Source organism: Sander lucioperca, chromosome 1 (assembly GCF_008315115.2).
Source record: "Sander lucioperca isolate FBNREF2018 chromosome 1, SLUC_FBN_1.2, whole genome shotgun sequence".
Lineage (NCBI taxonomy): Eukaryota > Metazoa > Chordata > Actinopteri > Perciformes > Percidae > Sander > Sander lucioperca.
The window spans coordinates 43,003,048-43,147,226 of NC_050173.1; the positions used below are offsets into that span (position 1 = coordinate 43,003,048).

The following is a 144,179-nucleotide window of genomic DNA, read 5'->3' on the forward strand; positions in this document are numbered from 1 at the left end:
ATTTTTTTTACATTTTCAGTTAATTCCTACACATGAAATGGTAGAAACTCTAACTTTGTGGTGTTAAATAAAGTTGAGAATTTGAATATCAATTGGAAAAATCTGGATAGAGAGTATTACTTCCCTGGAAATAAACCCTTGGAGTGTGCTTTATAAAGGCAATGGCTCACCACCTGCTCAAGTGCAGCTGCTCAGTAGCCAACAGAAGACATACTAATTGTACTGCAAAGCTCCTGGGTGTGAATACATGCAACTCACTGAATAAAAAGCAGTGTGCTGCTTACACCAGCATGTGGGCATCTGAAAGATACATGAATACATAGATGGATTGAGATCTGCATGGATGTTTTGACTCTAAGCCAAAACAAAACAAAATCTTATCCTCCCCCAGTGTCCTGTACAATCACCTTCTGGTTAGCTTTATGACCGATGTGGCACTTTGGCAATCAATTCCAGGCTGGTGTCCCTCTGTTTATCTGCAGGCAGGGCACTTCGGTCCCCATTCACAGTATTGATGGCAGGGCAGAAGAGGATTCTAATCTCCTTCTATGACATGCCTGTGATGGCAGCCTGTAAATCATCTTCTGTAGGGAGGCTGCAGAAAATACAAAACATATCTCACAAAATGCAGCACATACACATAGACAATAGACATTTAAGACTATTTGATTTCAGTTTTTACTGGTTTTTCAATGGAAAAAAATACCAAGTAGCACATTTGTTAAAACTAATTGTCACCTGGATTTTCTGCTGTGTGTTTACTGCTACTAAAGAAGATATACATTACCGAATTTTGCAATAAACACATACTTGGACCTCTATCAAAAAGGTGTCTCGCTCTCTTTTGTCTCGATCCATTTCCCTGTTTTTCCCTGTTTCACTTTTTCCATCTGTCTTTATCTCCTTGCAGAGAATTTTATTTCTCTGTTTTCCCCCTCCCTTCACCTCCACTTCTGCCTCCGGCTCATGGGGAGTGTGTCTTAGGTCTTAGTGAGCAGCTCTACTTAAGCAGGATAAGAGCACTTGAATGCAACGCCACAAGCCAATCCACTGTCAGCTCTGGCTGGAGGGCTGCTGAAGGGACATTGCGCTGCCTTACAAGTAAATATGCCACTTGGGAACTTATGGAGTGCCTCCCTGGAGAGACGCAGAGTGAGGTGCCATAGAGAAAAGGCCAAGAGAGCAAGCTTAATGGAAACACTATATTTTGCCACCCAAGAGACTCCACAACCTTCCCGAAAAAAACACCATTATCAACTTATCAGCCTAAAAAAAATTATAAATCAGAACAGAGCTTATACAAAGAGGTATTTTCTTTCCCAAAAAAACACTTGTTAATTTTTGGGAGATAAAATGGGGGGGAAAATCACTCCTGGTCCACACATGTCCCCTTCCAAAATGTAACCTGATTGTTTCAAGTGTTTGGAAAGTCAGGATCAAATCCTAGTTCAATCTTTCATTTAAAAAATGAATTATTCAGACAAGCAAAACAGACAGCAATAGCCTCTTTCGTTTAGCTAGTGCATGTGTTACTCTGGCAATAATTCTTGCATTAAGCGGTAGTTAGCAAGCTAAGTAGCGCACTAGATCTTTTGGTAGCTTGCTAGCTAGTTAGGTAACTATCTAACTTGCATTTTGTATACAGTACTTACCAATGGACACATTTTGGTTTGGTACCAGTGCCTTTTTATAAATGCAGCCACCTCTGTCACTCACTGATTGCATGTATTGAGTGCATTGAATTGACAGGAATGTAGGATGTTGTGTGTCGTAAAGTGTCCGCTAACTGCACTGGGCATACTGTCAAATTGTCTTTATACGCCTCTCTGGAGATTTTTTTTTTTTTTTACTGATTTTGATTATGAGTTTCCTTAGAGCCAGCATGTAGTGGTAATTTCAGGAACTGCAGCTTGTGGCACTTCAGGCACTGACATTAATTATCAGTCTTAGTGGTTGCCATTTCACTTAAATACATTTAAATATAAGATAATATGATGGTTATGTTGTGGCCCACTGTGTCTAGCTAATGTGTGTTTGTAGGCCTTCTCTCCTGGCTCCCTGCAATGTCTGTTGTTTTTGGTCTGATTAAGTAACCCTGATTTAAGTTTCTTTGAGAGTAGGTATTTTGCAGTAAACTCATCCCCAATTCAGACCAATACAGTGTTGCTGGTCTATCTGAGTAGGTCATCGGCCAGCCCTCCTTGCAGACCCTGCTTCTGACATGGGTTAAAGGCGGGTTGAATGCTGACCGGCTTTGGTAACCAGACATCTCTATTAGGGTTGGACTTTCATTTAATTAAAGTGACATTTAAACGTCATTAATCCAAGCTCCCCAAAAAGCGAGAAAGAAATAGTAAGTGCACACATGTTGGCAAGCAGTGTTGGGCAAACTTCCCAACGTAGAATACTTGACTCTGAATTGTAGTGAAGTATAAAGTAGGAGAAAATGGAAATACTCAATATACTTAAAAGTAGGCTACCTTACATTTGTATTGAAGTACAGTATAATTACTTTCTTCCGCTGATAAAATGTATTGCCAATATTTACGTGTAGCAAGCCTAAATGTTAATTCCCGTCATGTTTACATCTGTCAGTTGCTCGGATAAAGCACTGTCCGTGCTGACGTAGCGTTACCTGTTGGGACACAGATGTTGTCCATACCGTCTCTGGTTCTGGCTCTGACCACAGACTAACTAACACAGCAGAGTAGTTAATGATAGTAAGAGATTAGCACTTGTGATAGCTGTCATATATGTGCATTCAGTACACCCGTGCCATATGTACGTCTTCAGCATGAAAAGGGTTAGGACACACTTCAGCACAGAGACACGCAGAGGATTGTTATGGGTGTTAGTGGAACATTAGTCCAACAGCTATTCTACAGTGCGAAGAAAATGTTGAAAACAGTGAGTGTTTCCTTGTGTACTAGTATTGTGCTCTGCTCCTCCTCCTGGCACTGAGACCCTGATGTACACTGTTATCTCAGTGCCAGTATGAGACTTGTCAGCTCTTGAAATTAAAAAGATCAGATTTGTTTTTCAGATATACCTGGTGAGGAGGTAGACCCTGAAAAGATGTGAGACCAATGCTTATGGCGTAAAGATGGAGAGATCTGAACAATTATGTTATCGTTTTCCTTTCCCCATGAACCAATGCTAACAGGATTTTCTGCAGTCAATCTAAATTGCTTTGTGTTCCCTGCGATTTAACAGGTCTCCTTGCACTGTCAGTGAATGCTTCTTCATTTACCTTCTGAATAATTTGATTAGTCAAATGCAATTTTGTGGATTTATTATTGGGCTCTGTTGAAGCCTAACTGCAAATGACTGTGACAGAAGTTGTTTTTCACACACAGATACTGCTGTACTCTACATGTGTGCTAGCCAGTCCGTAGAGAATGCCCAATGTGACAGCTGTTGGCACGTTTATTTTTTGTCTAAATCAGGATAAACACAGTCTTTTCCCATGAACCATTTTCTAGGCCTTGCCAGCATACAACTAAACCCCCACACACATCACCCTTCATTCTCTCTCTCACACACACACACACACACACACACACACACACACACCAGTGGTATGTCAACAGCTGTACATTTATGTCCACATGCGTTCTCGCTTAGCAGTTATCTTTATATTGGATATGTCGTTAGATTAAATTCCCTCAGGAAAATAATGCCCAGACACAACCAGAACTACTCAAGCTAAAAAGCATTGAGTGTTAAATGCCACATGTCCCACTGTAGCCTTTCATCTCACTATATACACAGTTTGGTTTTATTTGTTAGCCCTGTGTTAACCTTGTTAAGCTGTAAATGTAGCAATTCTTCTCTCACTTTCATAAGGAAAATTGTAGGGAATATCTCACAATTAGAAATGCACAGTACCACTTATTAAACAAGAACAAGAAAATATACAGTATGAATGGATTTAAACACTTACTATAATAGCCTTTTTAGTTTATCTAAATCCGTATAGGATGCTGGAAAGGAAAAAGCAATCCACCACCGTGAAAGAAACGGCTAAGCTTTTCATTTGTGGCATAAACAAAGAAATGTCTGTGAAGTGTTTTTGCATTCGTGACTGACAGAATTAACTTTTGACCTCTGAAGCTATGGGCTGAACGCAAACAGACTCCCAACATCTGATCCTAACACCACTGACAAGAAATGCACTTTGTTAGTCGCAGTATTCAAAATATGACACAGGCGTCACATCTGACAAGTTGGTGTGGAATGTTTTAGTATTTATTTGAAAAGTAAATCTGCTTGATTTCAAGGCATGGATGGTGTTTACATGAAGTCTGTAAACAAAGTCTCCTATGTTAGCAAATAATTAATTTAATTGATAACGTACATTGAGAACATATCTACAGTAGCTTAAGTGGGCTGACATTAGCTAAAATTACCCATCAGTTGTTGATGGAATGCACAATGCAACAGTCAGCTTTGATGGCACTAATAATCAGTATAACATGTTTTGACAGAAAAGTAATATTATCAATATTCAAAAGCCTATATTGGTCAAAAGTGTCTTTGTAAGCAAATTTTGGGTTAGCATACAGATCTTTTCAACATGTTTGTCCCTAACAAGTCCGGTTTAAACATGACCACACACATCGCAATGCCCTGCCATTTTAAGTCTTGAATGGAGCAAATGTATAATATCCTACTGTTCAATTTCATATTGAGTGTTCAAAAGAAAGCTATTTCAAAAATGTTTGACATTTGCAATACGGAATGCTGTGGTCAGTGTTTTGTAGTGACTAATACCATAGCAATCAGTTGTTTTGCAGCACAACCTAACAACAAAGCATCCGAGTCCATCCCAGAGCAATGAGAGCGCTCACTAACTGGGGAGCAGTAATCAGAGGTTACAAGGGACATGACACCATGTTGTGAGTTCCAACAAAAAGGAAAGCTTTCTTTAAGAAGGAGCTGATAATGTTGTAAACGTTCTCTCTGTTGTCATTCCTCCAACATGGTGACCTATTCCTCGTACCCACTAGTAAACACTCTGTTAACAGGCCACAATGGATCCAGTACTCTGCTGTTAGAGGCCTGCTTCATGACTGGACCCAAAACACTCTGTCTGCTGGCTTAAATGTGCACCATGGGGTATGAAATTAATAGCTTATCAAAATGCTAATTAAAAAGTTCATTATCATGCAAATTAACGAGGGGTGAAATAGAATTTTTTGACCACCTCTGCTAACAGAATCCAACAAGTCTTCTGACCTAAAAGGCAAAAGGGTTGTTTTAACATTTAAAAAAACTCTTTGAAGGTTTTTAAGCTGCCATTTCTATGGTTCGGGTATAGTTAAAGCTGCACTATTCACTAATTACAAATAAAATGAATGAATAGTTCATGTACTTAATCTATTTAAGGTTAGGGGAAGATTGTGGTCCAAGAAGATAGTGTTGAGGGCAAACACATTTCACTGTTACTGTAAGCATAGTGTGTTTTGAGCTGATAAGAAAAAAATACCATTGCATTTTTATTTTTTGAACCAGAGAATCCATAATCTGGCCGATATACAAATCTAAAGAAAACTATTTCAGTCAAGTGCACCTCTCCTTTTCAACGTAGCTGAGAATAGAACCAGTCATAAGTCCGACCTCTCCTTCAAAGCATGATGACATTTCAAATTCAAGAATTAATGAAATCTTACATCAACTTTCTCACCAAACCAGAAAAAGGATTTAAGGGGGCTTTAAACAGCCTCCTTACAGGTTGAGAAGAGACTTTGATCTGTTTGATCAGGACATACTCTGAGCTTAACATTTTAAGGCAAGAGATTCTATTGTGAGCGCACCAATTTAAAATCTGCTAAAGATAAGGAGCAGTGCTGCAAGTGCATGCTTTAAGTCTCTTCAAATAAAAATCAGCACTAGTCTTTTCTATAATAATGACAACTTCAGTGGTTGCTTGTGTCTAGCACTTTATTTCATTTTTCTGTGCGGTAACTGCAAAATCAGAAAAACATCTGGCCATTAGGTCTGATAGCCAGTAATGCAACTCAATCTGTTCCACCAATTTCCATTAATAAAATGGAAATTTTATAAATGGTGCAGATTACTGCTGTCATCTCGAGAATGTCAAGAACATTTTCGGAATAACCAAATCTGCGTTTGAAACTGTCAAAATGAATTTAAAAATGTGTGTTTATAACACTGAGCAACTAAAGATTTTCTGCAGTGTCTGTCTTTTGCTTCAGAACATCTGCAGCGGGCTGCTGGTTGGAAACAGACTACAAAGCATTACCAACCGGCTACTGGCCAACAGCCTGCAGCACCTACTTCTCCCTCCCAACCCCCACCGCCATAATTGCAGGGCCCTTGCACCCTTCAACCAAAATGGCTTCCATCCACAGTGATGCTGTTTGATTACATGAAAGGGTTCAGTTGTGTAATCATGGAAATAATCAGCAACAAGAGGAAGAAAAAGGGAAAAGGGCACAGCAACGTTATTCTCCTTTAAAACTGAGATGGATTGGAATACTTGAAGAATCTGATGGATGGATGGATGAAATATTAGAAAAATAGATAGATGGGTGTATGGGAAAATAGATCCATTGATGGTAAAAAAAAATGATAAATAGATGGACAGATACAAAAATGGAGTGATGGATAGATAGATAGATAGATAGATAGATAGATAGATAGATAGACAGATAGATAGATAGATAGATAGATCAATTGATGGATAGGAAAATGGATGGGTGGGTGGTTGGATGAATCTAAAAAATACTGCACGGATGGAATGTAGAAAATGGATGGCAAAATATCTATGTATATAGATAGTAAAATAAATGTTAGATAGAAAGATGTGCTCTGTTGCTAGCAAAAAAAAGTGCTCTTTCTGCAATTATATTACCAAGCCTTGACACAGTGGCATCAGACTAATCTGAACCTTGCCATGTGCCTGTGTCATCCTAACATAGGCACACCCACTGCAGACAGTGCATGTCCTGGCAGACAAAGACATATAGGAACCAGGAGCCTCCCACAGCTCGGGGTGAAGCTGGCCAGGCTCCCCCGCTGTGGCACCCTACCTTCCTGTCCAGAGCTAACTGACGCAGGGTGCTAACAAGTCAAGCATCCCTTTCATCTGGGCCTTGGGGGGAGGAGGGGTGGAGGTTGAGGCTGAGTGCTGGTGGATTTGGGGGAGAGGGTGTGTGTGTGTGTGTGTGTGTGTGTGTGTGTGTGTGTGTGTGTGAGTGGAAGGTGAGAGGTTTAGGGAGGCGGGCTCGCATCCGCTGATAGTCATGAAATATGTATAGACACTGTGTCTCAGCCGGGCCATAATTGATCAGAGGACGCCATTAACCATGGCAACAGCCCCTTTCGGCTGCACCTGTGAACCCCACCCCCATCCTGATCCACGGTCTCCACCCCCGTTTTTAACCAGCTATGACGATAAGACAGACAGAGAGGAAAAGAGGGAGATTAATGAACGAGACACGCCTAGAAACTCAGTCACAGCCCAAGTAATCATTTTCTGTCAACGTGAGCATTCTGTCATTTGCATATTGTTGGGCTGCTTTCGTGCAGTCAAGCTCAACCTTAGCAAATATTTGCAGGAGAGTAAATATTAAGTACACTATCACGTTTATGACAACACAATCAATAGTGCAAAAATGAAACCATCAGTCTACTTCTGCAGCCGCACTTTTTCTCTCTGGTCGGATTACTGTTTAATCACCTTTTCAGTTGTCCTGTGATCAGTAACCTCAGTCCCACTCTGAGAATCGACACAGAAGTCTCAAAGAATTGACACTGGAAAAGAGCCATGTGGAACAGTTTCATTTAATTTACACCCAGCTGACATTTTTCACCCCAAAGCGACTGACTCTATAAACACTGAGATGGTGGTGCTTCAGTGCTTTTTGTTAAGGGCCACTTCATCAGGCCATGTTGATATTTATGGACGTGTTGTCTGTTGTGTGTCTACATAAATGGACGTTAAGGACAGGGTTTAAAAAGAAGAATTGGGTAATTTTGCTAGGATTAACAGATAAAAACAGGGAGTCTTTACAGCAGCATAAAAATACAGATAAAACAATAAAAAGCAATTAAAGCTACTGTATAAAGACCAATAACAAGTTGTAAAGCTAAATGTGGGTAATTCATCCACATCTTTTGATATGATGACATACACTATTGAAAATGCAATGTTATAGATTATTTCACTATGGCCAGCTAAATGATGGCGACAATTTCCAAGCACAAAACAGAGAAGTCCTGCGCTTCTCAGGCAAGACTCAGCAAAATAGAAATCAATGATCAGTGGAGCGCAAAGATCACTTCCTCCTTTCAGAGCCAGCCTGCGTGCTCATCAGATGCAAGATGCAATACAAGTTATTGTCCTAAGGGAAATTCAATTTGCAAGGCCAGTAGAGAAAATGGTTCCCATCGAACAAAACTGTGGACTGCACTGGACAACAAACACGCTGCGCTATTAACAGTGTTCAAGGTTGAAGTATTACTGCTATCACTGCATTACTAGTAAAGTAGAGTGTACAGTATCTTCATCAGCCCAAATGAAGCTGCACTAATGATCAACCAAATGATCATACAAAGTTGGCATTGGTCTTCATTTAAAAAACATCTTTTCTTTGTGATTTAGTTCAGAGCTTAAAATAGCTAGTAGCTGCTGTTCATACTTATACAGCCCTCTTAGATTTCATTTTTCAATATGATTTGGAACTTATCCATAAAGACAGAAACTAGATGAAATTCCTTTAAAGGGTGAGGCTGATAGACACTGTTGTTTTTAGCAAATGTTACTTAAACAAGAGTAAACAGTGCATTTATTGTGGACTATTTCTAGCCATGGGTTAATACACATGTGGTGCATGTACAATAGGGCTTGATTGCCCAGAGGAGTAAGGTATATCAGGATTTCTCTACATGCAATACTTGTTAGTATGATAGATTCATTGTTGGTTTTGGTCATTATCGGGATTTGCTGGCAATAATGAAAATCTAAAATATTGGGAGAGTTCTCTTTTAAGACAAAAAATCTGACAGGATGATGAGTTTTCACATTCAAATATGTTTGGATGGTCCGTGTATCATTCGATCATTTGTTTTTGTTTTCACATATGAAAACGAAAAAACGAGAAAACAACTCCTTTTTCTGTTTTTTTAGAAAAACGAAAAAACGAAATTATGACTTGATTTTTGGTTTTCCCGTTCTTGCACTGAAATCAGAAAAAAACGCTTGATATTCCAATGTTCCCCTGTGGGTGGTGCTAAATCTGATTGGCAGGATATGCATTCATTGTTTTTCAAATTAAGATTTTACCCACACTGTATTTGTTAGCCTGTAAAATTAATAGTCTATATGTAAAATTAATAGTCTATATGCATGCTTTTTGTCACCCAATTATTTGGCTTAACTCACTGAAAAAATCTATTGAAATAGCCTAAATATAAACATATTCACACATTGACAGACAAAAGGCACGATCTGTTTTTGTAGGAGAAGGGAAGATCTCATCGTTTAATCCTGTTGTGTTCAAAGTCATGTTAAACCATTTTTTGTTCCCAGTCAAAAATAGATAGATAGATAGATAGATAGATAGATAGATACATTATAGATCCCCAAGGGGAAATTCAAGGTCCCAATAGCTTAAGACATCACACACAACATACACATACATCATAAACAGGATCATGAAAAAAAGCAAATTCACATGAATAGCATGGACAATAAAAGAAAAAATACTAAATACTAAATAAATAAAAAAATAATAATACTAAATAAATAAAAAAATTTAAAAAAATCCAATAAAAAATCCACATGAATGTACTAAGGGATGTATAAGTATGAGACGCTTGCAGTGAGAGGGCAGGGACTGACCTGTGATTCAGTATGAGATTGTGCATCATGGTGGTAGTGCAAATAGGTCCAATAGTGCAAGGATAAAGTCTAGAGACCAGCATTAAATATGGACAATATAAGAGATCAAAAGTCAATATTAGAGGTTTGAAGTAATAGTGTTACAGCCATTGTTCAAGTATTAAGTTATGTTAGACCTCAGTCCAGGCTGGCGGGTGGAGGGAGGGAGGGATTGTGCATATATGGGCTAATATAGCCAGTTAACAGTGTAAACAGTATACAGTGGGCCAGTGGACAGTCAATACATAACTGTTATTATAGGAGGTAGTGGAAGTGGTGGAGAGGGAGGAGAGGCAGACAGACTATGCAAAGAAGTCTCTCTCTCCTCTTCTCTTTAGTGAAGCATTGTAGAGTTGTATGGCCCTGGGGACAAATTACTTTCTCAGTCTGTCATGACTGACAAAATGACCGTTCCATTAATACTCATCATACAAATTTAAATAATACATTCATTATTTTTATTAACTTAAATTCTTATGAATAATACAATGTTTTTTGTCTATTTGTTATTTATGGCCTGTATGCCTCATTGATCTGAGCTTATACATCTAGAATTCGATCGAGTACTAAAAAACATAAATGCTGGATTATTTTGACGATAATAAATAATCAGATGAAACATAGTATACTGTTTATCACAGATTACTTTGGGCCAAAGTTACCAAGGACATTTTTAAGAAACCATTTAAAAATGTATACATTCACATAAAGTAACACCTGTTTGGGTCAAAAGTAAGAGATTTTATCTGTCACTTTGGAAAGAGAGAGAGACTCTGAGAAAAGGTAGAAGTAGGCGTGAAAAAAGCAGGGAAATATTTAAAAAATATTAAAAATAATAAAATGATCTATGGAAAGGAGTGCCATGTCTTTTTGGTACATGATAAAGTATCTGCATTCAGGAAAAAGTTGGACTGTGTTGGGCTCGCGTGAAACAGGGCTCAGTCCCTGTGCGATTTGTACCACGCATGCGTTGAAACACTTGATGACCAACAGCGACCAAACATCACAACTTTTTTTTTTTGTATTAAATCTTTATTATACAATAGTCATACAAACAATCAAGACTAATAACCATAGACTGTATATTATTAATGCGATGAAGTGTAAACGTACATAAGTGTCCTTTCGAAGACGGGATGACAGCTCTTCCAGCCACCACTGCTGTATACCACTATAGTAGCTACATGCTAACGGCAGTAAACACTATAGTAGCTACATGCTAACGGCAGTAAACATGTCATCTTAGCTGCCACTGTTGTTATATTCTCCCCAATTCCGGGTCACATTCCTGCTGAAACATGTCCGATTGTGTAGTGTTTGGTTCAGAACCCTTTATCTGCGATTTTTGACCTTAGAAAGTGCTGCTTCGTTCCACTACAATCTAACGTTAGCATACTCTTATTATAATTATTATGTAGCTGTATGCTAACGCGATATAGTGGAGTATATATAGCTATATATGTATGTATATAGCAGGACTAAAGTACTATCTATTTTTGACTGGGAACAAAAAATGGTTTAACATGACTTTGAACACAACAGGATTAAACGATAAGATGGGTCTTCCCCTCTCCTACAAAAACAGATCGTGCCGTTTGTCTGTCAACGCGTGAACATGTTTACATTTAGGCTATTTCAATAGATTTTTTTCAGTGAGTTAAGCCAAATAATTGGGTGATAAAAAGCATGCATATAGACTATTCATTTTACATATAGACTATTAATTTTACATATAGACTATTAATTTTACAGGGTAACAAATACAGTGTGGGTAAACTCTTAATTTGAAAAACAATGAATGCATATCCTGCCAATCAGAATTAGCACCACCCACAGGGGAACATCGGAATATCAAGTGGTTTTTCTGATTTCTGTGCAAGAACGGGAAAACCAAAAATCAAGTCATAATTTTGTTTTTTCGTTTTCATATGTGAAAACAAAAACAAATGATCGGATGATACACGGACCTTGGATAAACTAATCTTGTCCCCTTACAACAGATCAACAAATTAAATCTGGAACGCTATTCTTCTGATTACTGTCAGTCTGGTCTCTTATAGGGCAAGTCAAGGATTTTATAAGCTTATTGACTGACCACCACATTATCTCATCTTGCTGATTTACATAGACTGATTTATAAATCCATCCCAATTGGCCAACTTAATTTATTGTTTAGAAGTCAAAAAGAGACCAAAATGCAGTTTCCTCTGAAAAGCAGTTAGTGAGCACTCTAGTTTCACATGCTTAGCATTTTTTTTTCCTTTAGTTCCAATTGGAAAACACATGGGCTGTGTGCAATCTGATGGGATCTGTCAGGATGTTTTGAGTATTGACCTTCAGTTTTAAAGAGGGAATGTCGGTAATCATGTTGAAACTGTCTCTTTAAGAGAGCGCTTGGAAAGTCAACAGTAGAATCAGTTTTAAATCAATTCCAAACCTTTCCTTCATGAAGACTGTTGATGGGATGAACTGGACACTAGGCACAAGGGATGAATTATCCTTCTTTCACTTCAATCTAGTGATTCCTTGTGTCTGTCCAGCGTGTATCATCTGTCTAGTGTGTGTGTGTGTGTGTGTGTGTGTGTGTGTGTGTGTGTGTGTGTGTGTGAGCAGGAATTCACATTACATTAGGAGTAGTGGGGGATGGTAACTAAGGAAACCTGTGCAACACGTTTGGACAGCCTCTGAGAGGTTATTGATTGGCTTAGAAATGATTAAACCCCCAGGAGTCAGACGAGACTGTTGCTGTGCTGCTGGGCTCAATTTTAAAGCTCAGTCCATTCATAACCATTCATAATGTCATAACCTAAAATGAGTGTGTCACAATTATTAAAACTGTTATGGAGAAAAAAAAAGATTGGTACAAAGCCCATTTTTTGATTTGTTGTGATTATTTAACAATAGCAGGGTCACCAAAGTACCTCTTTTTATACATTAAAGCCATATTTTTTCTGAATGAAGCTTTCAGATTTTGTTGCATACTTCATAATCCCGTTTGAGTGCAAACTGATTACAGGCTTCAGATTGTTTTTTGTTTTGTTTATCAGTATTCTGGAGATTAAAGGCCATCGCCAAGTGCATCCGTTCCTCATTTCAACTTCTCAGCCATGAAATAAAGCGTATTAAAAGTATGATGCCTACATACAAATCTTTGTGACAAATGATGTAAAGTTATTAGAGATCCGTTCACTTCAAAAACGTTTTCAGCACCATACCTAGAGGTATATGTAGCCTACTGTTACTACATGGCATAATATCCATGAGCTCAAGGAAAATACATTTTAACATATTCTTTTCCAAGGATCGAGTTTAATGCACTTCCAATAAGGGGTTAAGACAGGAGTTGACCTCAATTGTGGCAATGGTAAACTGTAAAAATTGGATTGGATAAACCATAAGTTCAGTAGTAGGGGTTCAAATCATATGGATATGTACTACAAACTAAGTACAGAAGGCTAACAAGTAGCTGGATACTTTCCGTGACGCCGCTCTAACACAACAATCACTTCCGGGTAGACAAATGACAGTTGATTTAATTTGCAGAGATATGTGTAATTGCCACATTCCAAAGTCCTATCTGACGTTTCTGCGGTGCTTATTTTCTGTACAATGTGACTTTGCACGCGTCTTTCAAATCTAGCGTTACGATCAGCAACATCTCACCACCGGTCAGACTGACTGCTAGTTTGGATGCTGTCATCTTATTTAGTCTGTGGCCCAACAGGTAAATTAGGTCTCCAACCTAATGTTATGCATCAAACATGCATTTTAGATAAATAAGATTAGAGTATCCAGTTTTTTTTGGGGGGGTGGGGGGGCATTTATGCCTTTAATGGACAAGCCAGCAGAGATATGAAAGGGGAGAGAGAGGGGGTAAGACATGCAGGAAACGGTCACAGGTCAGACTCGAACCCTGGACCTTCTGCGTCGAGTAATAAACCTCTACATATGTGCGCCCGATCTACCAACCGAGCTAACCCAGCCATTCAACGCCTTAAAATTGTATGTACGGGACGCAGGGGTTTTCTACACAGAAGTTATTGTACACAAAGATTGTGATTGGGTCTACAGCTCTTTTCTAATGGCAAATGATGCAAGCAAGAAACAAAATATCATTAGTGGAAAAATATCATCCATCCAAAAAATTGCCCAAAAGGAAAATGGTGTGAAGAGACAAAACAACAGAAAGGAGGTATACATTATTATTGTACACAAAGTACCTAGTGTTCCAACAAGGGCATTTAAAAACAGGATAAAAGCTGTTTGCGTATATTTGCTTTGTCTCATTCGGATAAGACTTGGTGTGTGCATAAAACCTGCAACAGTTATGGAATTGTGGGGTTGCTAATAGCAACAGAACATGGAACTGGAACTAACTGCTGGTGGCAGAATGTGGTTTCATTTGGGATTAGTGCATATTACAACTGTGACACATGACATAAGGCAGCAGATTGGATTGTTACCAAGTGACAGAGGTATTTAAACCTTCTGGGGCAAGTCAAGTCCTAAGTTAAAGGTCTCTATGGTTAGAAATGAAACTCTGTAATGGTGCCTGATGCTGGGGAAAAACAGAATCTATCAAACACAAAATAACAGACATTGGCTTAGACACAGTCCAAAATGCTTGTCTATATTTGTTTGTATTTTGTTGTATTTGTCACAGACTCCTTTTGGTGGATGTGACAATGTCAGTGAAACAGCTACTGTATGGAACTGTGCCAGAAGGCGTTGCTCATAGAAATAGAACTTTAAACTGAAGTTAACTGCAGGATGCAGACTGTGGTCTAATAGTGCATTCCATTTGTACTCGGAACTACCTGTACTCAAGCTCGGAACTTGGGCAACCACCAAGTACCCGGAGCTAAAAATCCAACATGGCTGCTCCGTGCATCAACAGTTGTGAAAGCTGTAGTAACATACAGTTATAAGCACTTCTGTGTTATTTGTGTCTCACTAAATCATTCGTACACGCAGCGCTGTCAATATGCTATCTGTGGACAATGTTGTCACGCTGTTTGTATGCACAAAAACAGCGTAATGCGTTGTTATAAACTGGCATTGCTAACAATGGCTAACCTGGCTAGAGCTAACGAAAACAGTGAAAATCCGACTTGTAAATGGAATGCATTCAACTCGGGTGTGACGTCATTCCCAGCTTCGCCTTCCGAGTTCTGAGGTAAATGGAACACGCTATAACTTAAAGGGATACTTCACCGATTTAGCATTAAGCTTTGTATCAGTAGAAACACGGTAGTATTTTTGAATGACCGTGCTTCCCTCCCTCATGTCCCCCTGAGAGGAGAGATCTCTGTATTGTGGGTCTGGAAAAAATCTTCCGATGACCTAAAACGACGATTTTTGCATCATCGGAAGATTTTTTGCCCAGAGGCAATGGACTACAGCCAGTAGTAGGAGCTACTTCCGCATGTTTTCAACCCGCCCATAGGGGGTTGGACTGTCATCTTTTCCCGAAGATATCCGAAGCAAAACGAGTGTCAGCCATCTTGAAGCTTCACTAACAGGCTCCGTCTTTTCAGCAGAAAACTTTTACAACAATTATGTGCATTCAAACTACCGCACATGTGTACCACCGGGATACATTGGTACAGATCGGAGACTATGCAGGACACTTTATTACAGGCGGAATACTCTACACGCTACGCAAGCTTCGCCTGCTACGGAGACCAGCACCTCAGCCTGCAGTGTTGCCCGATGCCGCTAGCCGGGGAAGAGACCTCGACAGCGGTGTGCAGGAGTGGAAAGCAGCTAGGTGGAAAGCTAGCGCTAGCCGGCCACCTGTTCCATCAATCCTGCTTGCAAGTGTCTGCTCATTAGACAACAAACTGGACTAGCTCCATCCAACTTCAACGAAACTCCCAACGCGAGTTCAGAGACTGCTGTGTTTTTGTTGTTGTGGAAACATGGCTGAACAACAGTGTACCGGACTATCCAGCTACTAGGCCTACCGCTCTGTCGCCAGGTAAGACTAGTGGAGGTGGGCTGTGTTAACACGGACAGGTGCAGATATGGGGGTGCTTGTATCCAACTAACTAACCACGGTAAAACGTTGTTTCGTGTATATGGTTGAAATGACAATAAAACACAGTTGAGTTGAGTTGACTGTCTCACTGTCTGTCTGTAAACGGTAGGCGTAGCTTGGGAGTGGACTCTAAAGCAGCGAAGCAAGTGCATTCTAGGATTTGGTGTCTTTCATCCACATGAGCCAAAAACACATTTTCTGGCTTTTCTCGGCCTAGAAGCCACCAATTTCTAAAAAAAATTCACATTTCTACCACATAAGTGACCCAATTTAAAGATATATTCATCTTTCCAATGGTGAAATATCCCTTGATTGAAGATTGGTGGCATAAAAGACCTCATTGTTGTGACTCAAGCCTAACTAGAGTCTGAGTGGCACACCCCTTTAAAACCTACTCAACAACATCTACTCAAGTCCTGCACTTAAGTGCAAATTTGAGGTATATTTACTAATTATTACTTTATATTCTACTTTTTTACTCCACTACATTTATTTGCTAACTTTAGTTACGTTGTTGAGATTAATAATATGAAATAAAGCAACAAATAAATTATGGATAATATTATAGGTTAAGATAAAACATATTTTATTACAAATAAAAATGTATTTATTTATTTAACTAATTTAACATAACTTCAAAATACAGGTTGATAATCTTTCACTGGACCATATTCAGTATTCTCACATAACAGGAAGAGGATGCAGGCACAGCATTGTTAAGAGACAGTTGTGTCCTTTAATGACTTCCTGTGGTAGCACAAGGCCGGTCTGATGCCATTGTTGTCTCAAAGGATACAGTATAACCTACTCATCTTGTTGTACCGTGTGACCTACATTCTCTTGCACCCGCTACTGCTAAGTTCCCTCATGTCCGGAAACACAATGGTAAAGGTGCAATGAATCAACTACGGACACACTGAGCGACAGACATGAAGCTCTGCACGTGTCACTGAGTTGACTAAATGAGGTGAGTGAGTGATGGTGGTCCAGTGGGTTTTCTATGTACAGAACAGTGACACCTAACAGACAAACTATAGGAATGGATGAGCCATGAATGCATAATTTGTGAGTGAGTTGTTTACTCTATTCACAATGTCCCTCAGTATCGTAAAAGAAAAAAAAAACTCTGAAGTGGATCTTTTTCTTTTCGCTGATAAATGTCCTCAAAAATAAATTAAAAATAAAATAAATATCTCAATAAAAACACATCTCTTTAGAGCCACATATATATGCAGAAGGGAGTTTTAGTTTTCACCAAGAGATGAACCGAACAGGATTATGTAGGTAGTTTCATTTAGTTCACGTTTTCTCTCTGAAGGTGTAAAGACTGGAATTGCAACTGCAGTGTGGGGCATTCTTTTCTCTATTCATTGTCCAGTTTTGACATTTCACTGACCCATGTCTCATTACGAATTCTCAGTCTTTCACCATTCATTCGCCCTCCATGCAAGCTGAGCAGTAAATTGCTGCAGGGGCGTTGATGTGCAAGAAGAGCCGGCCGTCTTAATGGGGGACATGAGTGGGTGGTCCTTCTGCAGCCCTTTACCTTGCTGTAATGACTCATTCAGTTCCGCTTATCACCCTCCTTTTAGCTTGTTTTTGCATGGTATTGAAAGATATTGCAAAAATTGGGCTTAGTCTCTTTTCTATGCCTTTCATCATGAGCTGAAAAATCATTATTAACTATCAGCCAGGAAGATTACTAGTGTTTGGAGATATTCTTGTGGCTTTTTGCTAATATTACACCTGAGTTTTGAAGGAAAAGGATATGATTAGTATTACGGCCACTGGCCTTCAATCTGAGAGCTGGTGCATTGTGAAACCAGGGGCCCTATTCACTAGAGAGGCCAGGGAGTGAGACTTTCTTCTTGTCTCGCCATGCCCTGAGTTAATTCTTCCTATTTCCAACCGGTCCCTTGACTTTTGCTGTTTCCAGTCCTGTCCAGATGCTGTTTGGTTTACTCCCATGTTGAGTATGATAGACCGTGTAACCAAAACAACCTAGGAAGGTCTAAACAAGAGAGGCAATACATCGTACATGTCAGGATGAGGTTGTTTGTCTGTGGCTTCCAATATGACCCATAAAGCTAAAAGCAATTTTCAGCATAGGCGAACACACTATGCCTTCTAGTTTCATAAAGTCTGTGTGTTTCACTGTCCTGTTTTTTGTGAGTTTACACTGTCCTTGAACTCTGTCGAGTGTTTATTGTGATTCCATATCACATGCTGGTCTGTGTCTGCAGCAGGGCAACCATGACAGACAGATGTATATTTATGTATTTGAACAGTTGCCAAATAAGGTGTTCCTCATTTTAAATTACATTACAGTCGAATACCCCCCTAATTTGCTAAACACCTAACGTGACACTGTTTTTTTATGCAGATAAACATTGTTTACTTACACAAGTGTACTGATAAAAATAGCAACGGCTCTTTTAGTGTAACATAGAATTACAGTGTACAGCGATTTTGTTGGATATGCTGGTAGTTTACTGCACTCCATGTTTGAAGGCTACAACAAACATAGGGTTTAACAAGGCTTTGCAGAGCACCAGTTAAGGAGTCATGTTTGGTTGAGAAATAAAAGTTAGTGTGTTTAGAAACTAATTAGAGTTGATTTGCACTATAAAGTGTGTCCATCTCATCCAGAGTATGAAGCCAAAAACTCCAAAATAAGTGTTATATTAATACTCTATTTCAGTAATATGCACCCATAATATGAAGTCATTTTACTTTGCCCGAAGAAAATCCATTTGTATAGTAGACTGTATTTCCATAAAGAACAGATAAATATTTAAATATTTAACAACTGATTAAATTACTTTATACACGGGGGACGTTTTTGGAGACAGTGTGCGTTCATGCCCCTCACTTGCATATCTTGAATGCCAAAACTCAGTTTGATGAAATGAACACCACCCACAAAAGTTTATTGAGGAATGAATCCTTAAGCTATTTGATAAAGCTATGCAATTGGTTTGTTTTTCTCTCAAGAAAAGCTCAGATGTATTTTTAGCGACTCAGTAATATCATTTAAATATATGCTTGACTTGGTAAAAGAAGTAGGGAAGAGATTTATTTCTGTTACTTATTTGTATAGCAGTTTAAAATATGTGACTGGCCATTCTTGCAAGTAGAAACATTTTGAGGCTATTCATTTGGAGCATCATTCAGTTTTTTTAAGGATACCAAGGCTCGACATCCATTTCACGAAAAACCTTGGTGTCTCCTCCTCCAAACCTCTTTGACTGCACATCATTGGCAGAAAACAGATAGGAAATGAAGGGCATGATCTTGCCTGTAGTTTATTTATATGTTGATCTTTCTGTGGTCCTTGGTTAGGATTTGAGTGATTCCAGCTTGGTAATGCATTCAGCTGGACATATTCAGACAGCAGTGGAAAGCCTATACATCCTTGTAGCGTAGAAGCAATCTATCATTTGCTTTGGCAGCATGGCGGCCCTCCAGACTCCATAGCTGTTCCATTTATATAGAAGACTACCTGTAAAATATCTGTTGAATACAGTATAGAGCAGCCGCGCAGCTGAGGTTAACTTTTGTCATAAATCCAGAAGACAAAGTAGGAGTCTGTATGATTGACTGTAGCCTGCTCTATTTCCATCCAGTGACTTGCAAACTGTAAATGGCAAATGTAGGGGAGAAAGGAGGAAACAAAAGATTTTTCACAGGCCGCTAATGCAAACACATGCCTGTTGAAAGCCACGGAGAGAGTGGCATGATGGATGGAAGCTATTGTCTGACAGAAAAGGCTTTGGATTGTGCTGTTTGCTGCTTTAAAAATGTAACATATTTTGAAAAGGTTTTAGGGCTAAACGGAGGCTTTAAAAACTAATATCTATTCATCAATCTGTGATATACAGTAAAAGAGTCGAGCACTTAAGACTGAAATGTCAATCCTTTGTGTCATAATGTCCTTACCTTTGTATGAATCATTTCAGAGTTACATTTTGCATTAGCTTTTTATTGCTCTTTATAGTTGGTATTCTTTTGTTATGGCTTTATCTGTATTTTTCATGTTGCAGCAAAGATTTATAGTTTTTACCTATTGATTTTTCTCTTGATATTCTTCATGTTCTATCTATCTATCTATCTATCTGTGTGACAGCTGCTTCTAAGTACAATAAGCAGATTTAAAACAGACAAAACAAGACTAGGTCAGCCATGCTAATGGCTCTGTGAGGCTGCACTTAGGTGCTTTATGGTAACATCAGCATGCTTGTATGCTCACAATGACAATGCTAAAATGCTGATGTGTGGCAAGTATAATGTTTACCATGTTCCAGGTAGTGTCTTAGCATGCTAATATTTGCTAATTCACATGAAACACAAAGTTAATTTAAGGCTGATGGGAATGGGATTAATTTTTGCTGGTATTTGGTAATAAACAAAAGTATTGAAATAAATAAAATTTTGATAATGGCGCTAGATGAAAAATTAGAGGATCACCAGAGTGATTAAAATTATCCTGAGGGGGACATGAATGTCTGAACCAAATTTCAGTCCAATAGTTGTTGAGATATTTTAGTCTGGATCAAAGTGGTGGACTAACCGACATTGCCATCCCTAGAGCCACGCCGCTGGCATGGCTAAAAGAAAATGAAATGCCTAAGAACATATCTTGTTTCACAATCCATACGATTTACCCCCACATATTTGGTACTATTTATAAACTGTATCGTGCATATGAAAGCATCCAACACGGAATATCTCTTAGCTCTCCTGCTCTCTGCAGTCCATCCTGCTCCCTCACCACTTACATCGACAGACCCTCCCCTGGCTGGCTGCCATGGTTCCTAATGAGGTCAGACTCCCGCCTGCTCGGCTACCCTGATCAGCAATATGTGAATATGTGTGTCATTGTGTGTGTGTGTGTGTGTGTGTGTGTTGAAAGGTGGGGGGGAGACAGGGGCAAAGCAAGCAAGACAAAGAAAGACTCACAGAAAGACAGAGTGACTTTGAGGGAGGGTAAAAGGGGTAAATGTGTGTGTGTGTGTGTGTGTGTGTGTGTGTGTGTGTGTGTGTGTGTGTGTGTGTGTTATAGGTATTGACCTGGGTTAGGGTTAGTGCTAATGAGGAGAGGGTGAGAGATGTGAGGGGAAGTGCAGGGTTGCCAGGTCAGGCCTAATTCACATTTATGGGGGAACATTTGTAAAGTCATGCACTGATTGTGCTGAATAGCAGCTACTTTCAGGGTTTGGTGTCACACACAAAAGCTTGGCCAGTGATTTCAGTGGTGGTAGTGAATGTCTACAGCAAGAATAGGCACCCCAGCCGGCAGCCATTAGCAACTTGGAGTTTCAGTTATGCAAATGTCTCCCTGAGGTAAACACAAGACTAAAAGTCTATAACAAAAATGTAATGCTCATTACACACCAGAAAATGAAATCCTGAAAAACAGAGAAAACATTGCTATTCTTAGAGTCTTATGTGAGACCGTACTCAGCTGCTGCTTTGAGCTAGAGATGCTAACATCAGCATGCTATCATGCTCACAAAGGCAATGTCAACATGCTGATGTTTGGCAGGTATAATTACCACAAAGATCAGCTGAGGCAGATGGGAATTACATAAGTTTTGCAGGTATGCATGCTGCATTCACCATATCAGTCGTGGTGGCGATTAGCGCAGGGTTGTGCGGTGGTGTGGGACTGTCACTTAAATGGCCCATTTGTGTTTCCATTGTGTTCTCTATGGTGCTAGCATTTAGCCATGCATGCTACACTTGAAACATAACATTACCCTCCATTGTGTTTTGTCTGTTTCCCAGTTACGTTATTGGCCACCGCAGGCCAGGGCCACTGCAGGGTTTTTCCCGGCACCCCCTGCGATACACACAGCCTCAGCCTATATGCACTACCCACATTCAAATGAATGGAAGAATTATGTTTTTCTCGCAACGCCTGATTTGGTGTGAATGCAGCCTTAGTCATAATTGTCAGTATTGGACAAATAGAAGATTTGACCTGATGATGGCGCTAGATGTATGTATGATGTTAAGGGATCATCAAACTTGCTGCAATTCATCCTGAGAAGGACATGAATATGTGTACCAAATTACATGCAAATATATTCAATATTTGTCGACATATTTTACACTAAAGTATTGAAAAGATGATGGGCTAGCCAGCATTACCATCCCCAGAGGAACTCTGCTAACGTGGCTAGTCTCACTGGTTGGGTTCAATTTCAACATTTGGAACGAGCTTCTGGCATCCCGATGTTGGAGATTTTCCCTCACAGTGTGATATCCTTTTATCTTATTGCATCATTGTAGTGTTAGATAAACAAAATAGATATATTTGTCCCAAAGCTGCCACCTAGAATATGATCCTTCAATTTCCCACTCTGTTGTGCTGTACAGTAAATATTGTGAAAACTGATATCCGGGAAGGTCTTGAGACGGCAGAGTAACATCTGCTGAAAAAGTCAGGTCAAGTCTGCTAAGCACTCCTGACAAAATAAATTTAAATACTGGCAGAAGCAAGACGGAGCAAACAGATCGCAAAATTGAAGCCAAAAGGACAGAGTCTGTGCCAGTTTTTCATGTGCTCATGTGCAGAACACTGTTGAACAGCATTCAAGATATCATGTGGCATCCTTGCCTGCCTTGTCATTTTAATATTTCTCCCCCTGCTCTGCGCATCAGTGAAACTAGGAGAACGTCTTTCTTTCGTCTTCACGGTTCTCCATCTGTCCCCGGGCCCCGTTACACCCAAGACTTTGATTCGGTCGACAAACGGTGTGTGTGTGCAACAACAGCAGAAACAGCAGCAGCAGAGTTTTGTCCTGAGGTGAACTCTGCAGCAGTCGTGGTGAGGGCTGCTCTCTGCTGACAGAGGGAAGAAACAGAGGGAGCGAGAGCAAAAGGCAGGGGAGGGCGAAAAACAGACAAAGACAGAAAAGAGCGACAGAGAAGGCGGACATGACAAATAAGAGCACGGAAAAAAAGAGTAAAAGAGACAGAGAAGGAAATGAAAAGACTAATGAAACTATTCCACAATAACAGAATAAACAGCACGAATGAGAGAATGAGCCACAAAGAAGCAGAGCAACAGGAAAACAGCAAAGAGACAAAAAAGACAGGAAAATGAATAAAATGTGGAAAAGGGGGGTCAAAAAAAGAAAACAAATATGGACAGGAAAAGCAAGAGAGGGGGAAATGCAAACAGGCAGCAAATAAACAATCAGAGAGGATGGGGGTATGGAAAAGGAGACCAGGAAAGAGAAAATCAAAATACAGAGATAGAGGATGAGAGATAAGTAAAAGATAGAGAGGGAAAAACAAAGGCAGTGAACAGGGTAGAAAGAGAGTGACAGGAAGAAACATGAATATACTGGCAGCAAGTAAAAAAAAGACATGAAAGAAGAAAAATGAAGGAAACATTGCCAAGAAGAGAGACAGAGCCAGGTAGCAAGAGGGAGTGAGAAAGCGAGAGCAAACCTTTGCCAACACTGTGAAATTTCCTCAACTCCCGGCGATAACAGCTCTGCATAATAAGCCGATTTAGCAGCTCAGTACCAATAAAACACCCAGGTGGTGCTCACTTTTCTCAGCTTGATGAGCAAACACTGTGTTTCAAGCAAATCTGCTTCTCATTGTTCTGTTTGTGCTGTACTTGTAATGCTTAGCTACAGTAACACTAGGGAGGAATCAAGGCGCGGTGGGGGAGTTTACAGGGTGTCAATGATCATTACCGCTTAAATAAAAATTAACATTGTGGTCCTGTGTTTATTGATCTGTCTAGGTAGGATCTGTCTTGATGGGATACCAAATGCTGTTGAAATGCTTTACAGAAACTGGCTTTGATAACTGTGCACTCGAGTTTCTCAATATCAATACAGAAGTTCCTCTGGATTCTTGGGTCTTATCCTTTTTTAGAATTTACATGACTAATTATGACCGGATGTTAAAAATTGTGGATTAAAGTTATATGCAGATGACACTACATTTATATACAAATGCAAACATAACTAAACACTTAGACCTGGTTTAGAATGCTTACAAAGATCAATCTAAAACTGATTGTATACTTCAAATGCATTTGAATGGTTTTACATTTTAAAAGTATCTGCCTACAAATATTTTGGAATTTGAAAATAACATTTTTATTGACAGTTTTTCACTTACCAGGTAGAAAACAGTTTACACGTTTACACATACACTCGCAATTCTTGACTATGGCCCTGTTTCAGACCTGTCCACACGCTTCTTAAATGACCACTTGTTATCAGATCTTACTTCCCTGCTCTATGTGCAAATACACACATCATTACATCATTTTCATTTGTTAAGACCAAATGTGTGTTGTTTTTTTTACCAGCGTGAGGCAGCAACATACTCGTAATATATACTGTATCTTTGGGATTTTCCAAAATTTTAGACATCGTGGATAAAAAAAAAGGCCAGTTGACACAATTTGAGAATGTTACGCTTACACATGGGACACATTCGCATACACACTGCTAAAAGAATGTAACCATATGTGGCGCGATCAGATCTCTACGTCTCGAGGTGCATTCACACCTGTACTTACTGTAGCTGTACACTTCGGATCACCCAAGAAACTTGTTAATGCCAGGTCTGAACCAAGGTTATTATAGTTTTGCATTTTTCATTAGTTTTTATTTCGTTTTGACTTTTTGTTTTCAAGTTCAGTTTAGTTTTAATTAGTTTTTAAAGCGGGTTTGCTAGTTTAGTTTAGTTTTTATTTTTTAAAAATGCTTAGTTTTAGTTTAGTTTTTATTAGTTTTAGTCTTAGTTTTAGTCTTTTTTGTAATATGGGTTATTTGTCGGGGGATTCAAAAAGGTCAGAAAAAGTATTGTGTAATAATAACTCAACAAAAACCTCATACAATTTTAGAAATATGTATTCACAATGTATTCAACAATAACACCAGTAAATAAAATGTAGCCTATATGGTCATAAATATGTAAACAGTCTACACAAGACGCCGCAGTATGTGCAAAATGTACAAGTGACGTGTTCCAGGAAAAAAACCTAAATAGCCAACAGACTAAAGAAGACATACATGAACAGGTGTTTTGAACTTTGGTTTGAGTAAAGTGGTGAACTTTTTGAAGTCAATCGACTCACACAGTTGTGTAGACATCCCAGTATCAATCCACATATTAACCCACGCTTCCTCCCGTTTTTGGTGTTCCTGCGTATGTACTAACCAGCAGCTGTCAGGTCGCCGATGAAAGCCTTCCTGTAGTGTTCTCTGTCATGCTGCAGCTGGCCCTGTATCCATAGAGGGTTTTCACCGACGTCACGTTCTGGGCGGTAACCTGGATGCACGGCCATGTTGGAGGCACTCGGTGTAAACAACTGAATGGAGTAATGGAGTATTGTGCACTTTGGATGCTTTAATACTTTATATCTAAACAACAGAAAAGCTCATCAAAACGCGTTCAAGATGCAAAGGCATATAGGGAAGGACTTGGCGTGATATTTTGAGAAATTACAGTTTACTGGCGGTGCAGATCCCTACAAGTTGGCTCCCTCTTCTTGGATCCATGGCGACCCGGTGATTCTTCCTTCAGTTGCATATCCCGATATAGTCAACTACCTGGTTTTCTCGCCGAGCCCATACACAGCGGAAGACCTTAAATCCTACAAAAGTTTGGAGGCTTATAACCAGATGGTGTGTGGATGGGTGAGGGAGACGCAGTACCAAGTCATTAACGACCGTTATGTTGTGAAGGCCTGAGTAAGTAACGCAATAACGTCTTTAATCAACCTAACCTTAACTGTATGATATCATTGCGATACTCAAGGTGTAGCCAAGTGATTCTCAATCGTTTATTTTCATTTCAAAGACCGAACAAGACAGATTTTTCCCTCATAGATCCTGGTTGAGCTTTGCCAACCACAAGCGCCTCCTTTCCTCTGATACCTTCTGGCATTCCTCTCCCTGGTTTTTAATAACTTTTGGAAGTCGATAATATTCCAAATGTTTTTCTTGGTCTGACCTATTGGTACAACCTAAAACACGGCAATAATTAACCATTTTCCTTGACGTCGTTCGGGATCTACTTCAGTGCCTGTGCTTTGTTGTGATGCGGAGTACCTCCAACATGGCGACTTCAGGTCTGATGACGCGTCGTGAAAACCCTCTATACATCCATGCCTGTAACGTTACCGGGGTTAGCTTCTGTTTCAGGGAAAGGGGGCTTTGCGTTCTTCTTTACCTTGTTAAGGTAAGCTAGGTTAGCCTCCTAGCTTGTGTGCGCTTCTCAAATGTACTTTCCAATTCGTGTGATTTTTTTCCCTGTAATAAATTGTCCACATATTTTACCACCTTCCACTGCAGGGCGCTTTTATCTGACACAGTCATAATCAAATAGGACTGCCGCTTTCTTCCGACTTTCGGTACCGCTATGATGGCACGGAGCCACGGACATGTTGTGTTCACTTTGACGTGGAATGTCGGAATTTCTGGGTTCCCAGTCGGTCTGTCATGGTCGGAGAGATATAACGTTATTTGCTCTATGAAAGATCGACAAAGACGAAAACTAAGGACATTTACTCGATAATTGTATTTTATTTTAGTTAGTTTTGCAAACAGACATTACAGTTTTAGTTTAGTTATCATTTTTTGTAATGCCTCGTTTTTATTTTTATTTCAGTTAACGACAATGTTTTTTCCCACCTAGTTTGTTATTTCGTTCGTTTTCGTTAACGATTATAACCTTGGTCTGAACAGAGCCTACAATGCCTACTATGTTGCAGTTTATATTCAAACTTAAACCTCATGCCTTAACCACCCAGAAAAACATGACAAATTATCCTGTGTCCCTCTCTACATTAATTGTTGTGTCATCTCAATGCGTTATCTCAATGCATTGTCATGAACGGGTTTGTATGACGTCCTACGAGAACGCATGCACAAGTCGCATGACTTTCTACACCTTAAGGCTGTTTATGCTTCTGCTTCAACTCCACACCGTGCTCCTACGGCGTCGTGACCCTTTCTGAGTTCTGCGTCAGGGTTGTTTGCATCACGGTGCATTTCACCGCCATAACGCTAGGGGCTGTCGCCTGTGTCTGTGTTGCTCACCATCACTTTTCTTGCTTAGATTTTGTAAAATGTCGAGAAATAGACACAGTAAAATCCATTGACCTAGTTACTGTAACCAGAAAATAAGTCTCAGGTTATTTGCGAGGTGTCTGTCAGCCAGTTTGTTATGTTAGCAAGCAAACTTTAGCACAACTGCCCACAAAGTACTGCTTACTGGCAAAGTGCTAATTTCAAAATGTTACTGACATATAGACACTTTACAAACGGATAACCCCGTCATTGTAACCAAAATGTGTCTGTTAATTTTCAAAGCTTATGTCAGTGAACTAGCATGTTGCTACTCCCCACAGTAGGCTTCTTGAAACACCGACTAGCAACACACAGGATGAGTTGACCAATCACAGTCCTTACGGTCTGCGTCACCTCGACGCGAAGTTACACATTTTTGGAGGTGCACGTTGAGCTACGGCGGAGGGCTCGGAGGGGTTTTGCGGTGACGCAGAGGGGTCTGCGGGGGTGCGCTGTCGATTCGACGCAGAAGCATAAAAACACGGATAAGGTGTTTTTTTATACATGAGCCTTTTTATGAATAATTTGAAATATGTTATGTCTGTATGTTTCTTGGCAGAGGCGTTTGTCCACAATAAAACAGTTTGTCATTGAAATATGTTCAGTGAACCAAAATCGCCTACATCAAACATCAGTTGTCAACAACGCGTCACCAACTGGGAAACTCGGTTAGCAAAATCTAGCCCGAGTTTCCCACCTCTGATTCCCACAGGAAGGGATGTGAATGATGACGTTTTCACTCGGAAAAATGTTTTTCCGATGTCTATGAACGCAGCATAAAACGCCGGTCTCCTAAAGTAGTACTCCCGGGACACGAACACACATTTCCTGGGTCAAAGTCTTGTGATTTTCCCGGGACACGAACTCCACTCCCCCTCTTGAAAGCCGTGTAAAATGATACAAGGTTTACTTCTGAAAGTGACTGTGATGGAAAGAAAGCATGGAGCTATGAAATATTGAGCTATCTAGTTTACAGACTGCTGCTTTTGTCTGACACCAGAATATCTCGGTCTGTGGAGCTACAGACCTTTCATTGTGTCGAGCTTTAGTCCATTTATTGTCCTTGGCTTGATTAATGATGCAGAGTATGACGGTGAACTATAGCCAACTCAACCACGCTCAAAAGACCAGTTTTTTCAGTGTTTCCCCACAAACAGACAGACTTCATCTTTTACTGGTGTTATCCTGTTCAGTGTTTAGTGAAAGTAGAACACCTGTGTGCATGTTGGGCCACTGTGTAAAGCTTCAAAGAAGATGGGTTTTCCACAGAGAGGTGATGAAAGCTTTTCATCCACGCTGCTTGATGAGAGACTGTAGGGATTATGTAAACAGGCAACAAAGAGGAATACAGTATGTTTAATCTCTCATTCTCCAGTTTTGTTGGCCATGAGTTACTTCATTGTTGTCGAGCAGAGACTGCTTTCATAGCTGCCTGTTTTTTAAGCACTGGCTTTTTTATTTATTCAACTTTTTGAGCTGATACTGCCCTGCAACAAACAGTTTTAAAGCCTACAGTTTGAAATCTTCCTTTTGTAAAAAATAAAAATGCATTCATAAAAGTTCATTCAGTCCTTTTGATGGATCTAAGAGCTGTTTATGAAAGCAGATGAGCACAAGCAGGTCTGCTAAGCCATCTTTTAAATGCTTGGTTCCTGAAGGACTCTTGAATAACCACCTGCTGTACTACACTGACACAAATCCAGACTAGAATGGCCTTGTTCAACTCAAATGCTCTGTGTTTGAACCGTTGCCAGTAAAGAGTGTAAAATTCAGCAGGTTGGCTGTAACAACCGCATCTGAAATCAACTTTGTGATTACTGCTTGTTGGCATTGTGGGAGTCCAAAAGTTTATAGGAGCTATAACAAAGATTTATTCTGCCCTATAGCACAAAGTGATCATAATGTATCTGCAAGGGGATGATAGGGTTTCTGATCAATACCAATGACTACTTCAGGAGGTTCAGAGATTCCTGGCTTTTAAACTCACTAGTGCAGTGCCTGTTGAAAATGTGCCTGTTTGGAATGGGCCGACTGCTTGGCCTCTGGTATTGCTGCTTGTAGAATTCTTCAAAACCAAATTGTACCCCAAAATTACTTACAGAAGGACCCCAAACCACTTAATATACAACTCCACTGTATAGCCTACTACTGACTTACAGTGTAGGCTACTTCTCCTTCAGAGGAAGACATTGTACTTCAATATTTACCTGACAGAGAACGCTGCAGATTCAGAATGTAATCACAAAATATCACAATGAAAATGTGGAGTAATCAGACCTTAGCCTCATGGACTCATGGCAGTGCGAGCGCGCGCGAGAGAGAGAGAGAGAGAGAGAGAGAGAGAGAGAGAACACACTTTGTGTCTTATGATCGTTGACAAATTTAACACTTCAGCAGAGGACATGTTCATTTCCATACAGGTTTAGTGGCTTGATGGTTAACAGTGAAGTAGGGGATTTGAGTCGCGGGGGTATCTTGGCGAAGGTAATGTTATTAGTGTTGTAAGTTAGCAGTAGACTTAATTAACCCGACCCAGGGTGAGTCTGATGAAAACTGATGTGTCTGCCCGGTTCAACTCTGAGATTTTCTCGCATTGCACAGCGCTCTGAAGGAATAATCCAAGATTAGGTTATGTTCTGCCAGCTCACAGCAATTTAATACATTAGCATGAAAAAAGAGTCCCCCTGCTTTTCTAAAGCGTTCTGCATGTGGCGTCTGCGTGTGATGTGTAGGTTACCTTCCCCCCAAACATGCCCCCAAACACGGACACACATATGTATATACACAGATACGTCTTGCTTTATACTGTAAAATAGATAGCCTGCATCACGCTCTGTCTGCACTTGTTGTCTGTAGCTGGTTGTGCTTTGCATGTGTGGGATTCCGAAACGTCCTTAAATTCGGGAATTGTCGTTTGTTTATTCAAAGTCAAAGACAGTCCAAAGTAGTGCAACTTTGCACACTTTTGTGGATCTGAGGTGTATGTCACATTTTAGCTGCCAAAGCTCCGCTGCCCTGATCCACAGTGTGAGAGGGGGAGTGGCCAGCGGTTAGAGCGGCAGAAGCCAATGTGTGCTTCTTTTACTTATATATTTAACAATATCTTTTGCATTTCTAATCCAAACATCAAACTTGGCATTGCATTTATTCGTGCCCGTAGCAAGACACCTGTCAAGTTTGAAATCCACCAGACTAATGGTTCGAGAGATATGCGTATGACAGACAGACAGACAGACAGACATTCCTGCAATTTATAGATAGATGTTGGAAGTTGTTGGAACTGAGGCAAAAGTTATACATGTAACTGTGGTTCTATGAATCATCGCTGATATCAAGATCATCATCGATTGTTTAGGAGGGAGGTGAGCAAAACAGGCTTACAAAGCCTCTCGTGAATAAGAACCAAGGCTCAAGAGGTTACAAGGCTAACAGCAACTAGTCATTACAGGATCTGTTTAGACTTTTCATGTTTTAATGCAATACCCATTTGTCATATGTATGTTGATTTTCTACTTTCCATAAACCACCTTTGTAAAGTAACCACTGTACATAATGCAAAATCCATAGTCCTCATTAGGGATGTCCAGATCCAATCACGTGATCGGAAATCGGGCCCGATCACGTGGTTTCAGACTCGAACGGAATCGGACGTTACCTCCTGATCAGGACTCTGATATATATGTGTATATATATATATATATATATATTATATATATATATATATATATATATATATATATATTATATTATATATATATTTTCTCATTTTTTTTAACACATCTATAGTTATGCGGTGGCACAGAGTTAGACCCTTTTGACTCCACACAGAAACAGCAACGCGTGCGGCATGACATCACTTTGTTGCAGAGACGCTATTGGTTAAATGCCGGCAAAGTAGAACACGGAAACAGCTTGAAGCGAAAAGCGCGAGTATGTCTGCGGTCTGGAGGTATTATAAAGTTGATGACAACAACATTGCCATAGCAAACTGTGAGATATGTAACAGAAGTGCTCTGTTTGTTAACAGAGTTGTTGAATGTTAAAATAAGGTGAATTAAATAAAAAATAAGGAACATCCTGGATCTGTTTTTTCGCTCTACTTTATTCTTTTTTTTATATTTTATAGAAGTATCGGATCGGGACTCGGTATCAGTAGATACTCAAAATCAAATGACTCGGACTCGAGGGCAAAAAAACCTGATCGGGACATCCCTAGTCCTCATTGCATGCAAAAAGGCATCTAGTTCATCTGACGTTAACATGAGGCTTTTTTAGCAGTCTTTTTAGCCAAAGCAAGTGGGTATTTTCCAAATCTACGTTTTTTTTTAAAGTTTCCTCGCAATGTGTGTCCTTAATGAGCCACGCGGGATGAATACGTCATGGTTGTCACATGTAGGTTTGTTGCTGGGATAGAATGTAGGCAATCAACCAACATACAACTGCCAGATACCCACTCGATTTGGCTAACTAACACTACAGAAGCCTCTTTTAGCTTCAAACATTAGCATCATAGGACATTTTAGCCATGAAGGCTCAAACAAAAGACTAATTATTAATGATGCAATATTATTGTTCCAGCACTTCACCTGTTAATACCTAAGTAAGTACCTTCATTAATCGTTGCAGTTCTCTGATGTCTTTAGTTAAAAAGTGTAACTGTTTTCTGTCCACTACAGATCAGCCATGCCAGAGAGCTGTTGATTTTGCAATGCCTTGATCATGAAAAAATAAAAAAATAAATCACAGAAATTGGGTTGGGAATCTCAATGCTTGGAAATAGGCCTCCCCTCTCTTAAAGTGATCTAAAATATATTAGAACAGCTGGCACTGTGGCAACAAGTGGCAATTTATAATGGTAAAGACTAAAACGTTTTACTGTAGAGACAAGTCATAAAGTCGGTGAACTGACTCAGTAATGCAAGTTAAACAGCTATGTATATCTAATGTCAGCTAACATTAGCCATCATAGGCTAAAGGTATTACAAAGTATAGGTTGTATCAGCGTAACTCCAGGGTGTATTGAGCAAGCGTGTGTTTAGTCATACTTTTCATTTCTGAGGAATTCAAAGTGCTATTTCTTCCTTCAAAAGTTCATCTCACAAGATCATCTCACTTTATGAGCAACTGCTAGGGCAGACAAAGTCTGTCTTGGATAAATTAAGGTTAGAAACAAGATCTCATTCATGAAAGAACAACAAATCTGTTATGGACCCTAACTTCTAAATCTCTTAAAAACAACATAACATTCAGTAAAATGTAGCTGAGAATTTGAAACCTCTTTCAAGGTCAGTGGACCTCCAACTACAACATGAATTTCCATTCAAAATACTTAAATTGCAGTCGTTTCCTCTTGAGAATTGTCAAGTAATTGCTATAGTTTGGAAAAAGATCACCTTTTCTGAATAATGCTCCTACACTGGCAATGCCAGTAAATCTAATTTGAAATCTGGTATGGCGAAGGGCTCTGCATGGCTGCACTTGTGTCATTATAAAAATGGATGGACAGATTTAAATACCCCTTTGTAAAATTCTCCATAAGTCTGCCACTTGGCTGCCTCCTCATCAAATCACTGTTGGCATTGATCTGCAGAAGTTGACTATTTGTGTATGTGTGGATGCCAGTTTCCCAGAACAAGTCAGGGGTTGTCAAAGGTTTGATGACTGAGTGCCAATTTAGGGAGCTAGCACATAATTGAGGGCTGCAAGCGAAAAATGCAAACAAAGCAAAATATCTTTTTCATCCCACTTCCACATTAAAACTACTACTAGTTGTCTACCGAAATCGCTAACTTTATCACTGACTTTTTTACGACATAGTATAAACTGACGTTTTTATGACATACTGTACTATGACTTTTTATGACACACTTTACTATGACTTTTTTAGACTCATTTATGACATACTATACTATGACTTTTATATCACGTTTTAATGACACTGTACGATGAGTTTTTTAATGACATACTATACTATGACTTTTGTATAATATACAATACTATGACTTTCATTTGACATATACTATGAATTTGTTTTAACTTTAATTACATACTATGCTATGATTTTTTTATAGTTTTTATGACATACTAAACTATAGCTTTTCTATGGATTTTTAATTAAATACTTTACTATGCCTTTTAATGACATAAAATACTATGATGTTTTATGACATACTATAGTATGACCTTTTATGACAACTATACTATGACGTTTTATAATGTACAATACAATGATGTTTTATGACATACTATACCATGAATTTTTATGACTTTTTAATGACATACTATGACATTTTTTAATTACTATGCAGTGACTTTTTATAACATACTATACTATGACTTTTTATGACGACTTTATGAAATACTACACTGATTTTTTATAAAGTTTTTAATTACCTTTTTATGACAATACTATACTATGACTTTATGATATACAATTCTATGACTTTTTAATGACATACTATGATATTTTAATGATATACAATACTATGACATAGTATACTATGACTTTTTATGAGATTTTTATGACATACTATGACTTTTTAATGATACACAATACTATGACTTTGTTATAAGTTTTTATTACATGCTATACTATGACTTTTTTGAAACACTTTACTATGACTTTATGCAATACTATGACATTTTTTGGACACTTTTATTACATACTATGACTTTTTAATGACATACTATACTATGACTGACATTTTCATGACATACTATACTATGACTTTATATGACGTATTATACTATGACTTTTTAATGACATACATGACTTTTTATATTTTTATTACATACTATACTACATCTTTAATGACTTATTACATACTATAGTATGTATGACTATGTAAATTTATAGTATGACTTGTTAATGACATACTATGACTTCTTAGATATTTTTGACATACTATACTATGACATTGACGTTTTCTTGACATACTCTGCCTTCATGACATTTGTATGACATACTATATTATGACTTTTATGTGACATACTATACTATGACATACTTTACTAGGACATTTTTATGACATACTATGACTTTTCATGACTTTTTAATTACATGCTATACTATGACTTTTTATGATATACTATAACTTTTTATGACATGTTTTGACTTACTATACTATAACTTTGACTTTTTTTGCAATACTATACTATGACATTTTATGACGCTTTTATCACATACTATGAATTTTTAATGACATACTATAACTTTTTTATGACATACTATGACTTTTAGACATTTTTATGACTTTCTATACTATGACTTTTATAAGACATTTTCTTGACATACTATGATTTTCATGGCATTTTAAGACATATGATACTATGACTTTTATATGACATACTATACTATGACTTGTTAGGACATACTATTCTATGACTTTTTAATATTTTTTATGACATACTATACTACGCCATTTTATGACATACTATACTATGACTTTATGACAGTATACTACTCCTTTAATGACATTTTTTGACATACTATACTATGACTTTTTATGTCATACTACACAATGACTCTTTATGACTTTCATGACATATTATACAATGTTTTTTATGACATACTATACTATGAATTTTTATTACATTTTTTGACATACTATACTATGACTTTTATGACATTTTTATACATACTATACTATGACCTTTTATGACATACTATACTAGAACTTTTTATATAACTTTTCTATCTTATGACTTTTTTAAGAAATTAAACACTGATTTTTTTTATAAAGTTTTTTATTACATACTAGACTATGATGTGTTATAACATCTTTAGGACATACTATACTATGACTTTTCTTTGACTTTTTTATGACATAATATACTCTCACTCTTCATGATATACTATACTATGGCTTTTTAATGACATACTATATCATGACTTTTCATGACTTTTTATAACATTTTTGACATACTCTATTATGACTTTTTATGACTTTTGTATTTATATACTATTCTATGACTTTCTGTGACTTTTTATGACATACTATTGATTATTACATTGCATGACATTCAGTCTGCAGTGTTGTTTCCACTGTGAAATAAGTGTACAATCAGGGATATTATTGAAAAAGCAAATTGAGCTTGAAAATGGTAATGTCTCCACAGAAACAGGATTTGTGAAGGAGATATGCTTTTTTTTAGCGAGGCTTTGCGCTTGTTCATACCATAGTCTCATGTCTGAAGATGCATTTGCAAATGCACCTTTTTTTTGTCCGTTTTTGCCTTGAAAATTGAATTTCTTGAAAATCTCAGATATGATGAGCTATACTGAAAAACATGTGATCACAGAGAGAGTTGGAAGCAAGGGCAGGCACACAGCCCTGCCAAACTGCCAAGATATCTTGTCAATGTTTGCATTCTTTTGAATGTCCTCCTAAGGAGAGCTGGGAAAAAAATTTCCACACAAGGACACAACAATCAACAGCAGTTTTTTTATTTGATAATTACCTTGAGCCTGTGTAGAGCCATATGTATGCATGGTTTCAGTACAACCAAACAACAAAGCAGCTGGTTTCACTCAGTAGTTCCTGCTAGTTACAGAGCTAAAAAGTGCTAATCAGAGAAATCTTTAGCTAAAGTGTTTTTTTGGAATGAAAACCTGCACACACATGGCTATTGATGGCACGTAGATGAAGGCCATTGGGTTTAAAGTTGTGTCTGGAATGAGTCGGCCACAACTGTCGCCATGTTGTGTATATTGCGTGGGAGCTTGTTAGCACTGTATCCAAAACAAGGGCATGGGTGGAGAAAAAACAGATGTGGCTATTGGCAGATGGTTCAGGAGGAGATCCTCCAAGCATGGACAGAACATATTACATGACATCAGCACCAGATGGTTTAATCATTAACACCCACCCTCCGAAAACATACAGAAAAGGCTGTGCTGAAAGTCCAAAAATCAAAATACAACTTTAGGAAATGTTTACACTTGCCGCCTTTTTTGAAGCTACCAGCGTCTGTTTTACATTATAATCCTATAATCGTGTTTTCAAAAAAGTCCTGAGCGCTTTTTTAAACGCCACCGTCAATGTTTTTTTCTGCAACTAAGAGAATCTTTTTGAAGTTGAAAAATGTTTAACTTTTCTGAAAAAAATATTGCCCTACGTCAAAGCGCTTTTTTGGCAGCTGACCAATGACAAGCCGAGTAGCGAGACCTGTTGTTTCAGGTCAAAAAGAAAAAATGGAGAAGGTGCCGATAGACTTGTGCTACTGTCGGAGCACAGCGAGTTAAATGATATGACTTGCTTTGTCTTAGCTAACGTTAGTAGTAGCACCGCTTCCCTGTCTCTGTTCATTTTCTAGATCACTCGACCGCTTTGTTTTATCTAGCACCGCTCCACATAGCACTCTTGGATACTGTAGCAGTAGCTGTTGTTATAACAACAAAAGACGCTCCCGGCTGCTTTTTGGAACCAAAACGATGCCAGCTTTTTTTTCTTTTTTTTTTTAATCTACAAAAGCGCACTATTCAACTTTTTCTTGTCAAAAAATACGCAATATGTTTATTGCCTTAGCTGCTCTGTCGCACATTTTTCCATGAGATGTTGGGTGAAGACAATGAAGCCTAATTAGTCAGCGTAAGAACTTTGTCCAGTCCTCACTCTTTGGGCTAAAAGCTAAAATGCTGCTCATTCCATTAAATGCATTTGAAACACAGCCAAAGTTTGTTTCTGAAATGCTATGCATCTATTTTGACTTTGACATTTTATAATATATGAAATGAAAAAAATAAAACTAAACAAATCCTTAAACCTACTCTGTATTTGATCTAACGTACAGCTCCTGTTTGACTGAGATAAACTCAGGGGAAGGGGGGCAGTGATAGCACTTGGCACACTTGTCTGTTCCACTTCAGCTTGATCCATGTGTTGTGATGCCTGCAGTGTCCTGGTTTGGCCCTCCACCACCAAATGACCAACAGTGACGTAAGTATTAACAGTAGCCTGTGGTTTTGCAGCCCCAATACAGGGAAAAGCACTATAGTGGATAAAAAAGGGCCTTCAGATTCAAACAAACAAGATTTATCTGAGATAGGAATGGATGGAGAAAATAATTAGTCACTGCAGAATTGTCAATTGTTTTCTAATTGCCATTCCCTTCTCTGGCTTTTTTTTCCTGTGTATATTATATCTATATTAAAACAATGCAGACTTCTTCAAAGTCAATGGAGCATCAGTGCTAACACAAGGGTTTCTGTTCCAGACATAATCAATTAGTCTGCCTTGGATTTAGGAATATTTTGATTACATTGCAGCGAACGCTAACAGCGTGGAATTTTGAAAAGTGTAACACACTTGCAACCACTTTATCGGCATTGCCGTGACTAACCGTAACTTTGCTCCGTCCGCACCCCTGCCTGTGTGTGTGTGTGTGTGTGTATCAGAGCTGAGCCCCGCTCTCTGTCAACATGCAGGAAGGACAGATATGCTCGTGCTTACGCGCTCACATCTACCGAAATTTGGCAACGTTTGATTTAACGTGAATCAGCATTTGGTAGTACCGACGTAATAAGGCCGGTACCCAAAAAAGTAATGAATTCGGTACCCAAACCTACGTCAGTATAACTTCAGATACCAGACATATTCATTTAAATGTGCTCCTGCCTACGTAACAACAATGCCTTAGACTGTCATAACATTAATTTATTGCATTCATCAGGTCTGTGTATTTTTTTTGACATCCAGTCCTATTGACATTGTAAATAAATTAGCAAACTTTTTTTTTTTCAGCAGTAAAGCAAATCTGTTTATTAAGCACTTTAATATACATCAGAAAATCCCACTTCATATAGTCCAGGAATTCTTTTTAAATGACAGTTGAATGTACATGTTAAGCTATTTACAATCCAATCACTGACAGTCAAATCAAAGATGACAGACAAACACAGTCAAGACAAACAAGATAACTGCTTAATAAGACTATACAGTATGTTTTTTTTCAACACTGTTTCAAGACCCGATCCTGCTTTGAATCCTTCTATTGACCCTTCATGGCATACGTTTGAACTACTGTAGAATCAAAGAGCTGAGAGCCTTCACTAGGGCTTATAAGTGTTTGTGCATGCGATAGGTTTCTACTCCCCCACCCCCCCAATCCCAGTTCTTGGCAAAAAATAGCTCACTGTTGACAATATGAAAAGCCTGCAAAAATACGACACAGACGGTAAATGCTAACACAGCTCCACACAGTTCATGAGAAACAGATGTTTCAGTTCCCTCAGTGTCACAGTCGAGCACCTCCTCCCCTCAATCTCTCGCGGGGTTAAGTCCTGTTGAACTGATATTCAGCTTCTCACAGGGAGGAGGTGGGACAGAGTTATGTTGTTTCAACTTTGGCTTTACAACTCTGCATTTCAAACAATATGATTCACAGCTATGAGTTGTCTTAATGGCTGAACCCTTTTGAGCCGTTTTGTGCCATGCCCCCGAAAAATCCAGCAGGACTTACTGGAAATTAACCACGTGGCAAGAAGGAAACAAAGCTTGGATTTTGTTTCTTGCAATGCAGTAGGTTATACATGTAATTCTGCGGACAGATGCATGTTTTTAAATCACTGCTTTTACTTGAAATTGCTGCATTTAGCACCAAACTTTTGCTGACGGTACACAATGGGTTATTTAAATAGTTTTTATGCACACATAAAATAACACACAAGCAACTGAGAAATCCCATAGGGACAAAATTAACTTTTTTTTTTTACATTTTCAATGAACCTCCCTCTTTCTTAGATATTTGTAACAATACACAAAACCAACAAAATTAGGAGACCAAAATAACTGCAGGCAACTTCTGAACACAGCACCATGGTAGAGCGTAATGCAACACAAAATGCAGCAAAAGTGGCTTTTTTTCCAAAAATAAATATGCTTGTATATACCGGTGGAGTAAATTGCCATAGCTATTAACATATTACACACAACATACTGTAGTTTAAGCACACTGATCCAAGGTTAACACAGATTATTTGGGGTCTCTAGAAAGGCAGACTATCAATGCGCCATTTATACCATGGCATCAGTTATTGTTATGTCCTCTGGCCTTGTGACAATGTACTCAGTGGTACATTGCTGTCAGTGTGAAAAAGTAGACAGAACAAACATAATATAAAATAATAAAAAAGCATTGGTATGTTTCTCTCAAACAATTACTTTGATAAAACGTGGATGGGATACAAAGTGAATAGAACAAATGCATGTCTGTCATTTTACTCTTTTAAAAGTGCATACACTGTTTATTAAATAGCATTACATTAAATTAAAATGATAGTTTGCATGAATACATGAAGAAGGCTGTAACAGATGTAGGCACATTGATGTATCAGTTCACATAAGCCTTAGGCAGCAATCAACAATAGTCCCTAGGTATTATTTTGTCTCCCACTGATGAAAAAAAGGAGTATTTTCTATGTAGATGAAAACCGTTGCTTTGGCACATTCCCTCCAACGTCTGCATGACGAATGGCATTCATGACATCTGAAATGGTACAGGAATGATTTGGGTTAATGTTTTGTTTGGGAGGAAAAAAGCTCTGCTTATCCATTTGAGGCATTCTTCATGCAAGTCTGATTAAATCCAGCTAATGATGGTTGTGTTGAGTGCAATCCAGTATCAACTAAAAGTCAGTTTTAGCCTCATTATTAGCCACTGTAAATGAAGGGACAAGTCCAAGTCTTGCCTACGTGCCATCACCCTGACCTTAATTTCAACTTTGAGACAAATGCTTTATGTATTTCAATAAGAGCACATACTGGAGGACTATTTTGAAAAGTATCTCTTACCAGCTATAATGGAGTCTCCTTTTTGTAGTTAAACCCAGGGTCTGATCCTTCAATCTGCAGTTTCAGGGCTTGTTTAAGGCTTAGTTCAGTTTCCCCTATGGGATAGTTCTCTAGAACATCCTGGTGGCCTCTGTTCTGTACAGTCCGAGGAACTGATACTCTACTCAGGAAAACCTGACTACCCTGTAGATGATAGTTGGGGTTGGTCATGATGCCATTCCTCTTCTTCTCAGAACAGCTCTGCTGCTGGATAAAGAATTGATCTTGGCTTTGCCCCCTTTCCTGCCGAATTGAACCACCAATCATGATCTTGCAATGTGGATCCTTCACTGAAATGTTTGCTACGGATTTGTTGAGAGCAATCCTCTTGTCAAACTGTGTCATCTCGTACTCCAGAACCTGACCTTGGGTTGATCCACTGTTCTTGACTTTTTTCTTGTCTCCCAGTGCTCCTTTACTATTTGATGTCCCATTTCCGGTCTTACTTCCCTTTGTTGACTTGAGACCAGATTTTAACTGAGACCAGTCAAAGTCACTGGATGGAGATGATGGCTGCTGACCAATGGACTTAGACGTAGAGGAAGGGGAAACAATAGACTGTCTGCTCCGGCTGCGAGGCAGTGAATGCTGTTGGATTTGTTCTGTGAATGTCAGTCCATGAAAACTGTCGATCGGCACAGTCTGGGCTGTGGCAGTGGATGATGTGGTTCTCAAGGAGGAGTTCTTTGAACTTTTGAGGGAATTATTTGAAAGGGAGGATTTCTGTCTGTCTACTGTGGAATCAGGAGATTCGGATGGTGAACTGAAAGCATGGACAGGTCCGTTGGGTAGACCGCGTCCAGACGACTGCATATCTCCTGCTCCGGTGCTGCCAGAGCTACTTGATTTAATGGTGAGGGACTGCATTTTACCAGTCACAGCCAATGGTGTTTTCTCTTCCATGGTGTGTACTGGGGAGGGATTGCAGCCATTTAGAGTTGTGCCCCCATACTTTTCCAGAAGTTTAATGATCATTGAATGGCCACCTTTTGCTGCCACTCTCATTGCTGTGCGTCCAAACTGATCAGCGTGGTTGGGGTCGGCACCATTTTCAAGAAGTATTTGCACAACATCAATGTGACCCTCTTGCGCAGCTATGCCTAGTGCTGTTGCTCCCTGGTTACACGTATGATCCACATGTGTGCCGTTCTCTATCAAAAACTGCACAACTTTCGTGTGTCCTTGCCACGCAGCAGACTGGAGGGCAGATCGCTTCTCATTGTCACAGGCATTCACATCAGCATGATAGTTAATCAGCAGCCTCACCATTTCAACATGCCCTTGCCAGCAAGACACGTGGAGGGCCGTTCTGCCCTCAGTGTCACAAGCTTCCACATTTGCCCCATTTTCGAGGAAATACTCTGTCATGGCCAGCTGATTTTCAAGTGCCAATATGTAGAGTGTTGGGCGTCCGTCTGCGTCTTTGTAATCTATGTCGGCACCGTGGCTCAGCAGCAGTTCAACAATGTCTCTGTGGCCTTCCAGTGCAGCCACCCTGAGAGCATTTCTCCCATCATATCCCCTCTCGTCAATGCATGACTTGTTTTCCAGAAGAATTTGCACACAGTCATAATGTCCCTCTTGTGCAGCTAAAATCAGCGGTATTCTACCATCATTATCAACCTCTGTACAACGAGCACCTTGCTCAATAAGGGCATCGCACACTTGTCTGTGGCCCTCAAATGAAGCCATGTGTAGCGGGGTCCAGCCTGCATCATCCCTGTGATTCTCATCCAGACCCCTGTCCAGCAGAGTTCTGACCACCTCCACGTTACCCTGAGCAGATGCAATGCTCAGCACAGTCCTTCCCTCACTGTCAATGCTATCAACAGCAGCCCCCCAGAAAAGTAATGTGTTGACAACAGAGGCATGGCCCATAGATGCAGCAGCAAGAAGAGGAGTGCGACCATTGTTGTCTGTGTGATCCACATCAGCCCCACCTTCTAAAAGCAGATCAACTACATCGACATGTCCTTCATAGCCAGCCACAAGGAGAGGAGTCATGCAGTCTTTATCACAGTGGTCAACTTCTGCTCCCCTTTCAATTAGAAGGCTCACAACAGAAGCATGGCCTTTACTTGCAGGAACACAGAGAGCAGCAACTGAGAGGGCAGTCCTTCCATCCACATCTTCATGATTAACTTCGGCCCCGTGGTCCAAGAGGTGCTCAACGATCTCTCTGTGTCCCATGTATGCTGCGGCAATGAGAGCTGTTCTTCCTTCGTTGTCTGCCTTGTTGACCTCAGCCCCATGCTGAAGAAGGTTCAACACTATGTCTTCATGACCTCCCCAAGCAGCAGCTCTCAAGGCAGTTCTACCATCAGCATCAGCACAGTCCACTTTGGCACCAGCATAAAGCAGAGCAGAAACCACCTCTGAATGTCCACCCCAAGCTGCTGAGCGCAGGGCTGTCCATCCATCATGATCTGTGTGGTTTATGTTGGCCTCACAACCAATTAAGCAGTTGACCACTTTAGTATGGCCCTGCCTCGCAGCAAGAGTAAGTGCCGTTTGTCCATGGTTGTCTTCTAGCTCCATGTTTGCCCGTCTAGATATGAGCAAGTTGACCACATCAAGGTTTCCACTGTATGCAGCGTTAGCCAGCAGAGTTCTCCCACTGGAGTCACACTGGTTCACAGATGCCCCGTTGTCAAGTAATGTCCGTATTGAGTCCTCTCTTTCCAGGGCCTGTTGTACAATACACGACGCATGGTCATCCTCATTGTTGACATGAGCTCCAGCTTTGACCAGAAGTTGCAGGACCTCCTGTTCTCTTGGTATGGAGGTGGTCAGAGAGTCTTTAGCGGGAGTTCCATTCCAAACCATCCAAAGAGCCAGATTAAATGGCTCAATCTGCAGATTGGAATTAACAAGGTGCAGTGCAAATTCCTGCACTTCGAGTGGCTTAAGCTGCTTTGCCCGACAAGTATAACTCATTGCCAACATCCTATGTCCCTCTGCTGCATTGCACAAGTACTTCTGGGTGCAATGCTTAACATCTAGTAGCCACTCTGCAAAACTGTAGTGAAAAAGGATTTTAGTACTCCCAAGGCCATCGACCAACAACTTGGAGAGAATGTCCATCTTTTTCTGAAACTCTTCCATAGTCAGTGTCATGTTTTTGGTCCAGACTGCATGGTACAGTTCCTTGACTGTAAGTGGCCTGCACGTTGCCAGGATTACATTAAGGATGGGCTGGACTTTGGCAAACTGTTTCCTGACAAATAGTCTCTGGCAGAGCCACAGGTAGAGGCCATTGAGGGTGCCAGGGATGTCACGGATTTCTCGAAGCATGATAAAGTTCTCCACCACGCCATCCAGCACACGCTCCAGGTAGAGGAAGCAGCCACTGCTTTTGATGTGTAGTTGGTTGAGCATTTCGGCTGTCTCCTTGGTCAGGTGCTGCCTCAGGGCCTCCTCCTGGTCCAGCCTGTGGAGGATATACTGTTGCACATCCTTGACGATGTAGGCCTTGCGCAGATCATCAAGGCTGATTTTGCGGAATCCTGTAAGAGAAAAAATGGACATTAGAGGAGTCGGATGACAAAATGGATACTATAAAAAGACACTTCAAAACTTACTAGGCCAGTATATGAAGAATATGAAAAGATGGAGTCCAAGTGGTTGTAGAAATCACAGTTGATGATAAGTAGTGTTACTTTCCCCACAGTGCTTCTTGAGTCTTTATCTTATGTCGACCTTGAGATCATACCCAGTATGTATCCACTGATCTTGTACCTTTGGATAATTAGGTTAAGCCGACCTTTAATTTCCTAAGGCATGGGATAATTAACAGTAAAGCTGTGTTGTTAAAGAGGAATTGAGTGCATAACTCCTCTGGCTGCTGGAAGCAGACATGATGAGCAGGAGTTCATGATCAGTTTAGCCCTTAAATAACTACGGAAAACAAAATAATGGCAATTAGTGCACTACATTGTGTCTGATACAGAAGCAATGTCAGCTGTAATAATTTGTTCCTTGGTGAGGGTGAAAACAGCAATCATTTCAGTGGAAACATGACTGAAATAATGACTAGCTCACATCATATAATATATATTATACCTGTGCTGTTGTTTATTTGTGTATGGCAACACCCAAATGTATAAATACTCATCAGAAAAACTATTAAAAAGGGAAAGCACCAGTCTTAGCAGAAGACCTTAAAGAAATAACATATAATGGTAACTATGTGTAAAATAAAATCCTGATACCCTGAGAAAAAATATCAGTTCTTTCAACACTAAAGTTGGGTTGATTGGTCACTTAACCCATCCATTGACTTAGAGGTTATTAGTGCTTAATCAGCAGGAGCAAATCTGTGGTAGGGGCTTAAGATGTACAAGAGTCAAATGGAGGAGAGCAAGGGAGACATCATTTCCATGCCTGTAGCACATCAGTGGTCTGTAAAACATCTCTCCAGTGCCTCACTTATTATCGTACTACACGCTCCCAGAACAGACCTTTAGAAATCCTTCTGAAAAAAAAGAAATTATCACAGTGGGTCTTAATGAATGATTTTAAAATGGGAATTCCTCTCTGAGACGTGGAAAAATGGCTTCATAATGGCCTTGGCTAATGGGCATAAAGTGAACTTTCCTCCATGTTATAACAATCTGTTCATGGTCTGTGTAATCCAGCCAGAGGGCAAGAAGAGCATTTTTTTCATACTTATATTTGCAGTTCCCATGGTTCTCAGGGGTTACTGGGACATGAAAAAAATGCCACCAGAGACTCCCTCAGTGTTATTGACATACTGCATTTTAAAATGACTAACAGGCCTCCTACTATGGGAAAAGCAGTTGCATTTTCCTCCCTAAAACTTTGCCAGGAAGAACACAGAACATGGACTCATTAACCTTTTCAAAGTATGGTAATTAAATGTTATTATTGCATATCATTACTGACTGAACATTTCATGTACTGGCAGGAAACTACTCTTAAGAGATTTTTTTGAAAATAATCTATGAAATTCAGCACCAGCACTTTTATCTTGGAACAGTAAACTGTGATTGTTTTAATTATATAACAACTTTTACCTGTACATAATACACATCAGACGCTGTCACCAAGCCTGAGGCAGTGCTCTGTTCATCTGACTGCTATTGTGTGGCTAGAAAAAGCTGTGAAATCTTACTCCACAAAGGGACCAGTGCTAACCACACCTGGAAGCGTAACAGACCTGATGAGTTTAACGAGAGTTTCCATGCAGGTACTAACAGTTTGAACAATGGACCCTGGTAAACAGAAGGAGCGATGGGTGTTTTTTTATCATCTGCTTCTGAGTTTGTTTAAGATAAGCACCACTGCAGTAACTGGGCCTCACAATAATCTTTTACATTGTCCTTGAGGCCTTCGTAATATTTCAAACTGTGATAAACCAGATAAAATGAAGGCATTCACACCTCAGATCCTGACTATGTTGAATTACATCCTGTGATACAAATAATGATCAGCAAAGCACTGATTTTGATTCTAATAAATCACACGCTTAGGTTTAACTTTGTTATGGGCACAAACTACATACAACACAACATTTTTATTGAGTAAGTTTTAAATTTGATTGTAATAGAGATCACATGGGCAGCTGGGTTTAACTCTACACACTAAACTGGTACAAATGTAAATAAAAAACAAAACCTCCCAAGTACAAAAATGCTTATTCTGAATATAATGTCTATAAATGTAATCTAATGTAAGACAAAGGGGACAGCTGTGCAGATATTTTAAATTAATAAAGCTGCAAAGTATCATTCTCATTTAGATTTATACTACATACATTAAATATAATTGCTCAATCATTACAAAAACTCAATGACCCCAACCCACTTTCAGTCTGTCTTTGTTTTCAGTGACTGTGCACATTTTCCACCCTCCCTTCGCCCTCTTTTGTCTGGCTCCATGACCCCCTGTACCAGCTACCACTCCCCTCCTGCAGAAGTCATTGACAATACAAGAGACAGATGCACGGTAAGTATTCATAGTAGCTACAAGTAAGTAAAACACTCAAGCACTTCTACCTTTAAGTACTAAAAACCATTAACCGTTTTGTGTATATTCAAAATCTTTGCTCCAAAAAGCTGCCTGATTCCTCATTTTGACAGGGCCATGGGAAGAACCGGAATGGGTCTACTGTATACGAGTCTAGCAATGGCTTCTTTCAGGTTTGTATCAACAGTTACAGAACCACTTGAAGGCATCACATGTTCCTAATGTGCATTTAGGTTCTCAGTGTACTCACTACTCCTCTGGCTCAGCCTATCAGGCAATCATCGGAGGATTTCTCACTCTTCCCCTCTTTATTTTCTCTAGCCTCTTGTTTCATGTCAGGTTCTTAAAGCTCTTTTGTTTAGCTTAAAGGCCACACTAGCTGGTGTACATGCTCCCTTCCCCTGCTTTTCAGGCTAATGCACAATCACACGTGCCTCAGTCGACACAGGCACATACAGTATCAAATTTGCATTTACAATTTATGTTTAAAATCAGACATCTTATGCCCGGTATGATCCCCTGCCTGTGTGTGTCACTGATGGGTCCTCCTACTCCTTCTGGACCTAATCCCTCTTTGGACATTCTGGGGTTGCTCCAGTTGGGACAGGAAACCCACTGGCTGAGAGAGGGGAAGAGGCCATTAATGGGGGGAAAAACAGAAAAAAACTATTTCCCCCAGCTAGTTATTTCAGCAAAGTGTGACATTTAATATGTTGTCCTGATTTATATTCTTTGTTGATTTTTCTATTTACAGAGGGAAAAAACATTGCATGTGCATTACAGCCCAATTCTGGAGATGTTCCTCTATCACAAATATTTTCTCAGGGGAACAAATGAAAAATGCTTCTGTGCTTTAGTTTATGATAAACAGTTTCTCCAACATTCCACGGTTGCTGACACACCAATTATGAAGATATAGCGACTAGGAAAGCTAGAGAAGGGAGCAGAATACAGACATTTGACCGCAGCCACCTTGACAAAAAGCACTTGCCTGGATAAAAAAAAATTCTATATGCAAGAAATAAAAGACTAAAACAAGCAAGAGCCTCCAGTCAGAACACCCCTTATAAGACCTCTTCTTTCAGTTGCTGCACATAGTGGAAGATGACCTACAATTTCCACTTTAGTCATCAGCAGACATCATTTCATAGGTCTTGGATGTCAATTGTGAAGTCATGGCATTATTACTGCCCCACTCCTGCAGATAAAGCACTAAAACAACCACAGGCGGAAAGTCATCCAAACTGCATTTGATGACTGTGGTGTAACAGGAACTACTATTAAGTACTACAGAAGAATGCAAGAACTTTCATTGGCTACAAATGCCTAAATGCCTTCCAAGAACCATTTTCTCTCTTTCCAAAACCCAACAGTCATGAAGGTCTAGGTTTTGCGCCATTATATGTGGGCTACACAAACTGTAGTGGAGTATTGTGTGTGTTCAGGCTATTTGTGTGTGTTTGTGTGTGTGTGTGTGTGTGTGTGTGAGAGAGAGAGAGAGGATGGTTCAGAGTCTGAACAAAAGCGACTGCTAAACAAGCAACAAATGACACATTCATCGGGGTGAGGGATGCAGCTCCCGAGTACAGGCCTCTGAGCCAGCTGCTGCTCGTTACAGAACTGGATACCAGCCACAGGAGACAGAGCCCTGCGTACAAAAGAGGGGCTGTTTGCCTACTAGATTAATTTTTCAGATGACAAACGAGGCAGCGTGTCTGCAAGCATGTTGAGAAATTAGAGGTCCAGGCTTATCAAACAGAATTTCAAAATGGCAGCGTCTCTGATTTGGCACGTTCATTGCAAGACACAATCTTAGGTCATCTGATCCATAAAGAAAATAGAAACCCAAGCCCCGCTGCCCTCTCCTCAGGCTCTCCAGTAAACCCACGATCGACAAACGTCTGTTCGACAGCTGCAGCATTCTGGGCTCCAAAAAACATGAGAGCGCCAACCTCCTAAACACAAGTATGTGGATGAGAGTTAGCTCCAACGGTCTGCAAACAACAGTCCTTTGACAAGAGTGCTGCTATTTAATCTTTGACAAATATGGTTCCCTGTTTAATTATATACACACTCTAATTTCTAACAGACGAGTGGAGGTACCACTTTCTAGTTTATCTCGGATAAATGTGGCATATTCACAAGTGAAAAAAGACAAAACCGACTCATTCGACTGTGCAAAGACAACCGCTGCAGGAGAAAATAATTTGAGATTAGCAGCTACATTCTATGGCCTATGTACTGTATATTTCCTGCAAAACTACACAACCACCAGGTGAGTCAGTGAAATGATTACACTTTAACAATTAATTTATGTTACACTAAAGGCAAAGCACAAGAAAACACTCGTGCCCAAACATGCCTGTTGCTGAATTTCAAACGGGATGTGAAAGGGTTTCCAGTCAAACCTGTTGTGGTGCAACTGAGATGAGGGCTGGAGAAAACAGGAATACATTGAACACACTAAAGCCTTTTTCAAACATGGAATATATAACATTGCTGACTTCATCTATCTGTTAAAGTGATGGCATTTTGTCATTAGCACATTTGTGACTTTTACATTAATGTTCCTCATGGCTGCATTCAGACATGACAGGACATTTACAGAATGAGCTTGCTCGTGTAATATTTGTCACACAGAGAGAGAGAGAGAGAGAGAGAGAGAGAGAGAGAGAGAGAGAGAGAGAGAGAGAGAGAGAGAGAGAGAGAGCATGCCTTCTAACAGTAAATTACCGATACATTTTCACATCACTTTAATAATATGTTATTGATAGCGATTTTCTGCTGCCTGTTTTGCAATATCCGACAGGACTGACAGGGCGATAAGTTGGGACTTTAATTTCTATTTGCTCAAATGCTGTGAGTGTGAGTGTTCATTCATGCAGTTTGCATGAAGGAACATTGGAAATGCATGCAAGACTGTTGGTCAGATTATTATTGTAAGAGGGGTTTTTACCTCTTTTCCCTGGTCGCACCGGGATGGGAAAAAAATTGCTTTTATAGACCGACCTGATATGAGAAGGGCGATCTCTTCAACACCTTAAAATTGGCTCTTTCACAGGGTTTTCTTTCTCACAAAGAAAGAATGCACGAAGAACACATTTAAAGGCAGGCTTGGTAACTATTTCCAATATAATTTTTTTTATATATTGGTTGAAATGCTTCTTACACCCTGATAGCGATACATCACTTATGGGCTCTGAAAAAGGAGGGAAAAAGATCCGTCATCTGTAGCTGCTGTAATCCTGTAAAAACGCCCACCAATCACTGCCTCATGGTTCGCTTGGAAAGACCCAATGAAAAGCCTCCTCGCCCTGTTCTGCGTACTCTACCCCTCCGGTGTACGAGCCTGTCAATGCGCTTTGTCGCCGCATTTTAAACATGCGGTACGACAATATTAGCCAGTCCCTCCAGAAAAACGTGATTATGCGATCGCATAATTCAATAAATAATTAGCCAAAGTCCGCATATTTATGCGGGGGCTGCATTTTTTCAAATACGCCGCACTTTCGCCGCATAAATTGCCGGTATCCGCGCAAAATATGCAGGGCTTGCATGATTTCATAATCCCTACATTTTCGTTGCAAAAAAGTCACATATATCTTAGCAGAAAGTTGGAAAATGTTGCGTTTACTTCACACAAGAGCAGCCATTTTCCCCTGTTGCCATGGGAACGTTATGAAGTGACGTAATTACGCGACGTGAACATCATCGAAAAGCTGCAAACCCCGCGATGAAGCCATGATGAAACCGCAGTTTTTGCAAGTTCCCGCAATTTCATTGCATAAAAATCCCGCATATTCCATCGCATTTTTTAAGAAAACGTGCCGCATAATCAAGGATTTTTGCCCGCAACAATCACAAAAAAACTCTGCATTTTTCTGGAAGGACTGATTAGCTGTTTGCTTACCGGTGAATGAGACATGAATGAAATTTGCGGTCTTTTATCCTTGCACGTCTGTGTGTGGGTTGGAGGCCCGAGGAGATGCAACTTTCAAATCCTGCTAGTTTTTTTTAACATTACCAATCCTGCCTTTAATCTCTCTCTCTCTCTCTCTGCAAGAAAGGGGCTTTACAGCATGGCTCAGCTTTAGAGGTGCATTCTGATAAACCTATCATTTACACACATAATAAAAAGTTTTGGTTTTTTTTCTAATAACCAAAGACAAAAAGTAGCTGTCTGAGTATGATTTTGAATGACAGGAGCTCATTAAATGATGACAAGAGACTGAGCCATGAGGCTGTGCACCTGGTCACAAGAGTTTGCCTTCACTCACTGTGCATCCCATAATGGATTTCCCTCTAAGAGAGATGTAACTATATATCATGGAGCTTCTTGCAGCTGCACAGATGCCTGGAGATGTCATCTATGTGAAGAAATCCCCAAAGAGAATTAAAATAACAGAGTGTTAAGCCAGGAATACACAGATCAAACAGAATAAACCGTATATAAACTGTATAAACTTCATTCAAACTGTCCATTTACCAATTTCTGTAATCGTGGGGGGGGAAAGTAGGGCTTGTACAGGCAATAATCCCTCTTTTCATGCCACATAGTCCTTTTTTGTTCAATTTAAAAAGGTCAGATATGTGCTAAATATGTCCCATAATCCTTGGATCCATAGAACCGAGTCCATTTTAAACTGTCATTTAAAAAAAATGCCCACTTCAATGCCCATGTCAACCTACAGTGAGGAAAATAAGTATTTGAACACCCTGCTATTTTGCAAGTTCTCCCACTTAGAAATCATGGAGGGGTCTGAAATTGTCATCGTAGGTGCATGTCCACTGTGAGAGACATAATCTAAAAATAAAAATCCAGAAATCACAATATATGATTTTTTTAACTATTTATTTGTATGATACAGCTGCAAATAAGTATTTGAACACCTGTCTATCAGCTAGAATTCTGACCCTCAAAGACCTGTTAGTCTGCCTTTAAAATGTCCACCTCCACTCCATTTATTATCCTAAATTAGATGCACCTGTTTGAGGTTGTTAGCTGCATAAAGACACCTGTCCACCCCATACAATCAGTAAGAATCCAACTACTAACATGGCCAAGACCAAAGAGCTGTCCAAAGACACTAGAGACAAAATTGTACACCTCCACAAGGCTGGAAAGGGCTACGGGGAAATTGCCAAGCAGCTTGGTGAAAAAAGGTCCACTGTTAGAGCAATCATTAGAAAATGGAAGAAGCTAAACATGACTGTCAATCTCCCTCGGACTGGGGCTCCATGCAAGATCTCACCTCGTGGGGTCTCAATGATCCTAAGAAAGGTGAGAAATCAGCCCAGAACTACACGGGAGGAGCTGGTCAATGACCTGAAAAGAGCTGGGACCACCGTTTCCAAGGTTACTGTTGGTAATACACTAAGACGTCATGGTTTGAAATCATGCATGGCACGGAAGGTCCCCCTGCTTAAACCAGCACATGTCAAGGCCTGTCTTAAGTCAAAATAGAACTTTTTGGTCATAATTCCACTAACCGTGTTTGGAGTAAGAAGAATGATGAGTACCATCCCAAGAACACCATCCCTACTGTGAAGCATGGGGGTGGTAGCATCATGCGTTGGGGGTGTTTTTCTGCACGTGGGACAGGGCGACTGCACTGTATTAAGGAGAGGATGACCGGGGCCATGTATTGCGAGATTTTGGGGAACAACCTCCTTCCCTCAGTTAGAGCATTGAAGATGGGTCGAGGCTGGGTCTTCCAACATGACAATGACCCGAAGCACACAGCCAGGATAACCAAGGAGTGGCTCTGTAAGAAGCATATCAAGGTTCTGGCGTGGCCTAGCCAGTCTCCAGACCTAAACCCAATAGAGAATCTTTGGAGGGAGCTCAAACTCCGTGTTTCTCAGCGACAGCCCAGAAACCTGACTGATCTAGAGAAGATCTGTGTGGAGGAGTGGGCCAAAATCCCTCCTGCAGTGTGTGCAAACCTGGTGAAAAACTACAGGAAACGTTTGACCTCTGTAATTGCAAACAGAGGCTACTGTACCAAATATTAACAATGATTTTCTCAGGTGTTCAAATACTTATTTGCAGCTGTATCATACAAATAAATAGTTAAAAAATCATACATTGTGATTTCTGGATTTTTTTTTTTTTTTAGATTATGTCTCTCGCAGTGGACATGCACCTACGATGACAATTTCAGACCCCTCCATGATTTCTAAGTGGGAGAACTTGCAAAATAGCAGGGTGTTCAAATACTTATTTTCCTCACTGTATAATAACTCATTTGTTTCTGAGGATACAAGTTAAGTCTACATGGTGGCAGTAGTGCTGGGAGTTCCCTGCCCCGCACAGGATCAAATTCCCTCAATCTCTGCCCGTGTTTTTGTTCATCATTACACTGGCTGACCTCCTGATGACCTCATTTAGCCCTACCAGCATGTTTCCATTCACCTGCGCAAGGAACTACTAAGTCAAGCATGTCAGTCAAACAAGCCATTCTCTGCTACAAACATACAGTGCCAGCAAGGTCTGGAACTCATTTTAGAAGGATTTCACAGGAAAATGCCCAGACTACAGTTCCAGCGTGGGGAAAGGTGTGGCTGACTGTGAAATCAGATACTTGCAGTCATCCTTGGCATGCAGGTCAAGAGGCAGTGTGGTATATAAAAAAAAAAAAAAAAACGTCTTTAATTTAAAAGCCTTTACCCCTGCAGCAACACCAGCCAAAAATGTGCCAGGAATTCCACTGCATCTATTCAAAGTTAAATTAAGACTTAATTAAAATACCCTTCAATTAAAGCAAAAACTGACAAGTCGTGCTGTGTACTACAGCCTTGAAGAAAATAAAGAATCTCAAGTCTATAAAAAATGTGGCAGGGGCATGCCACATACCAAAGGGCATCACCTCAGGAGGAAAGAGGCCAGCCGGTTCGCCCCGCCATGTTCAGAGTCATGTTACTGCAGTGGAGCACCCAAGGTGTTATAGATACAGACACGGTAGACCTATAATTTGCCCGGCTGTCAGACTGCACAGTGGTAAATTACAGTATTCAGCGAGGATTATGGTCTTCAGCTCATCCAAAGTGAGGCTCGACATGCAGCCTCGCAGACGATAACTCACACATGAATATGGACATAAATCAGCTTGTCTGTGTAAGCCAATTTCAAGAAAGGGGGAGTTGAGCTAATTAAATATGTTGTCCTTGCTCTCGTTACCCAGGCATCGACACAATCAATACCCAAAACTCTAAGAAGAGGACAGAGAGGGCTTTTATTATGCTTTGGTAGCCGCAGGCATTTGTCGAATGTGCTCTTTGGTCTAGTGTTGTGTGGTTTAATCTCTCTGGTGAAGGCCGCAGCATGATAGCCATGATAGAGCATACAATTTTATTTCAAATTTTCAAATTCATCTGTTGCATTCGTACAGCTAAACATCCAATGGTCTATATGATATGTCCGTAAGCAGAGCCATCTTTGTCTCTCTTCGGGGAGCATTCCACAGCCCAGAAGAAATAAACCGTCCTCGCTGCTTTACGACTGTGTTTGTGTTGTCAGTCGGCCAGAAGATCTCTCGGTCCCTCCAGTGAGGTCTTACATTTGACCAAAAAGAAAGTATACAAAAATAACACATCCAGGGAGATGTTAAGAGTTGTGTTGGCCTTTTAGCGGAGGAACGACCGTGCCCTGTGTCAGATTTACCCGCAGGCCTCGGGACAAAGGGCTGCTCAGAGTGGTGGAGGAGGGTGCATACTTTAAACAGGGCTGCTCTTTTTATTTGTGATCATTGGTGGTAAATCAGCTCTGTCTCTTGGCGAGTTGGGGAAAGAAAGGTCCATTCATGGCGGGCAGAGTGGAGGTGGAAGATGTGGTTCAAGTACTAGGGTGGGCTACTCTCCCTCCAAAGAGATGCAAATACAGTAAAACAAAAACACAGACCCACCCCAGAGTCACATCATTTCCTGAAAGTGTAGCTTTTATTATACAATAGCTGTGGAATTTGAAATTACTTATCTACAGTATATACTTCAGGGTGTGGAAGAGGACCTGCTGATTACATTTGGGTCAAAAACTCATGTGTCACCTAAGGAAGGAAGTGAGTAAACCCTGCATCAAAATGCCTCACAGAATGAGTGTCTTCTTAAAGTGGCCACGCGCTCCTGTAACATTCCTCAGACTGAGCCAGGAATAAAAGAGTCTTAATTACAGCTGTGATTCATAACTAGAGGGGCTTTTATGTGTGTATAAGTGTGGCTATATTCTTTCTAAGTTTCTTGCTGGTACACACCAAATGCCTGCCAAGTGCCCTCTGTGACTAACTGGAAGAACTCAGAGTAAAATTGAAAAAGAAATGAAAATAATTGATTTTATGATAGTGGAAATCAATCTAATTGAAGTTGCTATAACACTGCAGGGCAGGAATGTGGTTGTTGAAGGGGAGGTATTATCTTTCACGGCTCCAGTAGCACACTGATACTATATTATTATAACTACTGGCACTGCAGTTGACAAATCCATGCCTTCTCCATCCTTCCTCATCCCTCGCTCATGTTGGCTTTTCTCTCAAAATCCTCCAAAAGTACAGCTCGCTCAAGGTTTTGTTTTGTGTTCCCTTTAAACTGGGCTGTATCATTGTCATCTGTAGCACCTCCTCCTGTATTCGCGGATTAGTCACGACATGCTTCGACACGGGATGAGAGATTTGAGTGGCAATGTTCTGCTCGCGCTGATTATCGTCGATCTTAACGTGCCTTTTACCTCTATAAGGCTGCGTTCTGATAGTTGGTGAAATAGCCGGATTGGATAAGAGATAAATAATCTAATCAAGTCTTTTATCTCCTCTTTGGGTAGTTTATATGTTTAATTATTTTTCCGTTTTATTTGATAGTCAGCAGTAAAGAGATGACAGGACATGAGAGAAGAAAGAGATGAGGACTGACGTGCCCTGCCAACATTCTGGTTCTTTTTTATGTCAATCTTTCAAGTTTATTTGTAAATATATAAGTATATATAAAATATAAGTTAGTTGTAACTTTTGGTACTTAATAAAAAGCTAAGTCAGTTCACAGAGAAAGTCTAAAGTATTTGTTTTTGATAAGCTAATTCAATACTGAATTCAGATTCAATAAAACGCTGACCAAACCCTTCCTCTTTATCTTTATCTTCATCTAAATTCTAGCACTTTTGTGACAGTAATGTAGTCAGAGTGCTACGGCTGTGACCTTACATGACTTATTAACTGGATGTCAGCATAACAATGTGGGAAAGCAGGCTATTTCTAGGCCTAGGGCTTCTAGGGGTGAATGTTAATGTACTTACTGAAGCACAAGGAATAGACGGGTATACCTTTGCTAACAGTACATGTTAATATATTAATATCAGATTTTAAGTTGGTCAGTGTATGCACTTACACACACAGTGATGTGCTAAAATCCATGCAAAGGGAATTCTCTCTTATCAAAGAATTATTCATGAAAATGTGCTAAAACTCCCAGCACTTCTTAGACATCCTCTTATGTTGTCCATGCAGTACTCCCTGCTACCCCTAAGACAGCGCCTACACATACTTCACTACATGAGAAACTGACTTTGACAAGCGTGCACCATAAACAAGATTGGGCAGATGGTGGCCATTACAGTTCAGTGATGCCTCCACACGATAAAAAAAAAAAAAAGATCACACACTAGGCTGGATCCAATGATATGGGGATTATGACTAAAATTACTCTGTGCTTATTTTATTGAGACCATGAGCATAGTGGATACTTTGAAAAACAATGCAAAAAGCAAAACGAGTGTTAAAATAAAATGTCTGCTTTATATTATATTAAATTAGGCTAATTTGGAATTTGAAAAATTATAGGAGGCATTTCTGAGTCAGCACAATATCAGTTTTGTACAATTTTGAGATATGGGAGGTATGAGAATACATGTCTGAGAGGCGTTTTCTATTTAAACACCCAAACCCCAGTTTCCCACCTCCACCCCGCCCTCTCTTTCCCCTTTCCCTTGCTCTCCCTTCTGCCGGAGGCCTTGTTAAATTGGCACAGATTCTACCAAGGCTCCCAACCGAAATCGCTGCCTAAGTGTTTCCACTCCGCTACCCCTATCATGGCCTTACAGTAGCACAGCACACAGACGGAGTATGCACAAGAAAAGCAAGCTTCTCTACATAGGTCTACTTGGGACATAAAAGAAGCAGCACAGCTACAGATCGATTCAACTGCCGACCCTGCGTTTGTTTAGGTCTCAAGACAGAATTTGTAGTGCATTTCAAAGATAATACATGAAGACTGAAGTGTAATCAAAACTGAGTGATCATATAATGTGAGTCAGCCAGCAGGATACTCTGCAAAATTCTTGTAGTCCTCCTCACAAACAGAACAGTCTTTGTTTGTGAGGCTTTAGCCGAGCGGATGCGAGCGAGGCATTCTGCTGCTGAAGTCATATGCCTCCTTCTTCCTGCTCGGTCTCAGAGGTGTTGAAAACTTCCAAAAGCACATTCCACTCTGAGACACAGACAGACACAAGGAATAACAGTTGAGCAAGTAAAGAAGAATTTGGAGCTTTGCTCCTGGGGAAAAAGGCATCTATTTCAGAAAAAAAAGAAACATTCCCTGCAGATAGTATGTGTCTAATCAAAGACAACTGAAACTCTTCAAGAAAGGATCCTAAATTCTTTCAGAAGTCTTAAAAAGGCATCGGAGCAGACTTTTGGTCCAGCAACTTTTCTGCAAAGTGACCTTCTGGTTAAAGGTCATTCCTCAAACTTTATCAACACTATATTCACACAACCACCAAATTCCCATCACCGCAGACCAGAGTATATTGGGAAACCAACACAACCTCCGCCCCAGACAAAATAGGCCGCTCATATAAAACAGGAGTTGGCTTTGCACTGAGCATGAAAGTGGAGTCTTTTGGCAGGCCACTGCCATCTCTGACTTGTAAACAATATGGAGGGTATTTTTAGGGGACACTTGGCCTCAATGTGATACTCTGAAGTCCGTTGGTCTATTTTAGTTTCGGTGCTGCATGAATAAGGAGTATCTGCACTGCTGTATTCATAATGAGGCGTACAAGCTAATGGAGGACATGGTAAGTAGGTGAATGTGTTTGCCTGCATGTCTACATCCGTCTACGTGTGAGGGGGAAAAAGCCAGTCTAGCAGAATAATTTCCAGTGTTGAACTAAAAGCGGAAGACTGAATCTAGACAAAACAAAGACGCCGCTAAAAGCATCAGCAGACGAGAAAGGCCAAGGCTTATTGTAGGTCTGGAGGAGCATCTCTATGTGCACAAACTCAATACAATGCAATAATGGAAGCATTACATCTAGAACAGCATGTTCACATGAACACAGGGACATCACTTCACTTCTTTCAAATGGGGGCATCACATCTGATGTGTGAGTTTGGCTCTGTTCCTCTGTTCAAACGGAGAGTCGTTTTTTTTTGTTTTTTTTTTTAAACCAATTGCTAGGCAATTGGACTAAGAGCTTGACAAAAGCTTGGCCATCATCAAAGAGGCAGTATAAAGGGAAAGAGATGAGAGCCAGTCCAAAAAGAAAGAAAGAAAGAAAAGAAAGAAGATAACTGCTGTTTATCAGATTGTTCCAAGATGAAATTCCCTTCAAACCATATCAAAAACAAAAAGAACAGAGAGCTCATCAGCTAGCAACATAAATGGAGGCAAGGCAAATAGGCAATCACAGAAGTCCCTGAGATACTCTGAAGCAAGTTACAGATAATAATAAAAAAAAAAAAAAATTCCATTAGCATTTACATCTGTGGCTATATATTCCCCTGGTGACTCCACTCCCAACTTTATGTGCAACTGCAAATCTGACGATTTAAATCAATGGTTCGGGCCAGACACAGCAGCACACACACACACACACACACACACACACACACACACACACACACACACACACACACACACACACACACACAGAGGATAAACCAGAAAATATGATTTAATGCAAACTGCTGCTGAATGGAGATCAAATATAAAACTTCTTCTCCATCTGTGTTGTCAGTGGGCTCAAAGTTTTGCAGAATGCTGTGAGGATGCTTTATAATACACTCTGATACCATTCCAGAATCTAATCTACCACGGACACCTACGTAGAAGCTTTGATGTTAAGAGGAAAGCGTGGGTGGGCATGTCTCTGTGATTATGAAGTGGGCAGCTTACATCACCGTTGGTTTGCTAAATTAGACGCATGGCACATACAAAAGACTCAAAAAAGAGTTCTGGTGTCCTAAAACCCAACTTTCAACAACGCTGCCACTGTCAACACTGATCAGCTCTAAACTGCACTTCCACTGGTCTGACGCCTACACTTAAGATTTCACTTAATCCCTAACACCGCACCCAATCATTTACAACCTACTTTCAAACTACATCGTTGAGTTGGGGTGTAAACACATGACACTCCTTCTAATGGGAGACAGGTGCTCTGATAATGGTGACACTGAACTCCATCATGAAATTATAGCTAATCATTACACAAATGACACCCATTTTAAAAGAGAACTTAAGCCTGGAAAGCCATGCTCTTCAAATCATGTGGCTTTCTACGCTAAAGTGGACCAAGCAGTTTGAACTGAGTGGTCGGCACAGCCTTCTTTAGCTGCATTCACTGTTGAACAACAGGTCCACAGTTACATTTGGGTAATTATTAAATCTTTTTTTGAAATCTATATATTTTGATAATGAAACTTTGGTTTAAAACCAATGGTTAAGATTAAAACATAGCAAGTCACAACATTGCAAACTATGTATACTTACTAGCTAATACTGACATTGTAACTGCTATCTTTCATCTCCTTCACCATCTCGCTTTTATCTCTCATGAGCTGTGTATTGAGTGTTGTACTGTAGTTTGTGCTGTGTATGTTCAAAGTAAATGTGACTGTAAATGTAACATTTCAATCTTTTCTAATAAAAAATTGTTGATCACAAAAAAAAACATTGCAAACTATAATAATGAGATCATCCAAGAGGTACAAATTTATACAAGTAGATAGGTTTAAGGATAAAATCCAACATTGAATCAATACATGTATGTAATAAATGTTTTGTATATTTTTTGTTTTATATGTTTTAGGGCTGCAACTAATGCGCCAATTGATAAATTGTTTTGTGAATAAAATTGTGAAAATGCCTATAATAATTTCTCAGATTCGCCTCCAGATGCTTGGTTTTATCCAACCAACAGTCCACAAGATATTCAGCTTACAATGACAGAAAATCAGCAAATCCTAACATTGGACAAGCTGAAACACAGAAATGATTAATTGATTATCAGGAATCGTTAACTTTTCAGCGGTCGACTTTTCAGCTGTAATAATGTATATTTTGAAAATATTTTGTGACAGCCCCTCAGATAACCTTTAGAGAGTTGCCTACACATGTATGAACAGTAAACTGGTACTCCACTGCATTCAAAGTGGACATACGAGTATGTACAGGGGCATTATCAGTATTTTATCCCTTTAAACGAGCCGGTCTAAAACATGCCTACGCACCTGGGGGCGTTGAAATCAATCATTGCATCGATGCATCGCGATGCGGACCTAGACGATTCTGCATCGATGCAGTGACAGACCATAATCGATTATTGCCTACTGATGTTATTTGTTGATTTTCGGGTTGCTGCTTTTTTTTAGTTTTTGCCTTTTATCTGTTGCCTGCTGTGTTCAGACTCCACTACATTTAGGAAGTGTCTTTTCTAAGAGCATATACAATAAAAAAAGAGGAGTTTGGTACTGTATAGGTACTGAGCATGTGTGTGTAATTCAGGCCTGTGTGTAATGTGTGTAATATCAACAGAGTGAAAACGTAATTTCCCCTTGCAGGATTAATAAAGTATAAATTATTATTATTATTATTATTATTATTATGGATGTCCAGATCCGATCTGGAAATCGGGCCCGATCACGTGGTTTCAGACTCGATCGGAATCGGACGTTACCTCCCGATCAGGACTCGGATATATATGTATATATATATATTCTCATTATTTTTTAACACATCTATAGTTATGCGGTGGCACAGAGTTAGACCCTTTTGACTCCGCACAGAAACAGCAACGCGTGCTGCATGACATCACTTTGTTGCAGAGACGCTATTGGTTAAATGCCGGCAAAGTAGAACACGGAAGCAGCTTGAAGCGGAAAGCGCGAGTATGTCTGCGGTCTGGAGGTATTATAAAGTTGATGACAACAACATTGCCATAGCAAACTGTGAGATATGTAACAGAAGTGCTCTGTTTGTTAACAGAGTTGTTGAATGTTAAAATAAGGTGAATTAAATAAAAAATAAGGAACATCCTGGATCTGTTTTTTCGCTCTTCTTTATTCTTTTTTTATATTTTATAGAAGTATCGGATCGGGACTCGGTATCGGTAGATACCGTATTTTCCGGACTATAAGTCGCACTTTTTTTCATACTTTGGCTGGCCCTGCGACTTATAGTCAGGTGCGACTTATATATCAAAATATATATAATTTAACATGTTTTTAAATGTTATTTCATACTGAAAACATTACCATCTACAGCCGCGAGAGGCGCTCTAGGCTTGTGACAACTATATGCTGCTCCTAAAGACAACTGAGAAAGAAAAGAAAATCTTATTCTGCAGATTACAAACTGCAGGTAGTAAAATACGCAGCCGAAAACGGTAATCGAGCAGCACAAAGAAAGTTTGGAGTGAGAGAGAAACTTGCGAGGGACTGGCGAAAAGGTTAGTCTAACTGCAATGAAGAAAACAAAGAAAGCTAATCGGCTAATTGCGGGCTGAAAGCAAGATGGCCAGAGCTGGAGGAACGAGTCCACAGATGGGTGCTTGAACAGCGTCCTGCTGGGAGAGGCTCGTCAACGCTGCAGTTACGTCTCCACGCCCTGGTAGTTGTTCTGTGTGCTACTGTGTAGTTGAATAACTGTTAATGTGTTACGTTAACATACCGAACACCTACCGTATTCAGCCCCTTGTTCTGTGTGCTGTTGTGTAGTTGAATAACTTGCCTTTCCTGTTCTTGGTCTTGGATTTTGTGAAATAAATTTCTAAATAAATGCGATTTATAGTCCAGTGCGACTTATATATGTTTTTTTCCTCTTCATGACGCATTTTTTGACTGATGCGACTTATACTCCAGAGCGACTTATAGTCCGGAAAATACGGTACTCAAAATCAAATGACTCGGACTCGAGGGCAAGAAAACCTGATCGGGACATCCCTAATTATTATTATATCTGACTGCTTGAATTTGTCGGTGGAAAACCATGTGTAGCAATATAAATATCATTAATATATATTGAGGAAGTGAGGCATCATGATGCAACGTGACATCGAGTCAATTTGAATTGTTGACAGGATAATCGTAATCAAATTGAATCGTGAGACCAGTGAAGATTCACACCCATATACGCACCATCTTTTAGCACACCTGCAAACCATCATGGCATTGTTCTTGTGAACATATGCCAGGGATCAAATTCACCACCAAATGCTGGTCCAACTTGGTGGTCAAACTGGAAGTTTCCTCCCATCACCAAGTCCAGTAACGTTTTAAGATGATACTATTTGAATGCCAAGTTTTTGAACATTTCATCTTCACATCATCTTAAAATGTCCCAACAATACACATCCTGACAAGAGACAAATCAAACAAGACAATACCTGTATCATACAGGTTCCTGATTGGCTGCCTATTGTGCTGCTCTACACAACACACACGATCACACACACACACACACACAACATTAGCAGAGCCAGCAAGAAGAAAAAAAGTATCATCAAGACAACATTAAAAACCTGCTTTTGTCTCCATGCTAGATTCTCACAATGCCTGATGTCATACACAAAATAGCATTAGAATGTGCAAAATGGCAAATTACAATCCAGAATATGTATTAATATTATTTATTGGGACATTGTACTACACCATTTATGCAGTAAAAGAAATCGAAAATAAAAATGTAGCTCTCTTAGCTTTGAACCTGACTTTGTGCATCTCCTGAGTGGGGAGTAGCATAGAAATGACTGCTTAGACTGCTGGGATATTACGTTATGTGTTAAGGAGTACGCTGAGGGCATGAGAAGCTCCCACATTTGGTGGTTTTAGAAAGGTAGCGAGAGTACACACATGCGAGTCTGCGGAGGAGACTTTCTCCCACACAGTCAGGTCCTGGATTAATGTTATGCCAGCTCATCACCACAGAGAAGGCTGCTGGCCTGACAAGGAGATAATAGCAGCTGGTATGGTACAGTGTCATAGGACATCAAGGAAGCGCTGCAACTCCTACAGAGGTCTGCAATGGTGACCCTAATCTCTTTAGGCATGTTGTCATGTTAGAAAGCTTTTTGCATCTGCGCTAGTCAAACAGCCAGGACAGAAAAGGAACGACGCCACGGGCTTTGTTTGTAACCACATTTTCGAGTGAAATGTATCACATTTACACAGAAAAATAGCTGCCTTCGAGCGGAAACAAGCGCGTAGCATACATCTCTTTACATGAGCTCAGTTGAGTTGTGATTAATAGAATCACAATTATTTTGACAGTGATTTATTACTGCCACATTACACCCTAAACCAATTATTTGGATATCACTTACAGAATAATGACCTTAATTGACCAAGAGTATAATGTTTTCAAGAGAAAAATTTGGACTGTTTACCTGTGAAGAGTTTAGTAATGGCCTTATTCTGTCGTCGTGCGGAGCAGATGAGTAGCAGCCAGGGAGGCAGGAACTCGTGATGACTGGCCAGGAGCTCGGCGATGGTCCTGGGGGAGCCGGGGGGGGACCTCTGCTCCCCCTCACCTAGCTGACAGCCTTCATCGATGGAGTCCACAAGCAGGAAGAGAGACTGCTGAGGAGGCTTAACACTCAGGAGAGGCAAGAGGACACATCTGAGGAAAGGAGGAGAGAAAGAAAGAGAGGGAAATGTTATGTTTTCACCTTTTTTTGATTGTGTCTGACTCATAAATAAACGATAAGATTTTAGTTTCTGTTCAACAAACTTCTGAGAGAAAGTTTGTGCCTGAAGTCTGCGTTCAAATTACAGTATAATTTCAGGCAAATAATTTTCTTTCTTGAGGAGGATTCACAAATAAAAAGGAGAAGAGGTTGTCTTATTTTGTAAATAACTATTGTAATGCGGTTGCATTTTCTGCTAGTGATGCGAGGCCACTGTTCGCAATTAGCATGTCTGATGCTGGAATCTCATTTTCACTCTCAACGCCGCCAGCAAATACCAGGCTTCCGCGTAAATTACAACAAGTATGGTGAGATTTAATAAAGCCTCTTTTATGCTGAGTCATTTGGTGAAAACAGATAGGTTTGCTAGTTTACCAGTAAAAAAACAAAACAAAATAAGAAAACTTAAACTTGTTGCAGTTAGCTTTACATGTGTTGTGCATGTCAACTTTCACACTAAATGCTTGCTCTTGGGGGAATTACAGGAATTGTTGGGTCTTTGTAAGTGTGGTCTAGACCTACTCTATCTGTAAAGGGTCCTGAGATAACTCTTGTTATGATTTGATTCTATAAATAAAATTGAATTGAACTTTGCTATTGTAGTTATGTGTTTTATGGATGGCATAGGGATGAATCATCCTCATGCTCCCCCACAACCTGCAAAATATGGTATGACATCAGGATGATTGGGCCCCCACGCTCAAGTCACCTTTTTTCAACTACTTGCTGCCACTTAGGAGATTCATGGGGAAAGCACTATCTGTCAGAGTTACTCCGATTCTCCACTGGGCATGTCTGTACTGCGTTCCGGCTGCGCCGCTGTTTTGTTCCGTCCTCCGCCACGCGCCATACCACACCGGCCGCGTCTCAGAAGTAGGACTGGGCATCGAGAACCGATTCCTACTTTGAATCGTTTAAAAAAAATTACGATTCCAGTGGAATCGTTTCTTTATTGAAATCGTTTGGAATCGTTTTAGGATTTGGTTTCAAATCTGATCATGGGTTCCAAATTTAACATGCGCAAGTTTGGGTTACCGTAGCGGCCAGGCGCTTCTTGTGTTGCAGCCTTGGAGCACGGTAAGCGGCGCTCTAGTGTGGCTTTATTTTACTTTGAAAAAGCCTGGTAAAACTGCAATCCACCATTGAATAAAAATAAAACGTTCCTCTTATTTGTGAAACAAGCATGTGACCCGTTTCTATTCCACCCCTCAAAGAATCGGAATCGAGAATCGATAAGAACCGGAATCGAAAGGAAGAATCGGAATTGGAACCAGAATCGTTAAAATCCAAACGATGCCCAACCCTACTCAGAAGCAGAGCGTCTTGCTGCCCGACTGCCCTTTAATAATTTTGTTTGCAAAGATGATGTAAATATCAATTGATCCTAGTCCTACTGTCATTTACTTTTTGGAAATGTTTATGAGTTATTTTTTTTATTTGTTTTATTTCAAATGAACATTTTCTTGAACTTATTTCACATGTTGAGAACAATATGTTGTACAAATGTATAAATAAAGAAAACATGAACAGTTCTGGTTTCTTGTAGCTAATTAGTGCAACGTTGTTTTAATATATTTTAAAATCAACTAATCCCATTTCAGTCACCCTTTTAGAATCCCTGTTATTCCGTAATTATTTTGCTATCTTATTTCAACACTGCCACCACAACGGAGAGCAGGAGAGTGATTTTATTGAGGCGTAACATTCTCAGTTCATCAGTCTCAATTGAGAGAGTGTACGCGTTGAAATATGTCTCCATCCAACCCAAATTGCATCTATTAACAGGCCCACTGTGGATGATTTGAGCTCACAGAAACATCCACAGCAGATACAGTCATTTATAATTCAGTGGGATTTTTTTATTCAACAAAAAGAAAAACTTTGCCTGGGAGCTAAATGTTCAGCCTTGAAATTATATCAAAAGACATGGAGAGAAATGTGCTCAGCAACTATCATGACAACTAGCCTTTTGTCTGAGTCAAACCTCGACAAATCTCCCTGCAACATAATGTTTTATGTTTGAATATGAAGACCCATTAAAACCAGCCCTGTGGCATCCAGTAACAAAGGAAAAGATGACGTATTGCACTGTGTATCACGCGTCACATCAATACTCAATACGCTGAGCACAAACGAATCAAACTATTTAAATGCTACATTAACCTTTTATCAACGCCAAACCGTAAGCCAGACATGGAATCTACTTGCTCCAGTGCTTATGTGTACCTTCACACATTAACGCTCACTGAAGCTGGATAGCCGACAAATGCAATTTTTGTTCTCTGGAGTGGAGTTTGTGCTGACAAGACCTCTGTTCCACTGTGACTGCCACCAACAGTTTGAAGCCAGCCATAAGACGTCCGTTTGGAAAAAAAGTCATTTCCCAAGACTCATAAAATGACTTCCAGCTCAACTGGCCGTGATAAGGGATCTGAGGATTTCATATTAGTGACATTTTAATCTGGGTCTAGGTTAATTAAACATTCAAACAGGGGCTGAGCAAATCAATTAATCGAAATGAAAACTCAAGAGTAGAGAGACGGCTTCAGGGCATCTGAGGCTTTTTCACGGGTAGCTGTTGCGCAGATAAAAATCGGTCACCTTCCAGATGATGGGACTCTTCAACTACCACTCTTCCTTAATGGAACTGACATTGGTTGTAAGCTTTGTCATAAAACACTAAAATACTGTTTTAATGAGACTTCCTCTGGATGCTCAACAGCCTGTCACTAAGCCTATGGCGTCAAAGCCATTCCATTTTACGCATCTACCATTTTAGGCTTACATTTTACCCATAGCTCATTATCCTTAAGCACATGGGAGCAGGAATGGCTGGGGTGAAGGTCTGTGTGCTTTCAGTCCAAAGTACTCGGCCATAGAGAAGAGGCCATTTTTACAATGACTTCACCTTGGTTACTATAGAGAAGTGCAAGTGCCAATGCCTGATATTACATTACAAAATTACCCAAAACGAACTTGTGTAATATCAAACCAGTCTGATAACATTTAATGCTATGAAATAGTTGCAATGTCTTTTACCTCGGACAACAATGTACAATATGGCAGCGTAAATAAAATGTTGTGAAAGTCTTGGAGGAAAACGTGCATATGTTTTAAGCCTAATATTCAGGTATACAGCTTACTTCTGAAATCACACTTTACCTTTACCACTTTGACTAATGCCTCCCATATCATGCCAACACTTTTACTCAACTATTTGAAAAAAATGGTTCCAAATGGTTACCATTTTGGGTTGAAATTGAGATATTTCCATTAAGCTGTCAATTATGTATTTCTATTTGCTGATTATCTTTAGTGTATAAAATGGTCTGAAAATTAAATATATTCTTCTTCTCACAAATTCCCATAGGCCAAGGCAAAGTCTTTAATTAGCTTACGTGTCCCGCAAAACAGTCCAAACCCCTAAGATTATTCACGTCTACTGAGAAAAGAAACAGGTTTATACATTTCAGAAGCTGGAATTAAAATTGATGTTGTTGATTGTTGTTGTCATTCAGCTCCTCTGTTAATCGACTGTTCATTTCAGCACTAGATGAAATCTTTTAAAATGTAGCTTCCCCTCAGGTTTTTGCAAAGCTTCCACAAACTTCAGCTCCTATTCAAAACTTTTTTTCCAAGCAGTTTGAACCCTCAGCGGGAAAGAAATCAGTGCAAAGTGCCTCCAACCTTCACGTGCCGTCGTCATGTTGCTCAGCCTATCAGGAAACAAAGTCAATCACTCCTTCTGATGGCTGCAGGCCACAGAGAACCTGCAGCGCCATCTGGGAGCCCTGCCAAAAGGAATGTCCATCCACAGGGGTGACTGTGTGTGAGTGTGCGTGAATGGCTGTGTCTGAGGCCAGGTTGCCTACTGAGACAATCAAATCCACAGTGACAGCAAGTGGGCAAAACAAAGAGACATTCTTTTCATACAATTCAGCTACTTTCAGGCTGTCAAAGAGTCAAAAGACAAGGACTGCAGACAAAGAAAACTCCACGGGATACTGGAGATGGAGATGGAGATGGAGAGAGAATAAGCTCAGGAAAAGCTGATTTAGTTTGCCAGACAAACCTGCAGCATACCTGAGCCAGAAAATTAAAAGTGATTCAGCCACACATGGTGGTCTTGGACATTTGTAACAACTAATTTTGGTTCTTGCTCAAGTCCTCAACATTTGCCAATTGCTATTTAAGAGAAAATGGGAAGAAGGGGGATGTGAAATGCATCTAATGCTCTCACCATCTGTCGTGTTGTGTTCTCAACTGCAGCGGCCGTCGCTCACTCCACAATGTGCAAAGTGAAGCTTTCAGGGTGACGTTTAGTGAAGATGTCTGGGCCGGCAGGGCGGCACTGGGCACAGAGCCAGCGCCTTACAAATGTACACAGCTCATTTTATAGAGCGGGCGCAGAGCCTGAAATTCATGCCGCATACTCAAACGCCGCACGCACGCACACACACACACACAAACACTGACCAGGATATAGCAGAAGTTCGAGAAAACAGAGAGTGAATACACGAATCATGTCTGGCCGACTTTCGAGTCAAGCTCTCGGCTTCACACAGACCACCACACAGATACTGACAAAGCGTTCCACCACATTCAGTAGAAAAACAGAGATGCCTTTTTATTAGAAGAACCCCTATCTCTTCATTTCATATCTAGTCAACTTAAAGGAATCCTGCTCAGCGTCTTTGCAAAGTCAAGAGAGCTTAGTGCCACAGAGTTTAACGACAACAGCTGACTCATGCTCACCCAAAGTGAAAGACAACAATCTTGCAGATCTTGCAGTAATCCTGACATTATGCATAACGCTACTGCAATCATCTTGTTCAAAGTGATCACAGTGATGCAGACAATAAGACTGATGCGAGTGGTGCTGAGAGCAAATGTTCTGAACAGCCAGGCTGAGACACTTTAACTGTATTCTCCTTGTTACCTCAGCCATATGCTCTTGTTTCCTCCTCAATCTGTTATCATCTCACTCCAGTTTTATCTGATTAGACATAAACTCCAAATCTAAGGCTTCATTACAGTTTTTGCAAAATGGGTATGCGTTGAATAAAGCTCGTTTTTCAAAGCTTTTTATAAATCTAGGGGTTGATACAGGGTGATTGCACAGGAGCAGAACTGCAGTTATGTAAGCTGCGGACAGACATATTTGCATTCATTTGTGCTGAGAGCTTTTCATTAGATAGATAACCCTCTGATGATGTCAACCTTGCAGCAGTAAATTAGTTATTGTTAAGAAATACAGAAATGCCAATTATAATAATTTGTTCACAACAACTGTAGTAGAAGATTGGGCAACGTTTACCAAAAAAAATCCATATTAAGCTTGAACATCTGCATCGTGTCTAACACAAAATAGCTTAAAACCATGCTGACAGTTTTTTTAATTAACTGCATAATTTAGTAACATCTCCCCCACATGAAGTACTCTGCGCACGTTTCATATCTCAGGGAGTTGTTTGGGTTATTAGAGATGGTTGCAGTTTGGAATTCGTGACGCTCCAATTTTGATGAATTTTCATTTGATTTATTTAATTGTATCCAGAATGCCTTACACATGAAAAAAAAGACATCAAATACAATCACGGATAAAAACACAATAAAGTCCAGGACTTATTTCCATTGTGGTCCTCCTGAATTTCTCATCGAGTATTTTATCTCCTCTGTTTTTATTTAGCCCCACTAGCTGGGGATGTCAGTCTGTCAGTCAGTCATTTGCTCAGTCCACCGCTTTGGTTCAGACGTAGACATCTTAGCATTTACTGGATGGATTGCTATCAAACATGTGTACAGACATTGATGTCCTCAGCAAAATATCTAAATACACTCAGCCCCCACTAAAAGCTGAAACTCTCCAGCATGTTCCACTTCAGGCTACACCTCAGTCAGTGATGTCAAATCAGGTGTTTTCCACAAGCTGTCAACAGCAGATTACCTCACATAGGCTACTGACATAACACGTCAGCAAAAAAAAAAAAAAGACAAAAACTCCAATCACATTTGAATGGTCCTGTAAGTATTTTTTTTTAAAAAGTGCTTGTTTCTGCTGTTCTTTAAACATGCTGGACAATGCAAGAATCTGATCTCAGCTTAATGGATTTGCACAATCAATTCTGTGCTGGATACCAAGCAGACAAACGCCTCCAGCTGTCTGAGAAACAACGTCCTGGAGGCTGCTTGGTCAGGGGGAAGTGAGTTGCGCGTGAGAGCCAAATCTGGGTGACTTGCACAAAAACAGCCGTTCCTTTTAAAAAGAAGCCCATGGTGGTTCCCCATAATCGGCCCTTACTAATGTCCTTTAAATTGAAACTTAAGCTGATATCTGGTCTGGTGATCCTTTAGACGAAGTGATGAATGAAATGAGGTTTTGGATTTTAAATACCCTGTCATGGGACAGGTCCTACACAGTGTTCACACTGTTATTGTGAGGGTGAGGGCTGCATTTGGGAGTGTTGTCCATCTTAAAATCTAACCCATTCCCCACAGTGTTGCTGTTAAAAACTATGATTTTCTCTTGACTTACCATTTCATTTCAATGTATCTACCCTGTTAATAGGTAGTTTTTAAAATCCAAATATTCATATAGACCAAATTCTAATTAGAAATGTTAAAAACAGGCCTCTTTAATAACCAGTCAAACTTCTTAACCCCTTTAATGCAGCCTATTAATGATTTGCAAAAGTGTAAACACACTGCACACTTGGTTTCTAGCCAGCACACATACCTAGGATAACTATTCCAAACCCCCAAGCTCTTCCTAACCCAGACGAGGTGTGCATTCCTGGCCAGCTATCCAATACTGTCAAAGGAATCTGAAATTTCATCCTTTTCAACCCCCTCCCTCTTCTCCCCACCGACACTCCTGCCACAGTTTAGTCTCCGAACCGCTCTCTGCTCTCCTCACACAACTGTCTTTGTGTGCAAAAGCCTCAACACATGAACACACACAGTTCAAATGGATTTCAACACACAGGTAAACCTGCAAGGTGTCCAGTGCCAGCCACGACAGGATTTTAGCACAATTCAAAAGATTTCTGGTGACTAGGGGTGTAAGAAAAAAATCGATACACTTGAGTATCACGATATTTTATTTTGCAATACTATATCGATTTTTAAAATCCAAATTACATTCAAAAATATTCATGTTAGACAGTGGTTCAAGTTTATGTTGTGTTTAAACCCCCTACCGCTAGATGGCTATGCTGAGACACACCACTAGTGTCCTTGCCTAACAGTGCCTAGCAGTGCCTGACTTTTTGCTAGAAGCTAACAATGTAGCTATGGCTGAACTTTGACCTACTTTAGCATATAAACATTAGCTCACTAAGAACCTGTGAACCACAATCCCAAACTGGCAGTTTGATTTTCTGTGTATTGAATTGTTTACCAAAAGTAAACTTCTTTGACTTTTATGAAAATCATGTCTTTTTTAAATATTAGTTTTTCTAAAATTATACTTTAAAATATAATATATTGCACAATATATGCACAGTATCAAAATATATTGCAATATATTGAATTGTGACCCATGTATCGTGATACGTATTGTATCGCCAGATTCTTGCCAATACACAGCCCTACTGGTGACAAAAGGCAGGAGTGTGAGCTGTCTGGCACAGATATGATATAATAATAATAATAATAATAATAACAACACAGTGCTGAAACAAATTGTAGATCATCAGAAAACTATTTTTAATATTTGATTAAACACCCTAAAAACATATTTTCTCAATCAGCTTCTTACTATGAGCGTTGAGATCCAAAAGACAAAAACAAACAGACAAAAAAGATGATGTCACATATTTACGCCTACCAATCAGAGTTAAGCAGTATTTGAATCAAAATGTGATGGCAGTGGAGGGGTTGTTTGCTTATGGTGCAAAACCACCGTCAATTAAATTGGATCTAACCACACAATCCCTTTGAAGCAGATTAGTTGGGTTTGAAAGTGTTAAAACTCTTCATAAATAATACCTGAATGTTTTTTTTCCCCAAAGCTTTAGCTTTAATTGCTGCATATTTAGTAATGGATATTTTATTATCATAATATTAGACTTGTAAGTAATTTATCAAGCAAAAACAGTCACTGGTTAGTTTCATAAAAGATTGGACTTGCTGCTTTCATCTGCCATTATAATTTGAATAATGTCCAGTTTTGGACTACTGGTCAGACCAGATAGGCAATTTAAAGACTTACCATTTGGGTTCTAGGAACATATGATGGAGATTTCTTTTACTATTTTCTTATATTTCATATTAACTAAATTATTATTCAAAAAGGTAAGTTACAAAATCAAGTTACAGCCCTCCTGTGGCTTAATGAATGAGTCTAAACTTGCATCAACTCTTTCTCTGTGGGCTCTTGTAGGAGATTGGGCACCATCATATATGAGCTTTATTTACTGAGTGGGATAACAATAATATGAATGAGTTATGTATGCCCACACAAGCATGTAGGCACATCCACATCCACACACAAACACAAAACCCTCACATAAACACACACACCATCCACCGGTGGTGTGGAGACAGGGGCTGACCTCAGATTGCTGAGTCATCGTTGCAGCCACACCAGTACTGCTGTTTCTCCTCATCTGCTCGACTGGAGCTGATGCGTCACACTGGGAGCCCTTTTTTTGTTTCTAAAATATGGCCCTAATCTGCAGCGAGTTTTCCACAGCCATGCACCACATGAAAGGCACACGGCCGCTTTCATTTAGCATCCCCTTAACCCCAATAAGCAGGGCCGCCCAATGTGCAACAGTCAAAAAGTCAACACAAAAAGGAAGAAAAGAAAACACAACGCTCCCTCGCAAACTCAATAAAAATGTCCTTGTTGGTTTTACTTGAAAATGCAATATTCCCCAATTCAAACTGTGTTCATCAGACAAAGACAGCCCAACAGACACATTGTTGAAATTACTGTTTTCTACTAATCTCACATTAATTTGAGTAGGGATGCACCGATTACCACTAATTTTGAGGGTTTTTTCTCATTTAGATAACGGTTACATCACATGATGTCAAGACATCACTGCAAACATTTATTTACATCTCTGGCTTTGTGCCTCACAATTTCCTACTTTTCTAAGACCTGATAACTGGATGGAAATATACCCTGTCAAAATGTACTAAATAAAGTTTGCTGTAAGCCAGTAATGCCATGCTGTCTTGTTAAATAACAACTTGAAAAAGCCAAACAATATTCATGTTCGCCGGAGGCTACCAGACTAGCTCTATCATGCTTCTGTTTTGAATAACGTCACTACTTATCTGAATTATCAACAGTTATTTGGAACAAAGCTACAGGCAAATGTTTGATGTAGCTGCCAGAAAAGCAACATTTTTAACCGTCTTGTAGAAAAATATCTGAACTACAGCATCAATTTCTTCCGTGGACACGCTGTGGGAATAAAACACTGCCAAGGAACTTTAAATATTGTTCCTAAACGTAAGCCTCGGTCATTCATCATTTCTGAAGTCTGTGCCCTTTTATAAAGAAATAGAAACTTGTCCGGCTTCAATTCAAACCTAACTCATGTTCAGTGGAGAACAGTTCAACAACAGACCCACATAAGGTCACACCTAAACTAAAAGGCAGCTTTGTCCCATCAGCACAAAAAAAACCTGTTGCCTTTAGTTTGGCCCACATGGCTGGGTTAAATCCACCTATTTGAAGCCAGCTCTTTTGTCCAGAAGGGAGAAAGTGAGGCATGTTGGATGGCAGGAGGCTGGCTGACTGTTTAAAACTCACAAATCGTTTCAAACTGGAGGACTGCAGTCAGAGCATGGCAGTGGCCTTTGATAAAGCTAAGACAGAGACTAATTAAACAGAGGAATGTGCGTTGGCTCTGTCTAGAAATAAAATCCTTGATGGCTAACTACAAGTGTCAAACCTTTCACATATTACAGTACAGTGTATTCAATGAACCGCAAGAAGAAAGGCAAACTGAAAGGTGAAACTGCCTTTTATCTGGAGAACTGTGGCTCATGGCCTTTGCTGGGGAGGCATCGGCCCTGCTTTGCTTATTAATAAATGAAATAAAAATGCATCAGAAAGTTGCAACGCTCAGTTTTAAAATGTCTGCTTGACTGTGGTTGCAGATCCACAGATGGGAAAAGCAATGATCAAGTTGCACGGAGTGGATGCAAATCCGTGTCTGAACCACTTTCAACGTATTAACATTAGATTGGTGATTACTATCAACAAACAGACTTGTTTGTCTTTGACTGGGCTTAAGAATTTGACAGGGCCTTTTGCATTCACTCACAAACTAACATTTAAAATCACTGCTGGAAGGGGAATGGAGGGGGGGTGGGGGGGGGTCAAAAGCTCCCCAAAAATCTGTGTTAAACAATGCCCTTAACTAAATGAAAACTGTATAACTTTTATTGAGTAAAGTACAGGCCAAAATGTGTTAAATGAAAACGAGGTATGCACCCCTCTGGGAGTTTTTATCCCTGGTGTAAATTAGTGGTCATAATGTTGGACGAATAAAGTTTTACACCATTCCATGCCTTGCGCTGTTTTTATTTCTTTCTTTAAATGTCACCTCCAGATACAGCCGACAATCTTGGCTTCCTGAAACCAGATAGCATCAGGAACAGCAGGGGAGCCGTTGAGATTATTTGTATACAATGCCTGGAACGCTTTTACACCTGAGATGGCGATAAGGCATTCACCAAAGTGCTTACTTGGCTCACAAACAAAACAGGCTGTGGTCATAAGCATGGTGTCTTTGTTGTCCAAAGATTTAGGTCCTGAGGTTTCCAGTGCTATGGAAGACTTGCTTCACGAGACGAGGATGAACAAATGTGTCTGTCTGCAAAAGGCCCTCGACATCCAGCGTGACACAGAGCAGAGCTGAAGTGAGAAATCCCTCCCAGCTGGGCTCAGTCTCTGTGTACAAATGTCCCTACGATAACCTGCATTTTAATCAAACAGGGTCAAACGGAAGTCAGAGTCATCGGTAGAGGACGCATGATTACAAGCAGATGACAAGAGGAGCGCTCACTTCCTAGGACACAATTTTTTTTTTTTAAAGGAGGGAAAAAAAAAGAAAGAAAAAGGTTGCGGTTGACTCTGGCGACTTTTAAAAAATAATTTACCTTGCTGAACGTTTGACCTACTTTTCCCCCCCTGTGTGTGTGATGTTGAGATGGTGCAATAAGCATCACCAGATGGCCAGACAAGAAGCGTGAGTGTGTGTGTGTTCAGTGCTGCATTCCAGCCTGTGTTGCATAGACTGCCTGGCCTATACTGTGTAGACAAGTCATGCAAGGAACCCACATACACACATGCTCACGTGCAGCTCCTTTCAAAGCCTCCGTCTACAATAACAGTCCATCTTGATCGTGTTACATGTCCAGGCAGGGCGCTGGAAATCCACAAGCATACTGTACTTCAGTTTCACATGTGCACTTTATCTTTCGGCAGTGCAGTCACTCGGGTCAGTTAGTCAGTCTGTGAGTCAGTCGCAGTTCAAATCTCCTTCCTCACGAGTCTTCAGCCACCTGAGCTCTACTGCAACTTAAAAATACCTGACCTTTCTTGAATCACAAGCCAAGCAGGGACAGTCCCACCCAGTATGCCACACCAGGGGGGAAAACCAACAAAACCATGACATCAAATAAGTGGACAGGCTGCTAAGGCGGAGCTATGCGATGAGTGTGAGCAGTCAAAAAAAAAGCAGGGGGGGGGGAGATGCATCAGGGTCAGGAGGTGGAGAGGGAAGGGAGGGGGAGGGGGAGGGGTTGGCTTTGCATTTTACGTTTCTGGCCAACCAAATTCCTAGATTTCAAACATTACCTGGAACCACCAGAGGAATTGTAGGGTCAAATTTGAATGTTCTTTATTCAGATGTTACAAATAATTTCTCTACAACAAGCAGATGTCATGACCAGCCAATAACATGCAGGTTTTTATTCCTAACAAATTATATGGCAGGTCAGGGCTGTAACAATCTTTTGTTTCACACAAAATTCACCAGTTAATAATGCTTTTCAATTTATCATTTAGAAAAAAAGTAAACATTGCCCAAGGTAGTATCTTGTTTGGCCCAATCAACAGTCCAAAAATCAAAGATATTTAGTCAATACCGATATAAAACTGAGAAAAGCAGCGAATGCTTATATTTGGGAAACAACTGTTTGGCAGTTTTGCTTGATAACTGCCTCAAACAATGGACTGCCAAAATTGTTGTCAATCAATTCTCCATCGATCAGCTACTCCTCAGCCATAACTCCATGAATTAGTTCCTCCCCTCATTGTGTGCTAATCTGTGAAATCATTTCGCTGTAGTGGATAGTAAGTAATAAAATGAAACAAAATAAAGAAAGAGGGCTGTATTTGCTTGTGTGTGTGCTCGTTCGTCCTTACCTCTTGAAAGCCTCTGTGGGGTTCCTCTCACACTCTCCAGGCTGCAAAGTCCTTTGCACAGCTGGGTCGCGCACCTTCTCCTCATACCCCGGCACCAGCCCGCTGCGGCAGATCTGAGCCACCAGACCTCGGATGAACCCGCCAATGCACAGCGTGTCCGAGTCGTCCGCCCGGCAGAAGTGGAAGGCCAGGGTCTGCTGTTGCATCCCCCGGTGTGTTCCCTGGGCCGATGTGGGCCATAACAGCTCCGTGCACAGTGCAGTTTTCCCGCTTCCCGGGCCCCCTACCAGCAAAACGCCCCAGGAGCTACCTGACTTTGTGGATTCTGTTGTCAGGGTGCCGGGGTTGGACGCACCCCCGCCGGGCGTCAGCAGGGGCTGCTTACTGGGAGTGCTGGTCACTACACTGAGGCTGTTGGTTTTCTCCTGGAGGCAATGCTGGATCTTATGGAAGACCCACTCCCGGCAGTAAAAGCGCTTCCCCTGCAGCAAACTGGTTTGGGCCATTTTGATCTAGTGCTGCTGTTCCACCTATTCCTCCTCTTCATAGGGGTCCCTTCATTCTGACCCTCACATTTTCAACTCCAGCAAAGGTCGGCAGTAAATTCGAACATCCATTTTACCAGCTGAAAATGTGCCTCCCAGAAAGCAGGTTCAAGTCTAGCCGTCCTTGGTGTTGATGTTAAGAAGAGGCCAGAGTGAATGCAAGGAAGTGGAGCTGCTGCAGATGGCAGGAAAAGCAGACAAGCTATGCTGAGTTACAGAATATCTAGGTCAAAATAAAAAAAGAAATCAAAATTGACACTCAAACCATAGATTTTCCACCAACTTTTTCCACAGCTTTCCCACTGGTTGAACTGAGTGCTCCTTGTTATTATGAGTGTGTTGCTTTAGCATGGCGCTGGGCATGGCAGGGCACCCGGCTCTTGAGTGCATCCACTGGCAAACTCAAGCCACCGCCGCTTGATACAATTAGCCATGGGAGTTGCTGATATATTTCCGCTGATGCATTTCAGATGCTACCGGGGGCGACCAAAGCGTGTTTCCATTACATTAACATGGAAGAGACTGCCAGTGCAGAGTCAATTTCTCCAATAACACACTAAGCCTGGCTCTTTCCCTGGAAACAGACACAGAAATAAAGGCTAAATTAGGACACATTTCAAGTACAACATTATATTATATAATTATGCCCAATTAACCATCCTACTCAAGTGAAGGATGAAGGGCATAAACAATCACCAATATAAACACAAAGCAGTACATTTATTGGCTTTAAAAACATGTCCCATATAAGCTGCAACAGTTTGCCACTACATGTTACAGTATGCTGCACATTAGTGTTATAGACATTTAACAACCTACAAAGAAGGGTTAACTATTCCTGCAGCTACAAAAAAGGTGGTTGGTTTTCGGCGCTTTCATCCTCCACAATCCACATCACAGCCTGCCTGCCCTGCAACTAAATTCTTGGCAGGGGTTCGTCCAGTTTCTCTAGTCTATTTACTGATCCCCCCCCCCTTCCTTCCTATGTGGCTTTAAATCCCAAACAGTCCACATCCGTCCTGAACTGTAGGGGAGGGGGAGTCCAAACGAGAGGACCCCCTTTCCTGCATATACAGGGGTCATTTACATGGGTGGAAGTGGAAGGTAACCCACCTAAAACAGGGTTTAATCGCTTTTTGAAGATGACAGAAATCTTAATTCAGAGTGGATGATGGATGGATCTTTAAATTTAAACTTCTCTTGATTTGATTTCTGATGTTTTTTTGGCTAACTGCATTTTAAATATCTTTTTTATTTAGCTCTTCATCACTGTCTACTACTGCCTCTGTATACTGGAACAAATGCAAATATTACCCCAGCCTCTCCGGCGAAGAAAACACACACACACACACACACACACACACACACACACACACACACACAGTCTTGCTGGTTACTTTGTAACGCTGCCAAATAACAAGGTTGTACACGGGATGCGATACGTTTCCACCTAAGGCGCTCCCTGCCTCCAACACAAAGCTTAACGTTACCAAATAAATATGAAATATACCCAGGGTCACTTGAGTTTTGAGGCGAAAGGCAACAAATAATCAATCAGAGCAAACGACATAAATCCACTCCAGTGACTGAACAGGCAGCACAAGTCTTTTGTATGGCCACACAAACCTCACCCATTTCAAATGGGATACAATTTACACCTATGGGGGCTTTTTTTTTAAACCGTCCAGACTAGCTAACAGTTGCATGCTTTAAGGAGAACTCCCCCCCAAAATAAACCTTACATGTTGCCTGTCGTAATTCTGCAGACTACAAAAACTGTTCCTTAAACTTCAATATAGCACATTGTGGAGCGTTTCACTGTTTTCGCTACAGTTTGAAATATCTCTCACAGCCCCAAACGGTTTTCCTCTCACCTCTTGCCGATTCCTTTTGGTGTTTTTTTTTGGGGGGGGGGGTTGCTGTGTCCGTAGTCAACACCCTTTCTGTCCACGTTAAAACCAAACGCTTCAGAAAAACCATTCGACCGTTTCCTCCGGTGCAATTTAAAGCCCGAATTTCTGCATTTCAGCGACGTTCATATCTTTCTTTGAATCGGTCTTTTCTCTGGTTGTCGGCTCCTCCTGCTGCCCGACACAGCTCCACAGTGAGCCGACTGACTCCCCGCCTCCAAACACTCGACATTTCTCTCCACTGCATGCAGAGCACACACACCAATGAGCGGTGCAAGGTCTTCTGGGACTTGGAGTCTCCATTCCACTCTTGTCTCCATTAGTAAAATAAAATGAGGTGATCCCATAAATAATTTAATATAAATAAAATTATTTAGCCTATCTTCCCAAAGAATCATACATGAACCATCTATTTCCTTAGCTACTAGTAAATATACACATATAAATACAAATTTAAAATGTATGTGTATTACATTAGTATTAGTATTGTATTAGTTTTTTTTTTAGTGGGCACAACTGAAGCCACATGTGCAAAACTCAAACTACAGTCTGCACACCAGCAGTTCTTGTGGACCAAACTCTAGTTTGTTTTTCATTGCTTGAACACAGTTTTCAAAACTCTACGTACACTTACCTCATGATTTTAACCACAATATGCACAGCACTGTGGATTTACAGCACTTTGTTCAAATGCTAACACACTGCTGTCAAAACTGTTAACCACACATTCAGAATAGATTTCAGTCTGGTGTCTATCAAACACTGCTGATGGCAATTTTGATGAGGATTGTTCATAGTGTTTGGCTGCATTCAGCCTGTTTTGAGACGTGTGTTAAGAGTTGTGTTGCTTGGAATGAGTTTTGCAGGAGATGTGAACTGTTTAATTCAGGTGACTGTTGGTAGTGCAGACTGTAGTTTTAGTTTAGTGGAGTTGTCTTTTTAACACATAAAATATTGGGGAAATTATTTGTTATTTAGCAAAGACAAAATGTAGGATACACGTTTTTAAATGAACTGCATTGGCTGTTTCATGTCTTTAGAAAAAATATGGTTTGTTTGAAATATATGTAACTGGGACAGTTACAGGCAGTATTGATACTGAGTAGTTTAATGAAATGAAGAAAATTGATTGAATTGACTGAAAATATCACTCTAAACATTCCTTTTTTTCCCCTCTGTCCTTGTCCCTTGAACGTATAAAATCCTGCCATAAAAACAATTAATTAAAAGCAGCATTAAAAACAACTGCTACTGATTTTAAGAAGAAGCCATAAATCTGAAGAACAAGGTAAGGATGAAATCCAAACCCTGATTATTTATACTGTGTGTTTATGTGCCATGGTGGTTGGCTCAAATCTGTGGTTTGTTTTTCACACACACAGAGGCTGCCAGCATTAAAGTAGTAGATGCAAATGATGAGATGATGTTTTGAAAAACTGTATCACATCCTTCTAATAATAATACAACATTGAACAGCATGTGCTCAACAGAATTGTGGCTGACAGAAAGTTATCATTTAAGGTGCTGTAGGTAGGATTGTGAAGATCCAGGACTTGGCCAAACAATTTGAACATCAACAACTTCTCAGTCCCTCCTCCCTTTCTGCTAAAGCCCAAAACGGTCTCCTAAGTCCCTCCCCCACAAGGGAGAATGAATGCGTGTGCATGAGCAGCGATTGACACGCAGTTAGACACCCCCACTGGCCCTGATTGGTGCATCTGAACAGGGAGCTGTGGATTTTTGCAAATCGTACTACAGGTGGTGCCAGAGGAGCCAGATTTTTTTTTAAATGACCTGCTTTATGTAGTTCTACTGGAACATAGGGTCAGTTTCAGCAAATATGACAGAAAGTTAGTTTTATAAGTCTTACCTACTGCACCTTTAAGCAATGCCACAGATATTATGTGCTACATATTGGAGCAGGCTTTATCCCATATTATCGTTACAAATTAAATTACTCATACTTAGTTATGTATGTTTATGGATCTGCTGGAAAATAATGAACAAAGTATTAATCAGAAATGAAACCATTACCAGGTTGTTCTTTCCCCGGTCCAACTGTTAACTGTGATGTGTTTCAAACCTCACAGCTGACACAACGATACGCCAGATGTTGTCATTGTTAGTGAGCAGCTGGCAGGTGTGTGTTTTGGAAATCATGTTTTAGTTTTGACAATAATTTGAGGAGGTATCCCACTATTTTGCAGCCTGAATATGAGGCTGATACTGTGTTTTTATTTGGCAATGTCCATAGATTGGTGGTGATTTATTCTGAATAAAAGCAAAAAAAGAAGTTCAGCCATGTCATGTCTTGTATGGTTGATGGTGTTTCATCATAGCCCATCCTGAAATTTCTTTTAAAAATTCAAGTGAAATTCAGTTTGACCTGTGGTTTGCTGTATGTTTCAGCTGCAGCTGCAGAACAAAATTGTATTTGTTACATAAGCCACTTTACAAATTAAAAAGCACAAGTGAGCAAGTTGTAGAACTTTGTTTTCCTTCCTTCCATCAAGGGTGCACATGGGGCTTGCAGGTTGATGTGTTTTGATCTAACTGGAGGCTGCTGGTCTTACAACTTATTTATCACTCCCTGAGGAGTGTAGCTGCAGTAGGTTCTAGTAACTGACAGCGTTACCAGCTGATGCTGTCTGTGCTCTCTTGAAGATAACCCACTCTTGTGTTGAAGACAGTTTCCACTTCAAATTGTGGTTCCTGTAGTGCTGTCCTCTTAGGTTGTAATTCAGGTTAACAATAAAGGTTATGGTTGGGCATCACAGAGATGATTGGTTGGGGTTAGGGCTAAAGTTTCAGGTTAATGTAAGGGCATACACAAATCGATGTGGAAACCGACTGTAACACCTGACAAAGAACAAAACAATAATTCAATGGAATACAAGCCTGTAGTGACTGCAGCATTGTTGCACCTTAGTGGGTATGTTAAGGCACTCACAGCACTTAAGATTAACACTTTGGTCAAAGAGATGTTTTGCTTATTTACATCCAGCTCTGTGTCATGGCTGTGTGGGCATTGTCGAGTCGAGGTGGAGTCGAGATCCGAAACAATATCTAAAAGCATTGCCCACACAAAGATAACACAGAGCTGGATCAAAATCGGCAAAATATCCCTTCAAGGTTAGGGAAATGTCATGGTTCTGATTAGTGACTTGAATCCCAAGACACCTTATGTTTACAACAACACAAATGTTGTCACATTTACCGAAAACCACAATCTTTCCCTGACTGTAACCACAGTGTTTTGGTGATTAAAACTAACCGCAGTCTGGCTGCAAAGCCCGGTCTCTGTTATACATATAGAGATTATAATGTAATTGTGAAAACAATTTAGTAATATATAAATGTAATTTCTAAGAGATAGGGTTGGACCACCAGCAAACTCTACAAAAACACAAGGTGTTTCTGAACCCTCAACTACACTCTCACTTAGAGTTAGCAAATTGAGAAGAACTGAGAATTATGATAATGTTGTTTGATAACGCAGAACGGCTGTATACTCACTCAGTGAGAAGTATGACTGTGATTTACACAACTTACACAAACATCAGGTCATTTGCAGTAGGAAAAGATGTGGAGGACTCTTGTAACATTACAGTCTTTGTGAGGTATAATGATAGTGCAGAATCAGAAAAGTGTATAAGGCCTTTGACCGTTATTATGTGCAACATGCAGCACAGCCGACCAGGCAACTAGAGGCCCGCTTTGCTTCTAGTTATTTGAGTTTATTATTGTGCTCACATGGTGCACATTCCAAAATGTGAGGGACAGTGGCCCCATAAGAGGTAATCTGGCCATAATATACAGCAAATGAGTATATATCTGTACAGTACAGTGCATTTTGTCACTAAACAATTTTAAATTGTTCCATCTCTTAAGTTGACCACAAAATATAGTTTTATCAAATCAACCACATTTTAGAAGTTATAATAATGCAGAGAAACTGCAAGCCAGACATGTATGTCTGAAAACCCAACAGTAATGAGCCTAAGTTTGATAAAGTCCCTATAAACACTCTCATTACTGAATTCCACAAACAAATTAGACCCCCTATTGGAATATTTTAGGAAAATGATGGTTATCTTTTTGTTAGGTTTATCAAAAAGCAAAATAAGCACTCTGCCGAAATAATAACAGTGTTCTGAAAAAAAACATTGTTACAACAACAGTAGGAAGCTGGATGATTAGGAAAAACAAAACACTCTCTATACTTACCAGCTGACCACTGTCTATTCCGCAGCAAATCAAGCTTGATTCCCCGCAGAGTGTTTAAAACAGTAAATATTACATCAAGGACTCCCATTATTGAGTGTTATATAAATTTCCCTCACTGAAAACTTGTAGACGTTGGTGTTCATTCAGTTACTGTTCTGTCAGATGTGTGGAGTTGCCCCCTGTGGATGCGGAGAGGAGTTAAACAAATCAATACTATATTGAACTGCCCTCCAGAGTTATATCAACCACTGATCAACCTTACATGATACTTCATCAGCTAAATCCTCAACAAATAAGCAAGAGAAAGACAAGACGAAGATGGACTGTTTGGGTCTTGTTTTCTACCTATATTGCTCCAGGTAATTATAGGGCTGCATTAAATACTTTCAATAAATCTATTAACTGGTGATCCCTTAAGTTTTCCTTTTACGCTATCATCAGGTCCAATATTTTGGTTTATGACAAAATACCTGCAAAACTAATGGCTTTCCCATCAGTTTAAGCTTCACCTTGGGTTGTGGTGCTAATTAGCAATTGTTTGCATGCTGACATGCTAAACTAAGATGGTGATAATAGTAAATATTACATGCGTAACATCAACATGTTAGCATTGTCATTGTAAGCATGTTAGCATTTAGCTGAAAGCACGGCTGTAGACTCTTAGTCTGGGTTTGTCATCCAGCGCAAAAAATGTCTCTTTATATTTAGTCTGCATCGACAACATTTAATTTCCGGGATTGTTCAGGTGAAGCCGTAAATTCCGCCGGATGTCCCTCATTTCGGCCGAATGTCCGTCACCTTCCAGTTTCTTTGTGTTGGCATGAACCCCGGTTTCCTAGGTGAAAATCCTGTGTTGTTTGACCCATCCACCACCCCAACCAGCCTCCTTACGCGCAATTTCTGGCTTATAAACTACTTGCTACCGTTGTCACTCTTAAAGGTGCTGTAGGTAGGATTGTGAAGATCCAGGACTTAGCCAAAAAATGTTAACATCGACAACTTCTCAGTCCCTCCCCCCTTTTCCGCTAAAGCCCAAATCGGTCTCCTAAGCCCCTCCCCCCACAAGGGAGAATGAATGCGTGTGCATGAGCAGTGAATGACACGCAGTTAGACACCCCCCTGGCCCTGATTGGTGCATCTGAACAGGGAGCGGTGGATTTTTGCAAATTGCACTACAGGCTGTAGGTGGTGCCAGAGGAGCCGGATTTTTTTTTTTAAATGACCTGCTTCATGTAGTTCTACTGGAACATAGGGTCAGTTTCAGCAAATATGACATAAAGTTAGCAGATGTCCCATGCCCGGTGTGTTCCATACACGCACTGAAGGGTGCTTTTTGCCTATACCTATAGGCAAATTTTTTATACCATGTTGCACACAGACATACATTATGAGGGCAGTTCTTAAAGAGTGCTCAGTAAAACACCAGTATTCTCCAATCTGCCTGCCGTTCCAGTATCAGCAGGAGCCAAGTAACAAGCTCACTCCTCCCCACAGGAAAATTCCAACGCCGTATGTTGCTATTTATTCCATTCTTTTACATTAATTTAGACCGATGTGTATATCCAATCCCACCGTGCTCACCAATCTGCCATATTCACATAATTGCACTACTTTTTCTGTCTTTTGGCCGACTAAATACCAACTTGTCCAAGTCCTATAGTCCTCAGGAGGCTGGATTAACATGAGCCGCCATGATTGTTCCCTCTTTTGTGAATATTCAGCAATATTCTCCACCTTATTATTAACAGTGTGATGACGCACATTTGGTGATTGGGGTTTGGCTCAGGGACACTAGGTTTAATTTAGAAAATTGAGTTGGACTGGTCCATGTCTTCTCTGTTTTGTGTCTCTTCTTCTCTCTGACTTGGCCGCTGCTCCAGAGTGCTGTAACATGTAAGCTATGGAAAGCTGGTATTGTGGTTGTTTAGCATGTTTGACTGAAACAAGGGCTGAAACTGTGTTGTTTCTTTCCTGTGCTTGTTCCTCATTAATCAGCTAATTAGCATAAAGGCCACTGTAATGTATATAAGCTTTGCGGAAGATGTCTGTGCTGATGTTCATCAAGCAGTATTCATGCCATTACTTTGTTAGCTAATGCTAATGTTGCGTTATAAATAAAGGCTCATATTGGATGTTGCACATTGTTTACAGCTGCAGTGCCTGATAAATAGAGGTGACAGAAGCACAAAGAAAGCAAAGGCTGAAGGAGGCAGCTAAAGGAAGCTTTGTTAGAAAGCTGGTTTCAAAGCAGCAGCAGCCAACAGCTGAATAATGATGACTGAAACTCCCAGCAACTGGTTCTTACACACAACCTACAAAACTATATTTCTTTCTGTATATTTTGGAAGTAGCTATGTATTCATGTAATGTAAAAATCACGTGCTTATGCCCATCTGCATTGCAAATTTTGTGAAATGGGTGTTTTCAGTTGGACACTGCTGTATGCACATCCAATTTCTATCTTTAGACCCGAGCAGGATAAGGACTTTGTTTCAAATTGTAAAACATAAGTGCTGATACAATACCTGAGATTTGGAACTGATACTAAAATATTATAAAAGCCTAAGCTCAAAGAAGCCAAAGCTTTGTTTAATGTTGTCTAAACATAAGCAGCCATACCATACAAGAACTTGAACAGAAAAAGCAATAAATGCCAATGTTTTGGGCAGTTTTCCATAATGGGTGCTGTAGTCACATAATAAGTAGTGTTTGATAACGCTATGCAGGAAAAAACATTCTACAAAGGACGAGGAACAAAGAATCTACAAACTGGATTATAGCTCCTGAACTTTATTGGACTGAACAAGCAACGCTTCGATCCTGGTCTTACTGTAATGGCATACATGAGAAAGCGTAGAGATTCAATGCCATGTTCAACTAAATAAGTTAAATTAAGCACTTTTGATACATCACTCAAGATACATTGTCAAAAACAAATAGTTGTAAAAACAGTTATTATAGAAAATACAAAAAGATACAAAGAAAAAATATTTAAATGTATTTCAAAATATAGGGATTTACTGCATGGTATGACAACATTGTACATGTTTAAATAGATCCTTTCCTGGCTGGAAAATACTTGTAAATAGGGATGAAATCTCCCCTCCAAATGTAGAATATGGATTTACTGCAGTTATCACCAGGTACATCACAATACTGGAAAAGAATAGACCTTTTTCCACAGCAGAATTTTTGACTGTGTATGTGTGTGTGTGTGTGTGTGTGTGTGTGTGTGTGTGTGTGTGTGTGTGAGCGCATACATACATATGAGAGATACATGTGTGTGTGTGTGTGTGTGTGTGTGTGTGTGTGTCCTGACATGACATTTCATTTGATATAGTGTAGCTGACACAAGAATGAGGTTATACAGTTGGGGGAGGGGGAGATGTTGTTTTATTTCAGCCACCAACTCTCAAAATGTCCAAGCAGGTCCCTGCAGTAAATACTGCGTCATTTTACGGGAATGACTTCTACACAATGACAAGCAAAATCAATATTTAACCACCCAGAATGATAATGTTGTAATAATGAACAATGGCGATGCTGGCCGTGATAACTCATGCAACAGCACTTCACTCAGTCTCTGAATAGAGGGTGAGTAAAACATAATTGGCAATCATGGAGCCTGAAGCTACAGGCCTGCAAGTGCTAATTTACAATCCCAGGGTGGGGCAACGCTTGCTCCTCAAGAGTTTTCTTGTGTGTATGCCCCAAGTGTGCATATGTGTATTTGTGTGTGTGTGTGTGTGTGTGTGTGTGTGTGTGTGTGTGTGTGTGTGTGTGTGTGTGTGTGTGTGTGTGTGCGCTCATCAAAAATAATTCAAATGCATGATCAATTTCTGTTACTGTGGGTGATGATAAGCTGTGCGAAAACAGATTGAACCTGGCATGTACCTTGGTAGCATTCACAGCTGATTAGTGTGTCTATTTATTTATAGAATATTATTTCATTGAAGTGATTCGTGGTAGCACACACTCTAATGCAATGCTTTGAACGTCACCCAGCAAGCAAATGCACTGGAAAAAAAGTCCCGTATCAAATATTTTTGGCCTGTAAGTGAGTACTTAAAATTAGCACCCAACGTTTTAGTGTCTTTCAGTTCGTTGTTTTAATGTTATGGTCAACGACTCTGCTGTACCTACCTCCCTCATCAGCGTAGTTTTCAGCCACAGCACACACACCTGTTTTCAGCAATAAAGGTCCTAAAATCCACTGTACACTACCTGCTCAGCACCACACTCAGGCGGAAAAAGATAGCAACTAGCTGGTTAACATGGTGAACGTTGTAGCAGCTATTTATGTATTTTTGTTACTTTGCTATTATGCTCTGACATAGGTTTTCTCATAGCTTCATTTCCCGTCAAATGACAGCTCAATCATGACATATATCTAATTTTTCTTGTATTCTGTTCACTTGCTAATGTCAGTTTTCAAATTATGTTGCCTTTTTATGAAGGATGTAGAGCCCAAAGGCCTTTGGAGTAAATAGAGATTTTCTCTTTTTCCTGTCAGCTTGGACAAGACTTCCCAGCTCAGTATCCTCAGGCCTATACACAAGCAGTTGACAGGCAAACTGTGTGATTCACATGAGTGACCCCTTGGCAGTTTCAAGGCTACTGAGCTGTAGAAAATGATTTTGTGTTTCACAGCACAGCTTCCCTAAGATCAGAGAGATATGATGATAAATATGTCAGGATTTTGAAAGCATATTGAAATATTTACTTTAGGGGAAAAACGTGATATGTCTGATAGGAAGAAGGGACCAAAAATTAAAATGTCATGTTTTTTTAAGGACACTTTCAATCTTTTCCAATTAGCTTACTATACTTCATGACTAATTGATAAATTGCACTGCGAAAAACATCCATCATGCATTCACCAGCCTTATGTAGAATCTTATTGTACTTAAAATGTGTGTGACATATTGTTACACTCCAATTCACATGCACTTATTTGATACAATAGTAGTAGGATATGCATTCTTTTTTATTCTACGTGTCAACACTTGATTTTACGAAATGAAAATCTGAAACAAATAAGACTACTTTGGGGAAAAAAGCCTAAATAGTTCCACCCAGTGGCAGAGCTGTTTCAAAACTAAAATTTGAGATCAATGGATTGACAACAAAGTTGTTTTTAAGCCTCATTGACCTGCCAAGATATGTTTTTGGTTTTTATTTTGTGATATTACAGTCAATGAAGACACCTTCAAGGAATGACATGTCGACATTTAGGAAATGAATCACTACCTAAAGATTGAACATGTGGGGTTTTCATTAAGATAATGAGGCTAATTGAATTGATGGGAGTCAAATCTGCCAATCTGAGACAATCTACTTCCATCATAGATTAAAGAAATAAGATCAAAAAGAAGTTATCACAGAGAGAAACCAACCTTTATTGCTGAAGAACACTTTTATTTATTTTTTCGATTTTTAATCTCTCCCCAAGAGTCTTGAGGCGCAACAAATTATAAAATCATTAAGCTAGATTGCTTCCATTGACTTTATTTCCCCTATATGGGTCATGAACTCATGTCCCTCTACTCTAGAAACTGGTGTTTGCTGCTTCGCTACAGGCTCATCCAGCCCAGCAGACTGGAACTAACAACCACTCTCTGAAATATTTATGTCCCTGGAGAGTGTGTGTGTGTGTGTGTGTGTGTGTGTGTGTGTGTGTGTGTGTGTGTGTGTGTGTGTGTGTGTGTGTGTGTGTAAAGGTGGCACAACATTACATCCAAGCTAATGTGTGCACTGCATTAAAGCAAAGGTTCTTCTCTGTGTGCCTGCAGGCTGTTTCTTTCTCTATCACTGTCAACGATAACTTGGATATTTAATAATGGGATTTTTTTTCAAACAGTAAGCTGAGAATTTTGATAAACTTGCATGTGTCACAGTTTGGGTTAAATAAGTTTGTTTGGTTAAAAAGGTCCCAATATAAAATGCAACAATAAAATGTTATGCTCTACCTCAAAAGTCACGTTTATTCATTTTTCATTATTCCAAGTCATTCAAACTTTGGTCTTCATAGTTTTGTCTATCATTTCTATCAGTTGAGATTACATTTTACCCACCTGAGAGATGGCTGAGATCTGGGAACATGGTAAAGCAAAATCACCAAAACAAAGTCAGACGAGGCAAGATACGTGTGGTTGAAGGTCAGTAAATGTGAGATGTCAGTAAGAATTCTTGATTTTGCAAGAAAACTATCTGCACACCCCTATACATTGAGTCAAAGTTGAACAAGGGAAAACGTTCATCAGCAGTTTGGCTAATCATTTCATTGTTTGCCTTCTTTACAACCTGTCTAACTGTCTGACTGCTCTTATTATTGTGCCCCGTCTGACTAATGTTAGTGATGTTCCTAAATCTCAGCAATAAAGTTTATTACTAAACAGTTTTGGTTACTGATAGGACTTATAGGCCAAAAGTATAAAAATAACACCCATATTGTAATAATACAGAGTTCTCCTTTAATTGCTAAAGTCAAGAAGGCTGGCGTTATCACAATGATAAAACAAAGACCTGTTTCCTTTCTTCTTTTAATTTTTAGCTGCATAGCATGGCTTTAATTTGCCTGTGGGTACACCACTTTGGCTTAAACTGAAATATCTCCACAGCTGGGTTGCCCTGGTACCCAGAGGATAAATCCTAATGACTTAGGTGATCCTCTAGTCTATATCCATGGCGTTTCATATTCGGGATTGTTCAGGTGCCGCCGGGAATTCCGCTGGATGTCCGTCACCTTCCGCTATCTTTGTGTTGGCATTGTAACTCCGGTGGAGTTGTGAAGACTATGGTTAACTGCTCCTCAGATTTCTGCAGGGTAAATTGAGACAGCTAGGTAGATTATCTGTCCAATCTGAGTTTTATGTTGCACGACTAAAACAACTTGTTCCACCAAAACAAGTTCCTTCCTGAGGCCATTTTGCATTGGCACTGTTGCTCCGTCCGGCGCTTTGAGCCGCCCAAGACGAGTGTGATTGGATGCTGTGATAGAAATGCTAATAAACCAGAGCATGTTTTTCTCCCATCCCTACTGTGTGGACTCGCCAGACCATCCTCCGCAGCGCTGTGGAGGACTTTGGCCTAGACTGAAATATCTCCACAGCTGGGTTGCCCTGGTACCCAGAGGATGAATCCTTATGACTTAGGTGATCCTCTAACTCTTGATAAAGCACGACCAGCAGGTCAAAGTTGTCACTTATCCAGTGAAATATCTCAACATCTACCAGATGGATTGACACAACATTACATACTTAATTTCTATAGTTGCTTTGGTTTATCAATAACGTTGCCAGCGAATGAAAGTATTAATCAAACCACTCATCAAACAGAATGAATTATTGAATGAATGAATGAAATGATTAATAAAAATATGAATGAATGAATGGCCTGAATAAATACTCTTCATCACCACATAAGTCAAGCACCTCTGCTGCTGTTAGCTAATGGTATCACAACGGGTTTCTGTTCTCAAAATCTACACACATTTCTCATTCTAAATTCATAACCCCCCCTGAATAATTGATTCTAAATCAACACAAAAAGGCATCCACAGCTACATGTCATCTCCAGAAATCTAGGACATGGAAATCGATTTGTGAACACTGTAAAACCGTTCATACAGTTTGTGCATCATTAATGATAGATCTGCTAAAGGAGATGATAGAGGTGAGTGATGTTGTATTCCTCTACCTCTGCACAGGACTGAGTTTAAAAATATCATCTGTTGTGTTACATCACCACCACATAACAAGTTACAGGCATCACTCTGCATTCCTGTTCTCCTTTTTGATGAATCCTAAGTTTCAGAGTTAGTTTTTTTTCTCAAAATGCTTTATACTCTGAAGCCCAAAGGTTGGACACACTGACATGACAATGGTGGTGTCTTTGTGTATGCAAAGCAATGACAGCATCATGTGTCTTAGCTTCCTAAAATCTTTTACATAAATTGGTACATGTATGAACTGACTTAATTTGATTCAGCTTCGGATGCAAAGAGTGAGCAAATGCATGCATTAAAGTGCCCATATTATGCTAATTTTCAGGTTCATAATTGTATTTAGAGGTTTTACCAGATTAGGTTTACATGGTTTCATTTTCAAAAAACACCATATTTGTGTTGTACTGCGCATTGCTGCAGGTCCTCTTTTCACCCTGTGTGTTGAGCTCTCTCACACTTCTATCCCATCTTTGTTGGGAGTTGCACATGCGCAGTAGCTAGGTAAGGACTACTAGCTAGTTACTACTAGCTAGCTAGCAGCGCTAGCAGACGAGGGACATGTAAGTAGTTCTATACAATTTCTTTTGTACATAGGGTGAACTCGTGTGTTGTAGCAGTTTGCCATTGAGAACGAGGTGGCTAACCGCTAGTGGCGCTAGCAGCAGCACTAGCGATTAGCCACCTCATTCTCAATGGCAAAACAGTACACTGCAGGTATTCCACACAAAGATGGAAGTGCGCCCTCATTTAGAAGAAGTCTCCTGGCTAATCCTGCCTTGTACTGACCAATGTTGGAGAAACAGCTAGCTGATGTGGTATTAGCTAAAGTGGTTAGCACACACCAAATGTTTCAGCCAATGACGTAGACGGCCCTGCCGATTTTGAACAGCTCACCCAGAGACTGAAGGCAGGATACGTTCAGAAACCTGTATCTCACTCAAAACAGCATGGATGTTTTTTTTTTTTTTCAATTTTGTATGCGTGTGGAAGCACCAGAGACACGAAATAACAAAAAATCCCAGAAAAAGTGATTTTTTTCATAATATATGCACTTTAATAAATGTATCATGTAGTCATTCATTTGCTTGAGTCTTTGAAGCTTCATTCATAACATTGGCATTCGAATTCTGAATAAACATTTGCATGCTGTGCAGCTTTTTGTTTTTGTTTGCATGTCTATTCATTCTGTTTAAACTCGGTATTTATGCACAGTTGTAGATGAAGATTTGGCTACACTAATATTATTAGTATTATACTATTTGTAGAATTAGATTACAGTGGTCGGATTGTTTCAAATTTGTGTGATCCAAACATTTCCAATACCTCCAGGGCGTTGTTTCTGTCGTAGGATAATGTTTCTGTAAGACTAAAATCACAATTATTATTTCATCATTTGTTATGCCCTTGTTGGATTAGCCTGCTGCCTACATGTATTTATGTAGTGAAAAACTGACTAGTTATATTCATTAAAGAAAGTTGATTCAATACATTTTTTTTAACTAATTTAATCCAAAGAATCATTTTTGTATTGTGATGACGTCATGAAATATGACGACAGAGATTAAAAGCTTCATTAGAAAACTTTAACAGAAGCTTTGGGAAAAAAATGGCATTCAGTACAGCCCTAATGTATATATTTCTATATGAATTTGTCTATAGCATCTATCTCACTTAAGATAGACAGTACACGGGTCATCACATACTTAAAAGTGCAAGTCACATGTAATTAAAGACATTACAATAGCACAGTTTACATGTAATTTCAAAGGTTTTGTCAGTTCTAAAATACTATTCAATACCTAAAAGTGCCATTCACATGTAATTAAAATGACATTCACAATAGTTCTGTTTACATGTAATTTCAAATGTTTTACATTAAAACTTCCCATTGTCATACCTAGTTTTAAATTACCTGCTGCCCAACTTACAGACACTAAAATACAGAGTAATATATATATATATATATATATATAAAGGAGTCAATAAACGAAATTCAAACGAAATAAACATAGTAGTAAAATAAAGTGGCTTTGATAGTTGCACTGTTTTGTTCTCCATCAGAATAAAAACTAAATCCCAGGTTTTCTTGGTTTATGTGTAACTGCAAACAGACAGCCGCCTGTATGACGCAGAATTGTCTTTAAAAGCCTGTGTGCTCTGCCATAAAAATGTTGTATTACCACAATCTGTGGAAAGAATTTCTCATTATATGGGATTCTGTGAAATGAAACAAAGGAAAGTTTCTTTTTTGTTGTCTTTATTTGAACATTTGTTGACCTCCACTCAACATCTCTTCCAGTGTTTATGGAGAAGCTTGTCAGTGTGATTTTATGACCATGGTGCTGGTTGTTTAAAGGACACACACTCTCCGCTGAGGCTGCAGTTTGTATTTGTGGAGGCCATGAAGTCAATAAGAGTGAGGTCTCACCAGGCTTTCCTGTTTATTGTACTTCCTGTTTGAGTGATCCGACACACCTGATGCAAAGACTTGTGGAATATCATGAGATCTGTATCAAGTACTATATTTGCATGTCATTATTTTAACCAGCTTGTAACTATACAGAGTCAGAGCATTCTGATTATTTAATATTTGATGTCAGATATTTTTACACTTCCACCAAGTTGTTTTGAACAACAGATAAAGATAGATGCATCCAGAAATCTCTTGAAATTGATTGAATTGTAACAGAAACTGTTTGAAAATCATCCAAATTCTGTTTTCCTTCAAAATATAACAATTTAGGACTCAATAATAGACAAAAAACTGAGTGTTTTTTGCAGATTAATAACTTCATCTAAAGTGGATTATAGCCCAATGTGGACTTAAACCGGCGACCAGGGGCGATTTTTAGGATCAGCTTTAGGGGTGCCCGGAACCCTATTAACGTACATTTAAAATGTTATTCTACTGTGCTAACTGTGGATTTTAACATCATGTTAGGGGAAAGAAAGACACCAACAATTCTGAGAAAACTTACGGTAACACTTTACTTTTAAGGTATCTACATAAGAGTGACGTGACACCGACATGAACACATGACTGTGTCATGACACTGTCACATGAACCCTAACCCTAACCCTAACCCTAACCATAACTTGTCATGACAAAAACCGAATGACACCTACTAAAAGAAGCGTAATGTCATAAACGTTTATGACTTGTTTATGTTATATGACACGTTCATGACAGTGTCATGTCACTCTTATGTAGATACCTTCAAGTAAAGTGTAACCAAACTTACCTTAATGCTGAGCCACATGGCCATTACTACAAAGGTCAGGTAGTATTACAAATAAAATGCTATCATGCAAATATTGAAAGTCACAGCATCAAATTTAAGATTAGGTTTTAACAATACATTAATAATAAAAAAGATTTTTTTTTGGGCTGAATAAATAAAGATTATTATAATGTACATAACAAAATAATGCTGTTGACACACTGAAAATGGTTGAGGCCATATAATCACACATGAATGTAAATGGGCTCTTAGGATCAGTATTTAGTCACATCCAATTTCCACAATGCCACGACTTATAGGTAGGCTACCACAGTATGCAGAAACAGAGCAGGGAAAAAGGTAATAATAATGTTAACATATTTTCACTCTCTCATTTCAATCATTATTTTTTTCACTTGATGCAGAAATCTGAACCCAACTTACCTGACGTGTGTCAGACATGGCTTTAAATGACTCCCACCAAACCCCCCAAAAAAGCTCATTCAGATATCTTAATGTGAGAGTTTAATGGACCCGTTTGAAAATAATCATGCCCATTTAGGTTTTGCCGACTTTGACGGCATGTTACGAACTCTTCCCAATATGCTAGTGCTTAATGTGGTCGACTGCTACTTGTTCTGCTGGATGTTCAGTTGATATCAGAATCTCTGCTGTGGCTCAAAAACCGATCTGTAGCTCGTCAAACACAGACTTTTTCTTTTTAACAATTATTTTTTAGGGGTGCCGGGATCAAGTTTTAAAAAAGGGCTAAAATCGCCCCTGTCGGCGACCCTTCAGGTCAAGTCTCCACAAACTGAGCTACTGCCACCTCTGGGGGAAATGGTTACAAGTTGTGAACACACTGACATATCATCATCTTTTAATTTGATAGGGTGAACATATTAGCAAACAGTTGCTTATTTACACCTCCACCAGCAGTTGAAGAGCAACATTTGGAGTTGTGTTTCTGAACACCCGGTGAATGTAACTTCAATATTCACTCTCTTTTAGCTCTGTTTACTCCTGAGGGCGAATACCAGTCCTTTTAACTGCTAAATGCTGAAATATGATTGCCCCCCCCCCCCCCAAACAATTGGGCTAGAGTGCTGTCAATCTGACAAATTTTATTTCCATTGGATCAGAGTACAGTCACTTTGCTGCCTGTTCTGCCAATCGCTGCCTTTCGCTGCCTTTCCATTTTAAAGTGCTCATATTATGAAAAAAACACTTTTTCTGGGATATGGGGTGTTATTTTGTGTTTCTGGTGCTTCCACACGCATACAAACTTGGAAAAAAAACATCCATGTTGTTTTGAGTGAGATACAGGTTTCTGAATGTATCCTGCCTTCAGTTTCCAGGTGAGCTGGTCAAAATCGGCAGGGCTGTCTACGTCATTGGCCGAAACATTTGGTGTGTGCTAACCACTTTAGCTAATACCACATCAGCTAGCTGTTTCTCTAACTTTGGTCAGTACAAGGCAGGATTAGCCGGGAGACTTCTTCTAAACAAGTGCGCACTACCAACTTTGCGTGGAATACCTGCAGACGAGGGACATGTAAGTAGTTCTATAGTGTTGTAGCAATGTTTTGCCATTGAGAACGAGGTGGCTAACCGCTAGCAGCGCTAGCTTCTAGCTAGTAGTCCTTACCTAGCTACTGCGCATGTGCGACTCCCAACAAAGATGGGATAGAAGTGTGATGCCTCACTCTGTAGCTAAAACAGAGAGCTCAACACACAGGGTCAACAGAGGAGCTGCAGCAATGTGCAGTACAACAAAAATATAAACCTATTCTGGTACAACCTCAAAATACAATTATGAACCTGAAAATGAGCATAATATGGGCACTTTAAACACACATTGTATGGCAACTGTGTACTTTGTTGAAATTTTGAGGACAGTTTAGAAGTAGAAACATTAGCAAAATGACATTGTGTTGTTCTATCCTATCCAATATTTCCTATATTTCCAAGTAGATTTTAAAGCCGAGTGGAGCTGCAGATTCAGGTGATAGTTCTCTGTAGGTTTATCACTGTGAGCGACCGCTTTCACACTGTCACATTGTCATTTCATACATCCATTATAGTCACTTTAAGGATTGTTTGATGCTTGAACAAAATACATGTTTTAAAGTAATATTTCCCAACCTTTTTTTCATGAAGAAGCTATCTGATTTTCTACTCTGTATTGTCATTTGATACAACAGAACAGTGATATAAAATATACCACCAAATAAACCTTGTTTTTCACATGTGCTGTAAATATCCTGTTTCCTGTATATCAACAATGGATATGGAGAAATGACCAAAACTGGTCCATACCATTTTCTTACACATTTGCTGAAGCCTGAGTCTGTTGCTCTGGTCAAGGCTGTTAACACAAGGTTGTCGTGGGGTTTTTGCTCTGCAGTGACCTTGCAACAAATGGCTCAATTATCCGAGGTACCAGCATGCTTCATGCATTCTTTGGTTAACCCCTTGCTGTCACACACAGTCACAAACACGCTCGCTCAAGTGTGCACTGGCCAAGAAGTTCAGAGGTCACTGCACTCTGAGCTGGGGCTCTTAACTTTTCTTCTTTCTCTTCCACTTGGACTAATCTGGTGACTTAATGACCGATGCCTTGCAGGAGGAGTTGGCCTGCAGGAGGTTAGAAGAGGGTTAATTGAAGTCATATGCAGTAAAATTTCTCATAAATGCCAGGTAAAGTGTATTGAAGCAATAAAATGCATCATAAATACTTTGCAGTTAAAAATAAGTTGGATTAAACAAGGGCCTCTTTATACTGTAGAAGCTGGTTTTGGTTCTGTGTCAGTCAGGGTCAGGGACAGTGAAAACCATCTTCTCAGTGTGTGAAAATTGAAATCTGTCTTTTAGTCTTTAAGTCTTGAAATAAATCCTCAGCCACATTTTAAAGTCCCACGAAGCAGAGTGTGTGAGATGGAATGTAAAACGAAAATCAGTCACAAATGTTTTTGCTGTTAAAAAGTCTTTTTCTCTGTGGGTGGGTGGGTGGGTTGGGTCAGTGGGTAGAGCAGGCGCACATATACTTAGCGGTTTATGCCTCGATGCAGAGGTCCAGGGTTTGAATCCAACCTGTGATGATTTCTTCCATGTCTTCCCTTTCTCACCTAGCTGTCCTGTCAAATTCAAGGTGGAAAAGCCAAAAAAATTATCTTTAAAAACAAATCTTTTCTCAGCCATTTTGCAGCATGTTCCTTCAACATGAACTCATTCTGGGTTGCTGCAGTGTTAAATCCAACAACTGCCACAGATTGTTCACTGCAATGTTGATAATAAGCATTTAACATGATCCTAATGTTGTATTCATTGTATGTTGCATAAGGGAATTAACTAAATGTTTAAAATGCAAATGTAAAGAGTGTTAAATGAGTTGACTGAACCATTTTGTACAATTTGCATAATAAGGAAAAACACTCAGAAGTAAATTGCAAAACTGAGTAAGTAAGATTAATCTCATACATTCCCTCACAGAGTTAAACTTAATGCTAAAATTATGTTTTTCAACAACTTTAAAAGGTTTGCCAAGAAAAAATGCAATTATTAACCAAATTGTAATCCACAAACTGCCTCTCTCTTCCCTGCAACCCCCTGCCATCCACAAATTTAACCCCTGCTTTTAAAGATTTAGCCGACAGCGGCGAATGCCCTATTGAAACTGAAAGAATTCTTCCTTTCCTTTCTTCCAGCAAATGAATCGCCTTAACATACTCAAAAACTCACCAAAATTGGTGGTCGCATCAATTCTCGTGAAAGGTTACGTATTTTAAGGGTTTCGGGAATAAGCGCACAAAAATGGCTCGCTAGCACCCCCTACAAAATTAAAAAAATTGAGCCCCTGCAGTACGTTTAACGTAGATTAATGAAACTTGGTACACATATGTAGCATGTCAAGACGTACAAAAAAGCTCATTGGAGCCATACCCTAAACCCAACAGGAAGTCCGCCATTTTGAATTGAAAGTTCGAAATTAGTGCGATTTTGGCCATTTCCAGGTCGTACTTTAACAAACTCCTCCTAGAAATTTCATCCGATGGACTTCAAATTCGGTCTGTGTCATCTAAAGACCTTAAAGATGAAAAGTTATTAAAAGAACAACTTTTCATCCAACGGTGTGGGCGTGGCATGATGGCCATTTTTAGCATTTATCGATGAACGAAGAAGTTGTTGTAACTTTAGTGTACATTGTCCAATTTGGCTGAAATTTCTCCCGATTGACAAGGGTCCAGGCCTGAGGACATTTATAGGCAAAAATTGACTTTTGGTCATAGCGCTCCCCACTGGCAACAGGAAATCAGCCTTATATGACAAACATCATCCGATTTACATGAAACTTAGAATGTGTGGTCTACATGTGATACTGAGCCGCCCCCTATACTTTAACCACGCCCACTTACTCAGGCCACTCCCCCTTTCATAACTGGTGACCCATTTAAGGTAGAGTCTTATGTGAGGTATCATTGAACTCAGCAGAGAGTTTCTTTTTGATTGGTGATGGTTTGACCCGCCCCCTATGCTGTAGCCACGCCTCTTTTTATAACTTATGACCCGTTTGATATACACCCTTGTGTGAGGTATCATTGAACTCAGCAGAGAGTTCCTTATTCATTGGTGATGGTTTGGCCCGCCCCCCTATGCTTAAGCCACGCCCATTTCATAACTGGTGACCCATTTAAGGTAGAGTCTTATGTGAGGTATCAATGAACTCAGCAGAGACTTCCTTTTTTATTGGTAAAGGTTTGCCCCGACCCCTATGCTTTGGCCACGCCCCCTTTCACAGTATGACATAGAGTCTTGTGTGAGGTATCATTGAACTCAGCAGGGAATTCCCTTTTCATTGCTGACGATTTGCAGTGTCTGAGTCCCGCACAAATGCATGGTCACAAGGAGCGGCGTCCGCCAGTAAGCCCGACGTGCGCAGAGGCGCGAGGGCCCGTCCAACGCTGCTTGCAGCTTTAATATTTAATATATTTTATTATGCGTGCGTTTTGGTCAGTAAAATTGCATTTTTCTTTAACTTTGGGTCACCAGAGAAAAAAGAAATAAAAACCCCAAGTATATATCATCATCATCAATATCATTAAACATCTACTTCAGAGAAAATGTCCTGTTTTATGGACACTGCTTGTTCAATGTGTGCAATGCAATTACAATTAGTGATGAAGTACTGTCATTTCTTTTGTTTTGTTGAGTCTGTAGCAAATTCCTCTCTTCTCGCCTTGTTCACTTATACTTCTTAACGTCTACTAGAAAATAATTTCCTAATATGTTTTGTAAGAAATGTATGGCTACTTAGATTACGTTTTTAACGTTGTTATTAGCATATCTGCCAGGTCATAAAATGTTGATACTTAACGGATCTGCAAAACATTCACTAGTATTATTTCATTTGCTTTCCTACAATATGTGCTTGTTTCAACTAAAGCAGGATACAACTTTGGTATGGTTATGTTACGGCACTCACATCTGCTGGATAAGTTTGAAAAAGATTGTGGTCTTGGTAAAATATAAAAAAGCTAAAGATTATATTGCGATGGGATCACACCAGCCACGACGTCAAATTGAGCCAGGGGCATAAAGTGGAGGGGCAATGGCGCCTTCCCTATAATACCTATCCCCCTATTCTGCCTACAGTTTATCACTTCGCCTTGAGATTCATAACCGGTCATGCCTATGGTACACTGTACATCATTGTATTTTACATGAAAGTATTGGGTGGTCTTCTTTCCAAGAAAGACGTGATACTCACTGGCATCTCTTTATCTATACACTCTATGTACTTGCCGACTGGCTTTAACTTCATGTTCCACAAGCTCGGTCTGAACTTGCAAAAATTCCTTTTAGTTTAGGTGCACCTAGTCTATATCTTTGACATTCCACATCCGGGATTGTTGTGGTGCCGCAGGAAATTCCGACGGATGCATGCCTTTTCGCCAATGTCCGTTTCCTTCCTCTTTCTTTGTGTTGGAATTTTAAACTCCGGTGGATTTATGAGGACTATGGTTAACTGCTCCTCAGATCTCTGTAGGATTAATTGAGACAGCTAGCGAGACTATCTGTCCAATCTGAGTTTTCTCTCGCACGACTATTTTACAGCGGCTCGGTGCCAAGCGACAATGACAATTGTGATTGGTTTAAAGAAGTGCCATTAAACCAGAGCACGTTTTTCTCCCATCCTGGAATGCTGTGTGGACTAGCCAGACCCTCCTCCCCTCCGCAGCGTGTGGATGGTCTGGCAAAATGAGTCCAAAGTGCACTTGACTCCTGGAACAAATTACAGCACTTTCCTAAAATCAACTCAATTATGCCTCTTGGACAATTTAGAAATCTAGTTTTAAACCTGCAAACTTCTACAAAGTACTTGTAAGTGCTTTACATAATTGTACTTTCTTTCGCATACCTATTATCCTAATTTATTTATCAAATAATTTTCCAATTCAGAATGTCTTATTGTGTTTCATTATTTCTTATGATTGTATTTTCTGTGTTGTTGTTCTGTATTTGTGTTTGAAATCAGACTCAATGACATTGAAAATGAGGGTCACCCCTCAATGATCTCTCGAGGATAAATAAAGGTTGAGTGAATGAACTTCACATCTACACTTCACGCCCCTGGCCCAGTTTGGTGTCGCAGCTAGTGTGATCCCATCCCAAGAGGGTCGCTAGTTTTGATTCTGTTGTTAAGTTCCTGACCCTACCATACAACAGAACTTATTTTTTTGGCAACTCTGGCATCTTCAGCTTTGAGGAAATGGGGAGCTTTTCTCTGCCGCAGCCCCATGTTGTCATTTAAATAGGTGTATTTTTACAGAAAAATCTTGCTCAGTGTAGCTTATAAGTCCCAAGATTCATCCACAAAATTGATTTGCTTCCTTTAAATCCAGCATGCAGCATGGTTTCTCTGTTCCAGTAATAAGAAAGCATTAGGAACTGTGAAGCACAATAGCAAGACAACAGGGACTTAATGTCTGGAGAAATATACCACTGATCTGCAACATTTGCAAGCTGTTCTCCTCTCTTCCTCCCATCTCTCTCTGTTACTCCTTCCCTGTCTCCCTCTGAGCGTGCTTCAGCGCTCCTCCAATGCATTTCAGAGAAGATTGCTCTGTCAACCTCTTTAAAGCTGGCGATTCACAGCGTGCCACTTCCTTCCCCACCACAACCCAATATGCAATTATTGCCTAAAGTGGGCTCTACGCCGTACCAGGTGCTGGGAAATTGTGTGTTTTGTAGGAATGCTATCTATCCAGGGTATACTGACATTATAGGCCTTTTATGGCACATTGTTATTTCTGAGCAGGTCTTTAAAACAACACCACAGCTTAAAAAGCATGTGAATTGACATTGTTGGTGACTTTGGGGAATATGCTCTTTTTCTATATATAAAAACGTAGCCTGCCCTCCTCCATTACTGTTTCTGTGCATGGCAGGGAGAAATAATGAAGAGGGAAGATACACAAAACACACAAAAGATACTTTTTCTTGGTACAACACAGGCCTACAGTCACCTTCAATGAGCTTTCAATGTTTTTATTAGTTACTTAGGCCTACTTTATCTTTTTACCCAAATAACCCTAAAACCCTAAAGGTTCTGTAAATGTTGCAGGTTCAGTTCCAGTTGAGAAAAGAGTAACAAGTGGGTGTGTACTACAAAGAAGCCAAAAGTATTGTCTTTTACTTTCTGTTTGTCTGTCCAGAAGCAGTTTGTCTCCAAAGCTACATGAATGGGTTTGTTTTATTAATTATTATTTTAGAGGACACATGGACCTTGAACCAAAAACACATCTGCTCAGATTGTAATGCTTGGCCGGATTTCACATTTTGGTAACACTTTCTAATAAAGTTATTAATGATGTACCAACATTTACAACAGCATTCATGACAGATTACAGATAGATAAACACCACCCAAAAGGATTTTTTTTACAACCTGGCAACACAAAATTTGTTTTAAATAATGACTTATACCTGATATAAATAAAACATGTAAATCATTTATTAAAGCTTTGGTGCGTAACTTTTTGATATTAATGAACATCCGTTACATTCAAGCCATTGCCAAATGAGTTGCTACAAAGCTAAGTAAGACTATCAGTTCCACACAACTCTCTCTGTATTTCTCAGTATGGCTATGTTTAGAAGATTTTGGCGTCCGGTGACTTTCGCGCACAGAAACTTGAGTGAAGATAATTACCTCTTCTGAAGAGGATGTGGACGCAGCGACAGTTTTGTTGTCATTACTTAGAATTCCTCATGGGGGAGACAGAAACTACGCACTATAGCTTTAAAGTGCCCATATTATGAAAAAAAACACTTTTTTCTGGGATTTGGGGTGTTCTTTTGTGTCTCTGGTGCTTCCACACACATACAAACTTTGAAAAAAATCCATCCATGCTGTTTAGAGTGAGATACAGTTTCTGAATGTGTCCTGCCTTCAGTCTCTGGGTGAGCTGTTCAAAATCGGCACGGCTTGTGACGTCACAAGCCGAAACGAGCAGGCTAACCGCAACCATTAGCTCGTAGCGTTAGCGTTAGCATGCTAACGCTAACGCTAGCATGCTACCTCGTTCTCAATAGCAAAGCACTGCTACAACACCACACAAGTTCACCATAATCTACAAAAGAACTACTTACATTTAGAAGTCTCCCAGCTAATCCTGCCTTGTAACTGACCGAAGTTGTAGAAACAGCCTTTCTTTTACTGTCTATGGAGCTAGCTAGCTGACATGATCTGCATCTGGGCTACTGGGCATGTGCAAGTGCAATCAAAGATAGTACAGAAGAAGAAGAAGAAAAGAGGTCTCACTCTGTAGCTAAAACAGAGACCAGGTGAAAAGAGGATCTGCAGCAGTGAGAGAGAGCGGTGCAGTACAACAAAAATATGGTGTTTTTTGAAAATTAAACCATATAAACCTATTCTGGTACAACATATACATACAATACAATTATGAACCTGAAAATGAGCATAATATGGCTGCTTTAATAAATTAACCAATAATAAAACAATTTGTTTTTCGGAGGCCCATTTCATTTCAGATGAGTATATGTGTTGGCATAACCTATGAGTGTAGGCCATTCAGTATTGTCTGACATATATTCCTGAGAATCATGTTGAATGTAGGGCACCATTGTGGTCCAACATGCTATACTGTCATTTACATTTGACCCATCTGGGTCTGGTACAATGACTTTCCTTAGTATACAGTTTGAAACAACAGTGCAGTATTCAGAAATACAGCGAGTTGGCAGGGGCGTTCTTTTTTTTATTTATTGCTTGTTTATTTTCTCTTGGACAGTGGCACCATCCACCAACACTGGCATGCTGGGAAGTGGATACACAGTAGCATTGAGACACTTCTTATATAAAAGATTGCTTCTTGTTACATTGTGAAAAGCTGCTTCTTGTTAGAGGAGAGAAAAGCTTTCCCCCAAGCTGAATTGAAGAGAGCTCACAGAGTGCCCAGATGGCCGAGTGTGTGTGTGAATGTTGAGCAGTGGAACTTCCACTGCTCAACATTCACATGCTGTGGAAGTGCTGAAGAAATGCCAACTAAGCTATGAATTTGAGTGATAGATGTTTTTCATTATGAATTCAGCCAGAATAAGGAATACCTATCTTCAAAGTAGTATGGAGGGGTTAGTGTCAATTCCAAGCAATTACCCTAATGTCTTGTTTTGGTTCTTTTGATATCTGACTGTTACAGAGCTCAGTAGATTGAATAAGATATTTTAAGGCCAGGATTTAGTACTAACAGCGCTTAATGAGGTTTCATATGCACATGAAAACTCTCACCTGTATTTGATAAACTGAAGTCTTTATTTTCCTTATTTTTTAGGCGACAGCATAGCACATAATGCAAATTAAAGGTACACCCTAATCTTGCTAATAACGCCAATTTAGTTTCTTGTGGTCAATTTAGGCCATTGTGGTCAATTTAGGGCCTTGTGTCTAGTATATTCTTACTCGAGAACCAACTAGCACTAGAACACACCGCACAGACTACAGCCGACTGTCAAGTACCACGTACGTTTTGTGCATGCGTGCAATGAAATAACTCCCCATACCAGCAGGCGGCGATATTCATCATTCAACAACACAAGGGAAACCGGATACCTTTGCTATGATACCCACAACAAACAGCTTTTACTCTTGCCAGCAGCAGCAGAACCGAACAGAACCTACGGTCCCTCTGCTTCACTCCCTGCCGGGAAGACAGTGGTACCGGGAGATGGCTAACCAGACTGTGCCTCTCCCAGGCTGTCATCCATTTTCTCTGCAAAGAAGTCTCCCTACAGTGGGAGCGGAGCGGAGCGACCGAATGTCCCGCTAATGGCTTGTTAGCTAACATTAGCTTGCTAATTTCCTCCACCCAACATGCCTTCATCATACACTGGTTACCGTAAAATAACCCAAACAAACATGTCAGTCATCTTGCGATAGCAATGTGCTTTCCTTAGATTTGACAAGAGCGTGTGAATTAAATATTAAGTTCTCACACTTTACTAAATTAGGCTGGCCGGCTGGCTGGTAAGCTAGCTTGCTTGCTTGCTGTGGGGCTAATTGTTTAGCGGTGCAGAGGGCGTAGAGAGAGGTCTATTACAGTCTTTATACTAAATATCACAGTGTAGGATATTAGTTTATTAACGCTAGTTTATTTTGTAATGTAGAGATATTTTGAAAGACATGTTATGTTGGAATAAAAATGCCTAAACAAGTAGTGATGTATATCTTGTTGTAGGCTACGTGTGCCATCTTATGGACATGTGCAAAAATAGTTATTCCAATACTTCAAACTTGTGTGTTTTTAGAAGGAACATTCAAACGTAATCTTTGACCCGTTTTGACAGCTCTATGTGTATTGGATTGATCAGATGAGATGAAAAATGTAAGGAACCTTGGGTGTGCCTGTTGTCGTCGTTTCCAAGCTGAACAGCCAATCGGCGGCCCCAAAAACAGGCCGCCGGTGCAGGACACACCGCACAGACTAGGCCGGCGGTTGCGGTTGGTCACCGTCGGCCCAACTAGGACCGACAGCCGACCGTCGGCTTGGTGTGTCAGGGCCTCTAAGGCCTGCATATAAGATAATTTCTTGATGTGTTGAACAATAAAACTGGATTTAGGCCTAATAACAGTGTATATCTACCAAATGAAAGGAACAATAACGGCTGTATCCTCTGAGTTACAGGCAGTTTACAGGAATTTTAACAGTTAGTGGCGATAATGCTGTGTAAAATGTAGCAATGTGCCAATAAAAAAGCAGAAGGAGAAGACTAGCCTAACAAGCCAGACCCACATCAAGATGTTGGGTCTGGGAACTCACCATTGGCAGGGCTCAATCCGAGGGGCGGGATAAACGGTTGTCTTTCAAATCCCCTCTGCACTCATAGCCAACCAGAGCAACGCTAGTTGATAGATTCAACTTTTGGTATCGGTCCGGTCGGCAAAACTCCGAACACATCTTCCTTTTTTTTAAGAATGACTTAAGTGCTTAACTCCAAGTCTTCCAGAGTCACGGCCTAAGCCGATTCGAAAGACCGCTGTTCGCCAGCAGCAGCAGCAGCCATCTTCTTTGTTTCCAAGTCGCAGGGAATTTACGCAGAACCGTCGCAACTCTGCCGTCCTTATGTTAGCCCGCCCACCGACTCTATAAACGATGTGATTGGCCTGACCAGAATTTGGTTTTTCGGCTCGCAAGTCAACGGAGAGTTGCTAGACTGACCCTGGCTGCAAATTAGATTTGCTGCTGCCAGGGTGCATCTAGATTTCTAGGCTAGGAGAAGACTGCTATCTTGTGAAAACAATACAGGGCTTCAAAACTATATTAAAAAAAAAAGCCTTTGATGATATTTCATGAGCTATTCAATATGATCGTTAGGTCTTAAAGAGCAGCTTAACAGCAGCTGGAAATCTTGATTTTTTTCTGACCTCCAGTGGTTAAATTCTCACCTTGCTGCAGAGACGTAGAAGCTCCAGGGCATGTCAGTACACCGTGACATCACTTTTAGATGTCCAGTGGAGCACACTTCTGAAGGGAAAAACACACTTGTAACTTTTAACCAGAAAAGTCACTCTTTATATGTTCTGGTAATAATGTTTATTTACAAGAAGCCCCACAGTGTACCTAAGTATTAAAAGTTTTTATTTTTAAATTTTTTTAATTTTTTAAGTATTTGAAGATTTTATCTAGAAGAAAACAAATTGAGCAACCATTTTTAAAAACAAATGCTGTTTATCTCAACTTGCAATCTAATTTAATCCATCCACCCTAATGAGTTTCATCCATTTATTTAATTCAATTAGCTTGATATTTTGCTGGGCAGAGACACATTCAGTTGAATGAGGCTTTTGATACAGTATAATGGATGAATTAGTTGATTAAATATTCCTTCACCTCTGGGGATGAGGCATCATGGCATTAACGACTGACAGCACTGCAGTGCAAGCATCATTATGACAAGGAGATCGAGAGCTAACTGCCTTCGCCAGCATCCTGACCGCAGAGATGGTGTACCAGTCAATAAGCTTCACAACAAAAATATAGACACATAATGGGTTTTTGTGGTTGCATAAGCCCTATAAATCAGTGTCTTACAGTCCGTCCCTGCTTTTAACTTGACAGCACATTTAATAGGTGCTGTACAACAAAATAACCCGTCATGCTTCTGTTTCCATACAGTCTGACTGTTGGTCCTCACTTAGTCTCGCATTGCCAGACCTTCTTCCACAGCGCTGCGGAAGAGGGTCTGGCTAGTCCACACAGCATTCTGGGATGGGAGAAAAACGTGCTCTGGTTTATTGGCCTCGGGAAGGAAGTTGTTTTGGTGGAACATGTGTACATTCAAAAGTTGTTTTAGTCGTGCAACAGAAAACTCTGATTGGACAGATAGTCTAGCTAGCTGTCTGGATTTACCCTGCAGAGATCTGAGGAGCAGTTAACCATAGTCCTCATAAATCCACCAGAGTTTAGAACGCCAACACAAAGAAAGCCGAAGGTGACAGACATCCGGCCGAAAATAAGGACATATCCCGGAAGTTGAACGTCAAGGATATAGACTAGTCCTCACTGAACTTTATTTTTTTCAAAATTAAAGCACGATAAAGGACCATATACTGCATTTGCCAAAAATAAAGTTAGCTAAATATATATTAGGTACATTTTAATTATGTGTTGTTCAATTTTCCATTTTTCTTTCTTTCTTTCTTTCTTTCTTTCTTTCTTTCTTTCTTTCTTTGTCTTAGAACAATTCCAAAAGACACCGTTAACAATCTAGTAAAACTAAGTGTCAAGACTCCACAGATCCTGAACTCATTTGGTTCTGCTATGATGGAAGCACAGAAGTCAGACTCAGTCAGTAGACTCAGGTCAAAATCCGCCATGTTCCTCACACCATCTGGTGATGTATTCTGGAGACCTGTGGGAGACATTTATGAGATGTGTGAGCGCAAGCGTGAATGTGAATTCTGTGTGTGTGTTACATATGTCGAGTGTGAGTTTATGTGCTTGTGCATGAAGCGAAACCGGAGCATATGGCCTGTGAACCTTATATCAGAATAGACAGAGCAGGAGGGGGCAGAGGCTGTGAGTAGCGATGGTGAAGCTGGTAAACTGCTCCATCGCTCATTAACAAACTTCGGAGTGAGCAAATGAGATCGACAAGAGGTTTCACATCTTCACGCCCTCAGTTTCTTCTTTAGTGCTGACAAATGAGACCTCCGTACAAACCTTTTTGGCTTTTATAAAGTAAAATAAATAAAAAATAAACTGCAACCACAATAGAGAGATGGTTTTTAGATGTATTGTGCACATTAATAATTTCAGTTTAAAATGAGAGTAACACACATTCATAAACTGGTAGAGAATGACTTTTAATGCAGAATGAATCATCTATTTGAGAACTGACAGGATTGCAATCAACTCCCAATTCCTCCCACACAATGAAATCAACGCCTCCATAATGCAGCATTATCTTATTTGTGAGTAGTCAGTAAAAAAACTCCATCTAAAAACCTAAAAAGAAAACAACAAACACGTTTTATTATTCTATTGTTTGCAGATCTACTTTACCACCTTTCACTAAGCTTGTCACTAATCAGCCAGATTACTTGTCTCTTGTGGAAATGTGCAGTTTTATTGTTTGTGTCACTGAGTGGCCACTATAACTCAGGCTGGGCTATAAAGAGGTTTTTTTCTGTCAATGTTCCAAAGAGGTAAAGAGCCAAAAAGTTTTGTTAAGATGATCAAACAACAGAAAATTATTCAAAACAGGGTTCTTTTGTACTTTATTGCAAGAGTGCATTACGTACATTTGCACTCGCTTACATGATGATATTCATAATTCTAACATTCTTACAATATTTGAATATTTTACTGAAATAAAATAATAATAAACACAAATGGAAAAGAAAAAATATGAAAGGGAAAACAAACTAACAAATAAGAATTATCACGATGAAGCATTTGAGTCAATTATCAAGCAAACTGCTTCCCTCTTTTGTTGTAAACATTTAAAGTGAATATCTTTTATCTATCTTTTGGACTGTTGGTTGCACAAAAAGAGACATAATCTGAATTGTGATGTGCATTTTCAACCTGTTCTCACTCCCAGCTCGTACAATACTGATGCTTGGGCAGTGAAGCTCTCTCAGCATCAGATACGATGCAAAAAGCACCTTTCAACGTATGTATGGAACGCACTGGGAAGAGCAGCAGCACGACCGCGGCGCTGTAAGATGACGTAGTATTTAGAGCGACAACGGTAGTATGAAAGACCAAAATGCCGTGTGGTTAGGGTGGTTGGAGTGGTGGATGAGTCAAAACAACACAGGACTTTCACCTAAGAGGCCGGGGTTTGTGTCCCGTTCTTGTCCCGCGTGTCATGTATAACCCATAACACATGACCAAGCGTCCGTATTTTACGCGATGGGAGAGTGAGAATGTGTTGGCATTTTTCACAGTTCTTATATTTTATAAAAAAAGAATTCATCAATCAATAGAAAAAAAACTAACAAATGAATATAATTATAATCAAAATAACCTTTGACTGCAGCCCTAATCAAAAGTATGGATTACCACTGAAAGCTCTTATGTACTGTAATAGTTTTGCAATGACCCTTTTTTCTTTCTTTTTTTTCTTTTTTAGAAATGAGACTTTACCGTCTAGGTGATAAATATGTACAAAAAAAAACAGATCCAAAGACATTCCTGCCATTCACACAAGGAGATCCAACATAAATAGTTATATGATGAACAAACCAGAAATCAGAAATCCCCCTGGAAATCTGACCCTCGAGTGGAACTGTTTTTGGCAGAAAAAAACTAAGAAAGAATCTGACACTAACCTTTTAAATATTATGGATCTTACTAACAGATGAACTCATACATAATGTCTTTGTATATATATTTTGCATTTATGTACTGTATATACATTGAAGTGGAACCAATAGCAAGCACAAACAATTCCCTAAAAATGCTCCTAAACTGTAGACAGAGGGTAAACCTTTGTACACTTTTAACAAAAAGGAGAAAGAATATGTTGAATGCCACTTCTGGGATGTCTGAGTAACATGAATTCATGTTTTCTTTTTCTTCTTTCCAGCATCACTATGTCACATGAGAACAGAGTGAGAGGTCATCTGACTGTAGGAGTCCTGAATAGTGATACAAAACAAATGAAGCCAAAGTGTTTGCCAGCACTCCACCACGTCTCAGTGGCATGTGAAGTATGCGTGACGGTTCATAAGGCGGCTACTGTCTGACTGCAGCTCGAGAGGCAAAAGACGTCAGCGATACAGTATGAGTGATCAGCGGTCACAATCTGTGATTCTCCAAGCTGAATTACTCAACACACAATGATGGCAAAAGGGAAATCCAAACTGCACTATTACCCCTTATTGACTTAGCAAATGCAAAAATGAAAGCTGAACCAAATCAATCCAGCACATGCACGCACGGGTAACATTAGCGTTTAGCTAACTTGTTGTCACCGGACCTCTCATTTGGTCGGTCAGTTTTCCAGGAAAGCTACTTACATATACTTTGTTTACACACTCACATGGTACTCGGTAGGCACTCACAGACAGAATTTCAAATGACCCCGCCCCTCCCATACAGAAACTTAAAATCCTTAGTTATCTCTGCTCAAAGAGCTCATATTATGCTCATTTTCAGGTTCATAATTGTATTTAGAGGTTATATCAGAATAGATTTACATGGTTTAATTTTCAAAAAACACCATATTTTTGTTGTACTGCACATTGCTGCAGCTCCTCTTTTCACCCTGTGTGTTGAGCTCTCCATTTTAGCTACAGAGTGAGACATCTCTCTTCTATTCCATCCAGGGATATTTCCAGGGAGTGCCATGCTAGCAGCTAGGTGAGCATTATAACGTCACGGAAGTAAAGGCTGGACTACAACAGAGCTGTTTGGAGCAGTTTGTGAACAGTGTTTTCTGTTGGAGATGGTAAGTCCCTTTGGGGTGGACTTTGGGCTTTTTCACTTTGTAAACCTATAACGTGCACAAAAAAGATATATAACACAATAAAGGAAAGGGAAAAAGCCAACAAGCATAATATGAGCACTTTAACATGATCTGTGTACTGCATACTTACGCTGAATATTACAAACATCTAGTAATGAATATGGTTTTTAACAAAACATGAAAGAATAATTAGTGACCACTAAAAAGTTGAATTACAACAAAATATGGGTTTACAGTTTACACTTTATTCATGGCCTTCCCCACTCAGAAAATGTGCACAATCCCCTTTGCAGGTGTGTGTGCGCACTGTCCCCAACTACTAATGTGTACTCATCTGAACAGGAGTTACCGTTGTTCTATGAGACTTTTGTGGACTAATTTACAACACGCATTCAGAAAAGCTGCTTGCTTGTTAGACTTCAAGGATACACACACTGGGTTTTGGTAAGTGGACCACTGAAATGCAAACACAACTTTTTCTTGTTTACGAGAAAACTCCACAGGGCGCCTTTATGGCGATTGTGGGCAGGGTTAAAAGAAACCAATGACTGTTGACTTTTGGAAGGGGATGGGATGCAAAACTGTGGTGTGTTAAACCCAGATGCTTGGCACATCCAATCAATCACTGCAACCTCCTGCCTAGACTGAGATGAAATTTACTGTAATAAAAGATGAACTACAGGCTTTAGACATTCATAGCACTGGGTGGAATGTGATTATTACATAAAGAACATGTAACGGCAATGTGTGGCATTTTGGATGGGTCCAGCAAAACATTGAAAATGTCTCAGAAAAGATTTATAATGTCCTTTACTCTAGACATATAAATAACCAAAATTGTCACTAGTTCACATGGCTGTCATATTTCACATGACAGTCTGTGTGTGTTGGTCTGTTTGCTGTGGGTTGCCATTAATCCACCATTTGGACGAGGGAGGTTTGTCTGAGAATGTGAAGCATTTTGGTGTGGTAACTGGGTGATTGGTGGATAAGAAATGCTGAGAAGTATACTGATGAGGCAGAGGCCTTTTGAAACAGGGGAGAAAAAAATACATTAAAAACGGTCCTTTTTTTAGTCAGTCCCACCTACGTGAACACATGCACACATGTATACACAATGAAACCCGCAGAGGTCTCTGCTGTCATAACAAACAGAGCGGTGGGTGACACGCGAGTCGGGAGGCGTCTCTGAAATCAGCTGTCTTTGTAAAAACAGCCTCATGCTGTTTGTACAATTGGGTCATTTCCAAACTTGGCAGCCTGGGCGGAAACACGTGCAGAGAGCCGTGAACTTCCAGATAACATCTCCATCCTGGAGTCTTTTGAAGTCTATCTATCTATCTATCTATCTATCTATCTATCAATGAACAGTACAATCTGGCCAAAACTAATGTTCTACACTTTTACACACAGTTGTGATGTGTGGCCACCTTTTTTTACACAATGCAGATGCTCTGAGCAGCGCGAGTGGCTGGCATGAGACACAACTCAATATGTTTCACACATTTATTTAACTGTGCACTTAAAGCTGTGGTAGGCACTTTATTTTATGGCGTAGTTGGCCAAATATTCCACAATAACCTTTCAGCATATTGTAATTTAAATAGTCTAAGAGAAAACTAGACTTCTAGCTGTCACGGGAGACTTTGGGCAATCACGGGTCATTTCAGAGAGAGACAGCGTTCCTATTGGTTGTTCTGCGCATGCATCGCAAGTGCGACAAAAAGGGGAGAGGGAGAGCTGCAGGAAGAGATCTCACTCTACTTCAAATTCTGCTGTTTTGCTTGCATTTTACCCACTGCAGTTTTAACAAAGAACACCTTCTTGTTTACAGAAATGGCCTGTTGTAGTAGCTGCCGGGAGACAGAGAGCTCATACAAAACACAGCAGGCTGAAGCACAGCCTGCTGCCGCCGGACAATGAGCTGCTCCACTGGAGCTGCAGTTAGAGGGTAATGGTTGCTCAAGGGCAACTGGGCAGGGGAATGTTGCTCACGCCTTCCCCTGATCTGATTTTCTGAAGGGAATTCAAACCAGTGACTTTACAACTTATTTTCATGGTTCACAAGTGCTACGCTGACTTTTTTTTAACCAAATGTTTATAATAATATGACAAAACTACATAATTTGGATATGATGATTTGATAATATACAAACAAAAGTAATTCAGGAACTCACTGTCTTTCATGTTGTCATCTACATATATTGCAATATGGGGAAAACAATCTACTATATCTGTGCATGGCAATTACGTTATGATAAAGGTTAGGGAAAGCTTGTGGTTATTGATCATGTGAACCCCCCCCCTCCCCAACCTTCAAAGCCTTATTTTTTGTCTCTGCACATGAAGGCACTCTGCCTCCTGCATCAGCACTAAACTTTGTTGAGTTGACAAATAATATAAAGAAAGCATTATTTCTGAGGATGCTGGGCTGATTATCTAGTTTGCTCAAGAAAAATAACTTGTGTTATTACCTGTAATAACCTGTGTTAAAGTGCTCATATTATGCTTTTTGGCTTTTCCCCTTTCATTTATTGTGTTATATATTTTTTTGTGCATGTAATAGGTTTACAAAGTGAAAAACCCCAAAGTCCACCCCAAAGGGACTTACCATCTCCAACAGAAAACACTGTTCACAAACTGCTCCAAACAGCTCTATTGTAGTCCAGCCTTTACTTCCGTGACAAACGTGCGTCACTTTGTAACACACGTTATAATGCTCGCCTAGCTGCTAGCATGGCACTCCCTCATGCTCTGCAACTGACTAGCTAGCAGTACTTACTGCGCATGTGCGACTCCCAACAAAGATGGAATAGAAGTGAGATGTCTCACTCTGTAGCTAAAACAGAGAGCTCAACACACAGGGTGAAAAGAGGAGCTGCAGCAATGTGCAGTACAACAAATATATGGTGTTTTCTGAAAATGAAACCACATAAACCTATTCTGGTACAACCTCTAAATACAATTATGAACCTGAAAATCAGCATAATATGATCACTTTAAATTACTCCAGCTCCAGAGAGGAGAATACAGACAGCCAGATAGATAGATAGATACAAACAGAGACATGAATCAGTTTCTATCTGGCAGTGTGAACCAGGTCACAGTGACAGCTTTAATGCACCAAACAGGAGCATCATGGCTGGTAAAGAGCCTCCCCCTCCAGCCCCTCGGCCTCCTGTAGACAGCAAGTCAACTGTGTCATTGGCCTGCTAATGGGAGGGATCACGCTTGGCTGTATAACAAGAGCAGGACAAGCTGTCAGTGGTCCTCTGATGGGTGCAGCTTTCCCAGAATGCCTTGCGACAGTGCCGCCGAGCGCCGTCGAAGCCCCTAAATCTCCGACTGCTCTGTGCTGACGAGCCAAACCCGTCCGTCTCCCACAGACACAAGTAATTAGGTTTTCACCCGGGCCTTACACAGCAAACTGGGCACACACTCTGCTGCTCCTCTGCTCTCACTAGCTCCCACTCTTCCTTACTTTCACCTCCAATCAAACTACTTCCAGCTTTCACAATGAAGAGGGTGTGTGTGTGTGTGTGTGTGTGTGCGTGTGTGTGTGTGTGTGTGTGTGTGTGTGTGTGTGAGGAAAAAGACGAGACAGAAAGCCTGAGAAAATGAATGAATGATGATGATGCTCAAAACTCCCACAGCTACTAATGATTTGTTACAATAACTGCAAACAAGTGTAGCTCTTTGTCATTCAGTCAGGCCCGCTGAGCAAACCCATCATCACAACAACAGTATTTATTTACACAATACAGTTGTACAATGAAAGTGAACAGCTAATCAGAATGCTCACAGTAAGAGCACCTAGAACAATCAGTCTGGAATTTCTAGTAATTCCACTAATTGAGTTTAACCCTCGTGTTGTCTTCCCGTCGATCATGAACTTGTTGTCTTTCTGGGTCAAAGTTGAATTTTTGGTGCTCTTTCCGACGTTTATGTCGCTTTTTTCGATGCTTTTGACGCTGTTTTTAAACGTTTTTGTCACTTATTTCAAAGCTTTTTATATTCCTGTTCAATAAACCTAATTCATATAACATTATACCTTATTTTTCAGTTTAAAAAAAGCAGAAATGATGTGTTATTTTGACTAATAGTTAAGATCAGAGGATGGGTTCAATACAACGTACATCCATGCATCCATGTTATTTTTTAGGCAATATGGTTGAAAGAAACCCTGATATAAAAAACGGGTCAAATTCGACCCGAGGACAACACAAGGGTTAAGTATTTCCGAGGTACGCTTGTGATCAGCATCTACGTTATTTTGTTACACTTTATGTTAACGGTGCTTAAATTATCATGAAATAATATTTTTACAAATAGTATAAATGTGTTGATATATTACTTTATGAACTATCAGGAATGTATACAAATTGACAGGATCTCATGCATGAAATGATTATCTCATTGCAAGAGCAACACTTTAATTGCATCAACAACAATTAATGATGTTAATGTCTTCTTCACGTCTGCATTTAAAGGGACAGGCTGTTGTTTTTTGAGAGGTCACAAAGAGGATTGATTCATTAAAAACTTATTTGTGCTTTAGTTGCTACAATAATATTGCTAGTGGATTTTGTTTTCCTCATTATGTTGATAAAACATGTTATTAAGGTGACATTACGTCTTTTTCAAATGTATTTTCAGTTGCAAAATTAGAAGCCTATAAACATTATTGAAAGAGAGAGACAAGGTTTTCCATACTCAAATAGCATTATAATGTTCTTTGAAATTATTCAAAAAAAAATTGAGAAGGAACAATTGGTTTGTGATTGATTGATTATTGCAGACTGATGAGGGGAACCTATTAGACTTACAGTAACATACCTTACAGGTTGGGAACCACATAGGACTTCCTATTGCATACATTTCTATATTCTCGCACTGCAGATATTTTTCATCAACAGCTTAAAATAACTGTTTTTTCAATAGGCTCCCAAAGTATCCTCTTTACATTGATAATCAAGTCACAGTAACTAAACCACTGTTTTCCCGAGAAATAACTACAAGTCAAAGTAACACTTTCCTCCTGTAGACTTGAGATGTGGCTCTGAAAACGTACAGCTTTCTCCTTCACACACTTGATGATTATTATAAGAAGTAGTTTCTCTGGATGTTTTGATACATTTTGATTTACGTTTTCTTGCTGTGACTTTGGGTCGCTATTACAATCCATTAAAACTGCTGAGTCCGAGCTGACTACAGCTGCGGTTCTCTGCAAAGGAGCCACAAACCTTTCTCATAGGTTTGTCGTGTTAACAGGGACGTATGTTTCACAGAATATCATGCAAATGTTAGGAGACAATATAACTCAAAGAATTTACAGCTCACAGTAATATTTCAGATTACATTTTTTGTAATCAGGTTTTGTATGTATATATATATAATTTGTGTATTGTATATGCTACTGTTACTTGGCCTACATACAGAATAAACATAAGTTTGAGCAGCTTGCATACTTGAAGCTACAGAGGAAATGTGGACTGAGATGGACAATATGGATCCTGGATAGCTATTTATATTCTGATATACATGGATAGAGAAAACAAATTCTGTCCCTTTTCTTTTTAAGTAAAGGGCCATTCGACATAAGTAGGGCAACAGGAATATACATATAATTTTTCAAAAGGATATTTGGAACAAACACACTTGCAGGCCAGACGTAATGTTTTTGGTTCTGTCGCTGAAAAATGTGAAATGATGCATCTCGCAGTGTGTATTTTCTAGGCCAGGACTGTACGCCAGATTCACAGCGAGTCACACCACGAAGTGGGAACAAATTTATCTTGGCACTTACATCCTGGCTACAGCAGAACAAATCTTCACTGCATCCTCTAGCTTTTGAGTCGTTTCTGTACGATGACAAAAAACGCTAGATTTTATCCAGCATGGAGTTACACAGTCTGTTTTGGGTTTTGTTTGTGTGTGTGTGTGTGTGTGTGTGTGTGTGTGTGTGTGTGTTGGTGTGCATGTGTGTGTGTGTGTGTGTGTGTGTGTGTGTGCGTGTGTGTGTGTGTGTGTGTTGGTGTGAATATGTGAAAGAAATGAAGAAAAACAAGAAAATATCAGTTGGTTGAGGCACTTGTCTTTCCAAACTTGTGAACAAACTTGTTTTTGCCATAAGAAATGTCTTAAAAAGTTTCCATTCACTCACAATGTGTGCATTGTGTTTTAGAGATGTGAATTCAACTATAGGATCATTTTGGAGGCTGCAGTTTGTGCTGTTGACTTATATTATGTTAAACTGACAGTTTCTATTATTTTGTCTACCCCATTATCATAAATGAGGATATTGGCGAACAGAAACACCTACAGCACCACAGACTACATCGTCCAAAATGATCATACTGTTGATTCAACACCTCTCTTAAAGAGTTCCAAACAAAAACCTTCATGAAGGGAGGATTTATTGCAGGACTGTTGTATTAGACAGCATTAGTTTAAGTGAGGTGTGCCGAATAAACTGCCAACTGAGTGCATACACATACATACACACACTCCGACAGTAGGTGTGTACAGTGTTACCAAGCTACAGCTATAGTCTGTACATCAAAGGATGGAATATCTTTTGGGAGAATACAGCTCCAGAGACTTGGAGAATCATTGAAGCTGCTCTGGAGGCTCACAGTGGACCAACACCTCACTAAAAAACACTTAAGGCCCAGACACACAGACCAGACGGCCGACCCTCGGCAGAAAAGGCAGTTGGACTGATCAGTCTACCGGAGTTGGTCAAAAAAGTGCCTCGGAACACACCAAAGCGACGAGATGTAATACGTCTCCATAACAGCAGACGGCGCTAATCTGTATTGTTGCCCAAAAATGAAAACCGGCAGCTGATTGGACGAACGCGTCACGTGGGTCTGGTTTCTCCGGAAATTCAAAGACTGTCATGGCGGCTTGTTCAGAATACGATCTCATATTGTACTAAAATAGTTCACCGAAACGTGTTTCTGAAAACATTTGAAGAGAGAAATAAGCCATACAGTTGCTGAATATGTCCTCATTTCAGATCAACAAAGGTCAGTTTAAAATGTTTTTCGTCATATTTTGAGAGACTCTAGTCACTCTCATTCCGCTCCCCGTTTCCGGGTTAGCACTCTACCAATCAGATGGGTCATTTGAGTCCGACTGCCGGCAGTGCCCGCCCCGCCGATTATACATGTCAAATTGGCGAAAACGAAGGCCAACGGCCCCTCGGATGGACGATGGCACGGAACACACCGAACAGACTCGAGTCACTGACCTCGCCCTGTCTGACGGCCGATTATCGGCTCGGTGTGTAGTAGGCTTTAAAGCTATAGTGCGTATTTCTGTCTCCCCCATGAGGAATTCTCAGTAATGACAACAAAACTGTCGGTGCGTCCACATGATACAAGCCTTCGGTGATCGTGCCCGCACCCCCACCCCTCCTCCACGTAGTTGCTAGTAGCCAAGGACGACACGGAGGATTAAAAAAACATGATGGACTCTTCAGAAGAGGTAATTATCTTCACTCGAGTTTCTGCGTGGGAAAGTCACCGGACGACACAATCTTCTGAACATAGCCATACTGAGAAATACAGAGAGAGTTGTGTGGAGCTGATAGTCTTACTTAGCTTTGTAGCAACTCATTTGGCAATGGCTTGGATGTAACAGACATTTATTAATATCAAAAAGCTACGCACTAAAGCTTTAATGTTGGTTTTTCCATTCATTTGTCATCTATCTGTATGTTTATTGTGTAACTGAAACCCAAAAAGTAGAAGATCCTCAGTGAGTTTTAAGAGTTTAACAAAATATCTGACCCTCAATCTTAAAGTATTAAACCATTTCACAGTCTCTTGTATATTTTTGAAACTACAGATTCATTAATCATAAGATGAGCCTGTTTTTCTTCAATCCTAAAAAAAAGTTGACTTTGTGGAGACATAAGGCTTTTACAGCCGCAGACACCACAAACACCAGAATGTGTGGAGAAATAATGTGTGCAAAGGTAGGGGAGGTGCTGAGAAAAGATCTGCCTGCTGACAGCCTCCATTAGAAAGAGACTGGGCTACAGACTGCTGTTAACTGGTGCAGATCAGGCTGATATGGCACACTGGCAGCTGCTTTCTCATTCACTGTCGGCTCTGTGCAGCACTGCTCAGAATCTTTATTGTTAGAATATGAGACCATGCATGTCGAAGGAGAAACTGTTGTTGCCACTCTCTGTATACTCATGTATCAGCGGTACTGGAAACATTGGTGCTCATGCATCACTCACGCTGTGTTTTCATTAACAATATGCAAGTTTGCAGTGAATACCTGAAACCTCTGAGCAGCAGTAACTCTGATAGATCATAGCATTTCATTTCTGCTTCCTGTCACACCTTTTTTTTATTATGAATGAATGATTTAAGAACTTGGATTTGGGGTGAGATCAGAAAGAATACATTATCATAAATTATAGATGGGCCTGTTGAAGGCTGTGACAATTAAGTCCCTTAACTTGAACCATGATGTTGCAGTTATGTACAACCCTGACACATCTACTGTTTTTATTCTTTATTGTTTTATCTGTTGGAGTGGAGATGTGTAACGGTGAGTGAAAGCATTACATTTACATTTATGTTCAAATTGAAAATGGGCATAACAGCACGTATAAAACCACACTCAGATGTCTTGTTCTCTGGATTTATGTTAGTCAAGTCTGATATTCTCTGGCGCTGTTTTTCTCATCTGTAGCTACATGTTTCTATTTACTCCAAAATAGACTGCTGTTGGCGGTTGACTTCCGAGCTAAATCAGTCACATTATCAAGCCATTTTTGCCAAGGTTGGATGTTACAACGAATTCAGTAAAATTTAAACTAAACCTTGGTAGGCAAATGATCGTGGTGTGTGTGTGTGTGTGTGTGTGTGTGTGTGTGTGAGTCATTACTCTTTCATGTCTATTTATACAGATTGCAATCGGTCTCACCCATTTGTACATATTTCAGTGCCTTAGTATAATTTCAGGCTATGCTGTTTCTATTTTTGAGGCCTCCTCAGACTGAGAAGGCCCAAAGAGAATATATGAAACCCTGTTTGAACCACTAAAGCAGAGTGGACGGAGAATACATTTGAAAGCAAAATTAGAAAATGCAACTTTGCAAAACATTTATTGTGCAATTGTTATACTGTAAGTTACATTGGCTCTGGTGATCAACGAGTAACTGATTTGTACACCAAACTTTCATTTCATAATTTATTCCTCAGCATGCAGCAACACAGTAATTTCAAGATTTACCACCTTGGAATAATTTTCTGCAGCTTTAAGTGAAATATGAGCACATGTGGTGGAATAGACTCCCACACAGTGGAGGGAACAAAGCTCTGTATTTATACTAAATACAGCTCTAATGGAAAATCTGTGTCGAAATGAAACCGTACAATCTGCAGTGGAGCTCAGCAATATCTTAAGACAAACCTCTGACATCTGTCATTGTTTCCCCTGACTTATTTTCAGCTGAAGCAATAAAATGCTTTGCTCTTTTTTCCTGCTCAGAAATAAATCTGAATTGCTAGATTACTACATGAACTGAATTAGAATCACATAACATCAAAAATATTTGTCAAAATAAACATATTTATATGTAACCCCAAAATTGAAAAAAATAAAGTAAAGTTGTTAGTTGGTAATTATTTTATTGTATTATTCTATTTGTAGATGTCTTATTGCAGCCAAATTCTCTTGCCCCTTCCTGATCGTGATGAAACAGGCAAGACTCCAAAGTCTATTATATATGTTGACCCCTGACTGTAATAGCAACTGTTGAGACAGGTACGTTAGCATTAGCAAGCCTGATATGCAGCGGCAGGAAAACTACATTGAACAAAATGCATTTCTCTGAAGTTTCAGTAAACACATCACATGGGCTGTATTCGGACCTTAACAAGATTTTTAGGACAGACAAACACCAAAATAAACAGCATGGCAGTACACAGCCGAGCTACTCAGACCCACACTCTCTCAAAGGGCCATAAACGTGACTGTCAATGCTCCACCAAAACTCCCTGTCTTTCCTGGAGAGAAACCAAGAGTCTGACAGTAGCTTCTCATGGCTGGCGCCATTTTTTCATCCACCAAGTGAGGGCAATGACATGACATGTCGAGAGCAGATATGTCCTCTACCCGTGGTGAAATAGTAGTGTTGTGAGGATTAACATCTCTTCCCTTTCTCCTTCAACCTTGGATTTTGTCCTGTTATAGATTTGTTTTGACTTCAGCAGATCAGATTCTATCTGTAAGGAGACACAACTCTCTCCACATCTGTTAACCTCAAGAGAGTTCAACTGTGGAGCCACTTCTGAAATAACAGCGTGCAGTAGTTGTAGTCAACACCATTGGCGATTTTAGATCCTTTTTAGGGGGGCTCAAGCCTCTACTGACAGAGGACAAACAATTACAGGTTCAAAGAGCTTGAAACAGGTTTAAAGCAGCCATATTATGCTCATTTTCAGGTTCATAATTGTATTTTAATGTTGTACCAGAATAGGTTTACATGGTTTAATTTTCAAAAAACACCATATTTTTGTTGCCACGCACCGCTCTCTCTCACTGCTGCAGATCCTCTTTTCAGCTGGTCTCTGTTTTAGCTACAGAGTGAGACCTCTTTTCTTCTTCTTCTTCTGTACTATCTTTGATTGCACTGCACATGCCCAGTAGCTCAGATGTAGATCATGTCAGCTAGCTAGCTCCATAGACAGTAAAAGAAAGGCTGTTTCTACAACTTTGGTCAGTTACAAGGCAGGATTAGCTGGGAGACTTCTAAATGAGGGCGCACATGTAAGTAGTTCTTTTGTAGATTATGGTGAACTTGTGTGGTGTTGTAGCAGTGCTTTGCTATTGAGAACAAGGTAGCATGCTAGCGTTAGCATTAGCGTTAGCATGCTAACGCTACGAGCTAATGGTTGCGGTTAGCCAGCTTGTTTCGGCTTGTGACGTCACAAGCCGTGCCGATTTTGAACAGCTCACCCAGAGACTGAAGGCAGGACACATTCAGAAACTGTATCTCACTCTAAACAGCATGGATGGATTTTTTTCAAAGTTTGTATGTGTGTGGAAGCACCAGAGACACAATATAACACCCCAAATCCCAGAAAAAGTGTTTTTTTCATTATATCGGCAATTTAATATCCTGGGTTAACAGAAACAAAGTTTGGGCCAATCGGAAGAGGTTATGCCAGACTCCCTCCTTTGGCTGAGTCTCTAGCTGATCTGTCAGAGGGAGAGCAGGAGTGCGGTTGTGAAGTTTAACGTTGGTAGTCCCCAGAGGAGAAGTTTCTTGGCGCAGATTAGAACCCAAATTGAAACGTAAGCAACTAAAATTGCTGAATGTGAGAACATTGTGTCAAATTGGTCATTATTACTGTGACTTATAAAGTGTCAGGTTTAGTTCCACCATAGTGATAATAGAGTCAAAAAACGTTAGCTGACATTGTTGTTCAGTAACTAGCTCCGAGATTATCGGCTAATGAAATTACTGATTTAGCAGGGGGGGTTAACACTTTTGCAAGGCACTGTATCCGTGTCACATTCTCATTAGGGGCTGAGCCCCCCTAAAGGTCTGATCCTAGAATCGCCCCTGGTCAACACTGAGTAATAAAATAAGAAACACCAAAGTAGCTGTGCGTCATGAACAGCAAGGGCTTCAAAACATCTTGCTTGATAGGCTTCTCGCCCATAGAAATTTGATTGATTTTATTTTGCCGCAGGAGTTTCTTCCCAAAACATAAAGCTCAACCCAATAAGGACTCCTAAAACTATGTAATCACTCAGGCAGGAAGAATTATGAGTTAAAATCAGTTAAATCAATCCTCTAAGCATCCAAAATCTACTCAAAACTCACTGAAAAAATACTTTTTTTGTGTTTATGTTTTTATCACTCTTCCCTCTGACATGTGGAGAGTGGAGTTTCTTTTAGTGATTGACGAAAGCATCTGTTCTCGCTATGCTCTGCATGGCTTTGTTCCAATCAATACAGATTTTTTTCCCACACATGCTTATTGAATGGAAGCACTATGGTGTCTAATCCACCATCCAGATGGTCCAAATTAAAGTATTTGCTCCTCCTCCCACTTTGTATGTCTACCTTACTCAAGATATAACTCAGCCAGGATTCCACGTCCCATCTGCAGTTAAAACACGGTCAGTGCAGTGTAAACCAACTTGTTCCGATGTTGTTCTTCTGATGTGGATTTTAAAAAGCAGGTGGATTTTAACTGTCAACAATCACATTACAGTGATTGTTATTATTACAGTGCATTCATACATCTGTCTGTATTTCCAACCCTGTCTGCTAAAAATATATACTCCCATACAACGAACCTGCATTCTCAATTACATTTCGAGGGAAACGTATTTTCCAGCAACCAGCGCACATTGTGAAATGGTCACCGTTTTAACGCCAGAAGCCATTGAAACGTGAATCCAGCTCACGGAGACTGAGGACATGGTAACATTACAACGCTTCTGTAGTTGGCAGGTGTACGCATTTGTTAACTGACCTGAACTGACCTAAACAACAATGGTCCATTATATGCAGATAAATCTCACTATGTGTTCTAGCTGCCCCGGCAGGTGGGAGTGACGCATCAGATAGTGTCAACTCAGTTGTCAGTCACAGGGAAACTGACATTTAAACAGTTTTCCTGTTATTGTCTCAACATTCTGGCTCTCTTTGTGTTGTGCTCTGTGGTCAACCCCACCCATCCATTATGAAGGTTTAAACAAACAGCAAGAATTACTGACTCTTACTCTTAAGTTCAAATATTTAATGTTGTTCACTGGGGGAAGTCAGAAAGTCTTTAAAAACATACTATTAGACACCCTGATTCAGAAACATCATAGCTTTTCTTTTTGCTTTTTTCTGAAATTGTGGTTATTACTGTTTTCTTAAAAAACTATTTAAAAAATGATTAACAACACCACACCCAACAACCCCATAAACGTTGGGACAGCTTTTATTCCGTTTCAGTGACAGTTTTAGAGAAAGATGATCAAAGTTCTGTGCTCATTTTTGAGGAGGAAGTTTGAGGTGGTGTTGTATTGGACAGAATTGTAATTAAAAATGTTTCTAATGTTTTATCCGTCCTTATTTGCATATATGAGAATGATAAAACATTAGAAACACCTCAAGATGTAATACCGTCTAACACATAATCCCCACTGACTAAAGAAGGTCTTAAGAATTCCTGCTGAACCAACACCAACAAAAACTGTGTCAACAAAAACTGATTGCAAGATTAAGACAGGAGTTCCTGCGGAGGTATTATATTTCATTTGCATTGGATTGAGCAGGTGAACCTAATACTGGTAACTCCAGTATTATATACTGGACCTTATTATAATACTGGTGTATTTCTACTCATGGAAAGGGAGCTCTTCCCGGAGTCCTTATGTTTTCTCGCCCTGCAGTTTTCCTTGGATTAGGATGGCACCTTGGTCCTGCTCGACACTCTGCTATGCCCTGCAATGCCCTGCTACTTCCTGCAGTGCCCTGCTACTTCCTGCAGTGCCCTGCTACTTCCTGCAGTGCCCTGCTATGCCCTGCAGTGCCCCGCTACGCCAAGCTATGCCCTGCAGTGACCTACTACGCCATGAACTACTACAACTACTATTTCTAGTCATAGTTCCATTATCTTTATTGTTACTATAATTGCCACTGTTCATCACACCCCCAACCGGCATCGCCAGACACTGCCTACCAAGAGCCTGGGTCTGTCCGAGGTATAGAGTGTGGTCTAGACCCACTCTATTTGTAAAGTGTCTTGAGATAACTCTTGTTATGATTTGATACTATAAATACAATTGAATTTAATTGAAACCTTGCAGGTTTACCTCAGGGCCAAGAGGGGGGACTGGGGCACCACCACACATCGCTTCCAACACCTTAATCACACAGAGAAAACCACAGCCACAAGCCAATAAAGGTGAGAGTTCACTCAATTACCACCGACACAGTTAGGAAGGCTACATCTCATCGGGCATACAATCAGCAACTGTCCATCAAATCAAAGTTTCAGAATAAATTGATCTAAAATGCATTTAAAAAATAGCAAATGGCAAAGCGTCAGTGGTCACTTTTCACATGAAACTGACAAATATTACCTCTACATAGAATTAACAGGGCTAATGTTTACACACACAGTGCAGGATGGGCTCCAGCACTCTAAATCCTCTGGCCAAACAGATAAAGAGCCTTTAACAAAGCATGAAACCAAATACAATGAGCCTTTTTCACAGCAGACATTCTGACTTGTCATATCATGAAAAGCACAGGTGAAACTAATAACATTAGTTTAAGTGTCCCACTAAGCCAACATGAACACAGCTGTGGTGCACCTGAACTGAATGTAGCCATTATTAATGTTATTAATTACACCTGTGCTTTTCCTGCCATGACATGCTGTAAAAAGGCCTATTTATCTTTTAAAACTTATAATAACAACAAGTCAAACAATCAAGGAATCTTTACAGCGCATAACCGTGTAAATCTAAAACAATTAATTAAACCTAATATGTTATTTAGTGAGCTTTAGAACTACTAGTCGCTGGATTTTTTTAACTTTGCAAAGAGCCAAGCTTCACTTCTTTATGCTAAGCTAAGCTAATTTCCTCCTGGCTCCAGCTCCACACTCAACGTACAAACGTGAGAGTGATATAAATCTTCTCCGCTAACTCTCGGTAAAAAAACAAGTGAATAAATGATTTCTGGAAATGAAATAAATACTCCTTTTAAATGGTCTAGAACTTTGTTTTGCAGCAAAACTATTTCTCATGCTGTATTATTTTATCTTACCTGCATTTGGCCAGCGCCAACAGCTGAGGATTTCGACTTTTAAAGAAAAAATTGAAATTGAAACTCTAAGCATACAGTACTTCTTGGTTGCAAACTTAAATCTACCAAAACCAAAATGACTGGTTGAGAAACTGAAAAATTAAGCTCTACAAGTACACACACTCACCACCAACGAGCAATAACGAGCTCAAGTGTTTGCAGGTGAGAGTCTGCACTTCCTGAGCTACAGGGAGTAATAAGAGGACAGAAGCTGTGTCCTGTTCCACAATGTAAATAAACAGTACTCCCTGTTTAGGGAACGTCGGTTAAGGGAACTTCTCTCGACAAAACTCCTCCATTCGGAACACCCTGCAACGTCACCAACGCAGACATCACTTCCTTTATGTGTTACCCCGGTAACGTAAACACCCTGGATACGTTGCAGCTGCTATGGAAATTGTACACCCTTGAACTAAAATATTAAACCAAAAACTGATACCATTACAAAATGTATTCTATTAAAGAGCCCTTATTATGCTTTTTGGGATTTTTTTTCTCTGTCTTTTAGTGTGTTATATAGTTGTTTGTGTGTAATAGATGTATAAAAAATAAAAAAAACAAATTTTTGCTACAAATGGAGCTTTCTCTCCCACAGACAGCATTTTTTCTTACCTGCCTGAAAACGGCTTGTCCACATTCCTGTTTGAAATTCCTCAATTAGTGATGTCATTGATTGAGAATGCCAGCCCAGTTTTTCATATGTGCTGCCCATAGATGCTGCCTGAGCAAGCACAGCCCACCCAGTGGCTTGTTTGAATTTGGTTGACCAATCACAACTGAGTGGGCCAGCTGACCAATCAGAGCAGACTGGGCTTTTCAGGAAGGTGGGCCAATAGCTCAGACAGACTGTTTCAGGCAAAGTCGCAGCAGCAATGGGCAGTATGAGAAACATAATTAGTTTTTTGAACATCAAAGCATGTAAACCTATTCTAGTAGACCCAAAGAGTACAGATATTACACTGATAAATGAGTATAATAGGGGATCTTTAAAGTGTATGTAACTTGTGGATGAATGCGTTTTGATTCATTTACAAGATGTATGCTGTCGTTCCAGCAAGGCGCAATGAATGATGGGTAATCTTGCTTGTGAACTTCAGGCGAAGTGATGAACCGTTGTCCTCCCTACACAGTTCGCAGTTCCCTTTGAACAAAGCATGTTTGCTCCCTACGGTTTGGAATCTTACTTCACGTGGCTGAATACCCTGTGCAGTCCACTTTGCACGGAACTATAGGCGATCGGAACACACCCAGAGAGTTCTGGGAAAGCAACCGAGTGGCAAAATTGTAAATCCATTGCGAGTCAATTAATAATTAAACGTGTATGTCGATTGAAGTTTCTTCTTCTTCTAAGGTCCTTCCAAAGCCAGCTATTACTTTCTGCAAACTAAAAGCCCTGTGCTCCAGAGGATAGACCTGCTCTGCTCCTGTAATTCACTCCTCACTCACTGATTAAACTCGACAGGTACTTAAGCTTCGGACATGCGGTGGAGAATACACATCTTCTACAGCACGTTGTCCCAGACAGGATCTGCCTGCTGCAAATCAGCAGATTGAATTTTGCTCTCCGTTCGCTGATGGAGTCCGGCATTGTTAATTGAGTTGTTTAGTGTCTTCACACTGGCAATTTAATCCTGGTGTTGGTTTCAAACGCTGGAAAGGGGGGTGGTGGTGGTGGGGGGAGGCTGATTTTAACTCACACATTTGTAAACAGGGGAACTCAGCTAAACGTTAATTACAAGGCTGGTGAATCCCTGGGAGCCAGGGTTATTTAATCTGTGTTTTAAAAAATTTAATTGAATAAAAAAAAAAAAACAGTAGATAACATGTTATCAGTGGAAAAAGAACTTTGTTTTTCTAATCAAAAGCAGTATTAAACAGATCACCAGGGAGTATGTAGGTTTTGTTTGCTGGTTTGTTTTTGTACAAACCAGGTTTAAACAAAAAAAAGAGCAACAGGGCAGTTGCACCAACCCCATCCCGATAATTGACATCTAATGTTGGCTTTTTATATAAAAAAATGTTATTTGTTATTTGTAAGTGAATTGTGTTGTCCCAGTTGGATGTAACACAACTCCCAGGGTGGCCTGATGAAGGCAAGATAGCTGAAAGCATTTGGGGAATAGAGTACAGTATAGCATAGTAGTACTGTATAGTATAGGAGGTGACGTACTGACACACAGATATGCACCTTTCTGAATATGAATTGTCAGAGTTAAACGCTATTACAGTTATATTATTATAATTATATCAATAATAATCAAATAAAGGATCAAATAAGGGATTGACATGTATGTTGTGATCTCAAATTGATCAAACACAAGCTCTGTTTTGGGTGTAATCCTGCCTCATGCTCTTGACATTATAAATTGCAACCTCAAAATAAATACCTTTTTTTCCTCTCGTGGACTCAAGGACTCAGTGATTTTAATCACCATCCCAGGGGAAATTTAGTCAGAGAATATATCTCACATCATGCACATCAATAGACAAAGTAGTTTAAATTCATCAGATCCACCGTATTCAGTCTCGAAAAACCAATCCAAAACATGAAGCATACAGATTCCTGAGACTGTCCTCCCCCAAAAAACTCATACATAATTCATTTGTTCAGTCAGCAATTATGACTCATTCACGTTTGTAGCGGCCCACTAGTGGCCGTAGTAACTATGATGGAAGTCGTCTGTATCCACGACCTTCCACTTCCGGGATTGCTCTGGTGCCGCCGGAAATTCCGCCGGATGTGCTTTTTTTCGACCAGATTTCCGTTACCTAAGGCTTCCTTTGTGTTGGAGTTCTAAACTCCGGTGGATTTCTGAGGACTATGGTTAACTGCTCCTCAGATCTCTGCAGGGTAAATCCAGACAGCTAGCTAGACTATCTGTCCAATCTGAGTCTTCTGTTGCACGACTAAAACAACTTTTGAACGTACACGTTCCAACAAACAAGTTCCTTCCCGAGGCTATTTTGCAGCAGCAATGGGGCTCCATCCGGCGCTTGACGATTGTGATTGGTTTAAAGAAATGCCAATAAACCAGAGCACGTTTCTCTCCCATCCCAGAATGCTGTGCTGACTAGACAGACCCTCTTTCGCAGCGCTGTGGAGGAAGGTCTGACAACGCAAGGGAGCAAGGTGACAAAGCATAAGAGTGCCAATTTCCGCACAAGGAGGCAGGTTGGGGTGTTTGATGAATCAAACAAACAGAACGTTCACCCAGGAGACCAGGCTTCATTTGCCGTTTGAAAATAAAAGTAAACTGCAAGTTTTTCATTCCACTTCTGATTTATGAAATGCTCCCTTGGGTCATTTTAGAGGTGGGAATAAACAACCTATATTGTCGTTTGGTTTGGAGGATTTGTTGAGATTCCTGGGTCCTTTGTGGACAGATTATAAAAAGATATTATTTTTGAGTTAACTTTTGAGCACTTTTCTCAGCTGTGTACTGACAGACACAGTCGGTATATGGCAGCTTTACAACTGCTTTAAATGTATTATGGGGCTTTAGAAAGAAGTTTTGTTTTTTTTCTATCACTGGTGTGAATCTGACCTGTGTTTGTATTTTGAATGACAGTCTGATGAACATTTACAATTTAGAGATAATACTTTTAAATATTGTACTTTCCATGGTTACACCACTAATTACACCCCAGAAAATAAAACATACCCACAATTGATCGTGTCACGAAAAAGCAGCACTGAGGCTTTCAATAATGCAGCAGGATTGCACATGAATTATGGTGCCATTAATTTGATACAGAGTGATCCTTCCCTGCTGGTGTAACTCTCCAATATGGATTCCCTTTGGCTCTCCAGCTCCCAAATTGATGCTTGGAACCCACAGGGTGTTGGTGTTCTTATTAATGTGGCCAGTCCAAACAGCAGGGAATTGTTCCATCTGTGTTCTGACCACCAACACATCTGTCAAACCCTGAGTATACCTTGTTGTTCCTCTGTTTCTCTATAGGAACTGATGTTCTCCAGCTGTATCTGTCTCCCTGTGTAGCTACATTCACACTTCAGCTAACAATGTCACATTTCCTAGTTTTTCCGTCACATGTGACGCAGACATGATGTTCTCTAATCAGTGGGATGAGTGAAAGGTTGCACTGTCTGCGTTCAAAATCATAGCATGGCATGTTGAGACAAGACGCGACATATGTTTGAACTCCTGCAACCGGAATATGATGGTGTTGTGAGGATACCTGAGACAGTTGTCACAGATCTGGCACTGAAATATTGCAAGCTTGTCTGAATCTGCACCAGGACAAAAATAGAGAAGTAGTCACTGGTTACTGTTTGCAGAGGCTTGTTCAAATCGTAAAAGAAAGAGTTCAACATTTTGGGATATAAGTTTTCTTGTTTAGATTTGGATTAGAAGATTGATACCACTTCTGTTTGTGTGCAGAATAAACAAACAAAATACAAAGTGTGGATTAAAGAGCAATTTATGCTAAGATAAGATAATCATGGGCAAGAAAGAGAATCAGCATATTTCCCCAAATGCCAATTTTTTTCCTTCAGTTTAAGTCTTTTAATTTATACTTGGAAAACACTTCTCTGCTGTCAATCTACGGAAATCTGTCTTGCCATACAAACCACAAATTATATTTAATGTCTTTAAGTTTGCTGACTTTGTCTCAAAAGCCTTGACAGAAAGCCAAGATGGAATATACATTTAATGCTGTCTTTTCCACCTCAACTCTTCTTAAAACCCTCTTTCTTTGGCCTTCACTTTTTATGACATTTTATTGTGTTATTTATACACTTTAGCTTTCTTTGACAAAAATAAAATATCACAAGGTCCACTTACTATTTTATAATTGTCCTATGATATTGTCCTTGTTCATAAACATAGTCTTTTCTGTCTTTTTTTTTTTAAATTTCCTTTTTCTTTTCTTTGTCCTGCAAAGCATTCAGTATTATGCATTCCGGATCTGTTTTTTGTCTTACAAACCCATTTGTATCAATGACACATAATAAAATCAATCATCAGTAACATAATCAGAAATTAATATAGAGGCCTTTGATATAAATGCAATCTCTTTCTTCTCTTCTCTCTATAAATGCACTATAAATGCACTTAGGTGACACCTAATTGGCCGCAGTGTCAGGATTGCTCGCCCTCCTCCATGACACCTGCCTGGTGGGCAAAAACAGCTCAGGATTAACGTCAGACGGAGGTCAGCACATAATCACCCCTGATGAATATGGAGGAGGGGCCTTTGGGTTTACATGGGAGGACTGCCAAAAATGATAACGACCCCTCCTCCAGTACCTCCTTGGGGACGCATACACTCCCATCTCAAGGTTGTAACTAAAACAGCGTCAGTACCTTGTTGTGGGAGGGCGGCATCGGAGCCTCTTTGCCTCTTAAGTCATGAGGTGATGTGGTAGCTACAGTATATACAAAATAAGCCTCGGGTATGTTCTGAAATCTGTGTAACGTCATCTGCAAGTCAGAGCACAACATTTCTTATGCAGTTAAGACAGATTCAATTCCTGCATGTCATATTTAACTGCCTATAAATGTTTTTTAAAGTAAAGCAAATATTCAGACCTTTTGTAGCAGCAGAGCACTGTGCAGGGTAAACTTGTGGAGGGTTAGTCCCATTTGTGACTGTACTTGTTTATCCCCATTGGCCACAAAGAGCAGCAATGAACAAACGTTAGATTTATGCTTTATCAAGACTGGCCTTCCACCGAACAACGACCCTATAAGTCGTGTTTTTGCAGCAATTGCGACCCATATTTAAGTTTTATTGTCGGCGCCGCCCTCTAGTGGCCGTAGTAATTTTGACGTGAGCAAAGCAGGAAATATAAGAGCGCCAAACTCTGCGTAAGGAGGAATGTTGGGAGACTGCGGTTCGTGTCCCATTTGAAAATAAATAGTGAGTTTTTTGTAACTTTACAAAACAATCAGAATTATGTCACGTGCATAACAAAAATGGAAGTAACGTAACAAATGTACTGATTTGAACCCAAACCACAATCTTATTCTAAACTTAACTAAGTAGTTCAGTTGCCTAAACGAAACCAAACTGCAACCGTTTCGCAACGTTAATGACATGTTTGAAACCGCGACCGTTACGTTCTGTCATTTAGATAAGGAAACACTCCTGTGGGTCGCATTTCCTGCCACCACTAGGGGTGCTAATTTATGAAACGCTCCTCTGGGTCGTATTAGACGGTAGAAATAAACAATCTATATTGTCGCATGGTTTGGAGCAGCTTGTTGGATTTATCAGAAGTAGCAGGCAGTGCATTTCAGCCACATGCCTAATTAAGCTTAATTAGCTTAACTAATCACATTTTAGCTTAATTAATCACATTTTCCAATTATTCAATCCTTAACGCCTCTGAACACCCACACAGGTGATTTCAGTTATTCTGGCTGATTAGGCCTCTGCTCAGGTTGAACATGAATCGGAGCTTAGATGGGAATTAATTGGGTCACAAATCTTTTCTACCAGTAAGGATGATAGAGATGTCATCTGTCCTGCCCTTAACAGGTGCAGCAGAGCTAATAGGAGACTCAGGAAGATGTCAATCACTCCCACACCCACACAGTCCTGGGAAGAGGCCCAATCAGCCAGATTAACTAACAAAACCTGTGTGGGTCTTCAGAGCCTTTAACAAAACAATATACACCAATATATAAATATACAATATACAAAGAAGCAATTCGCCATTTTCAGCTAACGTGCCACAAATGTGTTACAGCCATCAGAAATGAGTCCACCGAAAATACCAATCACTCACTGTTGAACGTCAAAAAGTATGGGCTTATCTTGAAACCATCCAGCAAATAGACGGTACCGTAGGGTGATTTAACGTCACTGCTCATTTTACACACAGTTTAACAACAAAACAAAACACTGAGTTAACATTACTAGCTACGTTTTTCATGTTGGTTTTGAGCGGTATGCACCCCCACTAACCTGGAAAACAGTTTTATAACAGTAACGTTAATACAGCGTGTCAGAGGAATGCACACAGTCTCCTGCAGCGGCGAATCAGAGGCAGAGGGACCGTCACCGCAGCGTTCGCTAACATTAGCTTCTTGTCTCATCTGGGGTCTGATAAACAGTAAATTCATCAAATTCTGTGTCCACAATGCTATTTTCCAATAAACTGTAGCTGTCATATTTCACGGGACCCGCGTGAGTGCGGATTTCATGTCGCGGCTTTCGTCGCTGTTTGTCACTTTGCCTAAGATTGACTGACAAGTAGTACTCGCCCTGTTGTTTATTTGGTTGCCATGACTTCGTGAGTGATGACGTCCTGTCACTGTGAGGGGAGAGAGAGAGCGGATGACAGTTCGCTTGAGTTCAGTAGAGCACACGGCTCTGCAGAGTCGTGTAATTACGACTTTATGACTTTTCATAAACAGTTGAAGGAGCGGTGGTGCGCGGTGTACATAGCGGAAACCTTGTTGTGCGTCTGCCCTATTTCTGATACCGTGGCGGCAGAAATTTTATCGTGGCGGGCTGCCAAAGTAATATCAACATAGAGGAAACACTGTATATATATATATATATATATATATATATATATATATATATATATACTCTTTTTACTGAACTTGGTCATGGTTATGATGCTGTATTCAGCTATGTTTTGCTGAAAATAAAATAGTGATTGATGTGGAATAGGCCTACTCTTCTCTCACTGTCATTGTTGAATTCCACTTTAACTGCTTTGGATCCAAGCAGATTGACGCTACATGTTGTCCTCCATGAAGGAGCAATCTACAAACCTTTCGGCGCCCTGTCAAGGCTACAGGTATGAATGTTAGGTGTTAAAAACATACATATTCCTTCAAAGGAATTTGTATGTTTCCTTTGAGGAATGAAGGAACTAGTCCATGAAACCTGAAAGAGCACTTGATGCTAAGGTAAGAACTAATTCGGACCCTAAAAAAAACAAAACAATAAACCCCTACAATGAATACATGAATATGGTTACTAACCAAGTAATCACGATGATGGAAATACTTGAGCTCTTGCATTGATTACTGTTTTGTTTTTGCATCAAGGCACACATTAGAAACTGTAAATTCTTGTGATGAATAATTAATGAGTAATCAATGTACACATAAATGTTTTTTTATTAATGAATTCATGCAGTTCATGTAAACTTACTTTAAAGTGCCCTATAATTTTAATAAAAATCCTTCACTCCAGTCATTCATTTTAAAACACTAATAAAAAGGTTTATATAGCTCAATAAAGTCAAACCGGAAGGCAGTCACATCACATACAATTATGTTTTATAATTAAAAGACTCAATATCACTATTGACTTCACTACATTCACTATAATTTAACATTAAGTTTTGCATTCATGCCAAAAAGTTTGTTAGATTTGTTAGTTAAAAAATTGTTAAAGTGGGTGTTTTTTTGGGTCATATTTTTCCAAACTTTGATATTCTCATCTACACTAATACGGGTCTCTCTTAAAATAAGTTAAATCGAGGCAGAACTGACTGATTCTTATCAGCATACACCCTGATCAAGAAACATCACATAAAAGTATTATTAAATACATCTTATTTTCTTAAGTGACTATGGTTGGACTTTCACTTATTTTACCTTACAGTGGACTCAATCATAGATCTTAGTACAATTATGAGTAATGATGTTATGATAACAAGTTATTTGGATACGTCATTCTGTTGTCTGAAAGTTATGAAATAAATAAGGATGAAAAAGTGAATGTAAATTAGAATTTCAGGAAATTAGGTCTGCAGCGCATATGAAATTATTTGAAATATTTTGCCACGATTCAATGTAGATCAACTTCAAATAGTATGAGACAATTAAAATAAATATATAATGAACAATGAAATTCTTGGGATTATATGATCTGAATTCTGACCATATCAACATGCCTGTATCATATCAAAGAAGTAACACACATCATTGTGTTGTTATTGTGTAGAGATAACAGAATCCTGAGATGCCGATGCTCTTTTTGTGTGGCTGCTTCAGATCAGTTCACGAGTTATTGAGACTAATTAATATGGACGGTGCAGGGTGTGACAGGCTGAAGGATGGCGTCTCTCAGCCACATTCATTTCCCCTTATCTCCATCAGACACTCAGCAACTTCACCCTCGTTCACAGAGTCCATTTAGCTTAGATGGGAGATGCTGCATGATAGGTTGAGGTCACAAACTGCTGCAATAAAAAAATATTTCCACCCATGGCATGTTTTTGGTTTTGTGATATTTATACATTTATATTATTACTGACAAGATAGATACAAATCATTCTTCATTCTGGAGTCCTGGAGGTGATTGGGAAATTCAGTCCAGCCACTAAAGATAGACTTGTGTTTTCTGTCAGCTGAATTTTGATCTGCTTTCTGAGTGGCTGAGCTCAGTTACAACCAAAGCTTCTTCATGCTGTCAAGAGAAATGTTAGAGGCTTACTAGTCTTGCTTTGCCAGACCTTCCTCCACAGCGCTGCGGAGGAGGGTCTGGCTAGTCCACACAGCATTCCAGGATAGGAGAAAAACGTGCTCTGGTTTTTGGGGGGCGCGCTAAGGCATGGACAGAGCAACGGTGCCGCTGCAAAATAGCCTCGGGAAGGAACTTGTTTTGTTGGAACGTGTACGTTCAAAAGTTGTTTTAGTCGTGCAAAAGAAAATTCAGATTGGACAGATAGTCTAGCTAGCTGTCTGGATTTACCCTGCAGAGATTTGAGCAGTTGAGCAGTTAACCATAGTCCTCATAAATCCACCGGAGTTTTCGATTACAACACAAAGAAAGCGGAAGGTAACGGACATCCGGCCGAAGTGAGGGACATCAGGCGGAATTTCCGGCGGCACCTGAACGATCCCTGATATGAAACGTCATCGACATAGACTTGAGGCTGACAGATCCAGAGAGCAGGCGACTGACATCTAATCCTCATAAGTAAAAGATGAAACAGACAATACGTTTATTATAATGATTATGAGGCTGACTATGTGCTTCCTTTATTCATTTTATTCATCTGTTTCATGTTACTATTTCTATTACTAGTCATCTTTTAAGCCATGCTAGCAGCGTAGATCGACAGATCGAAATGTCGATCAGGTGGTTGTTTTACTACGTTGGTCAATAATTAAATATTTCAACAACTATTGAATGGTTTTTCATCAAATATTGCGCAGACATTCATGATCCCCATAAGGATAAACTCGAATGACTTTGGTGATCCTCTGACGTTTCCTCTGGTGCCATCAACTGGTCAAAGTTTACGTATATCCACTACAATATCATCTACTGGATGGTTTGCCATGGTATTGTGTACAGACATGCATGCTAATGTGAATTGTAATAACTTTGGTGATGTCTTTAATCACCAAATCATCTTTAAGTTTTAATCTAGGTGCATCATCAGGTCAACATTTTGATTTGTCCAAAACTTTGGAAAACACCTGCCTACTAATGATAATCCCATTATCTATCTTTATAACACTGGCTATCTAAATCGACATAACAATATACATATAGGAGCTTTAAATGATAGCAGAGAAAGAATATTTTCATAATCTCTTAAAACACTTTATTTTAACCCAACCTATAAGCATTTATAAGCAGTAAACCAGTTAATAAATTCTCATGACACATCCATCACTGGCAGTGATGGGAATAACAGCGTTATAAATAACGGCGTTACTTTTTTTAAGTAACGAGTAATCTAATTGATTACTCTTCCCATCTTAATAACGCCGTTACTGTTACTGCCAAAAAATGTGGCGCGTTACTATAATTTAAGCTGTTTTTTTTTTTTTATCAGACCAACTAGATCTCTGAGCCGAGAGGCAAAGAATTGTTTTACTGTTCTTCCTTGGTTAGTGGGCAGTGCACGAGATAAGCGCATAAATGCTGACGATTGGCTGAGGTTGAGTAAAATTTCACGGTAAGCCAATCAGAGGTAGAGTTGGGCGGGTGTTCGAAAGCACGCATAGTCAGACACACAACGAACAACACAAGCGAGTCAGTCAACGAGAGACAGGTATGGCGAGCCCAAATAATCCAAAAGTAGCCTTCTCTAAATGGAAGTATAGCCATTACTTTTCCATCCAAGAAATTAAAGGATTGCACATTAATTGTGAAATGCACATTATGCCCTGGGCAAAAGTGCCTATCCACGTCGGTGTCAAGTAATTCAAACTTACTCAAACTTTAAATAACTATCTGTAACATGTGTTTTCTCAAATGTGTGCAAATGTTCTCATACATGTCCCACTGGCTGCAGGCCGCGATGAACTACTATTTTTTAATGAACTGCTAAAATGCCTCCAGAAAGAACCGATCCGTTTGCACTACAAAAAGTGTATATATTTGTTATTTATTTTTTTGTATAGTGCTTAACAAGCATAATTTAATTTAAATTTAAATTAAATTTTGCCCAGTTGTGGCCTGTTGATGGGCAATAAATATCAAAAGTTCGACTGACTATCGATCCACTATATAAACATAATAGCTACATACATGCCATTTGATTGGAGGCTAGTCTCACTTTGTCCCACAGCAACATTAAAATAGTTTAGATTTGTGTACATTGCTTCTGTTAACAATGTATTGTATTAAGTGTCCATTTCATTATAATATTCAGATTTATCATAAATAATTGAACATGCACATGTATTTTAAGTTCCGTTAAAGAGGGGTGGAGGTGGGGTCACATTTGAGCATTTAAAAATGTACTTGAAAGTAACGCCATAGTTACTTTCTGAAGTAAGTTACCATTTGTAACTGAGTAACTAATTTAGTAACTAACACTGATCACTGGTGTATAACACACTAAGTTTATATAGCTTATGAATGTTACATTGGGGTGTTATCCTTGACTAAACTGCATATTATTCTTTTAGTTGGATATAAACAATCAAGCCAAACCTTTAAGTTGACCCGTTTAAACAGACTGCTGGGCACGCCCATCTGGCACGGCTTTAAATCTTGTACCACTGCCAGGCTAAATCACGATAATCCATTTTACACCAATTTAACAGCAACAAGGCATGGGAATGGCATCAGTAGCAGATAACGCCTCTGTTTATAAACGTTAGTTAATCTTTACACAATGAGACAGAGCATAAATTAATCTTAATTTAATCGCTGAAACAACTGATTAGGATATTTTCTCGTGCATGCAATTGTGTAGACTTGATTGTGTGATGAGTGTGACATAGTTTTCTGTGACTCAATGGTGTAGTCTAATTATGGTAGTGGGTATACTGTACTGTATATCTATGGACCTATATATATATGGGCCAGGATGGGGGGTGGGGGCGTCAAAGACTTAATTTCCTGCATTCTGACACGCTTTTATGCACCAATTTACCGTGGAAAAAAACCACAGATGACAATTCAAAATATATCAGAATTATAATGGAAAGTATGTTACGTGCCATTGCACATTTTGTGGGTATATGGAAATCCTGGAGCTTTCTTAGTGGGTATACTGCGTATACCTGCGTATAACATAGACTACACCACTGCTGTGACTCTATCATTTGCAACAATACTGTCTCCCTGACGAGGCACCGAACAAAGCTAAGTTTGCATTTTTTAAATTTTGAAATATGACTTTTCTTGCATCTCAGTTATGTAACACGTGTCACTCATTTCACCTCAATGGGAAGTTAATCGGTGGGAAAAGGGAACAGAGACCACAGAAGATGAAAGTCTGGAGCGTGAGACATAACCACTTCTCTCTTGGTTTGCTTGAATAATTTTGGCCGAAAATTACCTGAAATCTGAACTGAGAATATGGACATACAGGTCAAGATTATTTTCGGACCAATCAGAGTTAAGATTCTGTCAAACATTTGGATGGCATGTGCAAAACGAGCATCCTGTTTTCTGCACAATAAATAACGTTGCATTAACATTAATTTTTGCTGGGATTGTTATGAATCAGTGGCAGCATCTTCACGTGAATGCAGTCATATTGATACTGACTTCTTTTGATCATCTCAGAGTCAAAGGGTAAGTGATAGTTCTCCCCCACTTTCACTTTTATCTATATAGCTATGGCTATTTAAGACCAGTCTTGCAGGGCAGGGCCCCCCTCATGGTAATTAAGTATCTATTTATGTTTTATTGATGCCTCTATGATTTTAGCTCTTTGATTTTAGGTTGTTGTGTTGTAATTGTTGGAGCTTGTATTGCAAGACAAATTTCCGTGTACACGGACAATAAAGTGCTATCTATTTATCTATCTATCTATCTATCTATCTAAGTGCATATTTATAGGCTATTCTACTATACTTAGATTATTGAATATTATATTGTAAGTAAATGTGCAGATTCATTAACTCTAATTCACTTTCACTCCAGTTTTATTTAAAGCGCTTGTGCGGATTATTATTCCCGTAAAACTAAATGATCTCATTAAAATTTAATACTTGAATTAACTCATGCAATCTTAATTTTGTGCTTGCTCCAAAAGCAAACCACAAATAAGGTTATATATTTTGGCTCGATCGTTGCAAATAATTTATAGGCTTCCGGATGTTACCAGCAATGTTTGCACATTAATTAAGCAAGCTTTTCATGTAAATGTCATATCTGACCAGACTCTGTACTTGTAAATATAATACTTCGTCAAGCCCCAGTAAGCATGAATAATTGATTGGAGCATACTACAATACAGCATTTATAAAGAGTGTCAAAAAGTAACTTTAGAAGTCTTAATGACTAACTTTTTGTGTCTATATAATAGTGTATTTGTGGCTTTACACATCTATAAATGTCTCCTCCCAACAGGAAAAACAGACCATCATCAGAATGGAGTTAATGGAAATCGACGACGAGGAAATATATATAAATAAGAACCTCACAATGGAAGGCCTCATTAATAAAGGTACAGTATCAACCTGAAAACACATAGAAAAAATATTAAGAATATCAGGTACAACTAATAAAAAATGTAATTCAGTTGCTTTTGGAAACTAACCTGTTGATCAGCTTAAATGTTAACAAAAAATCTTTTCATATACATATGTGCTGCTCTGTAGTAAAAGCTTTTATGTATTTGAGTTTCTAAAAATCTATGAAGATGCTATTATTTCACGTGGAGAATCTGGTGAATCTGTCTCTTAGAAATAACATTTAACCTAACTTTTTTCTTACTTTTGATTAAATTAGATTTACAGAGAAAGAAGAAGCCCTGTAGATGTCTGACTTTGTGTCTTGGATTACTGTGTGCTGTCCTATTGGCTGGTAACATAGGACAGTTTATTTACTGTAAGTAATTTGTTTGTTATCACTGAAAATATGAAAAATGTATTTAGCAACTGCCAACTGGCCTTTAATCTTTGAGAAGCCAGGTGATGTAGACAATCACACAAAATACAAAGGAGACAAAAAAGAGAATCTTTCCGAAATACAATAATATTTTGAATTTCTATGCATTTCATAGATGAGATGATCAGCCGTCCCACATCAGCAGACCCAACACATGCCAGCTACATTCAAGGAGATCGACTGCAGAGTCATGATGCTTCAACTGAAGAGAGAAAACAGTTAGAGGCCCGACTGAGTAACCTGACTAAAGAAAGAGACCAGTTGCAGCGAAGCTACAATTCTTTGACAACTCAAAGAGATGAGTTCAAGGCCAGTTTAAACAATCTGAAAAGTGAGAGGGATCAGTTACAAGCAAGCTATAATGACATGCATAGAAATCTTGAGGGGTTGCAGACAAATCACAATAATCTGACAGCGAGTAAAGACCAGCTGCAGACCAATTACAGTAGCCTGCAAAGAAAAAAAGATGAGTTGCAGACTTTATTTACTACGCTGAGAGAAAACAGAGATCAGTTACAGAGCAATTTCTCTTCACTGAAGAACAACAAGGACCAGTTGCAAAGAAGCTACAACACACTGAGTATAAATAGAAATCACCTTCAGATTAGCTACAATTCATTGTGGAAAGACAAAGAAGTATTGCAAACCAGTTATAATACACTGCAGAGGAAAATAGAGCAGTTGCAGGCCAATTACAGTAGTTTGGCTACAGTTAGAGATCAGTACAAGAAGAAGATCGACAAAATAAGAGGTAAAGATGTTTCAATACATTTAGTACACGGTTATACTGATTGTTTTTGCTGTTTTATTTTAGCCTTTTAGTGATATTTTGCCCCTTTTTCATGTGTTTAATTTGCAGGCATGCCCTGTCAAACAGGCTGGAGGAAGTTTGACATCAGCTGTTACTTTGTTTCAACTGCAAAGAAAAACTGGACGTTAAGCAGACAAGACTGCATCGCAAGAGGAGCAGATCTGGTGATCATAGACAGCAAGGATGAACAGGTGAGAAAGAAAGTCTAGGTTATACAATCATTATAAGTAGCCTATGTGCACCGACTTATGAGCTAATCCTGCTTCATAATTTACTGCCTGTCTTCAAGGGTGTAACTGGTTTGAGAAGTGGACTATTGTAAGGTTGTATGGTCATCTGCATTTAAAACAAATCTGCTCTGCTCTGTGAGAACTAGCACCTTACAGTTGCTCTGCCCAGCCTCTCTTGGCTCACTATTGAACAAAGGATCTCAGTATAATGGCTACTTTTTGTAGTTGTGTTATTAATTTGAATATGCCAACGTTATATTTTCAACCAAATTGTTTTACTGTAATAATACGCATAGCCATAACACCAGATTTGCTAGTAATGGTCATATTGTTGTAACTAGCCTAAGGACTTGCTCATCATAACAAAACTGTTATGCATCAAGTGATAACAAACTGGAATAGGTTACCCCTGAGTATTCGGTTAATTAAATATAAATCATCTTTCAAAAAGTATATGGAGAGGCATCTATCTGGCATGCAGATGAAAGATTGAATACTGGAAAGATACAATATTAGTCTTGTATGATTCTTAAACTGTTTATAAAAATATATTCCTATTGTTTTATAATTGTTTTTCTATAAAACATGTTTGTTCTATGTGAAAAGGTTTTAGTTTGTGGGTTATTTATAAAGTAATAGTTCCTGAGTGAGACTGACAGTTTGTTTTAAGGGAAATAGTACGTGTGTGTATGTTCCCGAGTGTACACCTGCATGTGTATGTATGGGGGCGTGATAAGTGCATTGCACATTGCTGTGATTTTACATATATTCTAGTAATGGGTTGTCTGTGATGTAATGTGTATGTATTGTGTGTTAGTGTGGCCCCCAGGGAGAGTAATGGGGATCCTTTTAATAAACAATAAACAATAAGTGGGGGGACACAAAACACGGTTTCTAGGGGTCCTCCGCCAGAAAAATGTTTTCAATTTAAATCAAAATTTGCTGCATTTCTACATGGAGACTATGGTGATACAGGAAATGATTAAGTTGATCATAATAATATGCGAGAAAGAATAGTAGGCTACTAAACAAGAACAAGATGTCTTACTTTCTTTATTGTTTAAAATAGGGGCCGATCACAGAGACTTATAAATAAAATAATATCAAACTAATTTGAAAGTGTGTGTGGGGGAGGGGGGGGCACAAACGGGATAATGATAAGTGTGTGTGTGTGTGTGTGTGTGTGTGTGTGTGTGTGTGTGTGTGTGTGTGTGTGTGTGTGTGTGTGTGGAGCGTAGGTATATGTAAGGAGATAACATAGGCACAGGCTAATTATTGCCAACTAAAATGATAGTTAACATTAGTAATTAAACTTAAACAGCTAATGTAAGTCGAAACTGCCTGCGAGCTTCTGCTGTACTATACGGTAATTCCTCTACTATGCAACAGTAAGTCGCGTGGATATGACACAATTGTTAGCTTATTTTTACAAAAGCGTCTGCTACGGAGCCATAACGTGAGGTACAAGGTAATGGAGCCTTTTATACGTTGTCGTGTTTCTTTAAAAATAAACAATGGACAAATAGAGTCTTTAAACGCTTCAGATGTAAAGTTATTCTCTGTCAAAGTGAAATCAAAATGAATGGCAGTCAATGGAATGCTAACGGCGGGTGAGTGCTTGTTAGCATCAAAATGGCGCCATAGGAACTATGCGTTGTGAGGAGAGGCTCACCCCTTGGTTCTTCGTCTCAGTGCCTTCAGCAGACATGCCCCCAGCGCCTCAGTGCAGAGGGAACTGCTTATTTTTTTCAGGATTTTGAAACCTAATTCGATATACTTCCTGATTTTTTTTTGGCATTCAGATTTGGCTATGTGGTTAATAACACATTTCCTGTGGTATCGAAGACACATTTATTTTTGATTTACCGGGACTTTAAGTATGTTTGTGTCAGGATGCAAACAAGAAGACAAAAAAACATTTTGGCTGAATGAAGGAACCAAAGGCAAATTGATTCATAACTGTCTATCTATCTATGAGGAAAAAAATGTTCAGAGATTATTCATTCCTGTCTTCTCTATGTGCTACACTAACAGGCATTTGTCAACGGGTTACTGAAATCAGGCCAAAATGCCTGGATCGGTCTAACTGACAGTCTTAAAGAGGGGACTTGGATGTGGGTGGATGGGACTCCAGTCACCACTATGTAAGTTTTAACTACCAGAGTGTAGGGACTGAAATATCTGATAGGACATAATAATTAGACATGTCAGATAATTGGACAGGTTCCTTAATTAATCATCTTTTTACTGTATTAACGGTCTCTTTAATATTCCATTTCTTTTACGGTTTACATCCTTTATTGTATTTTTAAAAACATGTCAACAACTTGTAAAACAGCAAATGAACAATTTATAATATTACCTACAGCTATTAAACATTTAATTTTAAGGATCAGTGGAGATGTTAACCTTTGTTGATGACAGATAATAATCTTATGTGAACTGAACTCTAATTTCTAAATTCAAGTCAAGTCAAAAGGTCAGAGCAGTTGGGAAACAGAAACTGGGTGCATCTGAGAGAGGAGTAAATAGTTTCTGTCTGTGTTACTTTGTATATCAGGTTCTGGCAGCCCGGGCAGCCCAACAGCTACAATGGGAACCAGGACTGTGGAGAAACTGTGCAGAAATCCCCAGGAGTGGGAGACTGGAACGATGATGGCTGTTTTTCCGATCAGCCCGCAATCTGTGAGAAATAAGACCGCGATGATTTACCGGGTTGATGATAGCGTGTGGATTTCGACTGTGCTACTAATATAGCCTACATCTATTATGTACTGATTCTGCGACAATAGTATTACCTCATTAGCAGGAACCCATACACTGCAGGGTTTTTTTGAGTCATGTCACATACACTTCCTGCTGCCAGAATTACTCACTAAAATACCATTTGTGTATTAATCTGCAGTTGAAAGTAGTGCCCAACAAATGCATTATTTACCCCTTTGTGATTCACAGTTACTAAAAAATACAGTGCCTAGCTGTTTTAGAAAATTATTTAGCGTTTTTTGAACATGATAGAATATATTCACGGCACATTATTTTCTTCTTAAGTGGGAACCATGGATGTGGAGCCACCACAGTAAGGGCTCCTGCACACTGCCTGCGTGGCGTGAGCGTGTCAGCTGCGTGGCCATTTTTATTTTGGCTCCAATGTTAACAGGTTTTGCTTGCACACTGCCTGCGTGACACGCACATCTCAGACACCGAAAACGCGTGCATGCTAGAAATAGGACAGACGCCTATTTTTCACGTGACACGCAAGTATTTCCAGGCAAAATAGAATACGAAAAGATGTTTATATGTCATTTTGACACAAATACATTTAATAAATGACATTTTGATGTTTGAAAGTCTCTAGGTTTTGACATAAATGCAGATATAAATGTAATTTACAAAAATAATGACAAATAATTATCGATTTTCAAATATTGCACCAATGAAATATTCTGTACCCTTTTTTGCCGTCAGTGCTGCCGACATCTTTGCAAAATAAAGTTGAAGAACACGCTATTATTTAATTTTATCAATGGGAAACATACATATGTACAGACAAGGCTAGCAGCAACAGAAGCCACGTCAGACACGTTTCTGGTGTGCAAAGACATAGAAAACACCACGCCACGCAACTGACACGCAACAGAAACGCCACGCTCCCACCACGCAGGCAGTGTGCATGAGCTCTAAATAATTAGAGGCTTGCGTGGCACGGCTGGTGGAATATCAAGTATTGACTTGAATGGCCGCGATTGTTCGCGGAGTCCGTGGCGCATCCGGAGCGCAAACACGCCTGGTGGAAAAAAACGGCGGCAGATTGTTGGCCTTTTCATGGGATTTGTAGAAAATAACAAAAATATAATATACTGCCAGCTTTATTCTTTGATACTATTAAAGGGTTGGTTCACATGAACTACAATCAAACTTATTTCTTATAAATTTAACAACTCCAGTATAAGGCCTTTTTAGCTTTTATGATTTCAGATAAGTAAACTTTGATGCAGAACATTGTCAATCATTTCATACATTTAATATTTAGCTGATGATTAGTGTTTTATGTCATGGAATACTGTAAGAATTGCTTGGTTGTACAAAAATACATTTTGCTATCAGCGTACTATATTAATTTGTTGTGGCCTTTTTCATAGCTTTAGATATGATTGCACATTGCCATCTGTTTAATAATGAATATGTATAAAAATGAATGTATATTAAAAAGATAATGGATGTTACAATGCACATACATAAAACATGTCCCTATGGTATAAATAATTTACTGTATCACTCTGTAATGATGAAGAATTTCCATCTCTGTATTTTCCCAAATAAATTCCCTGTTGTGTTTGATGTGTGTGTGCATTTAGCTGCCATAGTCAAATGAATTATTGGGGTGAATTATTTTCTCTTCTCTCGGTAAATTTGGCAAATTTCTACTGTATTTTTACAGTAATTTCAGCCACAAAAATGAAAGAAAGATTATATCATATGTGCTGAAAATGTCTTTTTTTATTTGAATTTAAATGAATCCCACCAGCCCCTGTGGATAGAAGGAACTTGAACTTTACAAAAAAGAAATCCAATCATACTAATGACATTAATACAGTATCTGGAGTAGCAGTGGCTTAAAGCTGTCTGTGTTTCAGATGTGT

General features: G+C 39.7%; 2 protein-coding genes across 2 annotated transcripts; one reads left to right on the top strand and one right to left on the bottom strand.

The window, feature by feature from the left end:
- Window positions 1-37,803: 37,803 nt before the first annotated feature.
- ankrd50 (ankyrin repeat domain 50) lies at window positions 37,804-77,902 on the bottom strand. The gene is made up of 6 exons (XM_031317142.2): window positions 77,638-77,902; window positions 76,047-76,337; window positions 75,219-75,938; window positions 62,525-62,757; window positions 39,850-43,394; window positions 37,804-39,544 (listed from the first exon to the last, which is right to left on the bottom strand). The coding sequence occupies exons 3-5, from the start codon at window positions 75,722-75,724 to the stop codon at window positions 39,853-39,855; spliced, it is 4,281 nt and encodes a 1,426-aa protein (XP_031173002.1). The 5' UTR covers window positions 75,725-75,938; window positions 76,047-76,337; window positions 77,638-77,902; the 3' UTR covers window positions 37,804-39,544; window positions 39,850-39,852.
- Window positions 77,903-137,080: 59,178 nt separating this feature from the next.
- Window positions 137,081-142,660, top strand: LOC116062506 (asialoglycoprotein receptor 1-like). Its single transcript, XM_031317212.2, has 7 exons — window positions 137,081-137,175; window positions 137,956-138,052; window positions 138,337-138,435; window positions 138,611-139,246; window positions 139,355-139,497; window positions 141,571-141,680; window positions 142,097-142,660. Exons 2-7 carry the CDS (start codon window positions 137,977-137,979, stop codon window positions 142,230-142,232), a joined length of 1,200 nt encoding a protein of 399 aa, XP_031173072.2. The 5' UTR covers window positions 137,081-137,175; window positions 137,956-137,976; the 3' UTR covers window positions 142,233-142,660.
- The last annotated feature ends 1,519 nt before the right edge of the window (window positions 142,661-144,179 follow it).

What these genes read in the sequence shown, in the direction of transcription:
- ankrd50 (XM_031317142.2), bottom strand. Translation starts at nt 75,724, where the DNA reads ATGGCCCAAACCAGTTTGCTGCAGGGGAAGCGCTTTTACTGCCGGGAG. An exon ending in CCCACAGAGGCTTTCAAGAG is followed by an intron (nt 62,758 to 75,218) that starts GTAAGGACGAAC and finishes TCCTTTCCTCAG; the next exon opens with ATGTGTCCTCTTGCCTCTCC. An exon ending in CATTACTAAACTCTTCACAG is followed by an intron (nt 43,395 to 62,524) that starts GTAAACAGTCCA and finishes TTTCTCTTACAG; the next exon opens with GATTCCGCAAAATCAGCCTT.
- LOC116062506 (XM_031317212.2), top strand. Translation starts at nt 137,977, where the DNA reads ATGGAGTTAATGGAAATCGACGACGAGGAAATATATATAAATAAGAAC. An exon ending in GGAAGGCCTCATTAATAAAG is followed by an intron (nt 138,053 to 138,336) that starts GTACAGTATCAA and finishes TGATTAAATTAG; the next exon opens with ATTTACAGAGAAAGAAGAAG. An exon ending in CATAGGACAGTTTATTTACT is followed by an intron (nt 138,436 to 138,610) that starts GTAAGTAATTTG and finishes TGCATTTCATAG; the next exon opens with ATGAGATGATCAGCCGTCCC.